The sequence below is a fragment of the Lissotriton vulgaris genome, chromosome 11, assembly GCF_964263255.1.
Source record: "Lissotriton vulgaris chromosome 11, aLisVul1.2, whole genome shotgun sequence".
Lineage (NCBI taxonomy): Eukaryota > Metazoa > Chordata > Amphibia > Caudata > Salamandridae > Lissotriton > Lissotriton vulgaris.
In genome coordinates, this window is record NC_141699.1 from 573,491,304 (window position 1) to 573,635,482 (window position 144,179).

Consider the following 144,179-nt stretch of genomic DNA (forward strand, 5'->3'; position numbering starts at 1 on the left):
TAGATTGAGTCGTCTTCTTTCAAAACTTTATGACTTCAATTTTGTCATGAGACATATCCCTGGTGGAAAGAACTTCACTGCAGATTTTTTGTCCAGGTGTCCCTCAAGTGAATTAAAGTTTTCTCCTGTTCTTGATGACAAAGAAGTAGTAGTTAATCTTTTGGATGGACTAGTCTTAGCAAAGGATGTGGTTTCTGAATCCGATTGGATTAAAGAATCTTTGCAAGATTCTTCTTTTCTTACACTTAAGAAATATATTGCTGAAGGTTGGCCTAGAGAAAATCTTATTGATAAGGATTTTTTTCCCTTTTCTAAGGTTAGAGATGAATTAAGTTTGGAGGGTGATTTCCTTTTGAGAGGTGTCTCCCTCATTCCTCCTGTTTCCATTCGAGACAAGATTATTGAGATTGCTCATAAAGGTCATGGAGGGATTACAAGTACTAAAAAAAGGTTGAGACTTCACTATTGGTGGCCAGGGATGGACATTTGTGTGGACACCTTCTTGAGTGGTTGTAATGAGTGTTCACATGCAGAGAAATCGTTGCGGACTGTTAACAAACCCTTGTGTCCTGTTGCTTTCCCTGACAGTCCATGGGAGAAATTAGGTATGGATTTCCTAGGGCCCATTGGTGGTCTAAACCAGGGTTTCAGATTTATACTCACCATTGTAGATTATCACTCCAAGTGGGTTGCCTGTGAGTTTTTAAAAGAACCTAATACTCATAATGTCATAAAATGTCTTAAGAAACTTTTCCAGTCCGAAGGTATTCCCAAGTTCTTAGTTTCGGATAATGGGGTACAATTTGTATCTTATGAAATGAATAGTTTTTTGGATAACTTTGCCATTAAACACCTTACCACCGCTTTGTACTCCCCTCAGGGCAACGGCTTAGTGGAGAGAGCGAATCGTGTCCTGAAGGACGCAGTCCAACTAGCTGTTTCTTCTAATCTTTGTGTTCAGGACATTGTTTTCGACAGAGTTTGGTCGTACAACAACACACCACACTCTACCACTGGCGTAACTCCCTTCCTCTTATTAAGAGGGAGACAATCCTTTAATGAGTTATCCCCTGGTTGGGTTGTCAGCAAAACATCTCGAGGTAAAGATGTGGTTGATCTGGATATTGTTAAAGATAAAGTTGCTTCTGCTCAGCTTAAGTCCAAAGTCAGATATGATCTGAATAAACATGTAAAAGAAATTTCTTTAAGCATTGGTGACAAGGTTAGAATCCGAAGACCTTGTAAGGCCAAAGGTTCAAAGTTTTATCCGGAGACGTTTATTGTTCAAATCAGCAAACATGCTGTTAAAGTTACTGGTGGTAAATGGTGGAGTAAAAGGGCCGTTTCAAAAGTAAAGGGGTCAGACGTTGCTTCTGTTGATGTTTCAGATTCAAACGGTATTCCCAATGTGGTTGACCCTGTCACTTCCTCTCCATGTAATCTTCCTTTATGTAGTTCCAATGTGACTGATGGGGCTCTATCACTCTTTGACAACCCTAATTTTCATGAAGAAGATTCCCTTCAATCCACTCCTTTGACCAGTTCTAATGATATTAACTCGACTTCTCTAGATATGTGTGAAGTTGCTTCAGGCCCTTCTGAGGTCCCTGCTTCCTGTTTAAAATCATCCAGAGTTAAGTTTATACCGAAATATTTGAATGATTACATTACCTAATTGATTTTCCAATTGCAAATTGTTGTTTTTTGTTTTATCTCTTTATTTTAATTTGTTTTGTTTATTGTGGGAAAGGAGGTGTGTTATATCCTATGTTTTCCTATGTTCCTTTATTGCTAATGCTTTTCCTATGTTTGGCATCCTAGCATCTGGTTGCTAGGTAATGGTGGAATGTTCTGCTCCTGTTCTTCAGTTGAAGACTGGAGCTGGCTGAATGTGCACTCTGATGGATCTAGTGCTGTACTTGATTTTCTGAATTAAACTTAATACCTAAGTTTAACCTTCTTCTCCTGTGATTCCTTGGATACAACACAACTCTTTTATCCAAATGGAATGAAATTGTCTTCTGCTTAGAAATAGCTATGGTAAATATCATTATTTAAGAAACATACCGCCTAGCAACCACCTCCTGCCACAAGAGCTGGTCCAGTGGATACATTGCAGCCATGAAACTAAAAGAATTGACATCTAATAGCATATTTACACCTTCAGTTTAATATGCTACATCTAAACATTATATTAAAAATCTGGACAGTGGCCAGAAAACCAGTGACATTTTTATCAAAGGAGCAGCCCCTTGGACTTGCCATTAAATTATTGCCAACCTAGTTTTGGTGTAGTGAACTTGTTGGAAACATGGAACCATGAGACACACCTTTAATCCTATCCACCCATTTGGCCAAATGTTGTGCTCTTTGGCAATCACTATTTGAACATATTTCTCTGCTCCCTTTGTGGGAATATTTGGATTATTAAGAATCAATGAAAAGCCGATAGTAAGCATATGGTTAAAAAAATAATCGAGTGGAGATTACATGGGTGAGGGCGAAGTGCTAAGTCACATGGTAAATTCACCAGAATGCAATATGGTGATACATGAATAGTCTTTGCAGTAAATATAATGTACTGCAATCTCAGGTCTACTACTTTATCTACTGTTTGCTCCTTAGGGGTGTAGCCTTTTACAGGCCCTGTCCTGTGCTGCAGCGCCTCCAACCTTGTATCGAGATTCAGCTCATAAAGGACTGAAAAATTAAGAATTGTTTGTCCTTTGAGAGGGTTAAAAGTGGCATGGAACCAAAATGCAGTACAATGTCTGCCAATCGCTCTGTGTGGGCTTTAGGAATATTGCCACAATGGCAGGACAAACCTGATGGAGAGTTGTCCACCCAATAAAGGGACATTTATCACTTTTTTGTCAGAGGGATCCAAGTGCTTTATTTGTGCAGGTGGTTTCAAGAGGTGGGTACTGGCTCTGACACATTTTTCAACAGACTTTGCCTCAGAGCATGAGAGAGAATTGCAGCAGAAAGTGAAAGAAGGAGGAAGAGAACAATAGGAAAGCGGTAACAAAGGCAGAAAGTAAAGATGAAAAGAACGTGGCAGAGTGCGACAAAGCAAAAGGAATGAGATGGAATCAAAGCTAGGCAGCCTTGGTATTGAACAACTGTTCATTCGGCAACAGGCTCTGCAGAAAAAGAATATCAACCCTGCACACTTATTTATTTTACAAATTGAGCACTGAGGAATTCGCGTTCTGATTTGCAAGCCCCGTCTCCTCGCTCCTCTGTCGGCAGTGAGTTTGCTGAGAGTATTCAATCCGTTTTATTGTATTAATCACTGTTTAAGCTTATTGGACGGTATGCCACTAATATGTGTACAGACTGCTCGGGGATCTTTGGAGAGGATGTTAATTCTTTATGTAAACACTGCATCAATAAAGCCAAGCTGATATGAACTGAAAAAATGACTTCATTGCTGCTGCCTGCACACTACAGAGAAATGAATCCATGAGCAGTGTGTACTGGGAAGTCAGGGTTGCCAAAGACACTTCATTTGTTCTCTCTAAAGATAACTAAGCAGCATTATTTTCTACTTGAAAGACGTGCAGTGCCACTAGAATTATGGGGCAGGGGAGGACCAACTTATGCTGCGGAGTTTTCATAATTACGTGGCAACAAAATGCAAATTATTTGTTTTAGGAACGTTTGATCTAAAGACAATTATTTTGTTGAAATCTGCAGAGTATGTATAAGATTATGAAATTTGTTGCAAATACGTGAAATTCATAATCGTCCAGAAATGCCACGGCCAAAAAATGGCATAATTCCAGAGGCCTTGGAGGAATTAACACTCCATGGTGTCACTTTTCAGAAAATGAACGTTTTGATGATCAGAGTGAATAAGGACAAATAGCTCTGGATCAAGCTATGGTTTTAGGGGTGTGATTTTAAGATGGAGAGTTTACATCTATAATGAACTTTTGTACATTTAGGGTCTCGGTTAGAGAGTGACAGAATTTGGAAACAAGCTGCAAATCATCAGATGTCCAGTTTTGTTTAGAGTTGGGGGATATGCTGAGTTTCTAATGCCAGGGCCGTAGCTTGCTCTGCTTTCCTTAGTCCCTAGTCAGTGGCCCATCATGTCCCCTTTTTAGCATCAGATCACCCTACAGAGCAGGGGCATTGAGCACTGACTTTTCCTGTACACATTCATCATGTAAGGCATGAACAGGAAAAAAGCTAAAATATTGTTGACGTGTAATTTGAAAACTCTATACCGATCAGTCTTTTTCTGGTTTTCTGTAGGAAACCCATGCGTACAGTGGTGTGGCTAGCCCTCTGGCCGCACATGGCGGTCCCAGCATTTGCTGCCCGCGGCAGCAGAATTGAAGAGCGGGGGGGCTTGTTGTAGCCGTCGCGTGGCAGCAGGTAATAGAGGGGGGAGGCCGCTGCCCCCAAAACTCATGTCACCTGGGGCCAAGCGCCCCCACACCCCATTACCTACGCCACTGCATGCGTAGGAGTTTGTTTGAGGACTGTGAGAAATACTGACAGCGACAATGCCTCCATGAGGGCAAAGGAGCTTAGCTTACTGAGCAGCATGAGAGCAACACCAGGGGCCTCATTTATGAGGCCGTGTGTCACTTTTACGCCGCCGGTGCGTCACTTTTTGTGACGCATCGGCGGCGTAATACATGCCTCCTGTTGCGCACTATTTACAAAGTGACGCATCTAAGCAGATCCGTCACTTTGTAAACCCCTGCGCTACATTATACCTGCGTCAGGTATAATGTATGCAGAGGGGGCGTTCCCTCGCAAAAAGCCTCGTAATAGTGACGCAGTGAAATCTATGAGATTTCACTGCGTCACTTTTAGGATGCTGTTGCGTCAAAATCTTGCGCCTGCCTCACAGCAGGCGTAAGACTGATGCAAGCCCTTTCACATGGGGCTTTCCCCATGTGAAAGGACGCATTGCTGGAGTTGCGTCACTTTTGTGACACACTCCAGCAATGCGTCACTTTTGTGCTTACAGATACGTCAGAAATATTGACGTATCTGTAATTCCTTGCGCAATGATGCGTCATATTGTAAATATGACGCATCATTGGGGTCGGAAGGAGGTCGCAATGAAAAGTGACGCATCGCTGTTTTCTCGCAGCGATGCGTCACTTTTCATAAATGAGGCCCCCGATTGGTAGAGGGGAGTTGGACCAGGCTATGAAAGTTTGCTGCCTGTGCTAGAGGAGCCACCAAGTGCGGAGACCGGCTAGTAAATCTTTATTTCTTTTTTTTCATTTAAATTAACACACTAACAGGCACTGTTAGAAACTGGCATGTGTTTTCAGTCTCAACTCCAGAGCTCTCAGTCATGCCCGGTTATAAACACTGTTTAAAACGGACCATGATTGAGAGATTTGGCACTGACCATAAGGGCACTGCTGTTTTTTTTATCAGTGCCTGTCAGTGGGTTAAATATTCACCTACCAGTTTTATTTGAAGCTGCCGCCACTGGAAATATATGTAATTTCCTTTTTTGTAATTGAATGAAATTTCATAAACATATCATAAAATTAAGAAAAAAAAACACAAAATGCTAATATGGCCTTTTGTGGCAAAAAATAGCAGAAAAAAACACAAGTTCTACTAACAACAGACATGCGCATTCTGTTGTGCTCTTACAATAGGATTTTTCTCCAAATGATGTTAAATTATGCTATGTGGCGTAACCCATGCAACTTTGTTTCTGAATAACAAAAATAATTCTGTCTAGTTGACAAGGCCTCCAACCTAAAAGTGATTAAGCGGTGTTAGGAGAATCAATTCAAGTGAAAAATGTCAGTCACCTCTAAGAATGGTAAGAGTTTCACCACCAGCAAGGGTCCCAACTATATCAGCCTGCCAGCGAACCTCCTGCCGTACTCTAGATATGGACTTTGGTGCCTGTGTTAAAGTTATATATAAATGGAAATACTCCAGTTTGTGGGGAATTGTAGTAAAAACCCTCATCTAAATAATTCTATGTCAGGACTCTAGGTGAGGATTGTACTGTCTTTCTTTACTCTGTTTTAAAACTGGAGCCGTACCAAAATCACATTAACATGTTAACAAGCCACCGTCCCCTGGCGCCCAACACCCATTGGAATCAAAGGGCTTCAGCCCCCCCGTCGTGTGTGGCAACCCGGGCTCAGACAGCTCCCGCGCACACACACAGCCGCATTTGAGCACTTCACAGGTCTTTAAAATACCATGTGCATGTTAAAGAAGATTTATTGATGTTTCACCCCTTCTAAGAGCCCTGCAGCTCCACTCTGCCTACTGCTTAAAGTTTCAGCCCCCCCCTCGAAATGTTTTCCTAGCCCCCCGGAATGTGGCTCTAGTTACGCCTTTGACCGTCCCCATGAACACTATGCAAAGTAGGGAAAAAGCAACAATGTCTAGCCAATGGTATTCACATATGCTGGTATACAGCCCTTTCTCCCTGTCTACTATCCCTCCTTCTTCGCTGCTCCGCAGCCCCTAGGTCAGGTACCCGGGGCTTTTTACTGGGATCCAGGCATCTTTTTGCACTTTATTTTTTTGTAAGGCTATAACTGCTTCTCACTTTAACTGTGCCTTTTCTTTCAATGTGTTGCCCTTTGGTACTTCCTGCCACTCCTCACGTGGGCCAGAGCTTATAATTCAGGTAGGTGGAGTTGTTATACGTGGTTTGGTCCTCCAATTGTCAGAGGGTACCAACAGCCGTCTCACTGAGACGCATGCCTCTTTGGCTCTGGGATCGGCACACGGTGTCAAACACTCCAAATTCGAAGAAGCGAAGGGGCAGATTGCAGGGCCCTCCCTTGCCCCGCCCAAGCCTGGAGACTGACACACCTCACCTCTGGGTCTGTTAGTTTGCAAAAAACCTCAATTAAGACTACTCTTACCTGGTGGGATACTGACCAAGGCCTAGCCCCACGATAAGGGGGTGATTTGGTGTCCCAGGGCATAAACTCTTAAAACAAAAGAAGGCCTAGGCCGACATATACCGATCCTGTAACCCCAGCGCCTACAACTCCGGCCCCCATGCAGGCCGATGATACTTTCTTCCTTGAGGAGGAGGAAATCCAGGGCCTACTCTTGATGTTGAATTCTGCAATGCCAATGACATGCCCATTTATACAGCAGTCTCATATGCCCTGGCTCCTGTAGTGTCTTGTGAGCTAACAATAATGGAACCATTTTGGCTCCTGATAAACTCCGTAGAGCTATGATGTAATGAATAGAGTATATTGCAGTGAAGGCTGCTTTAGAATGTTGAGTTTGCAGTTATCCACAGAGGAATAACAATGTGTGATACCACGCTCCATGTGCGGTGTAGTCATTTACGGGTACCCAGACTGGAAAGACGCTACAGATCCCTTGGAGAAAACCATACAACAGCTAGTACAAAGCTGTGATGGACCCCTCCAATCGACGGAAGACATTGGTGGCCTGACCATCCCACAACCATGGGAGCAGCCAGGATACCAGCCTTTTAAAGGCTAAAACCAAGCGCAAACATGAGTAGGTCAAATAGCAGGATGCCTTTGATGGAGCAAGGTTTCACACGTAAATTGACTTGCTCGTACTCAACTCTCTCGAAATAATATTAATGTACTAACTAGCATGTTTTGTCTTATTAACATTGCATTACACAACATATTAGGCATCTAGGGGAAGCTTGCCAATGTGCTTTTACTAACTATAATCCGCTCGCATTAAAATGGCTGCTGCTACTTGGGATTTTCTAATGCGCATGTGTCAGTTATGCTCTTGTGATATGCTTGGTGGGAAAACTTTTGCCTCTGCGAAATAGAACTAAGATGGCTGTTATGTGTCCTAACGTGTAAGAAGCTTGTATCGCTTCTTTGCTAAGTTGTCTATTTTTGCCTAATATCTGATGCAATAGTTAAAATAAAATAATGGGAATAGAGTAGAAAGAAATCGTATACAGTGCATTAATTTATTCTGTGTCTCTAAAACGGTTTCTTTTCTATTTTTCATGTAACGAAATAATGGCCCTATATTCTTAGCTGAACTTCATCTTTGGAGAAACTGCACCTGTGCGACAAAAGTCCTCAAGCCACTGAAGCTGTAACCTTGAACTCAAGCCAATCAGACATGGATGGCAGAGAAGCATGAACTCCTTTCCTTGCTAGAGGAAGCTGAATTGAACAATGTTGTTTATGTTTATTGTTACATTCTCACTACTGGGCGGAATAAAAGTACATGGGTTGATGAAGTAATGGGAGGGAATAATTTGAATACATGATTTTCAAGTTGCTTCAGAAGAAAATGTTGTGATGGCTACTCCTGGTTCTTTGTCCAATAAAATTGTGGGATTCACACATTTGCAACATTTGGGGGTGGTACACTGACCTGAAAATAGTATAACTAAGGTAGTCTTAGCTAGTTAGATTCTCCGACTTGTCCGACTAGCTGACCTGTCACTGACCCAATGCACTCAATAGGTGATCTGGAGCAGAGTTTGCTGGCGGAGCACTCTGTCAGAAGATTCGATAACCCAATCGGGATTCTGGGGAGGAGATTGATGACCCAATCGGGGTTCGACTGTTAGCTGCAGAGAGGAATTTACAACACTGGCGTTTGGTCCATAACCTGTCCTGATTCTGGCTTGTACCTGTTCTTTCATGCTGGCACTTGTACTTTGGGATTCTTATTCTTTGATTTATTTGATTTGGTCACACACCATTCCAGGTAACTATAATGTGTGGGTTTGTCATTGTACTGTTTTCCCTTTTCTTTACCCACCCTCTTTTTAAATGCTTAACAACATTTTCTATCCAAAATCATTTGTAATGTTTATGTTTAAATCTGTATTAGTCTAAACAGAATAAGAAGATAATTTGAGTTCATGTTTTATAACTTTTTCAAAGATTTACTTAGATAAAGAATTTAAACTTTTCCCGAGTTGTGGTTATTTATGAAATGCTAAATGTTATTATTGCTACCTATTCTCTCTTTAACTCCCTTGATCCTTAGGACTATGGGTATCAGTGACTTGGATTGGTAAGATAAATGATATAAAATCCAAATGGTAACAACCCCAATTGATTGTGTGTAGGTTTACCTGTTTAATATATACATAAATATTTGGGCCCAGGTGAGTATGTTGAGCAGGTGAGCCCACGCTCTATCACCTTCAACAGGCCGATAAGGGCCTTCCTTTTTTAAGACACCTCCTCTTCTGGTGCCTCCTCCGTCCCAACTCATTCCGGGAGGCATTACACAGGTGCCTCCTGCCTGGACTCTTTCACTTCCCCTCTCCAGGCCATGACCTTGACGACTCCCAAGGCTACTCAGATGGCAATGGGAACCATTCTCTGCCCTGGTGCCTCTCTACTGAGGGCTCAATCACCCCTGCTATGCCCAGCCCTGCTACTGAAGATTTGCCAGGGGACATCCAGCACTGGGAAGACCTGCTTCACACAGGATATTCAGAATGGCTACCACATCAAAAGTGGTTGTCTATGTGGTTGGGAGACTCTGGAAACCCCTGAACTAAGAAGTCAAGAACCACTTGAGAGAGAAATTCCCCTTGCCCTTCCTGGAGGGCAACATTGCCCTAACACAAAAACTTCAAAAGAAAATTGGCGATCTTCCTGGCCAAGTATATTCAGGACCCAAAGAAAGGAAAAAACTGCTCCTGTATTCAGGACAAGCTCCTGGATGTGGCAGGGCCCTTAACAAAAACTTGGATATGACAGAGGAGGCCAAGGAATCAGAGTCCTTTATTCCCCCAAACGTCCTTATGGGCTGGGCGCAAATGGCCATTAGCCTACTGGGTAATGCAAACCGTACTCTGTTAACAGAGTGCCGCAGATCCTTCATTATCAAGATGGATCTTGAGCCAGGTGATCTGACTACCTTGGAAGTAGGGGCAGTGGCATAAGAGGGTCTCTATGGTGATTCATTATAAAAGAAGTGGGAAGAATTTGAAGCTACATTCAATTCCCTTGACAAGACCCAAGCCTCTTCCAAAAGATCTTCATACACAAGGCGTTGGCTGGGGCCAGTGTTGGCAGGGGGTGCTGGTCTGACCACTTTGCCTCCCAGCCACCTCTCTCAAAGGCCAGGGTTCTACGATAGAACATTGGCAGGATATGACACTGTTCAGAAGTTACTTCCCCTCTATAGCCCCATCCCAGCGGATCCCCTGGCAACCACTGAGGGCAGAATGTCCAAGGAAATATTAATGGTGAGTCCTATCCCGTCTTTACACTTTAAATTTGGGGGCAGTTTTAGTACGCAACTGTTGAGTGCTCACATCCAATGCATGTGTGATTCAGACAGTTCAGGGTTTTCAGATACAGTTTATGGCTCCCATATCCAACCCAGCCACTCTCTGCCCATTGTCTTCTCACAGTATGATGCCTCTCCTAAGAATCAGGAGGTATCAGAGCTTCTGACAAAAAAGGCCATTTCTCCATCTCTACACCCATTTGGTTTTCTGAGCAACTTGTTCCTAGTGGAGAACTGAGACAGTGGTCAACTCCCCATCATCAATCTGTGGGAATTCTATGAATGGCTGGTATTTCACCACTACAAGATGCAGGGTATCCACTTGCACCAACAGGACTGGTTGGCACGACTGGAACTGAAGGATGTCTACATCTCAATTCCCATAAACGATCACTACTGCACATTCCTGCAGTTTCAATGAAGAGACCAAGTATTTAAATTCAAAACTCTCTCCTTTGGCCTGTCTTCAGCGTCTTGGTGCTTCACCAAGGTGCTCAAACCAGTGATGGAACATCTGAGTCCCTGAGACATCCACCTTAATGACTGCCTCGATGACAGATTCTTGATGGACCAATGCCTTTAAAGGCTGTAGGAACACCTACAGTCTGCAGGATCCCACCTAGCATCCCTCTGATTTGTTATCACTGCATAGAAATCCCATCCAACACGGACCCAGGGACTGACATTTCTAGGATTCTTCATAGATTCCAAGGATGCCACTCTGAGCCTTCTGTCGAGGATGCTAGCAAAAATCAGACGTACGTTGAGCAAGACACTGTTATAACAAACTACATCGCTCCGCCACATTGTGAGAGAAGTCAGATTTCTTTCATTCTCCACCCATTCCCTTGCATTATGAAGTCCTGCAACATCTGAAGGTGTTCCATCTCAGGAATGGTCTTTCTTAAGCGGAATCGGTACGCCCTTCACTGGAGGCCAAAGAGTGTTGCAATTGTGGTGAACTCATATGGAGTCCTGGAATGGAAGTGCATCTTTGGATCCTGCCCAGATCTCATCATCAGCAGGATGGGATGGGATGCCTGCTTTGGGGAGTTATCTATAGGAGGAAGTTGGTCATCTCAAAAACAGAAACTTCACATAAACTGCCTAGAGCTGCTAACGGGATCCTTCTAGGTCTACTGTTAAACCAAAGACAAGGTACAATGCTGTCTCCTCCTGAAAATGGACAAAGTATTGGCAGTATGTTATGTCAATCGTCTGGGGGAAACAAAATGGAAGGCATCATCAGATCTCACCCAAGAAGTCCAGACATCTTCAGGACACGAGCATGTGGAATCTTTACCCCAGGAAAGGTTTCCAGGTTCATATCTTGATTTGAGGTAGTCCTTGAGGACCCAATAGCAACTCCGATAGAGAGAGTAGGCATGACATTTTCAAGACCAACATGTGGCCTTTTATAGGAATACTTCCTGGCCCGGAAAGATGGTAACAGCAAGGCACCAGAGAAGGGGGTAGAATGCGAGAAGGACTCCGGGCATAGGCAAGGAGTGTCCCTGCATAGAAGACTCGAGATACAAGAGTTACCAAGGGGATGAAGGCACTAGGTCTCCCCAGATGAGGAAAGGAGCACTAAGAGGCTGAGCTATGGGCCCATGTGGAAGTCCCCTTTGAACTCCCCATAACTACAGGGAGCATGGGCAAATGAAAAGTACCTGGAGTAGCCGGGTGGTCAAGTGACATGCAGGAGACATAGAGCACTAGTAGCGGTCTGCCAAGGAGGCCTTGAAGAGCTATCTGGCATCATGTATGAGGTGGTTGGTTATCCTGTGCCTATAGCGCTGTCCCTAACTGGTAAGCAGAGAGGCAGAGTCCAGAGTGAGTGCTACGGATGGTGCATCATGGGACCCCCGTTTTCCTGACCAAGCACTCCTTTCCAGGGGCAAGGCTGGTCTTCTCCAGAGGGGCGGGGAGGCTCATTATTCTGTCTGCAGGTGGAGGTTTTGGTTCTCACAGTCCTGGCTCTGGTGGCAGCCGCACCTACTAATCTGGGTGAGGGGGATCCATCTTTAGGGAAGCGTGGCAATTCAATCTCAAAATGAGCATCTATCTCATCAATGATCTCCGTCCAGTACTCCTTCAACAAGGGGCAGTCCCAAAGTACATGTGTGAGAGTCCCCGTGTGTCCACATTCCCTCCAACACTCCCTCCTAATATTCCAATTCATTTCATGTAGCCTCTCCGGGGTATAATACCAATACGTGGACACCTTCGTGAGTGTTTCTGTGAGACATGTGTGGTATGCAGAGTGTCTCGCCCGATGTGCAACCTGATCCCATTCCTTATGACTAAGCGTCCTCCCAAGTTCCCTATTCCAGCGTTCTCTACCCGGGTTATAAAAATGAAATGGGGGGGGTTGCAGGAATTTGTAGAGGTCCGTGATCAGCTTAGCGTCAGAGGCGCGAGTTACCAACCACCGCTCGTACGGCGTTATCTGGCGATCAGCAGTGTCTCGCACTTGAGGTTGAAGCGCCCAGTGCCTGACTTGCATGTATCGTAACCTATCTGTCTCAGTCAGGTGGAACTCCTGCTTCAAATGCTGAAAGGGGACCACTCCCTCAGAGTCATACATCTGGAAGAGCGCACGGCAACCCGCTTCCCTCCAGTGTGAGAAAGCACCCGGTTCCAGTCCCGGGGAGAAATCAGGGTTCCCCACTATCGGTGTGAAAGGCGAGGGAAATTTGGTGAGTTCATGAACTTCATTAACTGCATCCCACACCCTCAAGGGGACTCGCGTGACGTAGGAAGCATATAGGTTGGGAGAGCGGTGAATCTGTCGCAAGAATGGCACCTCCTGAAGGGGACGCCCCGCCACTGCCTGGTCCTGAAAGAGCCAGTGCTTGTCAGATTCTCACTTGCTCCACTCTAACAAGTAGCGCAACTGCACCGCCTGGAAGTATTTCCGGAGGTCCGGGATGCCAAGGCCTCCCGCCTCTGGGGCCAGCGTGGAGATAACCCTCTTCATTCTCGGCTTGCGGCCCTGCCAGATGAAACGCGCAATGTCTGCTTGCGTCTGCCTAATCCATCCCGCAGGTGGCTGGAGCGGTAAAGCTCGAAAGAGATACAAAATCTGGGGCAGTACCATCATCTTGACCGCAGCAATCCTGCCGAGCCAGGACAACATTCCTTTACCCCAGCGGCCCAGCTCCTCCTTGATTTTCCTACTAAGGGAGGCATAATTGGACGTTACCATCGCTGGCAACGTCGGCAACGTCGGTGCTAGCAGAATCCCCAGGTAAGGCACCAGGGATGACGACCACTGCATGGGAAAAAGCCTTTGCAGATCACGTCTCGTATCCGCAGCCAGGGATACATCCAGGGCCGCTGACTTGCCCATATTCATCTTAAAGCCCGCTACTTTCGAAAAAGCGTCCAGTTCCTGAATGCATGCCGGGGGGGGCCCGCCTTGGATCATCCAGGGTCAAGAGGACATCGTCCGCATAGAGACTAATCGTATGGACATACCACCCCATCTTGACCCCAATCGCATCCGGGTTCTGGCGAATTCTCTGGGCAAACGGCTCCATATAGAGAGCAAAAAGGAGGGGGGAAAGCGGGCATCCCTGCCTGGTGCCCCTTTCAATCATGAAGCTGCGGGAGCTGCACCCATTAACTCTAACTGTAGCCGAAGAGGACTTGTAACAGTTAAGAACCATAGAGCAAAATTTTTCTCCAATACCCATTTTCCGGAGTACCTGCTCGAGATAGGGCCAATGAACGCGATCGAATGCTTTCTCAGCGTCTACCGCCAGCAACATCCTCTCTCCTGGGATCCGTGAGGCCTTCTCCAAGACGTGAACCACCCTCTTGGTGTTATCGACTGTTTGTCGGCCTGGGACAAATCCAGCCTGATCAGCCTCAACTAGGCCCGGCAGATGTAGAGCCAGTCTAGACGCCAGAATTCCTGTGTATAGTTTAAGGTCAACATTCAGGAGGGATATAGGCCTGTACGAACCGCAGAGGGTCCGGTCCTTCCCCGGTTTCGGGATCACTGAGACCGTTGCCCCCAACAGGTCCGGCGGTATGGCCCCCGGCGTGGAGAAGGAGTTAAATAGGCGGGTAAGAATAGGAGCCACAACCGGGCTAAAGGTTTTATAAAACAGGGACGTATAACCGTCCGGGCCCGGGGCCTTCCCATGTTTGAGCCTGGATATAGCGGATATCACCTCCTCCACATGAATACTGCGTTTCAGGTGCTCCGCCTGTGCCGGGTACAGGGCCGGAAGGGCCACTGACTCCAAATAGTCTGCAGTATCCTGCGGCAAAGGGGGCTCCCCTGTGTAAAGCTCTTCATAGAACCCACGGAATGCCTCCGCCACAGCCGCGTCGTCAGAGACTGCCACCCCATCAGAACCGAGCAGTTCCTTTACCACGTTACGCTGATGCGCTATACAAAGCCTATTCGGCAAGAGTTTGCCACACCTATCCCCTCCCGTGTAAAATGCGTGTTTCAATCGCAGCGCCGCGTATTCCGCCCTATCCATGTCTAACGCCGATAAGAGTTTCCTAGCAGCCTTCAGTTGCTTCCACACCCTAGGAGCCCCGGTACGGCGATGTACATGCTCCAGTTCTCGGACTTTGGAAGTCAGCTCCTCCCTCTTGCGTTGTCTCTTGCTATTCTCCGCCGAGGAGATGGAAATGAACTCCCCCCTCAGGACCGCCTTCAACGCCGCCCACTGCGTCGCTAGTGAGGTGTCCGAGTTGTCGTTATGTGCTTGATACTCCCGGATTGACTCCTCAATGTGTTTCACAACTGTTTTTTTGTGTAAGAGGGTGTCTCTAAGTCGCCATACACCACGAGAGGGGGGGACCGGTGGAAGCGCAAATGTGCCCACAACCGGTGCATGATCAGATAATGATAGGACCCCAATGTCCGCCGCCGTAGCGGAGGCACACATCGGTCCGCTGACCAACAAGTGGTCCAACCGCGCATATGTCCGGTGTGCATGTGAATAGTAAGAATAGTCCCTACTCATGGGGTGAAGTGTGCGCCAAAGATCGTGTAGGTCCATATCAGCGAGTCGAGCCTTTCCTGCCTGCGAGAGTTCTCCAGTTTGCGGGTGTCGCTGCACGGACCTATCAAGTGTGGAGTCAAAAACTATATTCAAATCACCCCCCAGAATGACATGTCTGTCCGGGGAGGCAGTCACGTCCACCAGCGCTGAGTCAAAAAAGCTTTCCTGGTGGTCGTTCGGGCTATACAAAGAGCCGATAGTGAACGTCGTGTCTCCCAGCTTGAGGCGATACGCCAACAGCCTCCCCTTTTGTTCTGCGAATTTGTACAGCACCTCCCCCCTGAAGGAACTTGCTATTAAAATGGCCACCCCCACTTTCTTAGATGCAGTAGAGGAGAAAAACTGTGTGGGAAACTTGCTAGAGCGCATCCTGTGACAATCCTGTGTTAGTTCTAGAAGGGTTGTTCCTTCAATGGTCATAGATATTACTTAACAATATACATCGAATTATTTAAACAAGGTGACAGAATTATGTGACAGTGTTTACTTTATCATAGTTTTTATTTTCATTTAATGCAGTTTTTCATTTCTCTTTTTTATATAAGAAAGGCATAATTCATCATAAATACATTTTTCAAGTGAGTATTTTTTGCTTTTTAAGAACAAACACAATTATTAACACACCAATGATTGAAAATATATACAAAGTTATAGTACACAATTGATTTTTAAGAAAACCACCTCATATTAAACACTCAACTCAATTCACTGACATACACACATACATACCACAATCAACCCACACTACCAAAAAGGAAAAAGGGGGGAAACTGAGTATTAATTGACAGGATCACAAATTGTCAATACTAGGGTCTCAGAAGGAATTCGAGACCCCTGCATATGGTCGGTCGACGCGCGTTTCGGTGGATAAACCACCTTCCTCAGGACCTTTTTTCTTTTTTGAATCAAGGATATCAGGGGACCTAAAAAGATTTTTTACAGAAAAAAGAAAAATATATCTGTCACCAACACTTCTCATAGTAATTTGAAAACAAAAACACCAACACAACGAAAGAACATTGTTTAGATTTTGCATGGCCGCTCCTCACATGACCAATAATTGCAAGAGAGACATATGCACAAAAACATTTACTCTGATATTGTTGGCTCATGCCACGCATGTGACTCAGCAATTACATCTGAGACCATCAAATATAATGACAGAGAGATTAAACTGCGACATCTGACCAACTGTCGCAGTAGCAACATTGTCTACATTCTCTTCTGCAGTTGTGGCTTGGCCTATGTGGGAGAAACGGGTCGCGAATTTCGCGTCCGTTACAGTGAACACAAGTCTGCCGTCAAGACAAAAAAATTGTTGGCACCCTTAGTCCAACATTGTTTGGATAATAACCATTCTGAGCAGGATATCAAATGGTCGATATTAGAAAAAGTAATATCTAAAATAGGCCAGCCCAATGAAGTTACCCGCAAGAAACGAGAAACTTTTTGGATATACCATCTTGATAGTGTTAAACATGGACTGAATGAGGAAATTTCCTGGTATGTCACAAAATAAACATATGTGGATCTTATCTCTATCCAGAATCTATATCCTAGTGTTTAGTTCTGAGTAACCATCTTTTGATCATACATTGCAACTCTGGTCTTTCCTCTTATCTCTCTGTACTTTGTTAAATTGTATCCATAACTATCTTGCTGAGTTATGTCAATATGAATACACATTTAGTCTTCCTTTAACGACACTTAATTATGGTTACCCGCTCCACTGATTTGGCTGGATTCACCTATGTAATCTTTTGACCCTTGTTATTGACTATTAAGTGATCTTGTCGACTTTGCACACTGTTGGCTCACTTTGCGCGATCTATTTCCCTTTTACTCTATAGTTTCTCTTCCCAACCGCAACTGGCGTCATGTATATGCCCTTAGTTACCGACTAGCGCACCTCTGGCGTTTAGTTAGAGCCAAGGCTACGGTGATACGTCGGGAAATTGGCTAATAAATCAGAGTCCACCTTTTGTGTTTACTCTACTTCGACGCGAGTAGACGCCAGTAAATGAGAGTCCATCCTCTATGTCAACTGTGATCTGACACCCGTATTCTCGTGATAACATAACGCGTTACTTCACATTCGAAGGGAGGGATTATAAACCGGACACAAAACGCAGTATGCCGCTTATCGCCGATTGCCAAGGAAGATGAAAGCAGACTCCGCGATTTTATACGTTCGGGTACGTAACCATCTGGGACGCTGTTTGAACTATACTCTTTTAGAGATAAAATCTATGTCCATTGCACCGGCTTAATTTCTTGCCGTGACCATCCCGCCATAATCTCGTGAGACTAGAGTCTTTATTTTACTTTGCATTTACCGTTTTGTCTCCGTCTTTATATACATCTTAAATCTTGCCGTGAGCATCCCGCCATAAATTCGTGAGACTAGAGTCTTTATAGAACTCTGCATTTACCGATTTGTCTCCGTCCGTGTAAACATCTTAAACTTTCTTATACTTTAGATGTATGCAGTATGAAGAACGGCGTTATAAATTCAACTAAAGAAAGGAATACTCTCCATTACCGTCCCAGGAATAAGAGATGTAAGATCATCTTTCTTGTATTAATTTAAACAACTCGATGCGCCATAGCAAAAACATCTGACGATATGGTATTTGCCTTCCTCTCTTACTCTCTTAGACTGCAGTTGTTGAGACCTCCTTTAATCTACCTGTGTCGCACCGCTGAGGGCATCATCAACCATTAAAAGGTATATCCTTGAGCATTATGCCCCTTAGGAAGTTTTGCTCCCATTTCAATACTTTGTTTGCAAAACAAAGGAAGAAATGGGATATTATATATGGGTACGTTTATTTTGTAGCCAATTCGACTTCCTGGAGAATAGACAACTACCTCTGAACAGATTGGAGTAATTGCACCCTGTCTTGTACCGCAAACTGGTAAGATTAACCACCAATAGAGAAATGGATGTTGTGCCCATTCAGTTGTGGAATATAGAGTAAGGGTCGTTGTATCTTTCATGCAGGGGCCCCTTAACATGTATCCTGTCCTAAAATCTCTCAACTGGTAGGAAAAGAGTATCAAAGAAATATAAACCTGCTTGTTTTTTACCGTAAGTAGAACTATGTCCTGGTTAAAATGACAGTGCCTCTTATGTCTCAATTTAACATAAAAGGAATTTAGTTAAATAACACGAGTCTATTTCATCTCTCGCTTTTATGCAACTTTAGTCTCAAATTTATATTATGACCCAACAATATCAGAGTAAATGTTTTTGTGCATATGTCTCTCTTGCAATTATTGGTCATGTGAGGAGCGGCCATGCAAAATCTAAACAATGTTATTTCGTTGTGTTGGTGTTTTTGTTTTCAAATTACTATGAGAAGTGTTGGTGACAGATATATTTTTCTTTTTTCTGTAAAAAATCTTTTTAGGTCCCCTGATATCCTTGATTCAAAAAAGAAAAAGGTCCTGAGGAAGGTGGTTTATCCACCGAAACGCGCGTCGACCGACCATATGCAGGGGTCTCGAATTCCTTCTGAGACCCTAGTATTGACAATTTGTGATCCTGTCAATTAATACTCAGTTTCCCCCCTGTCAGTGAATTGAGTTGAGTGTTTAATATCAGGTGGTTTTCTTAAAAATCAATTGTGTACTATAACTTTGTATATATTTTCAATCATTGGTGTGTTAATAATTGTGTTTGTTCTTAAAAAGCAAAAAATACTCACTTGAAAAATGTATTTATGATGAATTATGCCTTTCTTATATAAAAAAGAGAAATGAAAAACTGCATTAAATGAAAATAAAAACTATGATAAAGTAAACACTGTCACATAATTCTGTCACCTTGTTTAAATAATTCGATGTATATTGTTAAGTGATATCTATTACCATTGAAGGAACAACCCTTCTAGAACGAATTTTTTCTTTCCCCTCTGTTCCTTGGTCACAATTTATTTTTCGAGGGGGTCCCATCTTTCATGCTGTAACAATCCTGTGTTAGTAAATGGGTCTCCTGCAGGAGACATATATCTGCCTGTGTCCCTTCCAACAAAGATAAGATTGCTCTCCGTTTAACCGGATTGTTCAGACCCTTAACATTAAGGGTGACTACTTTCAGTGTCGCCATATCCCTGAAGGACTGTGTGCACTAGGCCGCGGGTGCCCAATCGGCGGGGGAGGGGCACGGGACAGCAGCGCAGGAGAAGCAAAATAAGACAATGCAATAACATGTAAGACACTGGACGATGTCCCCTCCACCCCCCAACAATCCCCAACTTCCCTCGAATCAAACCCATGGCAACTGGCCAACTCCCCACCCAAACCCAAACAACCCATTGTCCCAGTCATGTCCCAAAACGGACAAGTCCGCGGAAAGTACAAAAAGTGGACGTCCGGCCACTCGTTCTTCCAGCCTCTCCCCCGACCCCCTCTCCAACCCCCAAAACTGTCGTTGCAGAAGCTATGTCCATCTCCCCCCGCAGCGATTCTACTCCGTCATGGCCACACCGTTCGTGGCAGCAGAGTCCCTGGCTGCTTCTCTCCATTTCTGCCCTGATGGTGGGTGAGTCCGGCCTCCCAGCACTAGCCGTCGACCTCCGCCTCGCCGATCGCCGTCGTCCTCCTCGATCAGGGCGCCTCCGGCCTGGTGTCACTTCACCCTCCTCCATAGCCGTGAGACCCAGGACTCCACAGACATCCTGCAAGGAGGGCAGTTGGTGCAGTACACCATTCCAGCGGAAGATAAGGCAGAAGGGATGTCCCCAAGAGTACGGTGTTTCATTCTCCCTTAGGAAGTCCGTCGCGATTTTGAAGGCCCTGCGCTTCTGCAGCGTGATGGCAGACAGGTCCTGAAACAGCGCTACGGGCCGTTCATGGAAGGTCAGCGGCTGTTTCTTGCGGGCCTCTGCCATTATGCGTTCCTTCACTGGGAAATCCGGGAGGTAGGCCAGAATGTCCGGAGGAGGCGCCGTCGATTGTCGCTGCCGGCCGACCCTATGGGCCCTATCGATCCGGATCGGGAAGTCCGCAGGCTCACCCAGGATCTCCCTGAACATGTCCCTCAGGTAGCCAGCCAGATCAGTTCCCTCTTCTGCGGACGGAACTCCCCGGACCCGAATGTTATTTCGTCTCGACCTGTTCTCCAGGTCTTCATTGTGTGCTTGGAGGTCGACATGCTGCTCCCTGAGGCGGAGTACATCTTGCTGTAGATGGACAATCTCCTCGTCCCTCCGCTGAGCCGCTGCCTCCACCGTTTCCACCCATTCACCAAGGCCCTCCACTTCTCTGCGGACCTCACGCACCTCGCTGGCCACTTCTTGCTTCAGCGTCTGAAAGTCAGCCTTGAGTGAGCTGAACAGGTCCTCCATGAAGGATCTTGTGACTGGGGGCTCACCCCCAGCCGGTTCTCCTGTGTTTCTGGAAGAGCTCGGGGATGGTTGCGCCCTTTCGCGTTGCTGCTGGGCCCTGCTGAGCATGTCTGGGAGGGTGCGATCACCTCTCTTCGCGCCGCGGTTCCCCGACATTTGTACACTATGGACCGCAGCACGCCACTCAGCCAAAGAGGCGATACCGGGCTACTGGCAGCAGGTCTCGGTGTCGTTGAGGCCCCACTCACGGGCAAGGCACCACCGAGGGTGGGGTCCGATGCAGCAGGGCCGCTGCGCGTTCCGTGCTTTCGAGAACAAAATGGCGGCCAGGTCCTGCCGAGGAGGCCGTCCCACACCTCCAGCTGATATCAAACCACTACAAGGACCTCCCGGTCCGTGGTATCACCTATGACGGGAGTTCTGCTCAGGGCCGGGGGCGCAGGAAGTGTTCCAGGACGGCACCGTAGGGGATCTTCGTCACCGCCGCTGTGGGGATAAGATGGCGGCTGGGCATAGCCGAGCAGGCCCTCCGAGTCCGATGGTCACTGCCCGAACCATGCAGAGAGTCAGGGCCGCAGCAATGAGTCCCCTCCGGGCCCTTCGAGCCGTAGGAGGGCCGAGTGTCCTGGCTCTCTATTTGAACTCTTTCCCAAACTGGCTACGGGGCCGAGGCACACGCAGTGTATCAGGCTACCGCCATAGACTCGAGCGTCTCCATGCTCCGGCAACAGCCGTCTCTCCTCGCAGCATCTCTCGTTAGCTAGTCATCCGGCGCACCAGCTTCCAAGGCACAAGCCGATGCGAGCAGGCAAGCAAACGCCACTCCAAGTAGCCAGTCTCTGGGGCCGGGGCCCACCCAGGCCTTCCGTCCGGCGATCCGCTCCGCCTCGATTCAATGGTGCTCCGCAGCCAGATCGTCGAAGCCCGAGTTTGCTCCTGCAAAAGAGCTCGGGCCAAAGTTTAACACCAGTGTATGCACCAAGGTCTCCGCCACCTGTTCCACGGCCGCTGAACTCCAGCGGGGAGAGAGAAGCTGTCGAAAAAGGGCTCGGGCCTAGTCGGACCGAGGAGCTGCGGGAAGAAGCGTCCGCTCACCCCGCCATCTTGGCCACACCCCTAAAGGGATTTTATATTGGATTACTAATCAGCCCAGTATATAACAAAGCCAAAAATAAGTTCAAGTGATATAATATTATATCAGTTAATCTTACAGATCTCACTAGGTTGAGCCATAATAAAATGAGATACAGATTAGTGCTTGCCACAACAATAAAGAAACAAATTAAAACAAACAGCAGTTCCATAAAGAAACTTCCTTTCTGTCTTCTAAACATAGATCTAACATATCACCTACCAATGGTCTCTCTTTAGGGAGCAGAGAAGGTGTCAGCATAACATAAGGCTTCTGTAAAAGTCTTGGAAAAGGTAAATGAGCATTTAGCATAAAGTCTCAAATTTCCAAGAAAAAAGTAAGCATAGAGGTCTGGACCTCTCCAAGTCTAAAGGGAATCTGCCTTCTCTTACTGTGAGAGCACCAATTAAAGGAACAAGACATTCAGAAACGTCCTTATCTCCTTTCACACCAACAGAAACCGGCTAAATCGCTACAGGAGAAGGCATCTGCAACATACCTCCAGTTTCCATTTGCATCTAAACTTGAACTGTAATTCTCAACCTTGACTATCTTTCTGACCTGGGACATGATGAACAGAGGATCTCATTTGACCCTTAATTTTCCACTATCACTGCCAAGTTCTTCCCTTCAGGTGTCACTATAAACAGTCTAGTGCAAGCAATACGCCTTTCTCTAACTAATGAAAATCATGATAAAGCACATGTGAAAAGAAGGAAAGAATGCTGCCAAGACTAATTGCATTTCAATTGAGGCCTGTAGACAGGCTAAGTTGGCTTCAGCAGTTAATATGAACTTGAATACACGATTATACATCCACACTTATAGCTCTAAGAATAGTTGTAAAATGTCAATAAAAAGATACTTGATTGCATGTTTCAACTGAAAATTAGTGTTTACGTATATAAATCTCCCATTGCTAAAATGATTACATCTCATTAATACATTTAAATGTTTCACACATGATAAAGAAGTTAAGGCTCACAGTGAATATAATGTCAAATACAATAAATAATTGTAAATTGTTATGTATAATGGTGGAGCCTTAATTACACTGCTTCAAGTGAGACACATGGGGAAATGTTATGGAAAGTGTTCAGGGGCAAAAGGTATGTGCACATGCTTTTTTGCCACTTGTGCACCTTAGGTTTACAGAAGGCACTCATGCTTGTGAGTCCCCTACCCTAATATAGATCATGCTGCTGTACATGTAGTGCTGATGCGATTTCAAGGGGGTATTTCCTTATTTGAATGAGGGTGTGGTCCAATGCAAATGAACCCTTTTCCTCTGTGCCCTTGGGATGTTATAGATGTGAACACAAAGGCAAAGATGCAGTCAGGCGGCACACTGATTGAGTGCCACATAGAGGTGGTGGACAGTCAGTGCTTCCCCTGCATATATCATTTGGAAGAGGGGGAGGAGTGTGCTATGGACTTCCATATACCCCTCTGCAGGCAGGTGCAGTCACTCACTGCACCTGTTTGCAAGGCAATCTCTTTCACCCATTTAAAGGCAGGCCATGTTACTGCCTAGGAAGTGAAAGGCAGGCCAGCTGCTTCATATAGCTAGAGAAATATTATCATAAGTACCCCAGAGTGCAAAAGCCATGTACCCCTGCTTCTTGTGCCCTTGGGCCATTTTGGTATTGCTGAAAGGACTGCAAACTATTATGCAGCCACTTCTGCAATACAGATAGCAGCAGCTTACATGTAGCACCAGGGCCAACTCAAGGGGGCACTACCTTATTTGCCTCTTCAGGTGGCACCCATGCAGTCAGTTACTGCATTTGCCTGCTGGGGGAACCCCCTTTCAAATGGAGACCATTTGCCAATTCAGACATCCTGTGCGCCTTTCACTAATGTGCTGCCCCCAGGGGACTAATGAGTTTGCAGCAGTGTTGGGAAAAGCTCATAAATAGTGATAGGGATCACTGTCATGAATGTCAATTCACCAAAAGCCCAGTGGTAGAAGAAGTGATATCACAGGCCATTTGACCTTTACATTCACTCACACATGCATGCTCACACATACACACACAATCCCACATACGCGCCCCTCTCTCACATAAACCCATTCTCACCTGAATGCATGCACACAACATACATTCAGAAACATTTTTACTTACCTCGGCTGCCATAGAGGAGATTTGAGCCCACTGCTGATGTCCATAAGGATGAGCTGCCCTTGTGTTCCTAGCATTTATTTTTGCTATCTCTGTTGCTAGGGGTCACAAATGCAGTTCTAGGTATGGCAAGGGGCAATCCAGGGGTCCCGCTGGTGACCCTTAAATGAAGCCCATGATCAGTGTCCCTGTCTACGTTGTCCATGTCTATCGGCGCACCCAACTAAAGGTGCCTCACAGGATAGACCAGAGCAGTGTAAATATACAATACAGCACCTTGTGGAAAAAAGAGAAGCAAAAAAAAGATGAAGTTATTAGTCTTCTGATAGGAATGTGTGGGCAAGCGCGATGTGCGTTTACGTTCATGCATCTGGAGCAAGAATTGAAGAGAGAACATGTAAAGCTATGGAAAGGATTCATTTTCCACCAGTGAGATAAATTGGCACTTGTATTTTTAAATATAGTTCATCAGATTAGCACTAACTATAGGGCTTTATCAGAATACTTTGTCACAGGTGCAACAGTATTATTTGAACAATAAAAAGTGGACCGGCACAAAAGCAAGGATAAATAGTAGCAACGAAATCTCTGCAAAAGCACAAGATACAGCAGGGGTGGCTAGAAGCAATTTTACCATCTTCTTTGTAGGATCAGAGAGAGGGGTAGTGAGCACAGACTGATGGAGGCACCAGGAGAAGAGCAACACATAATTTAGTATAGTATGGAGGGCAATAGGAATAAGGAAGAGGAAGTTATTTGATGGAAGGTTTGCCTGGTGAAGATTTCTGGCACTGTCTGGAAACTGTAGGGATTAAACTCCTATGGACAGAACACTGCTGGGGATTAATGATACCCATTCTGATGGGGCACTGATTGAAGTTAACTCCTGCTCAAACAGGACATAGCTGGGGAAATCATCTCACTGGCCGGCCACCTTGAGTAATACGTCTAATTTTGAGTTATGTAATTTAATTTCAAATATAGTAAAAATTGCACATAGCTATATTTAGGAAGTATTTATAAGCTTGTTTGTGTCGCTCTTGCACCATACCAGTTTTGCAAGAGTGACACAAACCATAATTCAGATTTATGAAGCCATGCAAGGCCACTTTGAGTGACCCTGAGTGGCTTCATAAATTTGGAGTAAGGCAACACAGTGCAAATTGCTTTGTTGCCTTACTCTGCCCTGGTAATGTGTTCCATGGGCATTGCGTGGGTGTTACTACGCAACTCCTATGGTTTTTGATATATTCATAGATTAACCAGAAGTGGTAAACCTGGGAATGTTCCAAAAAGATTCTACTTTCCAGGAGAGGTGTAAGAGGGAGAAATAACTTTATTTCTTCTTGTTGCTTCCTCTTTCTATGTGTGCTGCATTCCTCAACACACATAGAAAGAGGAAAATGTCTCTGAAGATTGTTTTTGTGCAGGAAAGTGTCCCTTCCTGCACAAAAACAATCCTACATGCAATGCAGATACTCTTGCACCATGGTGCAAGGGTGCCTGCATTGGTGCTAGGCTTCCAAAGGGGCGCCAACACAGGGGAAAATGCAGGTGTGCCATATTGCCTTGAATACAGCACATTCCTGCCATTTTCCTGTCAAGGTAACTTACTGAGCTGCATGACTCTTTCATAAATAGGACCCCCAAGTGAGGCAGTGGTGCAATTTCTATTTGGAACACCTACGGGCGACCAGACTTTTGTGGCGTTTATGGACTTAACTTCAGCATTTGACTGCGTGAGCCATCCCAAACTCTGCAACATAATGGAGAAGATGAGGATTGCAGCAGCAATAATTAATTGTATCCCTCAGGATAGACAGTGTGTTAGTAATTGTCCTGAGGCGGAAGCCGGGATTCGTGTGCTCGTTCTGTATTGTATGCTTGGGTATTTTAAAATTGCACTCTTTATTTCGTTTTGCACATAACCTCGTTTTTTAACTTGTGGCATTGGATAAATCGTCAGCTACTCCTGCGCTGCATTGACCTGCCTTCAGCCGACCACTTACCCTGTCTCTGTTCCCTCAGCCCCACTGCAGCCGATTAGGCGCTGCCTGGGGTTCGATCTTTTAGCGCCCGCCATCTTGGATGTGGAGCAGGCGAGCGGTCTAGTGCTCGCCCCTCCCGCCCCAACAACTACAAAAGAACCTGCACCACGCTAGGTCCGATTGACAGTGTGCTAGTAATTGTCCTGAGGCGGAAGCCGGGACTCGTGTGCTCATTCTGTATTGTATGCTTGGGTATTTTAAAATTGCACTCTTTATTTTGTTTTGCACATAACCTCGTTTTTTAACTTGTGGTATTCTATAAATCATCAGCTACTCCTGCGCTGCATTGACCTGACTTCAGCCGACCACTTACCCGGTCTCTGTTCCCTCAGCCCCACTGCAGCCGATTAGGCGCTGCCTGGGGTTCGATCTTTCAGCGCCCGCCATTTTGGATGTGGAGCAGGCGAGCGGTCTAGTGCCTGGCCCCTCCCACCCCAACAACTACAAAAGAACCTGCACCACGCTAGCTCTGATTGACAGTGTGTTAGTAATTGTCCTGAGGCGGAAGCCGGGACTCATGTGCTCGTTCTGTATTGTATGCTTGGGTATTTTAAAATTGCACTCTTTATTTCGTTTTGCACATAACCTCGTTTTTTAACTTGTGGCATTGGATAAATCGTCAGGTACTCCTGCGCTGCATTGACCTGCCTTCAGCCGACCACTTACCCGGTCTCTGTTCCCTCAGCCCCACTGCAGCCAATTAGGCGCTGCCTGGGGTTCGATCTTTCAGCACCCGCCATCTTGGATGTAGAGTAGGCGAGCGGTCTAGTGCTCGGCCCCTCCAGCCCCAACAACTATAAAATGGTCCCCCTCTATAGGGAGGTCAGCGGACGGGAGCAGCGGGAGCGCCAACGGCGCGCCAAAGGAAAGCCCGTCTGCGCCCGTCCGCGCCAGACCAGGCCCAGGGGCCAGGGACGCTTGTCAACTTCTCTCATACTCAGTAGACTCCCTCAGACAATTGCTAACTTTGCATTTGCCGCTCTCCCCTGGTGTAGTGTAGTGAATTAATACCGCTGGTATCGCTCGGATGGCCTCCAGCACTCCTGAGAGCCGTAAGTACAATGTGAAGCCTGCTAGGAATGAGACACCTGTTCGTGTAATGTATTTGAACACACTTTCTTTGGTAAAACACCATTTAGACATCTTCATCCTCCTCACTCTGAAAAACCTGATATATTATTAATCACAGAGACATGGCTTACCACTGATTCTCTTCCAGACATCTTGGCGGCCCTTCCCTCTGAATATTACATCTTTCTTGCTGACCGCCCCTCAGGTCGCACTGGGGCGGGGTGGCAGCCATCATACTAAAACAATTCAAATTCATTTCCTCTGCTTCTCTTGCCATTTCTGAGGTGGACAATCTGGTCATCAGTCTGGAAACAGAGGCGGGTGCCCTTACAATTGTACTTCTATATCGACCTCCTCATCCCATGCCTCTGTTCCCTATTTCCCTGAGTGAACAGTTGGCAAACTTAATGACAGATCATGCCAGAATCACCCTCTTTGGTGATTTCAACTATTGGTTCAATGATGAGAAAGCTGGCCCTCACTCCACGGAACTGTTTGAAGCTCTAACCAGCCTCAATCTCGTTCAACAAATTTCCGTGCCTACTCATATTAAGGGTCAAATTCTCGACCATATCTGGACCCATGAGTTAGCTTCATCCTGTCCAGCCATCTCTCCTTGCATCTGGTCAGATCACCATCTAATCGACACTACCATTACTGTCAGAGGTAGGGTCAAGGCCCCTATCTTGGCAGGCGTGTCATCACGTAAATGGAGTTCCTATGACTCCCAAGGCTTCCTTGCTGCTCTGGCCAAGACTCGACCTACCACTGACATTGATGCCAGTGTCGAGGCAATGGAAGGTGACATCTGCACCTGGCTTAAAACAGCCAGTGACCAGTTCGCTCCTCTCATCAAATTTCCACGCACTAGACACAGTAACTCACACAGATGGTTCTCTAGTGTCCTTAAAGAACAGAAATTGAAGGTGCGTCAGCTAGAGCGGATCTGGAGACGCAACTATTCCAACTCCGACGGACTGCTTTTTGTGGCGGCCCGCAAAGACTACAACGGCACAATTTCCCTGGCCAAATCCACACACATTTCTGACAGAATTCTTTCTGCTCATAATAAATCCAAAGACATTTTTAAAGTCATGAATGAGCTCACCACGGATGATAGAACCCTTCCCATCCAGGTTCCAACTCAAGAGACCTGTGATGCTCTGAATTCCTTTTTCATTGAAAAAATAGCCAAGATTAAGAAGTCCATTTCTCCCTTTACCCCCTCGGGTTTGCCGGACACTTCTCCCACTAATCACTTGCTTTTTTTCTCAGTTCCCTACTCTTAACCCCAACTCCCTGGCCGAGCTTGTGACCCGTGTTAAATCAGGGTCCCCTAATGATTGCTGCCCCCTTCTGTCCTTCGGGACATCTGTCTCACCCTACCGGATTGCATACTGCCCCTGTTGAATGCCTCCCTCAACACCGGCACAGTCCCCAGTTGCTTTAAGGAGGCCATCCTGGTGCCCTTGTTGAAGAAACCAGATGCGGACCCTGAAGATCCCTTCAATTATCGTCCCATCTCCCTCTTGCCCTATCTATCCAAACTCCTTGAGGCTCATGTTACCCGATGCCTCTCCAATTTCATCGAGAATTCCAGCTATCTTGAACCTAATCAAGCCGGCTTTAGGCCGGCTCACTCCACCAAGGCCGTCATCTTGGCAGTTTTGGATGCCTTGGGGGGAAATGCTGATAAAGGGTTACCTCAGGCCCTGGTGTTATTAGATCTGTCGGCCGCCTTCGACACGGTGGACCATAACATTCTTCTCCACCTTGTGGGACAGGCTGGCATTCAGGGCCCTGCCCTTAACTTGATTAAGTCCTTTCTTGCGGGCAGAGCTCAAGCTGTTCGCCTGGGCCCCTTTACGGCAGCCAGGGTACCCACAACCTGCGGAGTCCCTCAGGGCTCCTCTCTTTCTCCCCTTTTGTTTAACTTATACCTCCGGCCACTGATCCATTCGCTCTAAAGGTGGGACATCACAGTGTTCAACTACGCTGATGATTTGCAGGTCATCTTTCCTCTTGATTCCCCCGCTGCCACTAAAAGTTTTCAAGCAGTGATGACCCATATACAGGTATGGATGAACCATAATCAATTAAAATTAAATCCAGGAAAAAACGGAGCTTATCCTCCCTGGTAAGAGTCCAGCCTACTGGGGTCCCCAGTTCTGGCCCAAGGAACTGCCCCCCCCCCCCGCCCCAGCAAGCTCAGTGAAGAACCTGGGGGTGGTTATCAATTGCAAGCTCTCTCTCAAGGCTCAAGTAGGTGCTGTGATTTCTTCCAGAATGTTTCAACTACGTAAAATCCGCAAAATAGCCCACCTACTACCGCATGTGGCATTGGTCCAGGTTGTGGTCTCTCTGGTATTATTCTGCCTTGACTTTTCGAACGCTCTATATCATGGATGCCCACAATCATTGCTCTGCTGGCTCCAAATTGTACAAAACCAGGCAGCCAGAATATTCCATAGAACTCCAAAGTGGCAATCAGCGAAGCCACTACTGCGCAAACTTCACTGGTTGCCAGTTGAGCAAAGGGCGGCATTCAAGATCGGCTGCCTTACTTTCAAGGCTCTCCATTGCATTTGCCTTGAGTTTCTTAAAACTCTGATCACGCGGCACCGTCCGGCGCGCAACCTTCGCTCGGCTCATCTCCATTTGTTGGTCACCCCTATAGTTAAACTTAAAAAATTTGGTGGCCGTAGGTTCGCCCATCTGGCCCCTAATTTCTGGAATTCTCTTCCCTTGTTAGTCAAGTCAAGCTGCTCCCTACTGAATTTCAGGAAATCTTTGAAGACCCGGCTTTTCACTCTAACTGATTAGTCCGCCTTAGCAATTCCTGCACTCTTTCTTTCAGCGCCAGGAAACTTATGGTGTCAGTGCGCTCTGCAAATTTCACTTAAGATAAGATAAGATAAGCTATACTCCCATTCTACCGCACACATTTGGGGAATACACCCGTTTACTGAAGATCACTAGGGGAGTTAGACAAGGGTGTGTCCTTGCCCCATTTTTATTTGGCAAGAACATTTCACGTAAAACCAGGTCAGCAATTTCAGTGCATCTAGCTTTGCATGAAAATCTAAAAGAGTTTGTACTATTTTCGCAAAGTTAGACACTCCCATACTCTGTTACGCAAAGGTGTTTTACTCTGTGCTTGTATCAACTTTGAGCAAAAAGTAGATGCTGCAGCATCTGAGCCTGAGTGTATTAAGCGAGGGAAATATTTGTTGTAATTTCACCCACCATAGAGCAAGGCATTGTTGGAGGTGACTGATTTTCTCTAATGCACATGCCCCTCTTTGAGTTATCTGTTTATGTACCCCCATTGCATTTCATATATTTTATATATGCATATATTTTGAGTGCAAATTGCTCACTTATAAACATGTGTTACATTTACTATTATTTATACATGTGTAACATGCCATTTTTAATTTATGATAGTTTGATATTTCATCAAATATTCATATATATGTATTGGTGTATTTTGGAATTCCTGATTGAATTGGGCAACAGTACAAAAAGAAAATATATGTTAATTCTTACTTTTGAAATCATTCATTGCTAGGCCTGTCCTTTTAAAAATAAGCAGAAAAGTAACTATCAGTAAAATTTGCACTGGATTTGGACACTGATTTAAAGAAAGACTTTAAATACAATGTGGATTCTCGATTGCCTATTCATGATGATTGGAGTGTTATAACTCACAAACAACACAACTTCCGGTAGTCTCACACGGGTGATTGTGGCACAGAATGCACAATCCTCAGGTATTGCACAGGAGGTTCATGGGTTACATTTCATCGGGTTCCCTGACTCATCTTGGTAAGCTTGGTAAGCATAAAGCTTGAGCTTTTGCCAGAGGATTAGGCAATCTAATAGCTGGCCATATTGTGTATGGAATTACAAAAACCATTTCAGTGGCGTCCAGACACAGGGCCGACTTTGAGTACTCCTGAGTTACACACACAAGACTTTACCAGTGATTACTAATAGCACAGATGTCCATTGTAATACTGGGGTCCTTCATCAGTTCAAACAGGAGCTCCCTCTCTGCTGTGGGTTTGTCAGGTGCTTGACTTGTAAAACATATTCCCCATTTTGTTTTCACTTTAGAATAATATTCTGTTTGAATCAGATTTACAATGAAAGCACAAATTGTAAAAAGGGTAAACCTCTGGACATCATAAATGTAGGAACCTTTGGGAGCAGGCTTCCCTGATGCAATGAGTTGAGTAACTTTTGCTTTAAATGCACCGCTTTGTTCCCCATAAGTTGGCAGGGTATGCTCAGACGTGAGTCCCTTGCTCACTTTGCCAGTGGATTCAAGCAAGCCGGGCTGAAGGCGGCTGAAATGCCAGATACCGGTCCTCGGAAGCTTGTTTTCGGTCCAGGGAAGGCATGGCTTGGCAGTTCGGGATGGACTGTTCCCATGAGGCACAGGGTCAGACTGATTTGCATATGGCCATGCCTGAACTGGGATGGCAGAGTGGGCTAAAGAACGGTTATGGTTTAAACCCAGATCTGTTCACTGGGTGTGAGTGTTTGATTGGTTCAGATGCTCCGTCCATCACCACCCTCTTTTGTACTGCTTTGTTCACCATAAGTTGGCAGGGTATGCTCAGACGTGAGTCCCTTGCTCACTTTGCCACTTGATTCAAGCAAGCCGGGCTGAAGACGGCTGAAATGCCAGAAACCGGTCCTCGGAAGTTTGTTTCCGGTCCAGATATGGCATGGCTTGGCAGTTCGGGCTGGACTGTTCCCTTGAGGCACAGGATCAGACTGATTTGCATATGGCCATGTCTGAACTGGGGTGGCAAAGTGGGCTAAAGAACGGTGATGGTTTAAACCCTGATCTGTTGACTGGGTGTGAGTGCTTGATTTGTTCAGATGCTCCGTCCATCACCACCCCCTTTTGTACCACTTTGTATCGTAAGCAGGTGACATATATTTCTTCTTGCCTAGAGATCTCTACATATGGTCTGTTTTTCCCGACGCCACCTGTCTGTATCCATTTCAGGATCCCTCTTATTTAGTTTGTAGTGTTCCCTCTGACCATATTGGTCCCCCACTGATATTCTGTCAATATCCGTAAATATTGGTTGTGTTCTATTTTTGCTCCAGAGTCCTTTGGGTGTGGCCACAAAAAACTGCTGCTGCTCAATGTCACAAAAGGTTTGTAGTGTCTTGCAAGGTGCAGAGACAGAATATCGAGCACAAAATATAAAGTTGCACAAATATCGAGTCATTATTATCATGGGTCAGGAATATCGACAGCAAGATTATCGTGGTCAAGAATATCGACTTAAGGTAAGAAATATAATGTTAAAAAATATAGAAGTGTTTAATATAGTTTGCAAAAACATAGTTGTTAAAAATATTGGTTTTTATTATTGTTATGTATTTTAGTATATATATTATATGTATGTTTTTTTGTAAAAGATTTGTTTGTATTTTTAAATTAATATTATTATTATTATTAGTGACATTTATAGAGCGTGCAGCTACCTCCAACGGAGGTGTCCCGGCGCTAACAGCAGGAGAAACAGTATACCCCGGAGACTGGGAGTGCTTAATTCAGGTTAAACAACGATGGTTTCAGTGCTTGTCTGAATATGCGTTCCGATTTGGCCTTTCGTAGATGTTCCGGCATAGAGTTCCATAGCAAGATGGTTCTTACCGAGGAGGCCCGGCCCCCAATCCTGGCCTTCCTGAAGTACAGCGTCACCAATAACTCCTGATGGTTGAACTGCAGAGCCCTAGTTTGATGCTATTCCTGGAGTCTTTGCTGGATGTGTTGTGAACCAGAGCCCCTAGTTGCTCTGTAAGCCAAGGTCAAACCCCTGAGCTCTATATGTCTTTTAACCAGCAACCAGTGTAGGCTTCGGAGATGGGGGGGAGATATGGTGGCGGTATGGTACATTCCTAATAAGCCTTGCTGCCGCGTTTTATATAGTCTGCAGTTTCCTGATTAGGTAGTCTGGCATACCCTCATATAGGCTGTTTGCATAGTCCAGCTGTAAAATAACTAATGCGTGGACTACTGACTTTCTGCAGTCCATCAGCAGTAAATGCAGAAATCTTCTCAAGGCTTTTTACTTCCAAAAACATGCGGAAGAGACCTGGCCAATCTGAGATTTGCCTGATAGATTGGAATCAAACTTAAATCTCAGGTTCCTGGCCAACGTTGTAGGAAGGGGTGGGGGATTCAGCTCTGAGGGCCACCAGAGTTTTGGCCTGGGGGGAGAAGATTGATTAAAAAATAAAACGTCTGTTTTTTCAGCGTTTAACTTCTTGCAACTGTCAGTCATCCAAGTTGCCACTTTCAACAGACAGTGCTTGAAATTAGTAAATGCCGTCTCTGAGTGGTCCCTAAAAGAGAACACAAGCTGAGTGTCATCTGCGTACGAGATGACTTTCACCCCCAGTTGTTCAATTATTGGAGATAGGAGGGCAAGGTAAACATTGAAAAGAGTAGGGCTCAACGATGAGCCATGTGGAACTCCGCATACTAGGGGGCTGGAAGAGGACACGTGCGGGCGGAGGAATATATGTGTTACATTTTTAGCAGTTATTCATTTTTTTTATTTGATTATGCACTTTTAGTACCGTAGTGGGTTGGGGGTTTATAGGGGAATAAGGTGGGAAGTAATTTAATTATATAAAATGGATTATTTTTTTTCATTTAAATTTTGTGTTTTTAGTTCTGTTGCGGGCTGTGGGTTTATAGGGGAATAGGGTGGGAAGTAATTTTATTATATTAAATGTAATATTTATTTTTTTATTTAAATTTTGCATTGTTCAGTTCCGTAGCGGGTTGTGGGTTTATAGGGGAATAGGGTGGGAAGTAACTTGATTATATTTAATTTATTGATACATTTTTATTTATTAATATTTGTTTCATTGAGATGTTATAGTAGTAAATATGCATATTACTTTATTATTAGTTACTTAATAATTTGTTGATAATTCATTTCAATTAATTAATTGGTAATAAACCATGGCAATTGTGTAATTAGTTCTAGATGTGTTTTGTGGTGTTTATAGGTGTAAATGGTGTGAATATATTTATTTTCAATTTATGACATAATAATTTATTGTTAACTAATTTAATTCATAATTAATTTAATTAATTAATTTGTAATTAATGTTGGTAGTTGTGTGATTCATTATCTTTGTGTGTGGTAGTTTTGATAGGTGTAAAGGGTGGGAAGTAAATTGTTTTTAATTGATTAATTAATAATAAGCTGTTAATTAATGCTAATTAATTAATTGGTAACTAATTATTGTAATTGTGTAATTAATTATATGTGTATTTTGTGGTATTTATAGGAGTAAAGGGTGAGAAGTAATTTGTGTTTAATTAATTAAAATATAGTTGTTAATTAATGTTAATTATTTGATATTTATTTTGGGTAAATGTTTATGTTTTCCTGTTATGTTATTACTTTTAAAGGGGTAAAGGTTGAGTATTGAATAATAATAAATATTTAGTTATTAGTTGTTAATAGTAATAGTCTTTTTGTAATAGTATTGTGTTAAGGCTTGTGTAATCAATGTTTGTTTTTATTTTTTATTATTACAAGGCTTTTTAATTGATTATTAATTATGATATTTAAGGAAATAAATGTAATTAAAATGTTGACGTGTTTTGTGATTGGTGTGGCGTTATAGGGTATGATATAAAATAATACATTCATGTTTTAAATAATTTTTGTTGTCTCTTAATATTTGCTCCTTTTAAATAATTATTGTTTATAAATATATTCATTAATTTATTTTATATATTATTTATAGATGTTTGTTCTATGTAATTAATATTATATTATGTGTTCTTTTTATATGTTTGATGTATTTAAATTTACGTTTCTAAATTATTATTTTTTTTAATGTAAATGTTGGAATATTTTTTGATTTTTTAACTGTTGAAGTATTATTTTTAATTTTTACCCCTTCGCTATCCAACACTTTCCCTACTGTTGCACTCACTGGAGTGGGAATAATGAATGTTACCCCTCCACTATCCAACACTTATTGTACTGTTGCATTTAATGGAGTGGGAATAGTAATTTTTACCACTCCGCTATCCAACATTTTCTCTACTGTTGCACTCTTTGGAGTGGGAATAGTAATTCTTACCCCTCCGCTATCCAATACTTTCCATACTGTTGCACTCTTTGGAGTGAGAATAGTAATGTTTATCCCTTCACTATCCAACATTTTCCCTACTTTTGCACTCACTGGAGTTGGAATAGTAAATGTAATCCCTATACTATCCAACACTTACCCTACTTTTGCACTCACTTGAGTGGGAATAGTAATTTTTACCCCTCCGCTATCCAACACTTTGTCTAAAATTGCACTCTTTAGATTGGGAATAGTAATTTTTATCCCTTCGCTATCTAACATTTTCCCTACTGTTGCACTCACTGGAGTTGGAATAGTAAATTTAATTTTTTCGCTATCCAACACTTTCCCTACTGTTGCACTTATTGTATTGGGAAATGTTTGCTTATTTTTTTTAATTAAGTTTCTTTGTTATATTAAGTTAAAATGTATATTAAATGTAATTTATTTTGTTAAAAATAATATTAGTATTTCATATATTTAATATATATTATTTTATTGTATATATATTTTTTACGTCTATATTTTTTACCTCGAAATTTTGGAGTTCATATTTTTGTACTTACCTGTTTTTATCAATATTTGGAACATCGATGTTTGTGACATCGATATTCTGTCAGCAATTCATCCCTTATATTCAGAAAATTGTCCAGCATTCACCGTTAATGCATATTTGGATGCCATGTCCACTCTGGGAGTACAACTGCTATACTCCAGAATCAAACTGCATGCTTAAGAGTGCCAACTTTACGCTTAAGCAATACTTGACGGATAGGGTATTGGATGTTGGACTGATGTGGTTTCACAACCTCTATTGGTCTCAGAGAGCACTTACCCACTTACTGATAGGAATACTATGTGGCTGAACTCTGTATTAAATGCTCTCTGCAGTTCCAATGTTTGTACCTGATCTTTATCTCTGTGGAAGGGTGGCAAAGTCAAAAACTGATTCATTCGACCATGCTTTATGATTGGAGTTGTTACCAAATGTATTGTGACTATCTCCAGGACTCCACCACTACAGAAGATAATGCTAATGACGAGTGGCTCACCAAAGTTAGAGAACTAGTCCAAGAATGGATGCTTGGCAAGCAAGTCTTCAGATCATCTTATAGCACACCTGTTCCAGTTCTTGGAGTAGAAGGAACACTAAGGGGTTGATTCCGATTCGGGAAAAAAAACGTCCGTACAATTTGTTTTCCGGAGCCCTCTCTGTACGAATCCTACCTGTCCGTCCGAGTCGCGAAGTACGATCCGTATTCCGTGAATCCGTCCAAATCGACGCGATCCGTACGTATTGCAAGGCTGAAACCGTGAACCGCACGACTCGTACACATACCATACGACTCGTACACATGCCGTACGACCCGACGAGTACGATCCGGACTGGGGTATGAGGATGCGATTCGTACGGTCCACGTCAGGTAAGGGCGAGTCGTACGGAAAAGCACACAAACACATACACACCGTACCGTACGGTCCGTACACCCCATGATCGCAGGGGTACGCACCATACCCCTGCGATCATGGGGTGTACGAGCCGTACCCCCATTGTACGATCTGTGTACGAGCCGTACCCCCATTGTACGATCGGTGTACGAGCCGTACCCCCATTGTACGATCGGTGTACGAGCCGTACCCCCATCGTACATGGGGTACGGCTCGTACTCCGATCGTACAATCGGGGTATGGCTCGTACACCAATCGTACAATGGGGTATGGCTCGTACACCCCATGATCGCAGGGGTATGGTGCGTACCCCTGATATCATGGGGGATACGCACCGTACCCGGGGGGGGGCCTTCCGTACCTGTTTCGGCGCGAGCTCTGCTTTTACGGCTGTTTTCAGCTCCCGTAAAAAAAGGGTCGAACGGTGCGTACCCGACACGTATCGTACTTGCTGGGTCGTAAAAACCAGCCGCGAACCGTACAGATGTCACGTACAGCGGGTTCCGAGGGAGAGTCGTACGGAGATTAGAGTTGTGCGGTGTCTTGTATGACTCGTACGGAGTACGGCTCCTGGTACGAATCGTACTTCAGCGTACGTATGGGGGACGTTGCAGGGTACGATTCGTACAGTAAAAAACCTCCAAACGGCTATTCGGAGTGTTTTTTCCCGAATCGGAATCGACCCCCGAGTGTACTCCTGCCACCACTTGCTGGGGAAAAGAACATTAACATTAAGAATCATTATGTGGCTGATTCTAATCAGCTGACCCCTGGCAATGCCATAATACCTCCAGATTATTCCAGTACAACCATGTCAAAATCATTGGCCCTATTTCTGAGACTGATAAGACTGCTTGGTCATCAGCTTTACATCCACCATTAAGAATAGATCTGGCCATGATTCAAGCGTCATCTTCAACAAATGGACCTGCTGTAACACATGCAACTGCAATTACAGTTTTAAGGGCATCAACTCCAAGAGAATCAATCTCAACTGAAATGACACTGATGCAAGAGATTCCAATGTGTAAAAACGAGCCCAATCAAGATTCTGACACTTGAGAAGCTTTCCTTTTATATCCTATGAAACACAAGCAATAACCACCTCTCTTCTAAGCTGATGCTACAAGTGGCTCCTAGTCTGTTGCTGGTTTCACAGCAGATACTTTAATCTACCATTGGCCTGCATTTGGATCTCATTAGCAGTGACATCCCTTCATTTGTGGATCATGCTGCTATTTATAATTATGTTGCTAGTGAATTGACATCATTTTCCCTGAACTTTTAACACTTCTCCTGTGGTTCAGGTTTGCAACCACATTCTTCTTCTCACAAAGCTAAAAGGGACTATTGTGCTGTAACAATCACAGCATACACTTTACTTGATGGTGTCAAATGGGAAAATGTTCTTATCATTCATGACATTGTCACTTCATGTCTTTTTTCAAGTACTTGGAACACAAACGCTTATACACAACCGATGACTGATTTTAGTTTGAAAGCTTCTTTGGACAATAAAGTTCCACATCTTGATGCAGAGAATCATAAGCAGCTGTTCTGCTTCCTCAATATGGGCATCACTACATTAGTTGATCCAGCTACCTGTGGGAAGTACACAAGTATACAGAGTGGAACTTCTCCCATTAACAGTTCTAAAAGCATTTGAAAAACGGTTTTCTTATTTTAAGAGAGATGGCAGATCTAACCAATCTGCATTTTATTATAATCAAAGCTTGAAAAGCTCAAAAAGATTTTGATTACTGGTCATAGAGTCAACTATTCAACAAAATTTAGTGGTTCCTATTTAGAACAAGGTTAAACATATTCGAAGGAAAACATTAATGAGAAACCTGCATTAACCCTGGGCGTAGTGTGCGGAGTGGGGCTACGTGGAGCTACGCGAAGTGGGCACAAAACTACGCCCACCCGCGCACTCCGTGTAGCCCCACTACGCGCCGCCCGACTCCCTCCCGCCCTCCCTAAATACTGCAATAAATGGCTAGAAAGCTTTTAAAAACACTTACCTTGTCCGCCACGTCCCCGGGGCTCCCTCTCGCCGTCCCTGGATTCGCGCTGCCATTTCGAATACTAATGCGCATGCGCGGGCGCCCGCGCATGCGCATTAGTATTCGAAATGGCGGCGCGAATCCAGGGACAGCGAGAGGGAGCCCCGGGGACGCGGCGGACAAGGTAAGTGTTTTTAAAAGCTTTCTAGCCTTTATTGAAGTATTTAGGGAGGGCGGGAGGGAGGCGGGTGGCGGCGGGCTACGCACCGTCTGCGGAGCGTGCGTAGTGCCGCCTGGCTACGCCCGCTACGCAAAATGCGTAGGAGACGGCACTACGCACACTCCGTGCATGGAGCGTAGCTGGCCGCCCACCCCTAACCTGCATAAGCTTTGCTTCACTTAAAGTTTTAAGAACACACTCATTTGCAAAGATTAATTTGACATACTTTACAGGTTGGAAATGAGAAGACAATCTTACTGATAATGATTTGAATAACTGACCTGAGGGTCTACTGTCGCTGCTGATGAACAGTGTGGACTTACAACATGATGCATCAGAATAACTTCCTAGATGGCTCAGAAGCCCCAACACCCAGAAGAAGACAACCATTGACCCCCAGCTAGCCTAGGCACACTTCTGGCATGACCCTGAAGTTGAGGGTAGATCCACATCCCTGCTCAAAGAGCTAGGGGACTTTGCTATGGACCAAAAGGAACATGAGCGACTATCACACGCCAAGCAGCACTTCATACTGACATGAAACATTCTGTCATCTCTGAAAGATGAGAGCTTGTATGTTACAATAGAACTGCCTTTGTCGACACAGCATGTGGGACACCTGGACACTTAGCAAGATCGGAGACTGAATCGACATACAGCTCCCCCGCAACAGGCCAATGATTTCATAAACATAATGGAGAATTTCACCTGAGCTGAAACTTGTATGATACTCTTGAGTAGATGTCCAGCATAGGCAAGTGGAAGGCTATAGCCATAGTGGGATGTTGCTATCAAAGTTTGTGGATAGCCACCACTGATCACCATTCTAGGTTGGTGCAGGCTGTGATGCATTGGTTAATGACCAGAGTGAGTATAAGAAAGTTGTAGCTGAGTCATATTACTCTGCGTTGTATTACATATTGTCATGTTACTAAAGGCATCCTCTTTTTACCTGAAAAGTACTGGGCTATATAGCATCTTATTGTGTCTGTTGGCTTATTGTTGAGTTCTGAGTTCCAGTACCTCCAGTACCTCTCTTAATAACCTTTGACTGTTTGACCTACAGCCTTGAGAATCAAGTTCAGAAAAGATGTATCTAGCTGAGTTTGTACATTCATAATTGGACACATTCCAGGATGCCAGTGCCAAATGTGTTCAACCACCTTGGCTTGGGCCCAGTATGGTCTGCCCTGGGGCCCCACGAATGGATCTGACAATGATGTACAAATCAATGCACTTTAGTGGGCCTATTGGCTATGTGCTTAAATGACATATCAAGTGTCTTTTCTAAAAGAACATTCAACTATCTACCAATATAGTAAGTGGAGTGGGAAAACCCAGGAGATTGTTTGATATCTTGTCAAAAATAGTTGTTTTATCGACCATTGAAAAACTCTATTGCAAATACCAAGTTCAGCCTCACACATTTCTCTATTACTTATCCACCACTATCATCTATTTTATGGGCTAAAACTAACCCTGGGCGAAGCACTACGCTACGCTCATGTAGTTTGCGAAGTTTGCGCAACTTCGCAATACGCGAGCTGCACGTAGCACAGTACGAACACACGTAGTGCAGCGTAGCGTAGTGCAGCAGTAATTTTTTGCTTGTTCACGGTCCTCAAAGTCATTTTTGCGACCGCGAGCAAGCAAAATTACATCCCGGCGAGATTCTCAACGCGGGGAGGTCAGGTTTCTCATTGCGAGTGGTTGCAAATGCACGCGAGTACTCGCGATGAGAAACTACCAGTTTGCGTTGAGAAAGCTGCCGCTCGAGTAAAAATCTACTCGAGCAGCAGAAAACTACAGCTCGCACTGTGCAAGATGCCGTTTTCAATGATTGCACAGTGCCGTATGCTTGTCCGCACTGTGCAACCATTGAAAATGCATCTTGCACAGTGCGAACATGTTACTACGCAGCTCGCGTAGTGCTACGTGAAGTTTGCGTAGTGCAAAGTGCACTTCGTGTAGCTTCGCATAGCGCTACTTTGCGAACTACGCCCACCCTCTTAGCTAAAACTTCAATACTGGACCCAGGTCTTAGTTTAATTGCAACCCCTTTCACAACACAGGACTGTATGATAGCAATAATATTCTGAAATCTGGCATACTTTCGAAAGGTGCCATTCTCATTTCTAACTAAATGAGTTTCCTGTTAAATAATAATCCAACAGCTGCTTTTCAGCAATAATTCTAATATCCTGGCCCTTTTAGTTCTCCCTCTTCGATCGTTCTTACACAATATTCCTAAATCACTACAAACCGTGCTGTTAAATTTGAGACTAGGTCAAGCCCACCCATGAACAGAAGGAGGTAAGGCCCACTAATTTGTCCAACAGATTTTGAAATAGAGGAATTAATATACGATGTACGTCATATTTCTTGTCTTTTCTTAATGCTATCTATATTATCCACCCCCAGCTGTGACCCTCGACCAGCCATGAGGAAATCTAACTTTTAATTTTGACACCACTCTGCAAATTTGAGCTTGCTTACCCCTCAGATTAATTTAAAAAAACTTCAAGAATGAATTTCCTGACTTACCATTTTTTTCATCTTTCTGATAAATCCATCAACTTCTGCATTTCGGAAATTATGCGAAATTATTATTCTGCATGACTTTAGTTATTCCAGGGAATTTCAGCTGTGATGTTGCACCTGATCCTTTCTTCCACTCTTTACCCAACTCCCAGAGGCTGTCATCTTTTGCTCTACATGCATTTCAACATATTGTAACTTAGAGGCCATGGACATGTTGGGGCATGTTTGCAAAAACTTAATGTTGCAACCAATGACAGACACGTCTGGAATCCTTACATATCTGTTGGCGCTAAAGTCACATATTGCTGCAGGTGTGGCGCAAGCTTGATGCAACTCCAACAATGCATGGGGACATGAGGCAGACGTAAGGTTTTGATGCATTGACGTCCTAGAATTGTCACAGTGAAATCTGATAGATTTCACTACACCCTCCTACAAGGCTTTGTTGGGTAGGAATGCCCACCCTCCATAATACATACCTAACGAATGTATAATGTGGCACAGGGCTTCACAAGGTCACGCATATGACTAGATGTGTCACTTTGTAAATATGGTGCAAAATTCACACTGCAAGTACATCAAGAAAATAACCCACCAGCGGCGTTAAACTGTTGGAAGGGGCTCATGAATAATCCTCCTGTATTTTGCCCTACGTAGACGCTCAATGGCTGCCATGCGCCAATGCAGGCACTTTTGCGCCATGGTGAAAGGGTGACTGTGTTGCGGAGTTGATTGATGTTGTGCAGGAAGGGACACCTACATGCACATGACCTATCAATCCAAGGTATTGCCTCTTTCTTTGTGTGCTTCACAATGCTGCACACATAGAAAAAGTGAAAAAAGAGGATAAATGAAAACATTTATCCTTGTAGCCCCTCCCGAACGCCAGCCTTGGGGGTGGTGTTAGATTCTTTCACATTCCGAAGCTGTACGGTTTGTTGTAAACCTGGAAATGCTTCAGATTCCATTGGTTTAGTGTGGGAACGCCCACAGCAACACCCATTGTATGCTCCTTTCACACTGTTCAATGCCTGAAAGGGGCAAAAATTCACAAGTCCTTGAAAAGCCACGCAAATTGGCTTTGTGTGGCCTTGTAAACATGCTGTAGCACATTGAGCCACTGGAATGTCAAACAAATGACATCACACGGTTGCAAGACTGCCTTCAGGGCCTCATAAATGAGGCGCTTGGATAATAGAAGAACTCCCACAATTCATCCTTGACAAGGTCAACAACGCCATAGACCTCCTGCCATTGCAACTCGGAGCACCAAGGAGACCACAACTGAAGTGTATTTCTTACCTGAACAACTTCTCGGTTCCCTTTGGGTGATGACTTGACCTGATCCTCTCTAAGTGCTGACCTCTGTACACTGGAACTTTAGCAACAGGAAGCTGGAGACTAGGGACCGCTGAAAGCCTGAGACTCCCAAGAGCTGTCTGTAGCCATGGGAGAAAGAGAGATGCACAACCAATCAACATTAAATTGGGTTATCTGCCATCTGAGAAGCACATCCTGGGGCTGCACGGACTCTGCACCGGATGACCACGTAGCTGACTGTGATTTTATCTGTGCGGCCCTCAAAGTAGTATAGAGGCTAATTTGGTGTCCAGGGTGTCCACTATCACCTGCCCTGGCAGTCAGCAATCCCCAGCAGCTCGGTTCCCTAACACGGAGGAGCGACCAAATGTCAATGCCTAACCTGTGTGCAAGTGGGCCATCATTGCGCCCAATGCCCTGGTACTATCTAGGACATGCTGTGCAGTGCAGTGTGGTCAACAGGCCCCTCTACTTCAGTTAGGTGTATGCTAGCCAGGAATCTTCGTTCGGGCGACACCGAGGGAAATAAATCAATCATATAGGGACTTATATAGTGTGGCTACACACCCGTGAGGGTATCAAGGGGCTGGGGAAGGGGTGTTCCTGGTCAGGCTGGGTGGGGGGTCATTCGAATAGCCAGGTCTTGAGGTTCTTCCTGAATTGGGTCAGCGACGCGGATTACCTGAAGTGTAAGGGCACGATGTTCTTGGCAGAGAGATAGGAGAATGACCTTCCTCCTGCTCTGGTCTTGTGGATCCTGTGGATGGATGCGAGGGTGAGTTGGGAGGGTTGGAGTTGTCTGGCAGGTACTTTGAATGTGCGGTGATTTTTAGGTATGCTGGTCCTTTGTTGTATAGAGCTTTGTAGGCATGAGTGAGGAGTTTGAAAGTGACTCTCTTGTTGACTGGTAGCCAGTGGAGTTATCCGAGATGCTGTGTGATGTGGCTGCAGCAGGGGATATCAAGGACCAGTTTGCCTGTGGCGTTTTGGACGTTCAGTTGTTCCTTGAGCTGTTTCCGGATGATGCCGGCATTGAGTGCATTGCCGTAGTCAAGTCTGCTAGTGAGTGGGTGGCCATCTTTCTGGATACTGTTGAGATCCATCTGAATTGAAAAGCAGGCGGAGCGTGTGGAAGCAAGCTGAGGAATCTGCGTTGATGTGGCAGTTCATAATGAGTGATGAGTACATTTTGATGCTGAGGTTGCATGCATGGTCTGGCGTGGTCAGAGTGGCTGCCCCCAGGAGTTGTCCTAGGCTGAAGGGGGGGGGGGTCCCAGGATGAGTAATCGGTCTTGTCCAAGTTGAGATTGTGACAGCTGTCTTTCATCCAGGTAGCAATTGCCTTCATTCTACTGTGGAATTTGGTTCTGATGGTTGAGGGTTCATTGTTGAGGGAGAGGATCAGCTGGGTATTGTTGGCGTAGGAAGCAATGTTGAGTCTGTGGCTCCTGAGATGGTTGCAAGGGTGGCCATGTAGATGTTGAAGAGGGTGGGGCTCAGGGAGGACCTCTGTGGCTTCTGAGAGGAACAACCGTAGTCTGACTCGCTCTGCCAAGCCGGTGAGGAAGGAGTGGATCCAGTCCAAAGTCTTGTCACAGATGCTGGTGTCGTGGAGTCTTGTGATTTGGGTGCGTTGGGAGGTGGTGTTGAAGGGGGCCAAGAGGTGTAATAGAATGAGGGCTGTGGTATCACCTCAGTCGAGGAGGGAGCCAATGTTGTCTGTGGTGGCGAGGAGTACAGTCTCTGTGCCGCAGTTGCTTTGGGGTCGAGGGTGTGTCCGGCTATGTGGTTCGGTGCGGTGAGTAGCTACTTGAGTCCGATGTTGGCAAGGTTCTCCAGGAGGGAGGTGATGTTCTGGTCACTGGAGTTGTTCAGGTGGAAGTTAAGGTCTCCGAGTAGGATGTGGTCAGTGGATAAGAGAGCCTGGGGTGCGAAGAGGTCTACAATGGCATCAGTGAATGGGGGGATTAGGGGTCGGGGGCAAGTAGATGAGAGTGCCACAGAGTGTGGGGTTGGGGTTGGCCCGAATCTGGGAATAGAGGTGTTCTATGGTCACCCAGGGGGTCATTAGAGTGTGTAGTCAGTCGGAGGGTGCTTTTGTAGACAATGGCAATGCCTCCTCCTGGGAGGTTGGGGTGGTCCTTGTGGGTGATTTTGTAGCCGTCGGAGATGGTGATGGCGATGTCCGGTCCGGAGCAGAGATTGGTCCAAGTTTGTGAATAAGGTGATGTCTGGAGAGGTGGTGATGACGAGGTCCTAGATTTCTGTGGCGTGTTTGTGGAGGGACCGCACATTGAGGAGGATGCAGTTGAGCCAGTCAGGTGCACTGTTGGTCAGCTGGACGGTGTGTGGTGCAGGTGTGTTAATGTGGCAGAAGGTGCGTGTGCAGTTTTGGCAGGCAAAGGGTGCAAATGTATTCTTCGGTGATGCTAGATGGCAGGCGGTGTGGCGTCCAGGTTTCAGGGTGAGTAGGGTGATGGTGTTGTAGAGGTGGAGTGTTCAAAAGGCAGGGTCATTGGTGCTGGGCATGGTCCAGGCAAGAGGAACACAGATAGATTGCCTTTGGTACACCTTTGGTGGCATGCCAGCTGTGCATGGCCGCACAGAGGCCACTATTAAGTAGTGCTTTGGGGACCTGGACAGCTGGGAGGAGGGAAATATGGGAAAGGACCCTGGAGGGGGTGGACCGTGGGGATCACAGCGGCAACAAGGGGCAGGACAGGGAAAAAGGAACTGAAAAATGCACAGAAGAAACAAAGCCAAAAAACAAAGAACAAAGGCAAAGGTAGAAAAGCAATGGAGGAGAGAAGAAAGAGGGACAGAAACAGAAGAAAAGAAGGACGGGAGGGCAGTGACGCTCTATCTCTGGGCCAACAAGGATGAGTCACAGACAGGAGCCTGCAGGTGGAGGAGGGCCTCAAACTAATGACCTCTGTGTCAGAGGAACCAGCAGCAGCAGAAGGGGAGCAGTAGCAGCTACAAGACAGCGCAGCACTGTGGAAGGAGAATTTCCACCAAGGGATAGTTCCCCCTACACCTAAAAGCAAACTGACAGGGGACGAGGAAAGGCAGCACCACCCAGTTGCCTCTTCTGACCTAACAGTGGCAACCAGATTCCGTGTTCCCCAGCGAGTGACGCAGATCAAGCTGCATACCCGAGGGCTTGGGCCTGAGCCGATCCCTGTGCCCCTGCACCCACTGCCACCAATGCCTGATATAAGCAACTTGAGCCAGTTAGTGGAGTCCCCCACCAGTTTTGTACAGTATCCTCAGCAATGCGGGTCCTCAGCAGCACATGAATTGCTCAGGGCACCAGTTTTGTACAGTATCCTCAGCAATGCGGGTCCTCAGCAGCACATGAATTGCTCAGGGCACAGTGTGCACCAGCCACAGGAGCTAGGCCTGGGCCCGACATGACCCTCAGGCCCCCTCCACTTCCCGTCCAACCTTCTCCTCACCTAGACAATGACACAGGGGCTCAATCCACCGAGCTCTCTCTGAATCTGTAACTCAGCCAACAGGAGCCACAGCCAGGTGGGATTTCACAAGCCTGGGTATAGTAGTCGCTGCCAAATCTGCTGGGGAACCTCAAGATGCAGGTGAGGCAACAGGACCTGCCTTAGGCATGAAGTTGCAGTGCTCCCACCACACAAGTTCAGGGCTGCTCAGGGGCCTCACCCTCCAAAGCATCCGGGCAGCACCACATCCTCCGGCAAGTGATGCAGAGAAGCATGGCCCACCATTGGCAGTCTTCTCCATGCACCCCGATGTAGTGATGGTGCATGTTGTGCAATGCAGACCTCACTATATCGGTGTGCAGGAGCACCTCTACCGATCACAGCTCCAAGGAGTGCCATGTTGTCTTCTCACACAGGTCAGCAACGTGTCTCCATGCGACCTACAGGATTTCGCCTCTAGGTAAGGGCGATCATTGTCTACTGCCATGGCCCACAAGTTTGGGCCCATCGTGGCCCGCCTCCAACGTCAGGCCGCAGCAACTCCACAGCACCGCTGCCTCCCACTCCGGGTCTCAGGCGCAGACCCAGCTAGGCCTCCGTGTCCCGGAAACTCTCTGCGCTTCCAGGCATTGGCTGCCATGTTGTCGCAAGGATGGCTCTGTGAAAAGTGCAACATCACTGGTTTTCCCCAACGATGCACCTCTTTTCATGAATGAGCCCCTGATTCTGCATTAACTCTTCCACTGGGACTCTGGCACGCCATCCTGGCTATTGCGGGGGGGCGTTGGTGGGGTTGTTGACCTGTGCTGGACTTGGCCCTGGCTGATCCACTCAGCATTCCATTGTTTTTATTTTCTCCTTTTTAATTAGGTGTATATTTATAGGCTATTTTTACCTCTAGAATTGTGACGTTGGGCTGACTAACATGAGTTTTTTTTTTCCTGTAATTAGCCTTTCGTCACTTTTCTCTAGCTAACATCAATTTTTTTATCACCTTGATACTAGTGTTAGTGGCAGTTTTCACTGTGGCTAGCTGATACTATTGCCTTGTAGCAAAGTATTGTAAATACGACGGTAACAGGGTGATAGTTTTCAGCGATATGCCGCATTAAAAAAATTGCACTAACTACTGATAAAACTCGTTAGCAGCACTTCAAACTTTGTATGTGTATTTAAAAGCAATATTTGGTATAGCTCCTGTCTTTAGCATTACACCGCTGACACAGCTGAAAGGTCTCTAGACTGCTATCTCCTCTGTCATATACAAGCAGCTGCCCAGCAAACAAGCAAGTATCTTTTCCTTTTGAGATCATGCTGACCTGGAAAAGATGGGGCAACAATAAAGGTCTTTGACCCTCTACCCACACATATACAGTGGGGGCCTAAACATATTATAGGAATATGCGGAGCTGCCAACCAGCTCACTAGCCGACCACCGTGTTCCTCCCTTGCAGATTTCTAATTGTGGCCTTTTCATTTAATTCTAAGAAACACAAGCACTTCTAGTGAATTAACTATTGTCTAATCAAACTGGGTACTGTAGATAAGTACGTGCCCACACATTTACCACGTCGTTAACCCTTATGTTGGAGAGGGAATACGAAGACTATAAAAGTAGGATCGAGGGAATATGTTTAAGGAAATGGGTGGTCAGCAAGCTCTGACATTTTAAATATAGACAAGTCAAAGGGGAGCTTTTTACTTTGAAGAACTGGGCAGATAGAACACATATTTTTATCAGTACAGACCAAAACTTTGATTCCATTATAAAAGCATCAGAGAGGGAGGATGTGCTCCTCACATTGACCCAGGGAGTCTGCTTATCACCCTGCCAAACAAATGTCATCTTCTCCCACAACCAAATATTCCTTACACTGCCTACTCATCCAAGGGTCATCATACTGTCCACTAGATTTAGCTTCTTCCACCACAGAGTAAAATAAATCAGCTTCTCACAGTACCCATCTGTACCTGTTCCCTATTCTATCTATGCCAACTCTTTACACTACCCACCAGTGCAAGATTCTCCAATATTTACTTGATGCAGCTGCTCTCATTGAAAACCATTGCCAACTCCTAACACCGCCCTGCAGGTCACACCTTCACACTGCCCTCTAGCGCCATATCATAACAATGGCTTCTAGTATATTCTCCTTCCACTGACATCAGTGATTATATCTCTCAGTGTCAATCATTGCCAACTCTTGGCACTTCCGCACCCATTCACTTAGAGTTCAGGAGACGGCAGATTTCATGGCAGAAATACTACTCCTGCTATTAGGATTAGGAACCCCTCCCCCCTTGTGCAGTGCATCCGCTGGTGGGCATGGCATTCGAGGGTCTAGCTAATTTGTGCTGGACTTCACAACGCCGTATTAGCTGACTTTTGTCCTGTTAGGGTCTGGCATAGGAACCATAGAGATCCTGGTTCAGGAAATGCAGAAATGTCCACGATAAGAAGGGAGAAATCTTCTAACTTGTCAGAGAGATTATACTTTTTTTTATTTTTTGAAGATGAGGATCTGTATCCTGGATAAAAAGGGCAAGCAGGTCCGCCAATCTGCAGTAGAGGTGGGAAGCTCCATGACCTGACCTGGAAAGAAACCTGAAATACTGCAGGTTGGTCACAGCTGGGCCTGGTAGACAAGACCTCTAATGCCACAACTATGTGGCGACGAGCCCACCGAGCACTAAATGAGTTGCTAAGTTTAGGGAAAAAACTGTCTTAACTCTACTTAGCTATTTTTACTATTTCTATTTTGTGAAAAAAACTCTTTTAAGCAAGTACACGCTACCGGTTTGACAGCGTGTGCATACCTTGTTTTGGGCTAATTGATTCAGCTGTTTTTTTTTTACTGGTCGCAAAATCTATTCACAATTACTGAGGAAATCAATGGTAATTAGCATAGAAAATGTCAGGCAGCCCAATCAGATTTTGGCACAGTTACAGGCAACACAAAAAGGAATGTGTAATAGAACCATTGCTCATTACTTTCTTGCTAAAGGGGAGGAATGGTGATAAAACGATGTAAATGATGATAATAATGAGGATGCTACAATTGCCACTGCTAACAGTAATAATAATAACAATAATAATTATGATGATGATAATGATAATAATAATAATAATTAACAATAGGAAGAAGAACAACAATTTTGACAATCATGATAACATTAATGATACTGACAGTAACAACAGTAGGAAAATAACTATAGTGCTAATGATAGCAATAACAAAAAAACTCACTTTTTATTAATGTTGTTATTCTTTATGTAATTTATGCATGTGACAAGTTTTTTGATACATTTCAATACATACATAGGCCTCTTTTTATCAAAATATTAAGGGGTAAATAACAGTATTTTGAATCAAATAGGCAACACAGATTTCACATGGGGTCTAATTTAACCCTTAGTATGAACATCTCCTGCAGACACAGCTGCACCTGGTGCACCAAATTTAAAGTTTCCCGCCAGGTCTACAAGTTTTCTTCTCCAAAGTAGCTCCCATGTTTGTGTCTGGATCCGTTTCTGCCCAAAAACACATTGCAAGGAGAACATTTCGGAAATGTTTTTTCCAAAATCAGAGTGCAGATATAGATGTATGCACCGAAGAGGCGTTTGGAAAATCTGGCAATTTTGGGAACATTCCCCATTACCAACCACCTTTGGATGAGACCCTTAATGATTAATGTCAAGAGCCTGCATTCTGATGCATGAACACCCTTGTTTCCAAAAGTCAATTTTACCTGCATTACTCAGTACGTCACATATTTTCCTACGCATGAATATTTAATTTTAAATATATATACTTACTGTAATTAAATGCATCATGTGTTTTTAATAATTAGAATCTGATGCAAGTGTTCCTTTGAAAAACGAAAAAAAAAAGTAAACAAGGACTGCAAGCAAAAGGGGCTGGGCAGCCTATGTGCGCACTTAATGGTCTGATTTCACATTACAAATCTCTCTTTTCTGATGCCCTTACAAGTATTGCTAAGTAGGCCTAAAGTACTCTTCATAGCTATAGGTACTAAGCTTCTTTTAGACTCGACTTGACACATTATAGTCTTCATCATTCTATGTTTCAAAGGCCTTTAGTTATCTCATGAAAAATTGGAATTCTTTCTATATGTTCCTGCCCTATCAAATTGCATTGCTTTCTTTCCCCGCATTGTCTTCTACTCGTATATTCTCAATAATGAGTACAATCACCATTTCACCCACAACCTTGGGTAATTAACTTGATTTTGAAGATTACTTTGAATATCACTGTTTAAGTTTTGGGAGAGTTTTCCTCTGTTGCTCTTTTTTCAGTGTCTAAAAACAATCCCTGCTCTGACAGTTATTTACTTCCAGAAATAACCAGAATCACGCTTGTTTACTTTCTTTATTTTCTTGTTATTGAAAGAGATTTAGGCCCAGATTTACTAAACTTCGATGTAACACAATGCATCATGGGAAGTTGCTGCACTAGTCAAAGGGAGAGAGCAGAAATGTGCCATATCTACTCAAACATAGCACAGTTCTGCTCTCTCATAACACTTGTGCTCTTCTTACTGCCTAGCGCCAACACAGGCACCCTTGCCCCACAGGTGTTGTGGTCAGCATAGTTATTGGGCATCAAGGGATACATTCTTACTCAAAAATATATTCTTAGAGGCTTATTGCTATTTGTATGTGTGCTTCAGCATTCTGAACAGATGCAAAGAGGAAGTAACGTGGCAAAATATATATGTTTTTTTTGACACCAAACTTGTGTACGCACACCATTTTCGCCCAAACCCATGTCTACTGACAATTGTAACTAATGCTGTGCGTCAAAATACATGGGTGGATGCATGTGAACGCCCAGGCTACAAGCATATATTTGACTCCCTGATGAAAGGTAATGGAAGGCAGTGCTGTGTGCTGCTTTGCATTACTTTGTACAAATAGAAAAATAAATACCAGCATTTCTAAAGAGCACAGCTACCTGCGGAGAGGTATCCAGTCGCTGGGGGCCCTAGGGAAGATTAAGCGAGCTATTGCCCAGAGTCACATGGTGCTGGGCAAACCTGCCACCGGTGCTGTGGATCGAACCGTGAACCCCGCGATCTGTGCTATTTCGATGCAACGTTATTTGAATCTGTTTTTTCTTAATGTATATCTCTGTATCCAAGAATACTATACTATAATTGTTTAATTATAAGCATTATCACAAGAAATTATGAATACATGTAAAAAACTACATCTCCCAGTATGCAATGGGGTGCTTGAAACACCAAACAGGAAGTGAAGTAACAACTGTTTGAATATATGTATGAGGTGGTGACAAGCGGTCAGTTGATCATGAACAAGGTATCTGTATAAACCGAAACGCATTGATCTCGCCTATAGACATGCAAAATGAGGATGTAAGAAAATAAAAACAAAAAGTGCAAAAGACTACGGGAGTGCGACCCATTTGTTCCTCTGTCTAGAGGGATTGTGCTGGAATACTAAGCAGCGTGGTTCTGCTGCAGGGTATCGCACCGGGATTGAACGCTGCGGTATCGGCGAAAAGGAACCGTTTGTGGAGCATATATATATAGATACTCAAGGTACATATATGTGGAGTTAGAAATAGAAAATCTTTATTTACTTACGTTTCGATATTTTGACCTTCGATATTGTTTCGACAATATTTGGTGCCATAGAGATTCCTTATTTGATATAGTTCAGGAGCACACCCTCAAACAACTACATGAAAACTGCTGATCAGGGAGGGTTTGCCCAGTTTTTTTTGCCTTTCAAAACTGATTTATTATTTCTCTTCACAGAATTCATGGAGTTGAGCTGGGGATAAATGTGTTCCTATATCAAATCACAGGATCACTTCAGTTTGATTGAGACCCATGGTTTGGCTAATAGATACATAAAATTCAGGTCTAGCTAGAAGTCATACTAATGCCCTACTCTCGCGCCACATATATACAATCTCTGGTATTCATTTTCTCCATCCTGAGATTGCAAATTTTATAATAGCTCCACAATAGTTGCCCTTAATTGTTCTTAACTTTGGTTTATTTGTTTGGTAAATAGATTGCTAACTCACTTTTCGTGTTTTATTTAAATGTTTGTAATGAAGAAGATCCCAGGAGCCAATTCTCAAACTACTTTCAGTCCTTCACACATTTATATGCGTCGGCCAGCTTTCTAGACATTTCTGATAATGTAGGTGAATTCCCAAAAGTTGTAAATATACTCCCGTTCTAGGACTACAGCTATGTGTGTAGATTTACTACCTTTTTGGGCAGAGGGGCATTAGGTATTTGCTGTTTGTCACCCTTTGCATAAAAATTCAGGGGCTTATTTACAAGTCCCTTGCACCGCCAGTGCATCATCTTTTGGGACGCACTGGCAGCGCATTTTGCTGTCCAATATTTGCAAGGACAGGAAAAACCATGATGTGTGGCTTTTCCAGTCCTTGTAAATATGGTCTATTTACACGCAACAGTTTGAGTGAAAAGGATGTTCCATGGGGGTTGCTGTGAGTGTTCCCACTTAACACCCATGGAACTTGACACATTTTCATATTTAGGAGATATCGTAAACCTGGAAATGCATCTGAATGCCACGCCTCCCCAGGGGAGGCATTGGGAGGCGCAACGAGGAGTAATGTATTCATTTCTCCTCTTTTGTTCTTCTTTCTGGGAATGTAGCACATCTAAAATGAGGAAATCACTTCTAGTGATTGTTTATGTACAGGAAGGTGTACCTTCCTGCACATAAACAATCATGCAAAAATGACATTTTGCAAGTTCTATGTGTGCTAATGCAGAACACATAGAAGTTGAAAAAAGCCATTTCTGTTTGTTTATGTGCAGGAAGGAACACCTTCCTGCACATAAACAATCATTCTCGTGACGCAGGATTCCTTACACCATGGTGCAAGGGTGCCTGCGTCAGTGCATGTCAGAAAATTGTGCACCACCGCAGGGGACTACAAAGGGATCTGTCATATCCTTGTAGATATGACACATCCCTGTGCTTTGAAAGTGCAACAGCGTGGCGCAGCAAAAGGGCATGCGGTGCAGCGCTGCAACATTTTCTTATAACTGAGGTCCTCAGTTTGAATAACCTATTGTAGGTTAAAACATCAACTAGATCATACATCTAGCATGTTTTGGTCACATATGTTAGCAATTTAGGGGCCTCATTAGGATGGCGGGCGGACTTTGCCCGCCCGCCATCCCATCGGAAAGAGGGACCGCCCGCCTTAAGGGCGGGGGTCCCGATGTTAGCATTAGGATACGCCCGCCACAGTGGTGGGCGCATCACTCATTTTTAACATTGTGGCGGACGGTGCTCTCTGCACCTCCTGCCACAATGTTAAAAATCCATGCATGCTTTTGCATACACGAAGCGGCAGGCACCACGCTTTACCTGCTGCTTCGTGTATGCAAATGCTGGGGGGCACCACAGGTACCCCCGTGTGCACCTCCCACCCCTCCTTCACTCTTGGGGCCCACAGGGGGCCCCCAGAGTGAAAACCACATGCCTGATGCCGCCACGGAAAGGCATCATATTGGGCCCATCATAATATAACTGGCGGTGTCTGATAGACACCGCCACCATATTATTCCTTTTCCGCCCCGGCCCGAAGGCGACCGGGGCGGAAAAGCGGCGGACGGTCTTTCCGTCCGCTGAGGTCCCCCCGCCATACTAATATGGCGGGGGGAAACAAGTGTGGATGTCGGGTGTATTGCCCCTGCCAGGCTGGCGGTGGCTACCACCAGCCTGGCGGGGGCAATCCGCCCGACATCGTAATGGGCCCCTTAGTGTGGAGAGATAATGTAATGCTTACTGTTTAGTCTCATTAGCGTTTCAATCGGATGGCAAGCTTGATTTGTAGCTACCACAGATGACACTACTCGATGCACAGTCACATTATAAGTGGTTACATTTTTTTGCCTTTAAAGTTTTTGTTTAGGTTAAATAGACTACATCTCTAACTGTTTTTCGTCTGTTATTTTCTTCTATGGGGAGCAATCTGTGTGTTTGATTAAAAACCATAATATGACACACAGCCACCACAGTGCTGGGTTCTCTGACCCAAAGAATAATGCCAGGGCCTGTCTAATTTAAAGGAATTGTCATGTGCGGTGGGACATTTATAGCTTCTCCACACATGAAGGTGACCTGTGAGTGCATATCACGTCTATACAGCTGCTTCTGGACAGTTTAGTGTCAATACTAGCATACCACTCTTAGTGTAAGTGTTCTTGAAAAATAAAACAAGGGCTAAATCTATGGGTTACCATAATTAGGCTGGCACCCAAGCGTGCTGCCCAATAGATGTCTTATTAAGTATACAAGATGAAACCTTAAGAAGAAGCAGCTGCCAAGTGTATTCTTCTTAAGCACAATATTGAACTGATCTACACTTCAATGGCAAATATTTCACAAATATAAAGATCCCATCACGAAACACACAAAGAGTACACCATACACACCTCTTTTAATTCTTAGCAACACACACACAGATGCATGCAAGCCCACACACATACACACACACACACGCCCCCCCCCCACACACACACAATTTATCTTACTACGTATTGTGGAACTTGAATAGTAAGGATGCCACTTCTACCTTCAAAAATGACATGAAAGATATTTGAGAAAAAATGGTACTGTAGAATGCTTTCGTTCCACTAAATGCTTCAGGTACTAACAATGCTTGATTTGCAAAAGAATAACTGCAGAGGCCAACCTTTTGTTCAGAATCCCATGGTCTGTGATATGGAAGGTTGGGCTGCCAAGTACCAAGGAGGCATAAGCTTCTTTAGTCTACGACAAGACACTCCCTGCCTCTTTATCACACTTTTGCGGGTTCTTTTTCATCCCTGCTTTTTCCATTTGTCAAAGATAATCTGCCTTTCTCTTTCTCGTTCTTTGCCATTTTGTTTTCTTTCTTTTTTTACTCTGAATCAAAATTTGTTGAGGAGAAATAAATGCTGCTACCCAGAAATAAGTGCCGGTGGGCTCCACTGACTCAAATTAAGCACTGCTTACTAACAGCACAGAAGTAAGTGTGACGTCAACTACATTCTCCTGTATCGGATCACTGGCAAACATTGTCCCATCCCAGCACAGCCCCTTACAGCATTGCAAGAAAGATGCAGTTGTCCTTCAATTTCTGCATATTGCCTTTAACAGAAGCAAAATGCTGGGTCCCTGCACATCGAAACGTTAAAGGGTGGCACTTGCCCTTCCAACAGTCCTGCCACCTTTCCTTTTATTTCCTCTTTCTTCCGATCTCTAGTTCACTCTTGGCCTAAGCACTTTCACTGGTTCTATTTGTTCTATGCCTCTTTGGGACTTTTTATTGTCTCAAACAGCCTTCAACCTATGCTGGATATCTTTGGCCACTGATGTCTCCTCCTTCAAGTCCATCTCTCTTTTCTACCACAACTGTGCTTAGTTGTAAACGTCATCAATCACTAGGCCTTATTGTCACTCTAATTTGCTTGTCTATCTTTGTGAAAGTTAAAGAAATTGATGTACATAGACAGCATTCATTCCCCTTCTTCTCCCACTCCTCTCCCTGTGGGCACCATGGATACTGTAAATTATTGACCGTATCACCCTGCCAGTAAGAGCCCGTACCCCTATGCATATGTACAGCCATTCTAGGCACCATGGCCTTTTTACCCATTGGAATTCCCAGATTCTCTCCTGTGCATATCCTAAACCCCCTCTCTTATGCGTAGGCCATGAAACCCTCTCCCCCTGTGCGACCCTGCTGCAAAAGACGATTCTCCTGCTTGACCCGCACAAAGCCCCCCCCCCATTTCCCTCTCGAAGAAGCATCCTTCGCCTCAGCTGACATAGCCCCCCAGCTGTATCTGACTGCCCCTGTTCTCCCATGTACAGGTCATAGGATCTCTCTCTCTCTCTCTGTGCGACTCTGACCCTGCGCGCACCCTGACCCCCTCCCTCTCCTCACATGGGCAAGTCATAAACCTTCTTCTTCTGCAAGACCCTGTCCTTGAGAGTCACGGCCGCGCCTGACCAACACCTCCTTCCCTTCCATGAATGCCCCTCTGTTGACAAGCCTTCCCTCCGCGCTCGATTGTCCACGCAGGCATGAATACCACTCCTTTGATGACCCCTTCCCCCGAGTCCGGCTGACCACACATGTCCGAGGCCATCGCCTAAGCCAGGAGATACCATTTACTGCCCTTATTGTATGCCTAGCCACCCCACCCCCTGGGCCATGATCAGGCGTACACATCCTACGAAACACTCAGCTGCGTGATTGCCCTCCCCTCTTATCAGCAGGTCAAGGGTCCCCATTGTGAACGTATGTGGAGTAGGATCACCACGAGGATTATAGGGATGTCTTTCTTTTGCGTCATACTGTCCTGATTGTTTTATCAAGTGTTTTGTAAGATATAAAAGCAAGAGTCTCAGCTCACTTGTTAGAGCACCTCCCGATGACACCTTGCTTCGTGTCTGAAATGACTGGCTCTCCTCATGAGAATTAAACTCTGTTCTTGATTCCTGCATCCAGCGCCCGTCTCTTTATTTGATAACTATTCAGAATGGGAACTAAGAGGCGTCTTGCGCCAGCAGCCTGGGCATCGATAGGATTATGGGCTCATTTTCTACAATTGGCGTCCCAACGCGGGGTCCATCAGTGACATAGGGTTCGGTAAGAAAGATCCAGACGAAGAAGTGAACGTCTAAAATGATCGGAGTATACCTGCCTTGAGAGGGCCCTAGCCCGGCTGCCGATCAAAAGAACTTCACCAATTCTGAAAGGACCTCTCTTGAGTGACCTATTGTCCTGACTGGAATCCCACAGGAATGCTACATGGAGTAAGAGAACGATCGGGCGCTGGAGGGAGGAAGGCGAAGAACTGCCCACACGGTCCGGTCCGGGTAAGGTCGCGTAAATGCGACAAATTGTGAAATGATTGTTTTGGATAATACTAGTATTACGCTTTGTTGAAACCCTCTGGAGATTCACTGTCTGCAAACGGAGAAAACAACAGGCTCTCTCTCTGCAAGCAGTGAAGGATAGGTAACGCAGACTTTTGTCCCCATTGTAATCCGTCGTGCTTATCTTCCTCCCCCACTGTTTCCCGAACTGTCGTTCGTGGATTATTGTCTGGAGATTCTTTGTCTGCCAACAGGGAAGAACAAGGTCTCGCTTTGCAGGTAGAGAAAGAGTGGGCAACGATAACTTTTCGTGCCCACTTATTCTCCCCACTGAATTGTTTGATTGGCCGATTATTCGGTATTGGTTCGTTTGAGGTATTCACCGCCGCCAAACAATGGAGAATAGAAATATTCTGCCTAGTCTATGCCCGCCGTGATAAGATAGGTAATGCAGACTTTTGTCCCCGTTGTAATCCGTCATGCCTATCTTCTCCCCATTGGTTGGTAGCCTGTTTAGCCCGGACCGCTTATTGGAGTCGAACCATCCAGCTCCACTGGAGGGCACATCTAATAAGGACCTGTTCATTAAAGTGTGGACTAGTCGCTATAGCTTATAATAGGTTATGGCATAAAAATAAAAAGAAAAGGAGTTGAGCGAAATCAGTAGGCCACTGAGGAGTTATCAACTTCGCTAAAAATAAAATAAGAAACGTTAGAAATAACCCGTAATAAGAAACATATAAATGGCGAGGGAAGACAAGCTTGACACCAAGGCAAGCCACGAGGTAGCTAGGTTCCGTTGCCTATTCCAGCCCTAAAACATGTCTGCCTCATTGCCCACCACACCCAAATAACGGTCACACGAAATAGAAACAATTCAATAGGTACCTACCCCCATTCCGGAAGCTCCCGAAGTGCAATAGGTCCGCGGTTACGCCCATCCGGAAGGCGAGGCCTCGAGGCACGAGGGACTCGCCTGGCCACGGTCAGGAGGAGATGATGTTGGGCAGGCGGTCCAAAGAATGGCAGAGACCTCTCCTTCTCTCCTCTTCTGCTGCCCTGCAGGCCACGGGGGGGGGGGCTGTCTTGCCTCAGCCACCGACTACCCCCCCCCTTCCGTCTCTCGCCTGGTCCGACTCACGAAGAAGGCCGAAGCCGGGGGCGAGAACGGCGGCAAGTCAAGTAGTCCCGCCACATGTCAAATTCCTGGATAGTTACAGGTAGTGCCGCCACATGCCATCGCCTGCATAGTGACAAGTAGTCCCGCCACATGCCGACGCCTGGATAGTTACAGGTAGTCCCGCCACATTTCAAATTCCTGGAGAGTTGGAGGTAGTCCCGCCACATGTCAAAAAGGGAGGGGGGCTGTCTTGCCTCAGCCACCGACCACCCCCCCCCCATCTTCAATGGCTGGCACGGCCAATATCGAAGCGACGGAGCCGAGGAACGGCGCGGGGTCGCTGGAAGGGGGAGGCGGCGCGAACGAGCCTCCCCCACCTCCCTCCAGGTGGAGGCTTCCAGCGACACCCCAATGCTCTTACTTAAAGAGGGTCAACATCAAAAAGCGGTCTTCTGCCCAGGACGGGCACACGCTCCATATCGTCTCTCCTCGACCTTGAAGATTCTATAAGAGCCGGGGGGCCCCCGACCCCCCTGCATGGGTGCCCCCGCCCCCTTCACTGGGAACCACGACATCGGTGCAACTCCTGCCGGCGCCAGCCTCGGATTGGAAATGGTTAAAATGCAGCCACGGCACAGACTTGTTCAGTTCCGGAGGAACACCAGAATGACCCGATTCACGATCACCGAAGGAGATGGGTCAGATGTGACGTACAGCCTGACTGCAGATCTTGGGACACGTATGACATCGACCAGAGGTGGAGCTGCAGAGCAACAAGACACGGGACGAGACCGCAATTTCAACGTGGAAAATGAAAAATGACGGGCCGCCTTGAAGCCCTCCGACTGCTAACCCACGTGTGCCTGGAGTCTCCGTCCGCCTTCTTTGGGCCCGATTGATGGGCCTGCCTGCTTGTTATCCTTTGCTCCCTTGGTCCCTTTTGTGTGTCCCAGGAACTCTGACCCAACTCCGCTCTCTCACTCTCTCCTATCGACTATTTGAACCACATTCACCCTCTTTCCCACGTGACTTTTTTGCCAAAGGAAAGAACTGCATTCATATGGGAATAGGGTGTTGCCACAGAACTATAGGTGCCGAGCATAAGGCGCCGCCAAACGGATTGTTTAGGGAACAGGACTGTGGTCTAACAGCAGAGGACTGACCGCACCCTGCAACGCGTAAGGATAGAACCGAGCTGGACCCATAGCTCCACCGCCGGTGCTCAACAGCGCCAGCGAAAGTACCCGGATTAGAGCCTACCAGTGATGGCTCGCTGATAAAAAGACACTGTGACGAAGAAATATTGTGTATTGAACTGAATTCCGCTCTCAACTACCTGGTCAAAACTGTTCATTGGTCACATTATTAAGTTAGAAAGATTTATGCTATGTAGTGAGTTTAATTGTCAGGAACACAACGAAAATGTAATTCCCTATGTACTGCATTCTGCCCATCACCTTAACTGTCTATGATTGTACGCCACATGTTAGTATCAACAAAATGCTAATTCATCAACGATGCCTGTCTACCTGTAAACCCGTCAGTTGCAAAAATGACTGCTGTTATGTAAAAAGGGGCGACTGTGAAAGTTAAAGAAATTGATGTACATAGACAGCATTCATTCCCCTTCTTCTCCCACTCCTCTCCCTGTGGGCACCATGGATACTGTAAATTATTGACCGTATCACCCTGCCAGTAAGAGCCCGTACCCCTATGCATATGTACAGCCATTCTAGGCACCATGGCCTTTTTACCCATTGGAATTCCCAGATTCTCTCCTGTGCATATCCTAAACCCCCTCTCTTATGCGTAGGCCATGAAACCCTCTCCCCCTGTGCGACCCTGCTGCAAAAGACGATTCTCCTGCTTGACCCGCACAAAGCCCCCCCCCCATTTCCCTCTCGAAGAAGCATCCTTCGCCTCAGCTGACATAGCCCCCCAGCTGTATCTGACTGCCCCTGTTCTCCCATGTACAGGTCATAGGATCTCTCTCTCTCTCTCTGTGCGACTCTGACCCTGCGCGCACCCTGACCCCCTCCCTCTCCTCACATGGGCAAGTCATAAACCTTCTTCTTCTGCAAGACCCTGTCCTTGAGAGTCACGGCCGCGCCTGACCAACACCTCCTTCCCTTCCATGAATGCCCCTCTGTTGACAAGCCTTCCCTCCGCGCTCGATTGTCCACGCAGGCATGAATACCACTCCTTTGATGACCCCTTCCCCCGAGTCCGGCTGACCACACATGTCCGAGGCCATCGCCTAAGCCAGGAGATACCATTTACTGCCCTTATTGTATGCCTAGCCACCCCACCCCCTGGGCCATGATCAGGCGTACACATCCTACGAAACACTCAGCTGCGTGATTGCCCTCCCCTCTTATCAGCAGGTCAAGGGTCCCCATTGTGAACGTATGTGGAGTAGGATCACCACGAGGATTATAGGGATGTCTTTCTTTTGCGTCATACTGTCCTGATTGTTTTATCAAGTGTTTTGTAAGATATAAAAGCAAGAGTCTCAGCTCACTTGTTAGAGCACCTCCCGATGACACCTTGCTTCGTGTCTGAAATGACTGGCTCTCCTCATGAGAATTAAACTCTGTTCTTGATTCCTGCATCCAGCGCCCGTCTCTTTATTTGATAACTATTCAGAATGGGAACTAAGAGGCGTCTTGCGCCAGCAGCCTGGGCATCGATAGGATTATGGGCTCTGTTGGACTTGGCCCGCAGGGCAGGTTCACCCCCAGACTTTTTGCCTTATTTGTGACCCTGTGTCAGTGATTTTTGGGTCTCTGCGCACTTTCCCCTGAGTCCCAGAGTGAAAGTGCGTGCGTGAAGTATGGCTGGCCTGCCCTCCCATAGGAATGCATGGGGAATGTGTGTGTCCCTAGTAGTTCCTGATGCGTGGGGAGTGCAGGCTCGAGTTTGGTATGCCTGAACTCGTGAGAGTGAATGCTGCAAGATGGTGTCTGCGGCATGTGTGTGTCTAGTTGGGAAGTGCTACTTCTGGACATTGAGATATGTGTGCAGTGAGGGTGCTGGAGCGTGATTGGCTGGAGCTGGCTGGCATGCCAGGCTCTAGGAAGTCTGGATGGGTCTGCCCGGTGGTGAGTGGGAGATTAGCATGAGTGATGTGTGGGAGGAGTGTACCTGTGTCCTGGATGGGCTGGGTTTTCCCCACACAATGCTGGCTCCGCCCCCCTGTGGTGTGTCTAACGACCCTAGCCTCCCCAGTGAATGAAATGGGTGGTTGGGCCATCAAGAGTGCTCCAGAACCAGCTGCGACTGGTTTTCCCTTCACCCTGCACATTGTAACAAAGGATTTGTCAGTATAAGAAGGGGCTGTGTCCCCACTGAAAATGTTCTTCTTTTGGAATCCTGCCAGAGGGGGCTTTGGCCGCTGCTGGGGCCAGAAGGACCGCCACTTGGGGAGTCTCCCTGCCTGGAGACCCAGTGTGCTGGCTCTGGCCCAGCCTGCCCCCCCCTGCCTGCCTCCAGCCCTGCTGGAGCTCTGCCCTGTCCTCCAGTGCTGGGGAGCACTGAGGACTTCTTGCCTAGCGCCTGGAAACGCTGGATTTTACCCCCAGCGCCTGGGACCGCTTTGTATTGCCCTTTTTGGCGCTTGAGAGCGCTCTGTGGTGACCCAGCGCTTAGTAGCGCTTTATTTGCCACCTTAGCGCTGGGAGCGCCTTACTGGCCTTTATAGCGCTTGGGAGCGCTTTGTTCGTGAAGGCCGGTGCCCACCCGGCATTGCCCAGGTCCGTGATTTATTGGATGCACGAGGGAGCCCACTCCTCGGATCCTGGGAAGCCGCCTGCCTGCCTAGGAAGCGAGCCGCCGCGCTGCCCGCGGCGACCCGGAAGCACTGGGCCGGCTGACCAATTGCAGCGCGGCCCGAGACAGGCAACCCGGAAGTCCCGCCCCTCGCAGCCGAGAAGCTGCCGGCCGGGTCCCCGAGGCTCCCCGAGTGGAGAGGGGAGCCCCGGGACGAGAGAGAAGGAGCAGAGCCTGCCACGTCTGGTTGGGGCCCCAGGACAAGAGGAGAGGAGCCCCGCCCGCGGCCCAGCGGCAGCGCCAGACAGCCGGTGAGTGTGGAAGCAGCCGGCAGTGGTTCCCGCCCCCCGCAGCACCAGTGAAGTCCCGGTGAGTGCGGGGGCGGATTCTCTTTGTTTCCTCGAGCGGCCCCGTTGGTAGAGGGCCGCTCCGACGTGCACCCCAAGCCCCCCCCAGGGTTGGGGAGCCCCGAGGCCCCAGGAGCTATTTGTTTACCGAGCCCAGAGAGGCTCTGAGGGGCATTTCGTCCAGGAGCCTGCGAGGCTCTTAAGGGGCATTTATTTGTGAGTTGGGTCCCCAGAGCGAGGGACCCCCCAGCCCAGCGAGGCTGCACCTGCCCAGTTGCTGGAGCCCTGAGAGGCTCAGCAGCACCCTTTCTTGTTTAAGAGCCTGAGAGAGGCTCACCAGTGCCACAGTGGTGGTTCCTTGAGCCCAGAGAGGCTCCAACTTTGTGTTAACTTTACCTGCTCCAGTTGTCCAGCACTTAGTGGACAACTGCCACGTTTAGGCCCTGACATTGGGACACCGGGACAGTCACAGGTGGTGACTTGTGAGTATGGGGTAATGGTTATTGATTCTGCACCGCTGAATGTATTGCTTATGCGTCATGTGCCTTTACACCTCTGAATGTTGATACATCATGTGTTTTATCCTTGCACCCCTATAGGTATTGTGACATATAGGTGGCTGTTTTCTCCCTAGTACAGGTGGTGCTAGAGAGGTCCTGTTACCAGTGATTACTGGTTGTATGCTCTACTGTTATATTTTTGTGCTACAGTAATTATTTCTAAAAGTGCTGATACCCTTGACAGTGGTCCAAGTGGCCCTGTCCTGTACAAATATCCCTTGTAAATTCCGCCTGTGCCTGTTGGCACCGTGTAATAAGATGTGTGTTTTATCTGATGTATATTTTTATAATACAAAGGCTATTTTTACATAACCTTGTGTGGAGTGTTTCTTTGTGGTGGGCCTTGGGTGTTGTTGCTGGGGTGCGTGCGCAAATACTTAACTTACATCGCCTCCAAGTTTAGCCTTGACTGCTCGCGCCACGTTACCTAGAGGGCGAGTGGGGGTTGCCTTGGTGTGTGACTCCCTTGCCCTGACCTTGGGAATGGTGGTCTCTGACTGACTTTGGCGAGAGCCCTGGCCAGCCAGGGATCCCATTTCCAACATTGGCGGCAAGCGGTGAGGATAAGGATTTGTGTTTGCGTTGTACCACAGTGGCAACTGGCCACTACAAAGCTCTGCATTTTAGATGACCACATTTTTGGGATTATTGTGTTTTGGTGAAGTTCCATTATTGCTTCTCCTGAAGAGTGTAATTTGATAATTGTGTTCAGTACATTTGTCCCCCGCCCTGCTTCCAGAGTTTGGTACCTGTGTCACATGTGGTCAGGTTGAGAAGTCAGGGGTGGTAGAAACTGCCTTACCGATCCGAGGGGAGGGTGTGCGTGGATGAATGGTGTGTTTTCCTGGACGCATGAGTGAGTTCTTTTTTAAGGAGAGTGGAAGTTTTGGAATTGTGTACTTTACTTCAGATTGCTAGTTCCCTTGTGTTGCACGTGTCTGTGAGCATCCTGTCAAGATGGAATCTCCTTTTAACCTTTGTAGCCTGTTTAAGTACAGTGTGCATGAGTTGGTACGGTTATGTAAGGAGAGAGACATCCCAGTGAGTGAGTCAGACACCCAGTCCAAGCTTAGGGATAACATGATCCTGTGGCAGAAGAGTGACTGGGAGCGTGAGCACAGTGAGAGGGAGAGGGCCCGGACACCCAACCCCATGAGGGTGGTGGGTCTGAGGAGAGCCCTGAAGAGTCTGATGTGGAGAGTGAGGTTGACAGTGGATGGGCGCCAGCAGAGAGCGAGTACCCCCTAGATAGGGAGTCCCTTGCTGGGTCCAGTGTCAGATGTAGCACCCCATCCCTTTCCCTGTCCCCAGAGGAGTGGATGGATAGGAGAGAAGAGAGGGAGCACCAGTTGGCCATGGAGAAGCTCAGGTTAGAGTATGCCTGGAAGATGGCGCAGCTGGGTGTGAATGAGCGGATTGCAGAGGCTGAGAGAGCCTGGGCCAGGGAGAAGATAGCCCTAGAGTGTAGGTTATCCCCTGACCGCAGTCCTAATTTTCTGGATCCCCCAGGGAGGGTGGAGTCCAGTGGTGGCAGCTTTTTGAGTGTTGATGTTGACAGTCCCACTCCCAGTTCCCAGAGTATGGTTCCTGGTTCTCCAGAGGAGGAGAAAAGGTTGAAATTCAGGGGCAGTAGGAAGCTGCCTCACCAGTCGTGGGAGGAATTTGAGGAGGACTGTTGTGAAGCCCTGTGCGATTGGGTACAGGAGCCCACGAAATGTGATTGGGACATATTGTTCGATGTGTTTCTCAGAGAGCAGATGCTCAGTTGTTGTCCCCCAGGGTTGCGACAACACCTGATGGGGTGTGGATTGTCTGAACCATGGGAGCTTGCACTGGAAGCAGACCGCTGGGAGAGGGCCAGAGGTGCTGTACAGTCATTAGAGAGTGAGTCCAACAGCAGTGGTACAGGGAGCTTCCAGCCCAGCGTGGTGGAAGAGGCTCAGTGTAGCCCAGCTAGGTCCCAGTATAGTGAGAAGGGTGAAGGGGCTGACTGCCTGGCTCAGTGGAGCAGGAGTCAGGGGGTGGCTGAGAGCACCCCGAGGCCCGAAGCCCTGTCTCAGAACTTGGGTGGTTTCTTGAGGGAACACCAGGTTGGGAACCTAGGCTGTCCTGTGAGTACACTTGAGGAAGATCTCCTAGTGTCTAGGGAACCTGGAGTGTCTGTAACCAGAACTCCAGGGGTTCCAGTGTCCGGCAGTGTCGCTCCAGTTGGGAGGGCACAGAAGTCCGAAGCGAGGAGTGATTGGGGGACGAGTTTCCCAGTGGATGCACCAGTGGACCAGAGACTAGCCAGTGGGGCTAGGTCTTGGGTGGACCCGGGGGGCGCCACTTCTGGTCTGGGGGATCTTTGCGCCCTGTCAGGTGGACAGGAGGCGGGAGATCTGCGCCAGACAGACCGTCACACGACACATGGGTCATGTGTCAGCCTCAGGGGGATTGCGTGTGAGTCCCCAGAAGTCCTGGAGTGCCAGGCAATTATTCCACCAAAGGTTTTAGACCGGAGGTTGGGAGGCCAGGTGCAGGTTCGGCCTGACCTGAAGGGTAGGACGACTGTAAGCAGTGTCCTGACCGGTTCTTCCAGGGGAACTTCTCCAGTTGGGAGAGGGCAGACCTCTGGAAGGGGGTGCAAAGGATGGGAAAGCCCACCTCTGACCCCGGTGCAACCTGAGGGGTTAAACCCTGGGTTGGAATGGCGTTCGGGGTGTCCCCCTCGCAGGAGGAGGAGGAGGAACCCTGGAAGAAGAGGTAAGGGGAGGAAAGCCTTCTCTGAGACTCCTGGTCCGCCTGAGGTTGTAGGCCAAAGGTTGGTGAACCAGTGGCAGTCTAGTCCTGTCTTGCAGACAGGGAGAGTGGAGAATGGACACTATGTGCCAGGGGTTACTACCCCCCGCTCTGCGAATTGGCAAGGACCGGTGGCACCTGGGTGGCTCAGGGCCGGGTCCTGGCCGCGGACAGCTGAGGAGTACCAGTGGGGTAGCCCAGTTGGTCCTTACAGGAGTTTTAGAAGGAACCCTAGGGGTTCACCATGGCATAGAACAGGAGAGTGTCCCGGCAGTGGCGGGCCTGCGTCCGTGTTCTATCGCCCCAAGCAGGGAAGTCCATCACGGTGGTGATTGTTCTCCCCTGCGTTTTGGCTGGAAGGGGGTTGTGTTGGACTTGGCCCGCAGGGCAGGTTCACCCCCAGACTTTTTGCCTTATTTGTGACCCTGTGTCAGTGATTTTTGGGTCTCTGCGCACTTTCCCCTGAGTCCCAGAGTGAAAGTGCGTGCGTGAAGTATGGCTGGCCTGCCCTCCCATAGGAATGCATGGGGAATGTGTGTGTCCCTAGTAGTTCCTGATGCGTGGGGAGTGCAGGCTCGAGTTTGGTATGCCTGAACTCGTGAGAGTGAATGCTGCAAGATGGTGTCTGCGGCATGTGTGTGTCTAGTTGGGAAGTGCTACTTCTGGACATTGAGATATGTGTGCAGTGAGGGTGCTGGAGCGTGATTGGCTGGAGCTGGCTGGCATGCCAGGCTCCAGGAAGTCTGGATGGGTCTGCCCGGTGGTGAGTGGGAGATTAGCATGAGTGATGTGTGGGAGGAGTGTACCTGTGTCCTGGATGGGCTGGGTTTTCCCCACACAATGCTGGCTCCGCCCCCCTGTGGTGTGTCTAACGACCCTAGCCTCCCCAGTGAATGAAATGGGTGGTTGGGCCATCAAGAGTGCTCCAGAACCAGCTGCGACTGGTTTTCCCTTCACCCTGCACATTGTAACAAAGGATTTGTCAGTATAAGAAGGGGCTGTGTCCCCACTGAAAATGTTCTTCTTTTGGAATCCTGCCAGAGGGGGCTTTGGCCGCTGCTGGGGCCAGAAGGACCGCCACTTGGGGAGTCTCCCTGCCTGGAGACCCAGTGTGCTGGCTCTGGCCCAGCCTGGCCCCCCCTGCCTGCCTCCAGCCCTGCTGGAGCTCTGCCCTGTCCTCCAGTGCTGGGGAGCACTGAGGACTTCTTGCCTAGCGCCTGGAAACGCTGGATTTTACCCCCAGCGCCTGGGACCGCTTTGTATTGCCCTTTTTGGCGCTTGAGAGCGCTCTGTGGTGACCCAGCGCTTAGTAGCGCTTTATTTGCCACCTTAGCGCTGGGAGCGCCTTACTGGCCTTTATAGCGCTTGGGAGCGCTTTGTTCGTGAAGGCCGGTGCCCACCCGGCATTGCCCAGGTCCGTGATTTATTGGATGCACGAGGGAGCCCACTCCTCGGATCCTGGGAAGCCGCCTGCCTGCCTAGGAAGCGAGCCGCCGCGCTGCCCGCGGCGACCCGGAAGCACTGGGCCGGCTGACCAATTGCAGCGCGGCCCGAGACAGGCAACCCGGAAGTCCCGCCCCTCGCAGCCGAGAAGCTGCCGGCCGGGTCCCCGAGGCTCCCCGAGTGGAGAGGGGAGCCCCGGGACGAGAGAGAAGGAGCAGAGCCTGCCACGTCTGGTTGGGGCCCCAGGACAAGAGGAGAGGAGCCCCGCCCGCGGCCCAGCGGCAGCGCCAGACAGCCGGTGAGTGTGGAAGCAGCCGGCAGTGGTTCCCGCCCCCCGCAGCACCAGTGAAGTCCCGGTGAGTGCGGGGGCGGATTCTCTTTGTTTCCTCGAGCGGCCCCGTTGGTAGAGGGCCGCTCCGACGTGCACCCCAAGCCCCCCCCAGGGTTGGGGAGCCCCGAGGCCCCAGGAGCTATTTGTTTACCGAGCCCAGAGAGGCTCTGAGGGGCATTTCGTCCAGGAGCCTGCGAGGCTCTTAAGGGGCATTTATTTGTGAGTTGGGTCCCCAGAGCGAGGGACCCCCCAGCCCAGCGAGGCTGCACCTGCCCAGTTGCTGGAGCCCTGAGAGGCTCAGCAGCACCCTTTCTTGTTTAAGAGCCTGAGAGAGGCTCACCAGTGCCACAGTGGTGGTTCCTTGAGCCCAGAGAGGCTCCAACTTTGTGTTAACTTTACCTGCTCCAGTTGTCCAGCACTTAGTGGACAACTGCCACGTTTAGGCCCTGACATTGGGACACCGGGACAGTCACAGGTGGTGACTTGTGAGTATGGGGTAATGGTTATTGATTCTGCACCGCTGAATGTATTGCTTATGCGTCATGTGCCTTTACACCTCTGAATGTTGATACATCATGTGTTTTATCCTTGCACCCCTATAGGTATTGTGACATATAGGTGGCTGTTTTCTCCCTAGTACAGGTGGTGCTAGAGAGGTCCTGTTACCAGTGATTACTGGTTGTATGCTCTACTGTTATATTTTTGTGCTACAGTAATTATTTCTAAAAGTGCTGATACCCTTGACAGTGGTCCAAGTGGCCCTGTCCTGTACAAATATCCCTTGTAAATTCCGCCTGTGCCTGTTGGCACCGTGTAATAAGATGTGTGTTTTATCTGATGTATATTTTTATAATACAAAGGCTATTTTTACATAACCTTGTGTGGAGTGTTTCTTTGTGGTGGGCCTTGGGTGTTGTTGCTGGGGTGCGTGCGCAAATACTTAACTTACATCGCCTCCAAGTTTAGCCTTGACTGCTCGCGCCACGTTACCTAGAGGGCGAGTGGGGGTTGCCTTGGTGTGTGACTCCCTTGCCCTGACCTTGGGAATGGTGGTCTCTGACTGACTTTGGCGAGAGCCCTGGCCAGCCAGGGATCCCATTTCCAACAGGCTCATTTTCTACATCTTGTGTCCATCCCTCCACAGGAACACAGTCTCTTTACTGATACCCTTCTAGTACTCACTTTTAGGGAACTTTTTTTTCGTTTTGCTTAAGTCTCCAAAAGAGTTTAGGTGTTTTCAAACTGTTTCCCTCATATGCGTTTCTCTGCCCTTTCCGATCTACGTTGCTCTCTTGTCCATCTGGTTTTCTCTCCCCACACTGCTCTCGCTCGTTTCTTTTTTGTCCATGCACTTCACAACTGCATGTGTTTTCCAACTGTCTCATCTATGTGCTCTGTCCCTATCCCACTCCGTGTTGCTTTCTGTCATCCATGTATTTCTCCCCAATAATCCTATAGGTCTCAAAGACGAGGTCGAGTGGCTTTGCTAATGCTTACTCCTTTTCTTAACTAAATATGGTCCCCACAGTACAGCAGAATTTAGCATGAAACACGTCTTCCAGTCATTCCACTTTCCACTGTGCTCTCTCAGAAAATACTTTGCCCCTGGAATCGTCAGCGTAGTTCTAGTGACAGTAGCCTCTCGCGAAACCAAAAGATGTCCTATATACACTACTTGGATTTATGACGGTACAACACGTGCTTTTACAACGCATACCGTTACGATGCAAGTATTACAACGCAAGTAGTTACAACGACTTGCGTTTGGGGGCGCTGTATAGTGAATAGTTTAATTTACTATTCCAACTCTAGTCCCCGTGGATAGTAGGGAAGGTGTTGGATAGTAAATTAAACTATTACCGATCCTAAAGCGCCCTCCAGCGTAATGACTTTCGTTGTTTAACCTGCGTCGTAACGGTACTTCGGTTTAGAAGTTCCGTTGTACAGGACATTCCCCACACTACTTCTAACCAAAATATCAATTTGTACTATAACACTTTTTTTTTTACTATGAAACTTTTATGATAATTTTGATCGAAATAAAGCCTTTTTGACTTTGACTTTGACTATAACACTATTGCCTGACCCAGTGATGAAATTGCTGTGAAGTCACACCTTTCCTGACTCTGTACTCAACCCAGGGCTGTCTTTAGGGTGGTGGAAACAGTGCAGCTGCACTGGGTGCTGACCTGGGAAGGGGGGGCTGTGTTTAGCAATAAATTACAATTTAAAAAAACACCTTCTGCAGAGTTCGTGCTAGAGAGAGAGATCAAAGTTTTGTTTAGTGGCATAAAGTAGAGCAGAGGGTTAATTTGTTTGTTGCAAAGAGCACATACTGTGCAGATCACAGATCTGTATTGTGTGTGGATAGATGAGTGGATTACTGCTTTTGTCACAGAGATCCTTTTGTTACTGCCATTCATACGATACAACCCTAATGTAGAACGGTGACTGTTACAAACTGTCATCAAAGAGTGACATTCAATCTGCATAAAATAGTTAGAACGTTATGTTTTACCCCCAGTCTTTCATTATCTATTCCTAATGTTGCTAAAAAGGGCTTGCTTGGGTAGCTATATATTCTTATTAGTAGAGCCAGCCTTTACCAGTGCTTTAAAACAAATTAAATGTTTATGGGAGAGAGGCTATGGAGAGATGAGGGGCACATTTGCCTGATGGCAGTGAGGGAATCCGAGGAGGAGGTCATGGGGCGGAGTGCCAAAAATGATTGTCGCACCAGGTACCACCAGCTAAAGCTGACCACACTCAACCCTCTCACACACACAGGTGCTTGACTCAACATCTGCGATTCCCTTACAGTATCATCAATACCTTATATAACCCCCAAAATACATTTTTATTTAGCTCTTTGCATTTGACAGTCTGAAGCCGATACCACAACACCACTATAAAATCCTAGGGCGATCAATACTGTAATCAATAACAGACACCTCCTCCTTTCAGGTGCAGCTTAAGTCACAGCCCCAAAACTTGAAGAATTTTCTTCTATGTGATGCGCGTGTCTCTTTGTGACACACCCAACTGCGCGTACCAGGCTTAGGGGTGCCCATTAAAACTCTGTATATATTATGACTGTTCCTACACCTATACACCATGGTTAAAGAAGTTTAAGAAGCCTGACGAGTTTTGGGTCACCACACTGCAGACGGTAGACCCAACCACCACCACTTCAATCTCCAGTCCAGTAGTCAATACTCCATGCTGACCGAACCTGTGAAGAGTGAACATGCTTATCTTCATGTCAGCAGGAAGAGGTGGCACATACTCCAGAGGGGAGCCAGACATTGAGAAAGATGCTGGTGCACAAATACCAGCTGCGTGAGCAGAAGCCAGACACACACAGAAATGTCAGCACAATCAACCACTTTTCGTTAGGGTGCATTGAGGAAGAACAATGAGTCCCACAGCTGTAGCAATGGTTGTGTTCTATGTGTCTGCAGTTTCACACTGGTGCTTTAAATGGCATTTTGGGGTCCAAAGAGTCAGGCATGGGCATTGTGTAAGGGTCACTGTAGGAAGTGGGGCGAGGATGCACCCCACACCAGACGCAGAGCTTTAAGTGCAACATACTGATGCCAAAAGTAGTTCAAGTTCATCAATTTTTTTTTCTCGTTAAAGTTGTGTAAGGGTACCAGGAACATGTTGTGACTGTAATAGAATACTCCAGTATAGTGACTAAAACATGTCTTATTCAATATATAGAAATGCACAGCAATTATGAAAACAGCCCCCTAGCCCCCACCCCACCTCCAACTGAGCCTCACTTTTACCTCAAACTTCCCAGTATTCCAAAATAAAAGTAACCTGTTCTTCCTCAAACATACTGCAAGCATATCACATACTGGTGGGCCCGGCAAATTTTGTCCAAAATAGAGTAGACAGTAAGTAGATTTATAAATGTCTTCCTCTGTCTGCTGCTCTTTCTCCATATCCTTTGCCTTACTTTTTCTTTCTGTTTATTCTAAATCCACTTAATTCTGCACCTCCCTTCTGTGGCCTTCTTCCCTCTGTCGTCCTATTGCACACCATCTGGCTGCGTGTCCTTTATTTTCCTCTTTTCTTACTATTTAATCTCTTTATCTATGCACACTTTCTCCGATTTCGTCTGCACTGCCTTCCTTGTGTAAAAGTTTAACTCCTATTTGTCGCCCGCTCCTTATGTGCTATGCATGTGTGCCATGGGTATTCCTCCACTATATCACATATGTTATATAGCATGACAATATTACTGCATTCGTTACATCGACCTAACCACTGCTCCATCAGGCAGCTATAGGTGCAGGTATCAATAATAATTATCTACTTACCTCCTAAGGTACGTATAGGTGGAGTTAAGAATAGCAATGATATACTAACCATATCATGTAATGGATGCAACATTTTTGTAGGTCAACATTGACATGCCACACTGCCTTGTCTTCTTCTCTAACACCGTATCACACATTAACTAAGCCCTTTCTTTCTATATTCCTGTAATTTAGCTTGTTTGCATGTGTACTCCTTTCCACCTGGTGCCACCCACTCTTTTCTTTCTTAGATTCTCCTCCTTAGCCAGTCTCCCATTTTCTTTGTCTGCCCGGTTGTCCTCTCTCTAAATTCCACTGTTAAAATATCACGGCTTCTTTGCTGTGTTCTTGCTGTTCCCTCTCTGCGGTCTCTTTATCCATGCTGATCAGGCTCCTTCTTTCCATCCCTCCTCCCCCCACCCACCCCTGGCTTTCTCCCTCCGTTAGTCATTTATCAAAGTCTGCTAAGGTCACATGAACTCAATATTGCTTGATATTGACTTTTACTGCGCTTTAATCCTATCATTCCTTCCCCTTTCATTTTTTTTTGCCTTTAGCTATTAAGGCTGTTGAAGTTAATGCTGTAATCAAGTACCGACTTGACTGCAGGAAGTCCCTTTTACTCCTGGGTCTGCTACAACATCAGTAAAAAAAAATGCAATGGTCACAATCCCTTTTGGCAGTGGTCACGTTGGTGGCGGCATGCCCGGCTCCAATCAGTGGCATAGCACGGGCTCAGTAGCCTCTCTGTGCCAGCTGGGAAATTCAGCCTGCATCACCTAGGTTTGCAACGGAAAACAGCAACTAATTGGAGTGAAGTGGGCACCTTATGTGCCTCGGTGTCACTGCACCTGCTGCACGAGTGATGGCTATTCTCCTGGCTCCCGTTCGAGACTCTGTATGTGGTCAAAGGCAAAGTGGTCTGTGGTAAAATGGAACATTCCACACAGAGTTGTGTCCCTCAAAGGCTGGCCACTCTAGAGCACACTTAGGCAAGTCAGGAATGTGAACTGGAATAAAAGAAATTGTCCAAATGTCCATATAGTCCGGCCTCCTGAAGCGATAAGTAAGGTCGCAAGCTTTGAATTCCCAAACTAGGGGGTGGCGAAAATCTCATATCTTTCATGCAGGTATATAGACTCCATATTTTCAAATTTTTTATTTCTGGTATTTAGAGACAGAAATCAATAAATGTTGGTTTCGGCTTACACCTTCTAGGGAAATCGATTTCAAGCTGTTAGCACGGTGGTGGCTAAGCTTCGTATTTTACTGCGGCTGTCTGTGTTCCGTTGAGAGAGCTAAAATGCTCCCCCTCCCACCCGCCGTCGTTTTGTCTTCCCTGGTTGTTCAGTTCTTACTTGGCGATTCTGATCCATCTGAGGGTTATTTGCTCAAGTTTCGGATGTTCAGCCTAAGGTCTTTTGTCTGATCTACCTTCTCTCTAGGAATGTTTTGGGCATGATTCCTAGAATTGCCAGTCAATATCCATCCTTCTGGGCTAGACCTAATGGACCTAGGTCTCCAGGTCACAGGTCGGTCTAATTTCTCCTGGGAGCATATATGTGTTATGGTTTTTTGGGGATCACGTCATAGACTCATTCTTCCCAGTGAGGGTCCCAATTATTGTTATCGTACATCACAGGAGAAAATCACAACTTCCATGGACGTACCAGTTTTTAGAACTCTTAAAGTTATTGTACAGTCACCCTTCCTTCTTTCAGAAAGACACCAATCTATGCCGCAGTTTTTAGGGGACATTCCAAGGAGATACTTTCTCTGGAGTGTCTGTAGTTTTTTTTAGATATCTCAGCAAGGTCATCTGGCATTTTCAAAATAGATGCCTCCTCCCTATTTTTATAACAAGCTACTGACTGTGTCAGTTGATGGTCTCTGTTCCCATTTTCTGCAACTATATTGGTCTACAAGTCAGAGACCATTTAGTAATCATTGCGCCCTTCCTTTCCTGGCTGCTCTTTAATAATATATCGAAAAGGGGGGAATTTTCAGAAACCTGTGTTACAATTGAATAGTTCAGAGTCTTTCATCACTTTCAATGGTGACATCATAGATTCCTGATTGGCCCTTTTCTGTTTCTATGCTATTTCAGTGCAAGTAAACAACCTTTCGGTTTTCTGGACAATTTCTTACCCTTCATTTACCTGTCTTCTGCATTTTTCTTTTTTCTTGTGCTCTCTGACCCAAGTCCATTAGTGTTATCTATATCTCTTTCATGTATTAGCCTCACCCAATCCCTTATCGGTCACTATAGGCTTCCTGTTACTTAGACAGTCAGGTTACTAGTGCAAGCAGGCTCTCTGAAAACACTGTGTTTTAACAAATAGGATGACCCCTGTAACTTCTCGAAATCTATTTGCTGCCAGTACAGGGATCACTGACAGAATATAGAATACAAGAATATCGATTTACCAGAATATCGAAGTAAAAATATAGAATGACAGAATATCGACTCCCTATCTAAAACAGGTAAGTGCAAAAATATAGAATAAAAAATATCGATGTTAAAAATATAGAATGCTAAATTATCGAATGTTTTAAATGTGTTAAAAATAATATAACATTAATTAAAGAATAAATATAATTAAGTAAAACATACTCAAAATTAAATAAAAAAGGTCAAAATTAATAAATAAATAATGATATAAAAAACATACATTTTAATTTTATATATATATTAATTTAATATTACTAAAAAGTAATTATTATTTCTAATTTTAAAATGTTAAAACATATTTTAAAATATAATTACATATATATATATAGCAAATTATAATTTTTTAACAAAAAATGTTTTCTTGTATAAAATATTGTGTTACAATGTATGTAGTATTTATAATTTAATTTATGTATTGCGCAATTTGCACAGTTTTGCTCTGGTCGTTGTTAATATTGTCATATTGTTACTGAATTATGATACTATGTCAATAATTGTGTGAAGGACAATAGATTAATTAGCCACCACAGGTCACATGTAAACAAAGGGTTAAAGGGGTAGGCTGTACACATCGGAAGCGCCACCCTCTGTTTTCAGCTCTATAAGTACCCTTTTCACTTGCAGCAGCATATCATGTGATAAGCCTCTGGCTAGAGGCGAAACTCGTCATGCGGACTTGCTGGGTGTTCTTTTCCATGGAATAAAGCACTGATTTTTTGCACTAATACCTGGGTTTGGCTTGTTCGTCCTTGTAAAAGTCCAGAGATTGGGGCTGAGACGTGTTGGCATCAGACAAAGTCAGTTGGATTTTGATACACCGTGACTGGCTTCTACAGTGGAAGCTAAACCCCTCCCCTGCGGCTTGGCGGAAGGAAGCAGCCGGTTCCTCTAACCCGGAACTACACTACACGGCTTCGGCGAGAAGCGCACCATGAAGGGCCCATTGGAAACCGCAAGAAATGTCGACCTTGTAGCGGGAGTCGAGACCGTCAGGTGAAGCAAAATCTGACGGCAGGAAGACAGCCTGACAAAGGTAGGACCTGTTCGGAGGTTCCAGTGGGGAGTTGTGAAGCTACTTTGAGCGCGAGCTACCTTGGGGCTCCAAGAAGAAGGACGCTCTTGTAAATACAGTGCTATAATTCAAGTTAATTCGCCGGGGATACATTTTACAGCAAATTATGTCCGCGGAGGTGTTGCACAGTAGGGAGGAGGTAGCTGACACGATGTTTGATGCATCCCCGGCTGGGGAACCGAACGCGCAGAGACATTTAACCTCCACCACAACCGCTAACCCCACACTGACGGACATGTTTAGAAAAATTGAAAAACTAATGAAAAAGAAGCATCCAAATGGTGGGAGAATAAATCCCTGTCCCGTTATTTGCATGATGGTAGAGTACCAAGGGGTCTGTGAATTACACTTGCCCCAAGTTATGAAACGCCGGATCCTGCAATGCTCACTGAATGGGCTGAAACAAACTTGGAGTTCTCGAGCCGATTGATGGCAATCCTGGTTCGATATGCGGAAAGTGACCGCTTAAAGTTACAGGCTGAAATAGAGCTGCTGGAGACCGAGATTAGTGGAATGGGGGCGAGTGAACAGGTGGACAAACTAAGGAATGAAATGATGATAAAAGTGAAAAAGGATGAGGAAATAATAATAAAACGGAAGGATTTTAAGTTTGAACGCGACAGCATTGATTATCTAAATGGCCAGATATTCACGTTTGCTAAGAGGTATGACAACGTGAAAGCGCATGCCAGGAAAACGCGACAAGGCAATGAAGGCAATACCACTTCTGTCTCCTCTACGGATGCAAGCTCAGCAGCAGAGAGTGAACCGGAAAGCGAGGCAGCAGGACCCTCCATGGTAGGGGTTTGCGAAGCTCTCATTGGCACAGGAGGAGAGTTGCCTGTGTCAAGACCGGCGCGACACTTTAAGACCAAGAGTCCTAAGTGCTACACAAGTAGGCAACACAGGTCCAACCAAAAGCGATACACAAGGTGGAAATGCCGCAAATACAACGCAAACCAACGAAAAGAAAACAACAAAGGGGCGGTGGAACAAAACAAAGCGCAAGGTGGCCTCAGTCCAAAAGTCAAATCAGTAATCAACCTGACGAATATCACATTATCAGCTAAAGATGAAATGATCCTAGGCCTAGGATTGTCATATTGTCCGACCTCAGACTTTAACTACGCAGACACAAGAATGGACTCTTATCGATTTGTCAGGAAGTTAAAATTGAACACGTTTTTTCTCCTCCATCCAAAAAGAAAAAAACAGGTAGAGGCACCGGATAGTCCCTCTTTGTTGGCGGCTGGGGATCGGAGTATGTTTGATGAGATTTGGGGGTTACAGAATGAGGGTGAAACATCCACAGACTTACCTTTAATCACCTCTAGAGAGGACCAGGTAATCAGTAATACCCCATTCAAACCGAAATCAACATTTCAACCAATTTTAACCCACGACAATCTTGATGTGTATCAGGAATTAGTCACGAAGGATCTTAAACAACTTTACATAACCACGAACAGAAAGTACAATGCCATTAATAGAAAGAATCAATGTTACCAAAATCTAATTAAAAAATTAGAAACTAACAAAAATGTTATCGTCAGGCAGGCCGATAAAGGCGGCAACATTATACTATGGCCACGTGATATGTATGTTGCTGAAGCCGAAAGTCAGTTGTTGGACCCAGTATGTTATAGAAAGAGTAACCTAACAGCCATCAAGGCAGCATGGCAAGAACAACATTTAAGGCTAATGGCATGGAGGAGTGCAAAACTGATATCCAATGAAGAATATGGCTTCTTGAAAAATGATCATCCTGTCATACCGACTTTTTATCTGATACCAAAAATTCATAAGGATGCACACATCCTACCTGGAAGCCCGATCATATCGGCTATTAACAGCTCCACTGAGAACATTTCAAGATACATAGACTTCTTTCTCCAGGAATGGGTAAAGCGCTTATGGTCTTATGTACAGGACACTTCGGACTTTATCAGGAAACTGAGTAATGTTACCTGGAGCACAGATTGACTACTTATGACACTAGATGTAGCTTTATTATATACATCAATCAAACACTCAGATGGAACTAAGGCAGTAGAATACTATCTCAATAAAAGGGCGATGAATTTTTAGGCACACAATAAGATGTTATTGTCAATACTCCAGATCTGCTTGGATCAGAATTTTTTCTGTTCAATAATCAGATATATCAGCAGGTCAGGGGGGTCGCTATGGGGGCCTGCTTTTCTCCGAGTCTGGCATGTTTGCACATGGGAATCTGGGAGGAGCAGGTCCTCGGCGGGCCTTTGCGTGCAATTATGCAGGAACATGTACTCATCTATTTAAGATATATAGATGACTTATTTATGGTGTGGCGAGGTTCTTTAACAGAGGCACAGGAATTTGTGGAAGACCTGAACAGAAACAGTCTCAACCTTAAATTCACGTCCAATATAGATGCAAGAGCTGTGGTATTTCTAGATACTGAGGTTTATGTAACGGACCTAGGTCTGGCAACTAGGATGCCTAGAAAACCTACGGCTGGAAATACAGTATTACATGCGTCCAGCCAGCACCCCCGTCACCTGATAAGTAGCATACCTTTCTGGGAGATGCTACGGATCAGGCGAATAAGTATCACAGACCTAGAGTGTCAGAAGGCCCACGAGGAGAGTAAGGAGCGATTTTTGTCCCGAGGCTACTCAGCCAAAGTCATTCAAAGGGTAATGAATTGCTCAATGTCTATAACTAGAGAAGAGGCCCTAACCGTTAAGGAAAAAACCAGCAGTCTGCCGGTTGACAGCCTGAAAATTGTCTCTAGAGTGATTACCACTTATAGTAGGCAAAACAAGAAAATAAGGCGGGTTTTTTATAAGAATTGGAACTTGGTAACAGGGGACCCTGGTATCGGTAATTACATCACCAAAAAACCAGAGATCACGTTCCGAAAATCCACCTCTATGGCAGACAGGTTAGTGAGCAACTTACTTGAGAAACCAATGTCAGATACCTGGATGGCCCTAAGTGGTGGGCTTAAAAAGTGCACGGTCTGCAAAGCTTGCAGACACGGATGCAATAAAACCCAATATATGGTACCATTCAAAGAAAAGCCTGTACAGATCAAAAAGCGCTTGACCTGCAAAACTGAATTTGCGGTCTATGTATAGCAATGCCCTTGTGAACTTAGGTATTTGGGCAGCACTCGCCTACCGGTACACAAGCGGGTATTTCAACACCTAAGGGCCATTACAGGTAAGGACCAAACCTACCCGGTGGCCCGACATTTTGAGAAAGTTCATGGAAGTGACCCATCACATTTACAGTATTATGCCATTGATTGCATTATGCCACTAAAGAGAGGGGGCAATAGAGATGCATTGCTTTGTTTACTGGAAACCAGATATATAATAGAACTAGATAGTAAGACCCCAGGTGGTCTTAATGCGAGTGAGGACCTTCACACTTGTCTGTAGTTCTTTATATGAGACAGATAAATCTTTTGTCTGAGTTTTCCATTGCGTTACCCTCTTAGACATCAATACATTGAGATTTTGGTCACTTAAACATTGATCCAGCAGTGAGGCTTTTAGCGGATTAGAACAACGGTGGTGTGAGAAGCTACAGAAATAATACCAACCTCCTCCCGTATTGCCCAAGATTTTAGAAGATTTACTTTATGATTTAGTAACATAAAATTTACACTAATTGAGCACTTTATGGTAGGGGTTAGAATTGGGTACTTTTTCAATATTAGAGCTTATGCTATACAGATCAAAAGATGTGAGTCTTATACCCTTTTCATGTGATCTGTGTTTTAACTGTGCTGTATGGATTAAGGATTTTGTTATTTGATTGAAGATTTAAATTAACTTTATTAGACACTGTGTCTTTTATTGTAAATAATTATTTTTTTAACTGTACTACATGGATGAAGGGAATTTTTACCTAAAAATAATGAGGTTTTAAATGAACTTTATTTATATTGCATAGTTTGCACAAACATTTGCTGCTAGGCCTTGTAGCCAATTGGAGGTTTTTTACCAATTAAGACACTGTGTCATTCATTGTAAATAATAATTGTTTAACAAAAAATGTCCTCTTGTATAAAATATTGTGTTACAATGTATGTAGTATGTATAATTGAATTTATGTATTGCGCAATTTGCACAGTTTTGCTCTGGTGGTTGTTAATATTGTCATATTGTTACTGAAATATGACACTATGTCAATAATTGTGTGACAGACAATACATTAATTAGCCACCACAGGTCACTTGTAAACAAAGGGTTAAAGGGGTAGGCTGTACACATCGGAAGTGCCACCCTCTGTTTTTAGCTCTATAAGTACCCTCTTCACTTGCAGCAGCATATCATGTGATCAAGCCTCTGGCTAGAGGCGAAACGCGTCATGCGGTCTTGCTGGGGGTTATTCTTTTCCATGGAATAAAACACTGATTTTTTGCACTAATACCTGGGTTTGGCTTGTTCGTCCTTGTAAAAGTCCGGAGATAGGGGCTGAGACGTGTTGGCGCCGGACGAAGTGAGTAGGATATATATATATATATATATATATATATATATATATATATATATATATATATATATATCTCCATTCCTGACTGGAGTCCGCCCTGCAGGACCGGAGGCCCCGGTAAAATGGAGAAGTGTGCTTGAAATATTAACTGAGGGGGCATGGACCGCTCGCCACTGTCTGCCAGCGAAATGGACTAACCGCAGCTACTCTGAATCATTGGCGAGAAAGGGAGATGAGAGAAACTACCCTTCTCTCGGGTAACAACGCAGAGGTCAGCGCGAATGATAAGACCGTGGAGCAACTTGCATGCACTATGCAATATGGACTCAGCACCAACAAGTAATAGAGTGCAGAATGAAGTAAATTAACGCTATTAAGCACAGATGGAAGTTTCAATGCACATGGAGAGTAATGAATGGTGCATTATGGAACCTGAAGTAGCATCCCTGCTTCAGGCACGTGACCACTGGGATCTTTAAAAACAGCTCACCTGTGATCAAGGCGTCATGGAACGCCGAAACGCGTAAGGACATTGAGCTTTGTTGCACCCGGTTTAGACGAATAAAGTCTGCTGCCTCCCAAGACGCTGTTGGACTCCTTTTGTTTGTGTGGCAGAACCGCTTCCCTTCAGGATCTCCATTCCTGACTGGAGTCCGCCCTGCAGGACCGGAGGCCCCCGGTAAAATGGAGAAGTGTGCTTGAAATATTAACTGAGGGGGCATGGACCGCTCGCCACTGTCTGCCAGCGAAATGGACTAACCGCAGCTACTCGGCAGCATTGGCGAGAAAGGGAGATGAGAGAAACTACCCTTCTCTCGGGTAACAACGCAGAGGTCAGCGCGAATGATAAGACCGTGGAGCAACTTGCATGCACTATGCAATATGGACTCAGCACCAACAAGTAATAGAGTTCAGAATGAAGTAAATTAACGCTATTGAGCACAGATGGAAGTTTCAATGCACATGGAGAGTAATGAATGGTGCATTATGGAACCTGAAGTAGCATCCCTGCTTCAGGCACGTGACCACTGGGATCTTTAAAAACAGCTCACCTGTGATCAAGGCGTCATGGAACGCCGAAACGCGTAAGGACATTGAGCTTTGTTGCACCCGGTTTAGACGAATAAAGTCTGCTGCCTCCCAAGACGCTGTTGGACTCCTTTTGTTTGTGTGGCAGAACCGCTTCCCTTCAGGATCTCCATTCCTGACTGGAGTCCGCCCTGCAGGACCGGAGGCCCCCGGTAAAATGGAGAAGTGTGCTTGAAATATTAACTGAGGGGGCATGGACCGCTCGCCACTGTCTGCCAGCGAAATGGACTAACCGCAGCTACTCGGCAGCATTGGCGAGAAAGGGAGATGAGAGAAACTACCCTTCTCTCGGGTAACAACGCAGAGGTCAGCGCGAATGATAAGACCGTGGAGCAACTTGCATGCACTATGCAATATGGACTCAGCACCAACAAGTAATAGAGTGCAGAATGAAGTAAATTAACGCTATTAAGCACAGATGGAAGTTTCAATGCACATGGAGAGTAATGAATGGTGCATTATGGAACCTGAAGTAGCATCCCTGCTTCAGGCACGTGACCACTGGGATCTTTAAAAACAGCTCACCTGTGATCAAGGCGTCATGGAACGCCGAAACGCGTAAGGACATTGAGCTTTGTTGCACCCGGTTTAGACGAATAAAGTCTGCTGCCTCCCAAGACGCTGTTGGACTCCTTTTGTTTGTGTGGCAGAACCGCTTCCCTTCAGGATCTCCATTCCTGACTGGAGTCCGCCCTGCAGGACCGGAGGCCCCCGGTAAAATGGAGAAGTGTGCTTGAAATATTAACTGAGGGGGCATGGACCGCTCGCCACTGTCTGCCAGCGAAATGGACTAACCGCAGCTACTCGGCAGCATTGGCGAGAAAGGGAGATGAGAGAAACTACCCTTCTCTCGGGTAACAACGCAGAGGTCAGCGCGAATGATAAGACCGTGGAGCAACTTGCATGCACTATGCAATATGGACTCAGCACCAACAAGTAATAGAGTGCAGAATGAAGTAAATTAACGCTATTAAGCACAGATGGAAGTTTCAATGCACATGGAGAGTAATGAATGGTGCATTATGGAACCTGAAGTAGCATCCCTGCTTCAGGCACGTGACCACTGGGATCTTTAAAAACAGCTCACCTGTGATCAAGGCGTCATGGAACGCCGAAACGCGTAAGGACATTGAGCTTTGTTGCACCCGGTTTAGACGAATAAAGTCTGCTGCCTCCCAAGACGCTGTTGGACTCCTTTTGTTTGTGTGGCAGAACCGCTTCCCTTCAGGATCTCCATTCCTGACTGGAGTCCGCCCTGCAGGACCGGAGGCCCCCGGTAAAATGGAGAAGTGTGCTTGAAATATTAACTGAGGGGGCATGGACCGCTCGCCACTGTCTGCCAGCGAAATGGACTAACCGCAGCTACTCGGCAGCATTGGCGAGAAAGGGAGATGAGAGAAACTACCCTTCTCTCGGGTAACAACGCAGAGGTCAGCGCGAATGATAAGACCGTGGAGCAACTTGCATGCACTATGCAATATGGACTCAGCACCAACAAGTAATAGAGTGCAGAATGAAGTAAATTAACGCTATTAAGCACAGATGGAAGTTTCAATGCACATGGAGAGTAATGAATGGTGCATTATGGAACCTGAAGTAGCATCCCTGCTTCAGGCACGTGACCACTGGGATCTTTAAAAACAGCTCACCTGTGATCAAGGCGTCATGGAACGCCGAAACGCGTAAGGACATTGAGCTTTGTTGCACCCGGTTTAGACGAATAAAGTCTGCTGCCTCCCAAGACGCTGTTGGACTCCTTTTGTTTGTGTGGCAGAACCGCTTCCCTTCAGGATCTCCATTCCTGACTGGAGTCCGCCCTGCAGGACCGGAGGCCCCCGGTAAAATGGAGAAGTGTGCTTGAAATATTAACTGAGGGGGCATGGACCGCTCGCCACTGTCTGCCAGCGAAATGGACTAACCGCAGCTACTCGGCAGCATTGGCGAGAAAGGGAGATGAGAGAAACTACCCTTCTCTCGGGTAACAACGCAGAGGTCAGCGCGAATGATAAGACCGTGGAGCAACTTGCATGCACTATGCAATATGGACTCAGCACCAACAAGTAATAGAGTGCAGAATGAAGTAAATTAACGCTATTAAGCACAGATGGAAGTTTCAATGCACATGGAGAGTAATGAATGGTGCATTATGGAACCTGAAGTAGCATCCCTGCTTCAGGCACGTGACCACTGGGATCTTTAAAAACAGCTCACCTGTGATCAAGGCGTCATGGAACGCCGAAACGCGTAAGGACATTGAGCTTTGTTGCACCCGGTTTAGACGAATAAAGTCTGCTGCCTCCCAAGACGCTGTTGGACTCCTTTTGTTTGTGTGGCAGAACCGCTTCCCTTCAGGATCTCCATTCCTGACTGGAGTCCGCCCTGCAGGACCGGAGGCCCCCTTTAAAATGGAGAAGTGTGCTTGAAATATTAACTGAGGGGGCATGGACCGCTCGCCACTGTCTGCCAGCGAAATGGACTAACCGCAGCTACTCGGCAGCATTGGCGAGAAAGGGAGATGAGAGAAACTACCCTTCTCTCGGGTAACGACGCAGAGGTCAGCGCGAATGATAAGACCGTGGAGCAACTTGCATGCACTATGCAATATGGACTCAGCACCAACAAGTAATAGAGTGCAGAATGAAGTAAATTAACGCTATTAAGCACAGATGGAAGTTTCAATGCACATGGAGAGTAATGAATGGTGCATTATGGAACCTGAAGTAGCATCCCTGCTTCAGGCACGTGACCACTGGGATCTTTAAAAACAGCTCACCTGTGATCAAGGCGTCATGGAACGCCGAAACGCGTAAGGACATTGAGCTTTGTTGCACCCGGTTTAGACGAATAAAGTCTGCTGCCTCCCAAGACGCTGTTGGACTCCTTTTGTTTGTGTGGCAGAACCGCTTCCCTTCAGGATCTCCATTCCTGACTGGAGTCCGCCCTGCAGGACCGGAGGCCCCCAGTAAAATGGAGAAGTGTGCTTGAAATATTAACTGAGGGGGCATGGACCGCTCGCCACTGTCTGCCAGCGAAATGGACTAACCGCAGCTACTCGGCAGCATTGGCGAGAAAGGGAGATGAGAGAAACTACCCTTCTCTCGGGTAACAACGCAGAGGTCAGCGCGAATGATAAGACCGTGGAGCAACTTGCATGCACTATGCAATATGGACTCAGCACCAACAAGTAATAGAGTGCAGAATGAAGTAAATTAACGCTATTAAGCACAGATGGAAGTTTCAATGCACATGGAGAGTAATGAATGGTGCATTATGGAACCTGAAGTAGCATCCCTGCTTCAGGCACGTGACCACTGGGATCTTTAAAAACAGCTCACCTGTGATCAAGGCGTCATGGAACGCCGAAACGCGTAAGGACCTTGAGCTTTGTTGCACCCGGTTTAGACGAATAAAGTCTGCTGCCTCCCAAGACGCTGTTGGACTCCTTTTGTTTGTGTGGCAGAACCGCTTCCCTTCAGGATCTCCATTCCTGACTGGAGTCCGCCCTGCAGGACCGGAGGCCCCCGGTAAAATGGAGAAGTGTGCTTGAAATATTAACTGAGGGGGCATGGACCGCTCGCCACTGTCTGCCAGCGAAATGGACTAACCGCAGCTACTCGGCAGCATTGGCGAGAAAGGGAGATGAGAGAAACTACCCTTCTCTCGGGTAACAACGCAGAGGTCAGCGCGAATGATAAGACCGTGGAGCAACTTGCATGCACTATGCAATATGGACTCAGCACCAACAAGTAATAGAGTGCAGAATGAAGTAAATTAACGCTATTAAGCACAGATGGAAGTTTCAATGCACATGGAGAGTAATGAATGGTGCATTATGGAACCTGAAGTAGCATCCCTGCTTCAGGCACGTGACCACTGGGATCTTTAAAAACAGCTCACCTGTGATCAAGGCGTCATGGAACGCCGAAACGCGTAAGGACCTTGAGCTTTGTTGCACCCGGTTTAGACGAATAAAGTCTGCTGCCTCCCAAGACGCTGTTGGACTCCTTTTGTTTGTGTGGCAGAACCGCTTCCCTTCAGGATCTCCATTCCTGACTGGAGTCCGCCCTGCAGGACCGGAGGCCCCCGGTAAAATGGAGAAGTGTGCTTGAAATATTAACTGAGGGGGCATGGACCGCTCGCCACTGTCTGCCAGCGAAATGGACTAACCGCAGCTACTCGGCAGCATTGGCGAGAAAGGGAGATGAAAGAAACTACCCTTCTCTCGGGTAACAACGCAGAGGTCAGCGCGAATGATAAGACCGTGGAGCAACTTGCATGCACTATGCAATATGGACTCAGCACCAACAAGTAATAGAGTGCAGAATGAAGTAAATTAACGCTATTAAGCACAGATGGAAGTTTCAATGCACATGGAGAGTAATGAATGGTGCATTATGGAACCTGAAGTAGCATCCCTGCTTCAGGCACGTGACCACTGGGATCTTTAAAAACAGCTCACCTGTGATCAAGGCGTCATGGAACGCCGAAACGCGTAAGGACATTGAGCTTTGTTGCACCCGGTTTAGACGAATAAAGTCTGCTGCCTCCCAAGACGCTGTTGGACTCCTTTTGTTTGTGTGGCAGAACCGCTTCCCTTCAGGATCTCCATTCCTGACTGGAGTCCGCCCTGCAGGACCGGAGGCCCCCGGTAAAATGGAGAAGTGTGCTTGAAATATTAACTGAGGGGGCATGGACCGCTCGCCACTGTCTGCCAGCGAAATGGACTAACCGCAGCTACTCGGCAGCATTGGCGAGAAAGGGAGATGAGAGAAACTACCCTTCTCTCGGGTAACAACGCAGAGGTCAGCGCGAATGATAAGACCGTGGAGCAACTTGCATGCACTATGCAATATGGACTCAGCACCAACAAGTAATAGAGTGCAGAATGAAGTAAATTAACGCTATTAAGCACAGATGGAAGTTTCAATGCACATGGAGAGTAATGAATGGTGCATTATGGAACCTGAAGTAGCATCCCTGCTTCAGGCACGTGACCACTGGGATCTTTAAAAACAGCTCACCTGTGATCAAGGCGTCATGGAACGCCGAAACGCGTAAGGACATTGAGCTTTGTTGCACCCGGTTTAGACGAATAAAGTCTGCTGCCTCCCAAGACGCTGTTGGACTCCTTTTGTTTGTGTGGCAGAACCGCTTCCCTTCAGGATCTCCATTCCTGACTGGAGTCCGCCCTGCAGGACCGGAGGCCCCCGGTAAAATGGAGAAGTGTGCTTGAAATATTAACTGAGGGGGCATGGACCGCTCGCCACTGTCTGCCAGCGAAATGGACTAACCGCAGCTACTCGGCAGCATTGGCGAGAAAGGGAGATGAGAGAAACTACCCTTCTCTCGGGTAACAACGCAGAGGTCAGCGCGAATGATAAGACCGTGGAGCAACTTGCATGCACTATGCAATATGGACTCAGCACCAACAAGTAATAGAGTGCAGAATGAAGTAAATTAACGCTATTAAGCACAGATGGAAGTTTCAATGCACATGGAGAGTAATGAATGGTGCATTATGGAACCTGAAGTAGCATCCCTGCTTCAGGCACGTGACCACTGGGATCTTTAAAAACAGCTCACCTGTGATCAAGGCGTCATGGAACGCCGAAACGCGTAAGGACATTGAGCTTTGTTGCACCCGGTTTAGACGAATAAAGTCTGCTGCCTCCCAAGACGCTGTTGGACTCCTTTTGTTTGTGTGGCAGAACCGCTTCCCTTCAGGATCTCCATTCCTGACTGGAGTCCGCCCTGCAGGACCGGAGGCCCCCGGTAAAATGGAGAAGTGTGCTTGAAATATTAACTGAGGGGGCATGGACCGCTCGCCACTGTCTGCCAGCGAAATGGACTAACCGCAGCTACTCGGCAGCATTGGCGAGAAAGGGAGATGAGAGAAACTACCCTTCTCTCGGGTAACAACGCAGAGGTCAGCGCGAATGATAAGACCGTGGAGCAACTTGCATGCACTATGCAATATGGACTCAGCACCAACAAGTAATAGAGTGCAGAATGAAGTAAATTAAGGCTATTAAGCACAGATGGAAGTTTCAATGCACATGGAGAGTAATGAATGGTGCATTATGGAACCTGAAGTAGCATCCCTGCTTCAGGCACGTGACCACTGGGATCTTTAAAAACAGCTCACCTGTGATCAAGGCGTCATGGAACGCCGAAACGCGTAAGGACATTGAGCTTTGTTGCACCCGGTTTAGACGAATAAAGTCTGCTGCCTCCCAAGACGCTGTTGGACTCCTTTTGTTTGTGTGGCAGAACCGCTTCCCTTCAGGATCTCCATTCCTGACTGGAGTCTGCCCTGCAGGACCGGAGGCCCCCGGTAAAATGGAGAAGTGTGCTTGAAATATTAACTGAGGGGGCATGGACCGCTCGCCACTGTCTGCCAGCGAAATGGACTAACCGCAGCTACTCGGCAGCATTGGCGAGAAAGGGAGATGAGAGAAACTACCCTTCTCTCGGGTAACAACGCAGAGGTCAGCGCGAATGATAAGACCGTGGAGCAACTTGCATGCACTATGCAATATGGACTCAGCACCAACAAGTAATAGAGTGCAGAATGAAGTAAATTAACGCTATTAAGCACAGATGGAAGTTTCAATGCACATGGAGAGTAATGAATGGTGCATTATGGAACCTGAAGTAGCATCCCTGCTTCAGGCACGTGACCACTGGGATCTTTAAAAACAGCTCACCTGTGATCAAGGCGTCATGGAACGCCGAAACGCGCAAGGACATTGAGCTTTGTTGCACCCGGTTTAGACGAATAAAGTCTGCTGCCTCCCAAGACGCTGTTGGACTCCTTTTGTTTGTGTGGCAGAACCGCTTCCCTTCAGGATCTCCATTCCTGACTGGAGTCCGCCCTGCAGGACCGGAGGCCCCCGGTAAAATGGAGAAGTGTGCTTGAAATATATATATATATATATATATATATATATATACCTATAATATAAATATAAAAATAAATTATAAACAATAAGTGAAAATATTAAAACTATATTTTTTTAAATTAATATTTTACAGTACATTAAATATATCAATAGTGAAAACGTTGTATAACGTAGGGGATAAAATTACTATTCCTGCTCCAGCGAGTGGTACAGTAGGGAAAGTAATGGATAGCGGGAAAGTAAAAATTACTATTCATACTCCACCAAGTGCAACAGTAAGGAAAGTGTTGGATAGCGTGGGTAAAAATTACTATTCCCACTCCAGTGAGTGCAACAGCAGGGCAAGTGTTGGATAGCGGGTGGGTAAAAATTACTATTTCCATTCCAGTGAGTGCAACAGTAGGGAAAGTGTTGAATAGCGGGTGGGTAAAAATTACTATTCCCACTCCAGTGACTGCAACAGTAGGGAAAGTGTTGGATTGCGGGTGGGTAAAAAATACTATTCAAACTCCAGAACAGTGCAACAGTAGGGAAAGTGTTGGATAGCGTAGTGGTTACAAATAACATACTTATAAATGAAAACATTTTTGTAACTAAATAATGAATGATCATAAATTAATAATACATTAAAAAATACCAATAAATACAAACTAAGAATAACTTTAATACCATTAAATTACCTCCCACCCTATTCCCCAATAAACACACAACACACTCCACATAAAATTTCATTTCACATAATTATTATAATTATCAATTAATCAATTAATATAAATTAATTACCAATTATTAATTAATTAACAATACATTAATTATCAATACCAATAAATAATAAATATTAAAAAGTATTACAAATTAACACAGTTAATACAATTATCCATTAATTAATTACTAAAAGGTAATTACCAATTAATAATGAACAAAAAATTAATTATCAATACCAATAAATACAATTTAATAATTACTTAATTATAATTATATTACTTCCCACTCTATTCTCCTATAAACCCACAACCCTCTCCTAAAAAGAGTACACTTTTAACATATTAACAAATTAATGATTAATATTTAATTTCAAAATAATATCTTTAACATTTCTTTTAACACAATGGTGGATTTGCTGGGCGAGTATTCAGCACAATAAAGCACTTGAAATTTGTCACCAGTAAGCTGGGTCTGCTCATCGTCATTTTACCTGTGAGTGGTGGTTTGATGTGGCGAGAACTCTGTTATTTCTTTTACACAATAAACATAATTGCCAATACATTATTTTTTATTCATAATCAAATTATACTTATTTGTTTATTAATAATTTAACACAATTAACAATATAAATAATTAAATACAAATTATGAATTAAGTAAATTATGAATTAATTACTTTAAATTAAATTACTTCCCACCCTATTCTCCTATAAACCTACAACCCGCTACATAATAATATTACACAATTAATTCACATATTATTAACTAATTCAAATAAAATCTTAATTAATATATTATAATTAAATTACTTCCCACCCTATTCCCCTATAAACCCACAACCCGCTACGGAACTAAAATACGCAAAAATAATGTAACATAAAATTCATTACTTTAAAAAAATTCCAACATTCATTACAAACATAATATATACTTTTAACACATATACTAACACTTAAAACACTAAAAAAAAAATCTCTTTTTTTAACAACTATATTATGACTTTTGATAATACTAACTTCAATATTATTAAAAACGATAGTTCTTACCTCCATTTCAATATTCTGCACCACTATGCTTTTGTAAGTCGACATTTTGGCAATTCTATATTTAAAATTCGATATTTTGCCAACTCAATATTTAAAATTTGATATTTAGACTGTTCACCGTCAATATGGCTGCCATTTTTTAAACGAAAAACAATACAAGTTCCCTTTTCATCCAGTCAGAAAGGAGAGACTTGCGTCTCTGAAAATTTACAGAAGGCGCTTTAGGGTGAGCCAATCACGTATCACAAAGTTGTATTGGGATCACTGAATTTACACTCTGTTTCATACCCCTTAGTGGACATCATTCTAACAGACTTAACATTATAAAGATATAAACACTTCAGCTGTGACTTGTATAAAAATATTTATTTGTAAATTGTTCTCTGTTCAGACTGGTTTACAAAACATACATTTATTCATAAAATTTTTTATTTAAGAACACATGATCTGGCGATAATCAAACAATAATTAAAAACAAGGTGCACTTGGCTGCACAACAAATTTATCACACAAACAGAAATTGTCGACGCGGCGTTTCGGTGATATTATGTCGTCACCTTCTTCAGGACAGTATGTTATTTAAAATCACTAGAAATTTAAAAAGAATAAAAATACTATATTAGCATTTGATGTATTATCTTTTGCGGCTGAACAGTATTCATAATTTTCTGACTAAACATTACATCCTAATGTCACAGCTAATCTATTACTTGAATAAAGACACTGCATTTACTAGACATTCATGGCATAGTTTAACCAAGACTGGCTCTGGGACGTTACATTCTTCAAATAACAGTTCCCTCCTATATTCGTGAATCCCACAACTTCTGTTTGGTCTCACCCTTTTATTTGCGTCCTTGGGTGCCAGAGTAATTTTAAGGCAATTGTATCGGTTGGCCCACTGGCTTAGAGGCCCCCCTATTATCTTTTCCTTAGTTAAGGTGTTTTAGCTTCTTGGCTCAGGTATATTACAATTCTACATACCTTAGATGTTGGTAGGTTAATCGCTTTTTTTAAAATTGGCGATATTTAACCATATCTGGGATTTTTTCAATTTCTGTAAAATTCATGAGAAAATAAGCTGAGTCATTATTTTGCCCCTTAATAGAACTTTTGTGGGCGACAGCGAAGGCTCGTGGAGGGAGTTACGGTGGGGCAGGAGGGCGGGGAGGGGGAGGGGCAGGGCGGAGGTTGCTAAAAACCGGCATATGGATAATTGCAGGTAAGTAAACAATTTAATTAATAAAACGAATTTCGTAGTGCGCCTTGCATTGCAAAATGCAATGCAGTGCGAGCTACGAAATTCATTTTATTAATTAAATTGTTTACTTACCTGCAATTATCCATATGCCGGTTTTTAGCAACCTCCGCCCTGCCCCTCCCCCTCCCCGCCCTCCTGCCCCACCGTAACTCCCTCCACGAGCCGTCGCTGGTGGGCGATCTCATCAATAATATATTAGATTTGTTTTTTACCTTTCTTTAGTAAATCTTTTCCTTGGTAGGAGTGGGTCAGTGATGATCCGCCGCTCCGTAAGGATAGGTAAACAGTCTGCCTAATGAACAAATCCTTGTTTTAGTTGGTGATCACTCCTTTTCTAACATGTCACAATTCTATTACTCTTTTATTTTAAAGGTAGGAATAGTGGTATCTGAGGTCTCTGGCAGTTCGATCTTATGCAGAGGACGGTATAACTTTCCACAATCCCGGTATTTCATTCACATTTCCTACTGACCTAAAGCTGGATGACAGAACCCGGAGGATGGAGGGTATCTTTAAAATTTTGCATCAGCATAGGACTTTCTGTCTTTAAACGACCTGTAGTTTAGTTTGTTGTTCTTACCTCCCAATCTGTCTTTATGGTGCCTGCTCTCGCTTTCTAGAAAGATTTTCTGGCGCATTCAGGATGGGAATGTCTTTTTACTATAGAATGCGCCAGAAAATCTTTGCTCCTAGAAAACGAGAGCAGGCACCATAAAGACAGATTGGGAGGTAAGACCAACAAACAAAAACACAGGGCGTTTAAAGAGAGACAGAAACTAAACCTCTTAATAAGGATTTATGCCCTAACGGAACGTACTCAAATTAGTTACTCTCCGTTTTCCTTCCATTTTAATCTATAGTAAAAAGACATTCCCATCCTGAATGCGCCAGAAAATCTTTCTAGAAAGCGAGAGCAGGCACCATAAAGACAGATTGGGAGGTAAGAACAACAAACTAAACTACAGGTCGTTTAAAGACAGAAAGTCCTATGCTGATGCAAAATTTTAAAGATACCCTCCATCCTCCGGGTTTTGTCATCCAGCTTTAGGTCAGTAGGAAATGTGAATGAAATACCGGGATTGTGGAAAGTTATACCGTCCTCTGCATAAGATCGAACTGCCAGAGACCTCAGATACCACTATTCCTACCTTTAAAATAAAAGAGTAATAGAATTGTGACATGTTAGAAAAGGAGTGATCACCAACTAAAACAAGGATTTGTTCATTAGGCAGACTGTTTACCTATCCTTACGGAGCGGCGGATCATCACTGACCCACTCCTACCAAGGAAAAGATTTACTAAAGAAAGGTAAAAAACAAATCTAATATATTATTGATGAGATCGCCCACAAAAGTTCTATTAAGGGGCAAAATAATGACTCAGCTTATTTTCTCATGAATTTTACAGAAATTGAAAAAATCCCAGATATGGTTAAATATCGCCAATTTTAAAAAAAGCGATTAACCTACCAACATCTAAGGTATGTAGAATTGTAATATACCTGAGCCAAGAAGCTAAAACACCTTAACTAAGGAAAAGATAATAGGGGGGCCTCTAAGCCAGTGGGCCAACCGATACAATTGCCTTAAAATTACTCTGGCACCCAAGGACGCAAATAAAAGGGTGAGACCAAACAGAAGTTGTGGGATTCACGAATATAGGAGGGAACTGTTATTTGAAGAATGTAACGTCCCAGAGCCAGTCTTGGTTAAACTATGCCATGAATGTCTAGTAAATGCAGTGTCTTTATTCAAGTAATAGATTAGCTGTGACATTAGGATGTAATGTTTAGTCAGAAAATTATGAATACTGTTCAGCCGCAAAAGATAATACATCAAATGCTAATATAGTATTTTTATTCTTTTTAAATTTCTAGTGATTTTAAATAACATACTGTCCTGAAGAAGGTGACGACATAATATCAACGAAACGCTGCGTCGACAATTTCTGTTTGTGTGATAAATTTGTTGTGCAGCCAAGTGCACCTTGTTTTTAATTATTGTTTGATTATCGCCAGATCATGTGTTCTTAAATAAAAAAATGTATGAATAAATGTATGTTTTGTAAACCAGTCTGAACAGAGAACAATTTACAAATAAATATTTTTATACAAGTCACAGCTGAAGTGTTTATATCTTTATAATGTTAAGTCTGTTAGAATGATGTCCACTAAGGGGTATGAAACAGAGTGTAAATTCAGTGATCCCAATACAACTTTGTGATACGTGATTGGCTCACCCTAAAGCGCCTTCTGTAAATTTTCAGAGACGCAAGTCTCTCCTTTCTGACTGGATGAAAAGGGAACTTGTATTGTTTTTCGATTTCTAACCCTCTCCCTTTTCACTAAGGGTTTCTCCTTCCAAGTTTGAAGGTGCCATTTTTAAAAAGCATTCAACTTGCTTGATGGAAAAAAGGGGAGGAGTCCCATTCTTCTTTGGATGTACCTCACAGGCGTCAGAAGCTGCTGGCTGTGGGTGTATGTGTATCTGGAATAAATCCTTCAAGCTTCATCACTGCTTCGGTGAACTCCTCCTACATCTTGGTGATGAGCGTTACAAACCTGCCCCCTACGCCATACACCGAGGATGGTGCCAGGATCTGAGAACCCCACAATTTTGGGTGACATTCCAGCAGGTTACCCAGATGAGGGCATTTCTAAGTGGTGTGTGTTGATGGTGGTTCATGTGCCATAGATGTCGAGAATGTTTTAAAACAATTCCTGAGTGTATTCTCTGACAAGCTTGGAGCCATCAAAGTCTTCAAAAACTAAAGTAATCTCATATCAGACGCACAGCCAAATTGCTCATAAAGTACATCTTCTTCCACTGAGTGCAAGAAATGAGTTTAAATCCATACTTAAAAAATTGTCTGCTGGGTGGGTCATAGCGCCCTGTGACTCCTTAGAATGGGCTATTTTCCACTGGTAGCACCTGTTCACAATGCTTTCAGCAAGTGCTCTCTAAATCATAGACAAAGCCAGCTACCAGCTCGAGGGTGATGGCAAGCAAAGTTAGAATATTGGAGGTTGAGAAACATCCGAAATACTTCTCCTTCCATCCTGAGCCAGTATCACCATCACCGACTATGGGATACTTTCATGATTGCTGGCATTGTTAGCTGGATTAAAGTCACTCCAGTACCCATATTGGTGTCGTTTGATAAACCCGTTCCCATCGAGAATACAAACTCTTGGAGCTATCTTTAGGGCAAATATTTAACCCTTAATTCTGCTTGTGCAAAATGTCTGTGTGTTTATGTGAGTGTGTGTGTGAGTGTGCCTGTCTGTTCAGATTTTCCTTTTGGATTGCAACAGGTGCATGAACCCTCCTTCATGTCCCTCTGGCAAGCCACCTGGCTTAAGTTCCCATCTAGTTTCAACGAATTGCTACACAATTCTTAATTTCAGATTCGTTTCAAATGTATTGTGAGATGGAATAAACATTAATGTTCATTCCAAGCCACTTTACTGTGTCCACATCAGAAGAAACCATTTGAGTGGTCCATGGTCCTAGGAGTCTGGTCTTAAAGACATCTAACAAAGCTTTAAACCTGATTTTCTGTTGACCCTTGTGCATCCCCCATAAATATTGGCCATTTGAGCATTATACTTTAAAGGGAAACACTGATATTCGATCTGCAATAAATTGTGCTGCTGCTTTCAGGATATTATTGAGGCTGCAAGCTATCAACCGACCTATGCTAATACCAAGCTGATATCGTAATGCCTGGAGGGACTGACAGGCTGATCTGTGTCCTTTAAACTTGCCTGAAGCAGCCCAAGAAGGAAGAGCCAGTGGCCAGTCTAGAACGTGCTGAGGTAGTGAAGGACCAGTGGAGGAGAGGATGCAGCACACCAGGAGAATGGTGACAGTGAAAACATTGTGCAAGTGTACAGCCCTAGAGAAGTTACTATGCCTGGAGAGAGTATATGCCCCTTCATCTATAGTACGTTGTTACTTCCAACCACATCACCACCTATAGACACCAAATGAGGGTCAATCTTGGGAAACAACCTTTGCAACGCAGTCATTACATCGCACTACATTTACAACACAGTTATTACATTGCAACATCCTTTACAACGCATGTCACTACAATGCATCCATTACATTGCATGTCATTACAACGCATGACACTACAACGCATGTCACTACAACACATCCATTACATTGCATGTCATTACAACGCACACCATTACAATGCATAGTACCCCTACACTATCCAACACTTACCCTACTGTTTCACCCCCTGGAGTTAGAATAGACATTTTTACCCCTACACTATCCAACACTTACCCTACTTTTGCACCCCCTGGAGTTAGAATAGTAATTTTTACCTCTACACTATCCAACACCTACCTTAAATGCAATGTAATGGTATGTGTTGTAATGGTATGCGTTATAAAGGTATAATGTGATGTAATGGAATGCGTTGTAAATGTAGTTTTAAAACATTTGTTATAGTGGTATGTAAAGTAATTGTATGCGTTGTAAAGGATGTTGCGATGTAATAACTGCGTTGTAAAGGCATGTGTTGTAAATGTACGCGTTGTAACGTCATATATTTGTCAATCTCGCCATTAGTAGACTTGAAGCCTCTTGAGCTACATAGATCTTTCTAAAGAAGAACTCTTAAGTGTAGGCATCAAACGTCAAAACCTGGAGGTGCACCAGACCAAGAGTGATAGCCCTGATGTGTCCTTCTGTGATATTGTCAACTTCCTATATATATCAAGATAGCACTCATCGTTGCTACATATGCTATGGCATTATGGCATCATAGGAACACCGGGGCATGAAAAAATTAAGATTGTTGTTTGGCAAATCCCAGATACAGACCCACGATGGAGGCTTGCAATGTCAAAACCGTGACCACAAGGGACTGTCATTTGAGGCCTCCCAAAACTGACGGCCAAAATCGGCCAGTCTAGGCAAACTGGCATCTGTTGTTTACAGGTATGCCAGACTGACCACCTATAAGGCAAGGAAGGCACCGCCGCATCAAAGGTGTTCAAAACTCTAATATAGAGCCACACCTGATGATCTAGCGTGAACCATTAAACGCTGTCATGGTTTGCTAAGAAGTAAAACCAGAGTAATCTCCAAATACTCTCTGAAGAGCTCACAAAGTTTACCCTAAGAATAAAATCACTCAATGTGAAAAATAAGCGGAAGCTACAATATACTATACTGTCAACTACTAGTCAACAATTCTGGGTTTCACTTCTTTCAATACAACTGCTTTAGTGACCTTCTAATAAATTAAATACATACAAATAACAAACAATGTCTCTGGAGCTACATTATTCTTAACTAACTGTGCTAGATTGTTGCTATTGTATCTGAAAACAGCCTCTCTAGCTGGTCCGAATAACCTTGGACAATATAGCCACAACTACTATTCTAAAGACCATTAGTGGAGAACTGGCTAATCTTTGCATGCAAGAGGATTTCGTTTGTGATGGCTTTTTCTCCTTTTCTTCCTCCTTCTTTCGCGTTTCTGTGTTTTCCTTCTCTCGCTCGCTGTATAATCTGATAAGGAAACATAAGTGCTGATCCCCAAAAATGAGGTCCACTGAGCCCCACCAGGAACCTCTGGCTCAAATAAAGCACTGAATATATTTGTAATTATACATTATCAGTCGGCCAGAATGTAATAATGTAGTAAATGTGGAACACCAAATCGCACATGACAGTTGAAAAATATGACTCCTTAGGAAGCCATTGATGACATAAAGTAAAGGTGATACCAGCCATATTTGATTTTACATTTTATTTGACAACAATCTTCATAGATCCTTGATTGGGTAGGTCTTGCAGCCCAATCACAGATGCTTCTGAGTAGTCACTAAATTAAAGAGGTCGTGGCTATCTTTCACAAGCACAGCAAAGAAACAATAGTTCTAAATGCTTAAATTATTCTCAACCACGGTCATGTACTGTAGTTGCACTACTTACCATCATGTTGTAGCTAGTTGGTGCCTTTGCAGAGGGGGACGAATCAAATGCAAAGAAGCTTTGGTTATGCACCTATAATAACAGTCCAACCGGAACTTCCATGCTTCAACCCCACGTCAAAGCCAGGCTCTGCCCTATTGGTCTCATAAATGAGGTGTAGCTTGAGTCTCAATAGAACACTAAGCAAGGAACCATGTGTGTGAATAACAACACGACTGAGGGAAACTCACTTCACAAAAAGGTGATGGATGTCAATGTTTACCATATACCAGAACCAATGAAAATTAAAGCACAGGAAATCCGTAACATACTTTTCCTGAGTGTATGTGCCATTACTAAAGAGGATAACCCTTATGCAAATCAGCCTGGGTCTTACCCCAATAGCAACTGTCCAGTATTAATTTCTGGGCTATATTGCCTCTAAAGTGGGAACACAAGGTTTCAAGGTGTAATTCACTGATGAGGCCCATCAAGACCAAACCATGTCCGTGGTTGCCTGTGGCATGGAATTTGCTGAGTTTTCCGCACTTCGCAGAGCACGCAGAGTTCCGAAAAACTCCGCTCTGCGGAGTGGAGTTATTTTCCTCGCTTTCGCTCTTCAGTGTCAAGTTGATGTGCACAAGCGAGGAAAATCCTCTTCCCGGCAAGATTTTTTCTTGCTTGCATTCAAGGTCTAGTTGGCGAGCGCGAGCGAGAAAAATCAACCTCCTGGCTTAGTTGCCTGTGTTCCAGCTCATAGGGGGTATGACCTGCAGTTTAGACTCTATTGTCCCTATTGGGTCCTACCATGAGTGATTTACGTAAGTCTGCTCTAGGGGTACCGTGAGCAAAGAAAAGATTAGACTAGAAAGCAACCTTAATAATTCAAGTAGTCCATTCTTCACTATCTTGCTTTTCTCTCTTTCACAACAGGGCCCTGGGAGAGAGGAGAGAGGAAAGTACTCTCAAGTTACTGAATAATGATATGCAGCTGACGAACAAGACTGGCTTTTCCAGCACCCTTGCAATTACAGGCTAATTATGGAACCCCAAATGTATTGTTTATGATGATAAAAGCCTTCCACATGGCCTTCATTAAAAAGACTGGGTCGCTTGAACAAAAAGAAACTCGTTCAAGTCCAAATATTGTACGATATTCTTAAAACCAATGGCCTCTACTTTCCCAGTGAAGAAACGATCTAAATCTCTCGAAGTCTGCAAATGAAATGGCATGGCCATGGTCAGATCTCAGAGAAAATCCTAAAGCTGACGAAATCCTCGGCTTGGCATTTGTTTTTTTCTCCCTTCCTTCTTTCACTCCTCCCTTTTATTTTGTTTTTAAATTCTTTTATTCTCCTTTTCGTGCCCACATGTCTCTCCCTTCCCGCACTTCCTTGTTTCCTTTCGTACAACCAGTCCTACCTTCACACTTCCTATCCATTCTTTTACTTCCCTTTACACTTCTTCCTTCACGTGCTTCCTTTCTCCCTTTCGTTCTCCAGTTCTTTCCTGTCTCTAATGTCCACATTTTGTCTCCATCACTTCTACTCTCGCCTTCCCCTTAACTGTATCTGCTTGGCCTTCCTCGACTTTCTCCTTTTCACTTGGATCAATTTTTGCCTCCCTCTCTTTCTCCTTCTATATCATCACAAGGGAAAATGTGACTCCCGAGGTGCTGATCAGATCAAAATTCATAAAATTATCAAGAGCTAAGCATAGAAGTCCCTTTGCGATTCAATCTACCTCCTGTGATTATCTCTGCCCGTTAAATGCACCTTCATGAGAATAACTACGCATTGAGTCATAATAAACAACCTCAAATGATGTCAAACCAATTACAGGCATTTATTATGAACACTGACTAAATGAAATAATCGGTGCATTAGAAGGTCTATTCGAGTGAGTCAGACGGCCTCCATACAGTACACATAGTGGTCTGTTTACACCTTTAATTTCCATTACTGTGAAAGAATATTTATCACTGATGATGTGTAGGCTATTCATAGCAAAAGGAACTCAGGGGCATATTATCAAGGGATTTATCTCAGCTTTTTGGCTTTAAAAGCCAAGAAAGCGGAGATAAAATTATCTCCCTATCAGCAACAGGGTGCTAACACGCAAATTCGCATGTTAGCACCCTTTTTTCTATACTCTTCCCCTTGCATCTCTAATGAGATGCAAAGGGAGCGTTCCAGAGAAAAATAATAGGAGAAATGTTGTTAAGCGACATTTCTCTTATTATCAAGGATTTCGCTTACCCTGTTAGTGATAAAAAAAAGCAGCGCTAACCGCGGTTAGCACTGCTTTTTTAACACCTGGAATTTTCCTGACTTAGCCATGATATCCTATGGAAGGTAGATATCATGGCTAAGTTTGTGAGCCCCTATCATCAAGCTAACGCCAAACTTCGAGAGATTATTGTTGGTTTTCCAGCGATAAACTCTCAATTGGCAGTTAGCGTGAGGATTTTTATCACTTCTGAGATAAACCTTGCTAATAGCAAGTTATCTCTGCGATAATTTCCAGCGATGCTTAGCGTTAAAAAATTCGTTGCTAAGCATCGTTAGCGATAAATATCGCTAAACGTTGGTAATATGCCCCTGAAGTCCTTATTTGATGGGCAGCTGAAGTGCAGTTGGCAGAGTAGGCAAACCTTCATGTGTGTGAACGAGGGGTGCTAGATTTTGGCAGTGTTATCACGGGGCCGCCATATTTGTTTGGTTGACCACTTCTTAGCATGCATAGATAATCAAATCATCCCAAAGTCATAGTAGAAGTTTGTGAACCTTCAAACACTTTTTTACAAGAAAGTCACTCAGTTTAAGTGGCGATAGGATACCTGTAAACAGGCACCTATTGGAGACTCTAGTCCAGTGGGAGCATTTTATGTGGGATTGCTGAAACCAAAAACCACACATGCATTAAATTATATGTTCAGAGGTTCTGCAACTGGGCTCTCGAACTCTATACCTCTCATCCTAAAAACTCAGCCCGCGCATCACTCTCATCCTAAAAACTCAGCCCGCGCATCACTCCTTCAGGAAAACCACTAATTGACCATCGTTTTTGCCTCAATGTTGATTTCTGAGGTTCCTCACCATACTTTTAAGCCTGTGTGTTTCCACTTGTGTTCCTTATTGGTCATTTACTGTAATATTCTTCAGTGTTTTATGTAAAGCGCATTAATATCATTCCAGTGCAGTTGAGCTATAAATCAATGTTAAGTAGCATAAAATAAATAACTTTCAACGCATTTGGTCGCCGTTTAAAGCGTAAAATGCCATCGAAAACACTCCATCACTTTCAACTGAGCTTAAGGAAGAGAATACAAGTCTTCACAAACTACATTTAGGAAGAGTTCAATGTTTGTATTAAATATGGCTTTCTGTATTTGCTAATTAGGGACGTGGAAAAAAGTGAAACTCAACTTTACCAATTTAATTGAATGTCCGAAAAAACATATGCAAATTTCATGAAATTTAGTAGCATTAATAAAACCTTGAAAGAAAATAGCTGAGAGACGATTTGACAGGAACAATAAAAACAACGTCAATTTATGGGGGAATTTTCCAATACAAATGAGAAAAGTTCCCGCAATGAGCAATTGACCAAAATATTATAGGTCACATAAAGCACCAGATTGTGCTAAGACATAGTTTCTGCCACAGTTTTAGGTTGACTGTTGACTTAAGTACAAGTGTGCGAAATTCACATAATTTGTTTTCGAGTACAAGCAACAGCATCTTCATTTGGGTGGAGGAGCGTCGCCTCCCCCTGCCAGCCACGACCGGCAGTGGGAGTACCTGCAGGACGGTGACGTAGGGTGGGGAGTAAGAATGTATGGATTAAGGAGTTTTACAGGTAAGTATTTAAATAAATAAAACGAATTTCGTTGCGTGCACTGCATCGCATTTGGGTATGCAGTGCACACAACGAAATTCGTTTTATTTATTTAAATGTTTACTTACCTGGGAAGCTCCGTAATCCATACATTACTATACCAAACCCTGCCTCTCTCCATCCCCACGTCACCGCCCTGCAGGTACTCCCACTGCCGGCCGTGGCTGCCCCCCGCCCACTGCGAGCCCTGCATAGCAAATGGGAAAAATAAAATGCAATGAAATTATATCATTGCCATTTTATTTTTTACTGATGCGTAGCCAAGTGAAATGCAGGGTGTGTCTTCTGTTGCTGATTGGCAGCATGGAGGACTGGTATAGTGGCCAAACACTCTAAAGTGCCAATGTCAGTTTGGCCAGCTGTCTTGCAACAGCCCTCCTGACATGCGCACTTTGAAGCGCTCCAACCTGAGGTGCATTAGACAACTGGGTAGAGAGCAAGTACAGGCATCCAGGGCAAGAATAAACATACAGCCAGCCATATCCATCCAATCATGGTGCTTCTCTCATACTGGTTAATAGCATAAGAGCAGCATTTGGATTGGTTAGGGGAGTTAGCTTTTTGACTCGTGCTCGGAGCCACAGACTGCAGAAGAACACCAAGGAGGACGTGTAGCCTGAAGGTAAGTAACATTTTATTGTACTTATTTATTTCAAATGTTAATGTAATGCACATCAGTGTAGTGCTTTAGTTTGTTGTTATGTTGCATGATGTTTGTTGTTCTATTTTTGGCTTTTAGAGGGGTTGTTTTAATTTCAGATTTTGCAGGTCTTGTTTTATTTTTGGCTTTTGGGAAGCAGTGGGGAACTTGGCCCATCCCACCACTTTCCCATTACCAGTTGCCCCTGGTAATTACACAACATATACCCAAATTCTGCGCTAATATGTATGATTATGCAAAAGGCCACTGTTCGAAAGTGGGTGATTGGTAGGGGCCAATGTAGGTCTGCCACTGGCAATAAGGCCACTAACACATGGTAGGACTCAGCATAGGTCTTAGAAAATTATTCCTATGCTCATCCCTTGGTAGCTTGGGTGCGAGCAGTTAGGCTTAACTTCTTAGACAGGTATGTAAAGCATTTAAAAACACAATTTCAGTAAATAATGAAGACACAACACATAATAAAATCCAATACCAATTTATCAAAATAGGAAATATTTTTATCTTTTAAATGAAACCAAAATGACAAAAATCTAATGTAGGGAACCGGAGATACGAATTTTCAAAGATTTAGCAAAATATAGCACTTAGAAACTTATAGCACCATATTGTGATACCTGCTTGTGATAGACCGGGCCAAAGTCAAAGTTTCAGGCCAGGCGCGATGGAACCCTGAGCAGCTACAGATTGCGGCAGGTCCCGGTCTCAGTTTCTACCTTCACATTTAGAAACTTTTCTGGAGCTTTTCTTCCCAAGGTCCCTCGACGCTCCAGGCCAGTCAGGATTGGGTGAGGGTTCGCCGGCTTGCCTTTCAATGAGCTCCCGGTCAACTTCTCTAGAGTGGACTTAGACATTTTTTCTCTAGCGTTTCAGCTCAGCAATCCAGGAATCCAGGCCGACAGGCGATGGAAGGCAGGCGGCTTGGCGTTCGCGGTTGCTGCCGGTCACCTTTTCTACGAGCAGGCGTAGAAACTTTTCTGGAGGTTTTTCTCGCGGGGTCTCTCGATGCTCTTCATGTAGCCGGATCCGGTGAGGGTTCGCCGGCTTCAGATTCCCGGTTAATCTCTGGAAGTTGGAGTGATGGAGTTTTTAGCGGGACAAACCTGGTTGGCTTGGCCGGCTCGCGGGTGAATCGGTCCCTCGATGGAGCTTTTTTTCAAAGTTGCTTTAAAGTTCTCCAAACTTCTTGAACTTCATCCTGCTGCTCCTCAAGAGGTCCCAACGTGTCTCAAACTCACTCCAAGGGTCTAGAAGCTTCAAGATATCCTTGAAAGTTGAGGACTGCAGTTCCCACAATCCACTGGTACAAAACCCTTACAAATCCACTAGTGGTTCACCGAGGTGCAGATTTAGTTGGTGATGTTCCAGAGGAGCTCTTTTAACCTGTAGCTTTCTGGGAGTACACTCTTTAGTTCTTTTTTTCAGCAAAATAATCCACAGGGCTGTAGTTGGAGATGGTGCAGTTTTCAGAGGTCAGGCCATAGAAATATTTGCACAGCAATCTTCTCAGCTTGGCAATGTCTTGCTTCAGTAAGTTTCAAGCAGCAGAGCTGGATGGCCCTGCCCCTCTCAGATACTTATTCCAAGTTCTCTGGGTCAAGCAGGAGGTCACTTCTGACCAATGGGAGCAGGGTAACTCCTCCAATATATGACAACATCCTGTAGAGTGTGGCATTGATTTGTCCCATAGTGCATCAAATCTTCCAAATCCATAATGGCTGATTTTCCAGCTATTATTATCTTAGACATTTTATTGATATTATCGCCTTTTGTTTCATTCATGTCCTGCCTCATAATACTGTGAAAAAGATGATAACAATGCAGGACTATAACTACCTCATGGAATGTGAAGCGCTCTGATATCCAAGGGTCTTGTTCGCGCTATACAAAACTCTTAATAAATAACTAAATAAATAAATAAATAAATAAGGAGGTTAGAGCTGGCTAAACACGGCCCTTAGGATGGCTAATTTACTTATACTCTCCCCCCTGCATCTACTCATACCTTCCTTAATCCTACCAACTTCCTAAGGTGGGAAGTTCAGAGTTGTAAATTACACTGTTCTCTGCTCTCCTCTTTGAAGAACATAGTTTACGATCCTCCCCCTGGCCTGGCATTCCTATGGAAGAGCACACTGCCGAGCCAGCAGAGCTGGTTAACCCCAGGGGCTCTTTATCACCTCTTCAAGGCAGCCTGGCTAATCCACTTAACAATGACCAATCAGGGCAGACCACTAAAAGGCAGAATTTGGACTTAAAACAAGAAAGTCTTATAACTTCTTGCATGTACACCGTAGGATAAAATTAACAATATGATATTATTGGATTTATTAATACCATTCTGGGAAGTCTTTGAATGGTATTTCTAGCCCACTCCTATCAAGAGTTATTAACCATGTTAACCTAAGTAACAGGGGATTTGCATTGGGAAAAATGACTTGGGCCATTTTTCCAGCACCAGGACTTACAAAGACATATTTTATAAGTACTTGTCTTATATCTACAGGAACCCCGCCCCATGTGGAACTAGAGGATAATTTAGGGGATCTGCATCTGGAGAAATATTGCAGATTCTCCCTCCATATTGCTCCTAGCATCAACGTCGGATTTAAGCAGCACTTTACCACAATGTGGGGAGTGAGATGTGAAATTTCACTTATTCCAGGGCATATAAAACTCATTTTATAAGGGTGTACCTTATCATATCTGACCCCTACCCCTGGGACACCTAGGGGAGACCCTGGGGGTTCCTAATATGCCAAAACTTGTAGGTTATCCATTTTAAGGACCCCAAGATCCAGTTTGGGCACAATTTACTTTTCAAAAGCAGTCCTGGCACCCAGGGCCACTTTTAAACTGACCACATGCTTCAGCAGTGCACACATGCAAGTGCAGAAAGAGCTGCTAGCCTCTAAACTGCCATGTCCTAGGGTAATAGGGAATTCTAGGCAGTTTCAATCCCCCTGCCCTATTATATACTAGGGACTTATAGGGTAGGCCATGCCAATCACAGGGGTACCCAACCATACCATTGTGTACCCTAGTGTATGTAGATGTTTTAAAAGTATTCGAATGTGTCTCTTTCATCATAGCACTGGCCATGGCCCTGATCAGGCAGAGCCCGGGGTCAGTCAGAGTCAGTTACCACCAGTATCAGTCAGCAAAAAGTTGGAGGGTGCCCAGGGCACATGGTGACTTTGCAACAGCCACATTTTGCCATTTGCGCGATTTCAGGTTTAAAAGTTTACCTTGAATGATGCATAAATGCACAATGCGGCATAATCACATAATTTGGTGAATTTCTTGTAATCTGTGTTTTGCAAAATCCCCAAAACTTTGTGAATTACTCTAGTGTAATTTTAATTTCACCCAGTCCTAATGTTAAGCAGTTGTAGAGCAGAAGTAATGCTTTTTTACCACCTCCGACAGTGGTAAATGGTTGCTTGCCATGGATACTTTAAAGTAATGCGCTGCTTTTGTCTGGAAACATAAAATAAACAATACAAAATAACACAATAACATAACCAAAGCAACATTATAACATGTGTAAATGTTAATAGGTCATACCAGAACTAAAAAATCAAAACAGAAGGCAACAACCACTGCAGCAACATACAGGAAATCCCAAGCACAGCAGCATAAAAAACGGAACACACCACCATAACAAAATACCAAATAATAAAAATTCACAAACGTTCTTGTGACACATTACAACATGGATGTCATTTAGGGGTTGTCAGAGGTTGTTTTCTGTAATCTATTTTAAATTACATTACTTCTGAATTGAATTTTATTATTCACTTTTAGTGTTGTTAATAAAACTGGAGGAAAATTAGCTGGAATATGACCCTGGCAACTGAGGTAAGCAAAAATTGCTTGTAGGTAAATGGTGTGTGGTTGCTTACGTTGACAGTGTGTTTTTTTGTGAGTGACAGTGTGTGTATGTGTGTTTATGTGTAAGCATGTGTGTATGAGTGTAAGTCGAGGTACAACGGTGTGTGAGTTCACTTTCGCTACTCCTAGCATTCTGGTGAATTGACATCCATGCATTACCATCTTCAGAATCCTATTTTCACACTATGATGGTAAAAGGTTTCTGGAGCAAGCACTGCATTAACATTTGCACAAAGAGCATGAAATAGCATCAGTCAGAAAGTCTTTGGGATCCGCCCTATGATTTTAGCAAATTAAAAAAGTTCACACTAAGGGCCACATGTATCAAAAATCCATTTTGCTTTCCCTAAATAGCAAATGTTAGGAAATCGCTATTTAAGGAATGCAAAATGGTATGTAAGAAAATAGTAATGACCTAATGGTGATTCCTACAGTGTCGCAATCGCAATTAGGGAATTCTACTCCATTCTGCCCATAGGTACAAATGATTTTGCATTACCTAATCTGTGATTACCTAATTGGTAATCGCAAACTAGATAATGCAAAAGCAAGCGTGCATGGGGGCCTAAAGTACCCCTGAAGCACACCAAAAAACACAATGTGCACAAGTAAAGCACACACATGCCCTTGGGGCATTTGTGCGCTGCGTGGCTCTTTGAAAAATGATTTTTCTGTGCATTTTCAGAAATTGCACATGGTTACCGTAAACAGAGGATTCCATCACCGAATGGAGCATGGAAGGAGGACTGTCAAGAATAAAATAACTCATTGTGTTCTTGTTACTGTGTTACACATTAAAATAAAATTGATTTAGCAATGGTATGGTGCGTTCCCTCTAGAACATAGTTTGATTAGATTTATGCTGAATAGTGGCAGAGAAAACTTGCTGCAGGGTGGTCGATGAACTTGGGATTTGAGTAAAAAAGTACATTTTTGAGAAGCTGTATTATTTGTAATATTTATAGTGTATCTGTCAAAGCTGTTGCTCATATAGCAACAATAATGTACAATATCTAACGACTGAGCAAAGCAGGGTATGACATTATTGTGTCTTCTCTGGGAACTTCTTGATGTATCACATGAACTGCATAATATGTGTGGAAAATTATGCTTTTAGAAGAAAGACATGTATAATACACAATTATTTAAATGAGATGACAGCAGTGACATGACTGTAAGTCCTGTCAAGAACATCGAACAATTATTGTATATTAGGAACATTAGCTCTGACTACAAAGATAAGAATTGAGTGGGTTCAGCTATGTGGGAAAAACATATTCTGAAGCAATGAACTGAATAATTTGATATGACTAAAAATCTAACTTTGAAGAATTTTCACATCGCAGTTGCATCAGGAACATGACTACTGCAGGAGTGTTGTCAGAACCTTGTTAACAAAGCAGGACCCCAACCATGGAGGTGGAGGCTTTCTACTCCTGATGTCCTACAGGCCGACAACTATGGGCTCCAAGCAACTGAGTCAAGTTCCCCTTCACCGCTTGACTCTTTGTGGCAGCACATGTTGAATGGTGTAAGTTTTCTGGAGGAGGAGATAGGTGTACGGTGATCTCAAACTCACAACTCAAAACAATCCAGCAACCCCAAGAAATGATTGTCCAGCCAAATACTTTCTTTATCTATAAAGAAGTATGTATCTACTAACAAAAAGAACTATACAACATACTGCAAACAATGTGCAGAGTCTTTTGGGGCCAAGCCCACTAGCGTTTCCCAGGAAATTCTTCTGGGACCACTTTCCCATTTGGGGATGATGGTTATTCGCCATTCATGTGTAGCAACATCCAAGCTAGGTCCCGCTAATGCGTTCAAGCCCCAGAAGTTCAATGGGGGCTCCTTTGAATGATCCCCAAGTCCTCATACTCAAGCCTCGCCTATCAGCACATTTGTCATTCTTACCCGCTCTCACAGATTGGTGGTTCAGAGACTGTGGGCACCCCTCAGCCAGCTGCTGGTGTTTTAGATGGTGGGAAGCTGCAGTTATGACGATTGCAATCCTTAGCACTCGTCCAATTTGGTACATCTCTCCTGGGGTCCGGGGGGCAAGTCTCGGAGGCTCTCGGACAGGAGAGTTGAAGTTGTTGATCTCACTCTTAAGGGGCCACGGCCCTTGGTATCTTCTCTGCTGTGCTTGGGGACAGGGTGATGTCCCTCTTCCTCCTTCATGGCCCCATCCTCCTTACATGCAGACAGGGTCGCTGTGACACATGCAACTTTACCTCAGCTGCCACTTGTCATACTGGGTCATTGGCAGCACGAATAAGGTGATGACACCCTGCGGGTCACTCACAAAGCTATATCGGGAAATGGGCCTCTGTCTCTCACAGAGCAACATCATGAGTGGTAACCTAATTTTTCACCCTGCCCCTACTTGCCAAGGAGGTTGTATATGAGCTAGCAGCCCAACCGTGCAGCAGTCCCGATAGAACTGAATCTCACACTCGGCTCCCGGGATCCACGCAACAGGATCCCCATAGAACCTTGCTCCACTGAGTGATCTCCTACACCTCACAGGGCCCACTGGTCTTGGGTCAGGCTGACATTGAAAATACATGCTCCAAGTAAGTGTTCTCGATCCTCCTTCGTGATGTCTCCTCACCCAGCATGAGAGTCTGGCAGGCTTATAGTCCCCAGTCCTGGTCTCAATAGGCATAACTCCTGCTGAGCCTCCCTACACTAACTACACAACAATGTGTGGACCACCAGAGGTGATGTGCATTTGAAGAAAGATTCCCTCTTGTCATTGCATGGCAAGGGGCATGTGTTGCTAAATGGAGTGGAAGCTGGTCTGAGATTGAGCAATGGTTTGCTGGCATATTGGGCATATGAGCAGTAACATTGTGAAAGAGGGGTGTGTGCATTTGTACGTGATTTGTCTGGAACCCACAGCCGTGCTTCGATTGCAACACAGCAAACACCACCTCAGAGAAGGGAAATTCTATTCAGATATATAATGATTGGTTAGCAATCCACCAACAATAGGTACAAAGCTACTATGCTTGCAAAGGGTAGCTTCTCACACGGCTTGTCAGAGTGGGTTTCTCTGTGGAGTGTGAACAGCCATATCTTCACAAATGTCCAGATGGTGTTGAATGTTGTCGATGTCCACACAGAAATGTTCAGTATTATTTTTATTATCTGTATGGAGAATGTTGCTACTCCAAGTTATGGTCTACTCTTTTGGGCCTTCAATTTGAAGATGGATCTTTGAGCTGGGACAATGTGAGAGCCACTCGGTGCCTACCTCCATCTTGAGGAAGAGCATTTGAGTTCCACACGAGGCATGATGGGTGAAACAGATCATCTTGATGAAGATGCCACCCTTGATAAAGGAAGTCAATGCAGCTCTCAGGCATCGGGCTGATGCGGTTCTCTAACTGATTTTGTGTTGATGTACATGCTTATATTAAAACTAACAAAATGTGACTATGAAAAAGTTTGAGTAAAATGTTCAGGCACATCTACAAAGGGGGGATTTAGGTGATTTGTCTTGCCTTTTGATTTCCCAGTGTGTAAGCCCCATTTTATTCACAGACCACAATCCAATTATAATATTTGTCTATTACTTGGCGATGGAGGTTGGAAAATACAAAAAGAGTAGGCCAAATAAATCAGTCTGCAAAAAAAGTACCTTACCCGACCATCAACCTTGGCACCTCACCTTCATGATTATCAGAACGTTGTGGACTGAAATGGGGCTATCAATACAGTGAATTAAGCACCAAGGTAAATGATGAATGAAATTGTATATTTTAAATCTATTACTCTAAGGGCTTTAAGCAGTAGAGGTGTGCTTTACCAAAAATAATCATCTTAACACGTAACCATTTGCAAAGGCAAGAGCGGGTGTCAAATCTAAACCATATCTAAATATCTAAATTTTAAATAAGTGAGAAAAACTACTTCACTGCAATGTGAGCAATTAATAATATATTATGGACAACATAGGGATCGTCATCTACGCAATTTAAATTTTTTTTAAGGTAATCTTGGAACTCTGAAATTCTACAGAACAATGGACCTGATTACGATGGTGGTAGAACCGCCGCCGTCCGGTCATCGATGGTGGGTCCTGCAGGACCGCCCGCCGCATTAGGATGGTGGGCAGATGGTGGGCTGGTGGAGAGACTATCCGCCTCTCATCCGACAGGCTCAAGGAGCCCGTCAGGCTGTTGGAGGGACAGCAATCCCTGCAATAGTGGTGGCACCTACTCGGGCACCGTCATAGGGATTTTAATGTCCCTTCCGCCTGCCTTTTCATGGTGGTCCGCCTACCATTAAAAGGAATATTGAGGACAATAAGGGGACTCAATTAAGTCAAAAGGGACCTTGGGGATAATGCTATTCAAACAACAGTGGTTCCTTTAGGAAAACATATATACAGTGAATAAATATAGACTCAGTCGTAGCTATATTGATTAGGACTTGTCCAGCCAGACAGAGGTCTAGTATTTACTTATAGTTGAGTATAAGAAATGTTACACAACAATTCACAAAGTGGGGCACAAGCCTTCACCCTACTAAACACATGTGCAACAGACATTCAATGACAAAACTGGAACAAAAGGGCTCGTAGGCAAAAAGCATGACGTTTGAAGTACCAGTAAATGCACAATGCCATGGTACAACAGAGCATAATCAACACCTTTACATTAGTAATACATATAAGGTTTTGAACTTTGTATAAGGTGTTATGAGAAGTCAACGGCATTTCGATCCGTTATCTGTTGCACATGTGTTAAGTAGTGTGCAGGCTTGTGCCCCACTTTATGAATTGTTGTGTAACATTTCTTATACTCAAATATAAGTAAATACTAGACCTCTGTCTGGCTGGACAAGTCCTAATCAATATAGCTACGACTGAGTCTATATTTATTCACTGTATATATTTTTTCCTAAAGGAACCACTGTTGTTTGAATATGCCATGAAAAGGCAGGCATAAAGGTGCTTTGGAGACCCCTAGCAGGCTCCGCTTCCCCCCAGGACCCCAGCTATGGGTTCTGGGGAGCACCTATGGTGCCCCCTAAACATCCCTGCACCATGTTGTAACCACCGCATGGTGCCTGTCGCTTGGTGCAGGGGTCATTGCAAACATGCCTCTTAGCAGTGAGGCTTGTGTTGCATCTCATTTTTGGGCAAAGCGCAAGCCTCAATGCTAAGAGGCATGCTTCTGAACTCCTCAACTGTGGGTAGATCGTAATCTGTGTGGCGGCACCGCCTACTCCCTGTCGGCTGGTTCTGTTCCCGACAGGACGGCGGTCAGATGCTCATCTGACCACCATCATAATCAGGCCCTAAGTACATCACAGACTTACATCATATATATACATTGGCATGCTAGCTGAAAAAAGTATTTATGGGGTTTAACCCAAAACTAGCAAGTGGGCATACCCATTAAGTGTGGAACTAGGATAGAGCAAAACTCTTAGGATCATCAGAACATTTCTACCAATCAAAACTTCTAATTGAAAATTGGATTTTTGATATAACCTAAATTGACACACCCAATTAATTCTTAGTTCGAAATTTAGATTGTTCTTTAATATCTTTATTTTGATTTTCCTACAAACTTCTAGCAGAGTCCTCTGACCCACAATATGCCATCACCTACTCAGATAGTGCAACCTAGAGCGACTACTACCTTTCTGGTCTTTTTTACATATGTATTACATTTAAATTGCCGTCAAGGGATTACCAACATTTTTTAATCATAACTGCAGTTCATGCCCTTTGTAATAAGGCTTTTGTCTATTTTGGCAAAAACCGGGGCACATTGAAGGCCTCCGCAATTCATGCAGTGTAAGGGTGGCCACACTCAATATGTCAAGGAGAGCCCCACAGCTCCAGCTGACCAGCTGCTAAAACTTTAAATATTATAAATGAAACCTAAAAGATGTATGGTGACAGAGATCAGTGTAGACCTATCTGACGTGGCAGTGCCAGGGGTGTTAAAAAAAATACCATCTGTGAGCGAAGGTGTTGGTGTGACCGGCCAAACTCCGAAAATGGGACGCAGTACCAGTGACCAGTCCACAGCTCTCTTTGCAGGGCAGTCTCGAGGCCCCAGGCTGACCTCTTTACCAAGCTCACAGTGAATTCTCCAACTCTTTTTTTATACTTCATTTAAATCATCTGAATGGGTGAAACACAATATATAGACTTCAATAAAATGTTATGCATAGGGAACCAAGGCACACTCTGTAAAGTGAATTGCACCCATCAGTAAAATAAAATAAAAATAAATGATATTTGAAAAGCTTATTTGATCCTGCAGCTATCTCAGAAACTTCTATACTATAACTCTCAGACTGTGGTTACCAGATTAAAAACATTCATCTTAAAGTACATAAGCCAGTGCTTCTGATGCCACTCTGAGATATTCTATTTAATCACTTTTTTCACATTTTAGGATTAGTTCCTAGCACATTTGACAGAGTTGTATGTACACAGAAACCCCATCACCCCTCTCTCATATAGAAACTGCCAATTCGTCCTAGATTTCCAGCACTGTGTCATGGTGCACTCTGGTACTCATAGTTTTGAGATTAACTTTTCAAACATGGAAGTATTAACCCCTCTCTGTCGAGTGCTTTTGGATAAAACACACAGGAGTGGCTGCAGGTCAAATGCAGTTTGTTGCCACCTGGCATCTGTGCACACCTATTCCTAAACAGGCGCCCCCTGCGCCTAGGCAAGGAGCGCCCTTAGTAGCACCATGGGACTGAGCCTCCTCCGGGGCCGAGAAGGGGGCTGGATGAAAGAAGAGGTCAGATGACGTCATCGCGGGCGCAGGAAAACCTGGTAGGATATTTAAGGCTTCGCCCCGGGGTTTTAAGCCTCTTTGTCCCCTTGGACCTCAGGCAAACTGCAGTGGTGAGTCGTTGACGAGGAGCAAGGTTTCTGGTTGGCGGCTGGTGGAGTGTGGCACGGTAGGTTGAAGGGGCCTTGGAGTAGTGTGATGTCCACATAATGGGGCGTTTAGTAATATACATAATACGTTTTCCTACATCTGCATAGCGCCGAGAATCACATTAAAAAAATGTTGCAGGGGGCAGCAGTAAATTGGATAGATATTGAGGTGAATACATTTACCTTACCTGAATAACGAGGCCAATCACTCAGGGGGAAGCCCTGTAATGGCGGCCCGGGTCATCAATATAAAATCCGTGGTGTGGGGGCGGCGGTAATGGCGGCTTGCTGCTGTTTGGTAAAAGTGTTATGGTTGTAATGGAACTGTAAGGGATTAGGAGGCAGCACTGGAATGATTCCACGCCCGTAAGCGGCTCATTGGGTGAGTCTGGTGGAAAACTTTATTGATCTGGATAATGAGCCACTCCCGTAAACTTTACTTTATTGGTTATGGACAACTGGGAATATTTACTATACCCTTAACTGAATAAGGGAGGTTTGGGGGACAGCCGAGCCGTGAGGTCTGCCCCCCAGGCAGATTTGGGAGAGGGAAGGGGGCGAGCAAGAGAGCGGCCACTTCGCTGCTTTGGGATGCCTGGTAGTAGCCCAAAGAAAGTCCAACTTCAGAATTCCAAGACCAAGTGGTTTATAGGGGGTGCCCGCGTTTTCACAGCCACCATTTTAGGTACTGGTGACCTGGTGGCTGGGAGCGTGGTAGTGAAGTGTTTTTTGGTCAGTTGGGTGCTTTTGTGAGGGTAGGTGTAGTTTAGCGTAGTTGTTGGAGTGTTTTGCAGCGTGAGCTTACCTGGACACTAATGATGGCGTCCATCGACGATATTCGAGTTTGGAAGGCCATCCGCCTGCTGAGTTAGGGGCAGATGGACCTCATGAAGGGCCCACAGGGATCGACGCACCCGGGCGGCACGCGTCTGCGGGGACGTGGCGGCGGCGGTGCTTACCTGCTCGCTGCCGCGGAAGACAGCCCAGCTGCAGGTGGGTCCACTGGGCCGCGCAGATGCCAGGGGCGTGGCCCTGGTAGGGGCGGAGGCATTGTGGGAATGTGGGGACGGGGACGCGGGCGAGGAGCGCTGCCATCGGCTACTCACCGCAGCCCAAGTGTTGAATGGAGGGTGGGCCGGGGGCGGGCCGGGGGCGGGGTAGCAGGCGGGAGGAGGCAGCGGGTGGGGAGCGCGCCCGGAGGGGAGGTGCGGCTGCTACGAGGAGAATGCGAGAGAGGCCGGGGCGGTCAATGAGGCCACGAGGCGGAGCAGGGCCTCGGGGAAGGGCGCCAAGCGGGCAGGGAAGGAGGTGGGACTGAGAGCCAAGGAGGAGGCGGGTGGGAGGAGGCACCGCAGCGAGGCACGAGAGGCAGATAGCTGCCCAGGCCAGATGGGAGATACATTTCAGGAGCAAGGAGCACAAGGGGGAGGGGGAGTAAGAGAGCTGGTATGAAGGGTGGCAGGCAGGGCTCTGAGCAGGGAAGGAGATGGGAGAGCCCATCGCCCATCAGGCAGGGGTGTACTCGGGATAGGGTGAGGGGCCGGCAAGGGGGCAGGGGGGGGAACCTAGGGGGGCCCCCAGAGTGGGGCGGGGTACGGGGGTGGAGGGGAGGTGGGGTTGGGCACAGGTAGGTGACAGGAGGCAGAAGAGGGGTTGGGGGCCTGGGGGGCGTCCAGAGACAGGAGGGGAGAGCAAGATCAGGCAGGGAGGTGCCTCCCTTTGTTGTTGGAGTCAGGGGAGAGTGTGAGGGAGTAGGAGGGTCTGGACGTGTTCGAATCTCAGGGGAGGGGGTGCGGGAGGCTCGGAGTTTGTCCAGGGGGGGTGGGGCATGATGGGAAGGTGGCGGGTCTGTCGTGGAGGTGGGTGAGGCTGGGCAGGACGATGATGGGGGGATTCGTGGGATCACAGGGGCAGGGGTCGGGGGTTACTTTGGAGCGAGGATGAGGAGGGCACAGAGACCTGGGGATGGGCAGGGCCGGGGGAGGGGGAGTCACTGGGGGCGCTCAGTTGGAGGGACTCGGCACACTAGACCTACCTTTTCTTTGGCAGGGAGACAGCCGGTGAGGGGCTGCCGACTTGGCAGGGTTAGGAACGGTCCGCGATGCCAAGGAGAAGGGAGGGCTGAGCCTCCTGCGGCATGCCCAGAGTCAGCAAGGGATCACGGTGCGGCGGGCACACGAAGGCCTGCAGCGGGCTCACCGACCACTCCACCCACAGGGCCGCAGCGGGTTGGGGAGCACCGATGGTCGTGGAGCAACGGCACAGATGATTTTTGTGTGTTAATCAGGGTGCAGGAAGGGCGTTGGCCTCGGGCAGGCCGGAGTTATGTGTCTATGTTCAAAAGAAGGGTGGTGTGGGGCCTGAGGGGCCGGGGCCGCAGGGCGCTAGCGGTGCGGGTTCGGTGCGGGTGCGGGTGGGACGCTGCGGGGCCTCAGGACGGGGCGGGTGGCGCGGCGAAACCAGAGAGCAAGGAATTACAGATTGAGCGGCTCCCGTATATGGGAGTGACAAAGCCGCTGGGGGCGCATTTGATGCTGTCCACTAAGAAAAGATATGGAAGGGGGAGTATGTGGAGTTGTTGAAGCTGCTGCATCGGGAGGTTCGGGCGAAGGAGGGTTCGAAGGAAGAAGAGTATGGGCTGCAGAAGGTGCCAAAAGTTCCTCTGACGATAGAAAACTGGACTGCGTCATTTTAATTTTTGCAAGCGTTTACTGCGAGAAATTTCTGGAGGGATAGGCATGGGCGCAGTACGATGAGGGGTAGAACAGGTGGTCCAGTGGTAACTAACTGGGGCTATCAGTGCTTTTAATGAATTTCGAGCACGGATGGCATGGGACCCCGAGGCAAAATGGAGCGAGTTGGATTGCGATCTCCGGGGGCATCCGAAGGGGCTGGCAGGGTCTGGCAAGACCATTTTTACGGCCAGGGAATTACCTATTATATACCAGCCCTTTCAGGGGTGCCCCACCCGAGGAGGGGGCAGAACAGATGGTACAGTGGTAGTTCATAGGGGCTATGAGTGCTTTTTGACAAGGGTTCGAACCCCAGCTGGGGAAAATCGATTTTTTAAGGGGCCGGGTTCAAAAAACCAGTCCGGAGCATTGGGGGCCTGTTGGGACTTCAATAAAGGGGCGGTCGCCAGGGAACATTGCCGCTTTAAGCATGAGGGTTCCGGTTGCAGTGAATAAAACCCCACCCTGGGTTCGATGTTGGGGGCCCCCAGGGCAGCGACACAGGGGTCAATAGGGCCCGGCCGGGAGGCTGGGCATGGTGGCGTGCACCTGCAATCCCAGATCTTTGGGAGGCTGAGGCTGAGGCTGGTGGATCACTGGTGTTCTGCATTACTGTGCGCTGAATCGATCGGGGGCTTACAAGAATCAATATTTATCAATCCTGAGGTCGTACACTGAGCAATGCAAAGAGGTCAGTGAGGGCCGCATGGCGGGCCGTTTGAGGACTGGCCGTTGCAGGAATTGGTTGTGTCCCCCATCGGGGTGGTGCCCAAAAAGGGGTCAGGGCAGTTTCGCCTTATCCAACATTTGTCATGGCCGGAGGGTGGTTCGGTTAACGACTACATTGATGAGCAGGAGACCACGGTGTCTTACTCTTCGGTTTCTTCGGCCATGACCTTGGTGGTGGCGGCAGGCGCAGAGGCGAAAATGGCTAAGTGCAACATCAAGTCAGCTTTCCGGCTGCTTCCGGTTCACCCAAACGACTGGTGCCTACTGGGGATCCAGTTTAACAGCCGCTGGTATGTGTACAAGGCACTGCCGATGGGCTGCTCGATGTTGTGCGTGATTTTTGAATGTTTTAGTACGTTCCTGCAATGGGTTTTTACGCACTACTTGGATGACTTTTTCTTGGTCGGGCCCCAGTTTACACGGACTGCCAGGTTGCGCTGGACAGGTCTTAGGAGATCATGGAGGACCTTGGGGTGCCATTGACACCGGAGAAGACAGTAGGGCCAGGCACGGCGCTATCATTTTTGGGTATTGAGCTGGACTCTGTGTTGATGGAGGCCCGTTTACCAGTGGAAGAGGAGCTGCAGATGTTGGGGCTGCTGGAGATGATGGAAAAGACAGTGGGGCCAGGTACGGCGCCGTCAATTTTGGGTATTGAGCTGGACTCGGTGTCGATGGAGGCCCGTTTACCAGTGGAAAAGAAGCAGCAGATGTTGGGGCTGCTGGAGGTGATGGTGGCAAAGCGCAAACTGACGGTGTTGGAGATTCAGGTGCTGTTGGGGCACCTTACTTTTGCGTGCAGAGTGGTGCGGGTCGGGGGGACTTTCTGTAGGAGGTTGGGCAGGGCCTTGGCTGGACAGAGGCCCCTGCATTCACCACATGGGTTTGTCGGTGGGCGTTCGTGAGGATTTGCGGATGTGGCAATTATTTTCTGCACCACTTTAACGGGGTCCCCATGCAGAGAGCAGAGGACGTGGTGTGGGGATGTTCAGATTTTTCTGACTCTGCAGGCAGTGACAGTTTCAGACTCTACTGGCGCGGGAAGTGGTGCGCAGAGCAGTGGCCCCCAGAGTGGGCGGGAGGTGGGAGGACCATAGCATTCCTGGTGCTCTTCCCTTTGGTGGTGGCAGTCTCACTGTGGGGAAAGGGGTTGGCCCACAGGAGGGTAACTTTCAATGCGGATAACATGGCAGTGGTCCAAGTGGTGAATCGCCAGTCCATCAGGGATGAGCGAGTGTTGAAGCTGCTGCAAGGGTTGAGGTTTGGGCTGCCTGTGCCACGATATTGCTTTTTGCGCTGTGCATGTTCCCAGGATTCACAATGACTTTGCGGATGCTTTGTCTCGTTCGCAGTAGGGGAGATTCCGTGGGTTAGCCAAGGACGCGGATCGGGACCCGACGCCAAGGCCGCCGCAGATGTGGTACGTGGGCAACACAGGGTTGCAGATGGTTCTAGGATCATTGGCAGGGTCAACGAAGAGTTTTGCCTTTAGTTTGTAGGGATGGAACGGAAACTTGCCTGTTCGTTACCTTGATGGCGTGGATATTTGCAGGGGCTTTTCGGGTTTCGGAGCTGCTGGGTTCAAGAGCCGGTCATGGGCTGCGGTGGTCGGAGGGGCAGTTGCGGCAGGAGGAGGTGCGTTTTTGGTTGCTTAAGTCTAAGACGGACCAGCGGAGCGTTGGCATGGGGTGGTGTGGCGGAAGGCGGCGGAAGGGGCCGTGTGCCCGGTGCGATGGGGATGGAGATGGCAGGGGGGTGAGATGGCAGAGAAACTGGTGTTTTAACATGCAGATGGGAAGGGGGCGACAGGTTCACAGCTGTTAGCCTTGTTGCGGTAGGCTTTGGCCATGTTGGGGGTTGATGGGAGACATTATGGCACACACTCTTTTCGTATTGGGGCAGCGTCGGAGGCGCACAGGCGGGGATGTGGACAAGGGGACATCATGCGGCTGGGAAGGTGGTCATCCATTTGTTATCAGCGATATGTGCACAGCGCAGAGACTCTTTGAACGTGCGGTGTGTTTTGTGACCTATGTACTTAATCTTGTTTCTCGTTTCAGGTTCTGTGGCTGGTCCCCTTGTCTGGGACATGTTGATATGGATTGTGGGCCACTCCTTTGTGAAGAGGGCCAAGCTGCAAGCGCATGATAGCTATTTCTGCGAAAATCTGGGGTTTAATCCAGATTTGGTTCAGGTTGTTTGGTTAGGGCAAGGTGGCATGCGCTGGAAGGAGCTGATGAGTACTTTGAATGGTCTGGTGACAAGGGAGCGGTGTTCGGACGTGTTAGTTCTCCACTTGGGGGAGAACGATATGATGCAAGAAACAGGTTTGGTTTTGATGCGAGCCATGAAAAGGGATTTGGCAGAGCTGCGGAGGACATGGTCAAGGTGTACTGTGGTTTGGACCGAGCTGGTCCCGCGGAGAGTTTGGGGAGGTGTGGTGAAGCCGCAGGCGGTGGACAAGGCGCGACGTAGGATTAATGTGGAGATGGTGCGTTTCTGTCGGCATTTGGGTTTCTCTCGTAATTGGCATTGGGATATCAAGTACGACACACCGGAGTTGTTTTTGAAGTTGGCCAAGTTTGGCTGGAGTTTGGTAGGTTATCGTTAAGTTTGGGGAGTTGGGGAACGGGAGCGGGGAAAGGTTAAGCAGTTTGGAAGTTACATTACAGGGTAGTTAGTTACAGTTGCAAGAAGGCAAATAGGGCTGTAGGTCTTGGGAGGCTTGGAGTTATAATGTATGTGATAACATTTTGTATTATGTAATGTATTTGAAGTTATATATTGTATCTTGAAGGGTGGGGGATTTTTATCATGTGGGGATCGTAGGGGTGGGGGGAGGAAAGGCAAAGGGGGTCAGGTACTTCGATGTTTAGAGAGGTTTTAGCTTTGTAAGGCAGATAGCCAGTTTAATAAAGTGTGATGTGCGCCTTTTTCAATAAAGCAGCCTTTTACACACACAAATGGTGGTCGGTGTGCTTATCCCCCCCTTCCTCCCTTCCTCCCTCCCAATGAGGCTGCTCCCGCAGACGGCGGTAGTTGGATGCAATGAGGCTCCTGCAAAATGCGAAGGCCAAGACCGTGTGCGGGGTCAGCAGTATTCGTGCCTTACTCCTGTTTTTAAAAAATATTGCAGACTAGCGAGTTACAATGAGGCCGCTCCCGCATGCAGGGGAGGGGTAAGGGCGGATCGCGGCGCGAGTATGGTTTCAGTATTTTTTGGTTTCAGGTATTAATACCATAACAGGATAACAAGGCTGCTTCCGTAGGCGGGGCATAGGAAATGGCGACCCGGATCATATATAAAAAATATGTGGTGGGCGTAGCGCCAACTTTGAGGGATAATGAGGCCACTTCAATATGCGGGCCTATTGCGGGGATGGCAGCAATGTTGGCTCGCTGCTGTTTTAAAAGTTGAAAGTTTTTGATGGGCTACTTTAATGGTTTATGAGGCTGCGCTAGAATGAGGTTGCTTCCGTATGTGGGGGAGAATTCAATTATGACCTTAACTGGATAATGATCCCACTCCTGTAGGCGGGGGCTGCAGTAATGGGGCCCGGATCTCAGTCGGATTAAATGTTGGTCCACAGCAGATCGCAGAGGTTGCGCGTATTGGGGAAGGGGAGCACGGTGATAATTACAGCCCAGGCTCTCTGTGTCCCAGGTTCCATCATACCGGAGTCTCACAAGCCTGAAGTTTCATTTGTTTGAAGATATTACAGAAATATGAGCTCAGTAGATGGAGGGGCGCAGTGGAGGGGACGACTATTTGCGTTGTAACAGATGTAGTGCTTATGATAAAGAAGGAATAGCGTTGTTGTCCACGGTAAAACAGTTATTGTTTGATTTTCTCTTTGTTTTCATGTGGTCCTCGCTGAGATTGCGGCAACATTATCCTGAGAAGTCGACCGCGTTTCCGGAGGGAGGTTGGCTAGCTGGCAGCAGGAAGCATGGTGACGTCTACGAAGACCAACCATCAAGAGCAGCAGACCTGGTGTAAAGCTGCTGGGTCACCTCTGGTATCAGATGGTATCACGCCAGCAGGTGCTCAGTGTGGTACATGCTGACTTTCGATCTGTTCAGCTTGCAGTTACAAATTCAAGTCAAGCTACTGGTAATTGCAACTTAATAGTACACACACATGTCCTATACCAACCATTATCCTACAGAGTATCTGTATTTTAACATTATGGTCGCAGGTTCAATGAGTAGAGGCAACAGCGGTTCCTTTTCTTGGTCGTGAGGGAAGCAGGCTGACAAAGTCCTTCCCCAATTTTGAACTGTATTGGGACGTTATCACTAACCCAAGGGACAGGAGGTTGCTCTTCCAGATCAGAGCAGGTCCTATCCCATTGAGATCTCTGACTGGCAGGTGGGGCGGCCTATCAACTAAAACTTGTCCATCTTGTGGAGTGCATAATGAAACTACTGGTCATTTTTTATTTGTATGTAAATCATACGTGGAACCCAGACGTATTTGGCTAACTCCCATGTGCAAAAATCTAGGAACGACAAGTAGTGCAGTAGCTTTAAGAATTATTCGCACTAATTCGTCATTGCCTATATTAATAGCTACTGCTAAATACCTGGGGTGGTCATGGTCCATTAGACAAAAACTTATAAGCAGACTATTGTAAATAACGTGCTATAAAAACATCTGCATTTTTAGTTTTCTATATTTTTACATTTTTAAACCTATGATTCAACCGATGTATTTTTAAAAGTTTATAGTTCTATTTTTAAGGAGCACAAATCAAGTTTTTTTAATGGATTTCTATGTATGAAAATGCTTTTATGTGTTTTATCACGAATAAAGCAAGACTTGACTTGACTTGACTTGACTTGACAAATGAAGTACGTCTGGTAGAGTCCATATCCCCCCTTGATTGCGGACACTGCCTCAATGCACTATGCAACAGCCCGATGAACCCGGCTAAGAGACCTGAGAGGCTTATGTGTTCAAGATGAAGGGCGGAGATGGTTTACGAGGTTTGCAAAATGATTTAAAGGGTACTACAGATCCCACCCCGGGCATGTGGAGGCCCCTTGCAAATCCGAGCCTGTGTCTCTTGGGGCGAGGTTATGAAACTGCCGACCTTCGATCGGAGAGAGCATGTCGAGCTGGACGCCGACTTACCAGCCGGTGATTCGAGAATAGATAGGTCATTGGGTAATATAAGGCGCTTATTTTAAAAAGTGCCCCATTATCTTCACTTATATGTTTAACACGGTCATTATGGCCAGGCAGTACGGTGATGTGATCTGTGTGATTAGCACAGTTTCTGGGTGTGTAGCGGCTAAAGCAAAGTCAAGATGCTAGTAATTGATAACGGTGTTGCATTATTGCATGTTACACTTTATACTTACAATGCCGGCATGATCTAAAGATAGCAGAGCAATCACCCAACTCTGCCAAATATTATAGTGCTTCGGGGGTGTGCCGTAGTTTTAACCTGGGTGGTACACTGTTTGAGGGGAGAGCCGTTCAAAGATGTAATATCATGAGAGGCAATCTTGCTATGGACCCTGGACTTTCAAGGCTCTTGTCTTTGAAAAAAAAATTCTCCTTTTAAAATTAGATATCCCATTAGGGAGAGGATGTGGCATAGTAGCCTGAGCTGCTGACTTTATTGCCAGTGGGAATCATGTTTGAGTATCGGCATCAACAGCTGCTTTGACTATTCAACGCCTTGAGACCCTCATGGGGGAATTGCAGCGATATGCAAACCCTGGGTTTAATGTATTGTGATGGTATTCACGTCAGTATTTTAATTGTGTATGCCAAAGTGAGATGACTCACATGCGGGCCCTGGTTCACACAAAGGAGATGCAGGGCGGTCGCCCAGGATACTGGATGGCAGCCTCGAGCTTCCCGTCTAGGTTCACTTAGCCTTTTCATCTTTCCAGCGTGAATAAACTCCTGCCAAATTAGTTGAGTAATAACTACAGTACTTGCAGGTGTGCTTAGAACACTGATGACTAGTGTAAAGCACGGTTACAAAGAAGGCATTGCTATTAATATGCAACTGCAGCTTGAATGAAATTGTAACAACTGTTACATTGCATTGTTAAAGGTCGAGGGAAGGGGTAGACAGAAGTTCTATAGAAATGAATAAAATAGGGGTACGCTTCTTTCTTGTAGCAGTAGTACTGCCTGGTAGAGCAAACTCTAAACTGGATGTGTTCAAAACTCCCGACCCAATGAAAATAATGGTGTTCTCTTTGGAATAATTTAAAAAAGCAGCACAATCTTATTTGTGAGACATGCTTCAGTTGAATGGTAATTTGAATCCGTGTGCACCCCGCCATCTCTGTAGATTGACTGGTTGGTTAATGAGCTCGCAGTCTGGCATTTTCTACCTCTGGTTCTGTGTATTAAAGAGCTGTGATTGCGAGGTCGGGTTAGCGCTCTGTGCAGTGGCAACAGATGTTCAACAACCCAAATGATTCTGTTGCAATCCTTGCGACTCTGATGAGGTGTTTTATTGAATCTTAACATTGCCTCTCTATTTTCTTACTCTTTGTGGTCTGGCGATTTGTCCATGGACTTATGCAATAGCGCTTTGGAAACTTCCTCCAATAAAATGATCACAATTGAGTACTGGCCATCAGAAAGCCACACCCACTGCTGCTCTTTTTTTTTTGTTTGTTTTTTTGGTTTTTTTTAAACTTTTTTTGTTGTTGTTTTTTTTTATCCTCATCTGCCCGACACACGTCCCTTAGATGCAGAGAAAACCACCCATCCAGCTCACTGCCATTGGGAGCAATGCCCTGGAAATTGAGCCGCTACACAGCTAGGCAGAGATTTTTATGGGTTGGTTAAACGTCCATACATCTTGTGACGATGTCTCAAGGCAGCTTCGTGCCAGTAAAGTCAGTACATAAATGTCGAAATCTGGGCAGACCACAATACTGAACTATTGAGTAGGTGGGCTTAATCATCGGATATTTTGGGGGGAAAAAAAAAACCCCAAAAGAACTTCACTTCCACTCTGTCAAAAGATTCCAAAATGTGAGGAACTGGACTCTACATGATCTTTTCAAGTCTACCTTTGAGGTTTCATATAATGAGGTTAGCCATGCTGAGTGAGTGGGAGGGGTGGTATCCACCCAATGCATGCATATCTGCCGTCTTGCCAACAGGATGGCATAAAACAAAAATGACCGTGCTGCCCCAGTGATGTTCTGGTCAAAACCAAGAATGACAAATGGTAAGGATAAGGAAATGTTGGTTTTAATAATTGAATCCAAAGTTAATTTGATCTCCATCCAATAGGTAGCTATATGGGGGCAGTCCTAGAACATGTGTATGTCAGAAGCTGCTAGCAGTTGGCATTTATTGCAGCATTTCCCCTCTTGATATTTGGATAGACGTAAAGGGGTGAGATATGCCCGGTGTAAAGTAAACAGGTGGTTTCGTCTAAGCCAAGCGGGTTTTACCAATTTATACAGAAGGGTAAAGGATTCTATCCAACTGTCCTCGTCCAATGCCGCAATTTCTCTGCCCCATAGCTCCATTGGGAGATGGAAGTCCCCATCTATCTCTTCCAGTATGGACCAATACCAAAGAGCCACCTCCTTACCTCCTATCTGTTTTTCGACTAGCTGTTGTTCTAAAGGGCTAATTTTCCCGGTATTAGGGTCTTTCCTGATTAATTCTCTGGCCCAGCTGCTAATTTGTGTGTATTTAAATCTTGACAGTGTCGGCCCTACTTTCTCCCTAAGAACTTCCCACTGTATCAAGATGCTTCCACATAGCAGTTCACCCCATCTAGAAAGCCCAGCTGTAATTAGGGGGGTTGCCAGAGAATCCTGTAGGCACAATGGAAGCCCGGGGGAGTCACAAATTTGAGCATAATTAGAATAGTACGCCAACCCCACTCTGTGTCTAATTTGTACCCATGACTTCAGTTGTGTTAGTAGGGTCTTCAGCCTCACTTTCTTGAAAAACTTTCGATCTCCAAACTTAAATAAAAACCCATCTAATGGGAGGTTTGCCCCTACCAGCATAGCTTTAAATAGCTTCCCGTTTGAAGTAAGATCTGGTGACTTCAAAAGCATTCTTGAATAGGAGAACTGAAACGCCCAGGAATAGTACTGCAAATCTGGGAGGGCCAATCCCCCTTTTTCCCTCCTCCTCCTCAGTTTTTTCTAAGCCAACCTCGTGGCTTTGTAGCCCCAGATGAAAGAATGTATTTCTTGTTGGCACTTAAGAAGTTGCTTGGAGTCAAATGCAATGGGAATTGTGTTGAAAATAAAAGTCAGTTTCGGAAGGATAGACATCTTTACTATGTTAACCTTCCCAAAAATTGAAAGTCTAAGACCTACCCAGGATCTCAAAAGGGCCCTACACTCTTTGGCGACCAGGTCTAGGTTAGCTTTAGCTAAGGCTTCAATGTCTTGTGTTATTTTAACTCTGAGGTAGCGTATTGAGCGAGTTGAGGGCGTCACTCCAACACCCGGATTGGCAATATTCCATGTCATTATCTCAGTCTTATCGGCATTGATGTCATAGCCTGATATACTTCCGAATTCCTTCGCTTTTTCTACCACTATAGGAAAAGCATTTGCTGGATCACTGGTATAGATTACAATGTCATCGGCGTATAGCCCTACTTTCCTTTCCCAACCATCAAATTTAAATGAAGAAATTCTTGAATCGTCCCTAAAAGATTGTGCAAGTGGCTCAATGTATATGTTAAAAAGTAAAGGGGACAGGGGACATCCCTGTCTTGTCCCCCTAGTGATCCAAAAGGGCTGGGTACATACGCCATTACCATAATCCTTGCACTAGGATTTGCATATAAGAGACCAATTGATCTCCGAAAATTTGGACCAAATGCGAATTTCTTCATGGTTTCAGCTAAGTATGCCCAATTTACTCGGTCGAACGCTTTGGTAGCGTCGAGGGTCCATAATGGCCAAAGGAAGGGAGAACGTAGAAGCTATATCCACTGCCCCAATTAAGTCGTAGGTAAGGACTGCTGCTCTTGCAAGGTTTGCGCTGGGCCCTACTGGCTTCATTTGTGTTGCAGGAGGACAAACCCCTTTCTCTAAGGGGTCGTGGGATAGGTAGCCTATGACTAGATCTTCTCTCCAGGGTGTACCGACGAATCCCTGTGCAGTACAACACCCCGGAGAGGTAGTAAGGATGCTGCAATCTATAGCTATACATTGTGTTATTCTGCTTTGTTTGAGTGCATTATCACCCAGGAAGGTGTCCTGGCGTTGCTCCAAGGAGCTTGCCTTCTTATGAAAATCTATCTATAATAAGAATCTGCTCAGACACACATGCAGGGCCGGCGCTAGGCATGGGCAGCGTGGGCGGCTGCACAGGGCCTCGCATTCAGCCCACCAGCATGGGGCCACGCACCAGTGATGTGTCCTGTTGTTTCCCAGGCGATCTATTACAAAGAAAGGTGTCGCCTGCAATTAAGGTCCATTGGAGGGGGCCCCCTCCCTGGGCCTCTCATGGATGGTGTCCGGAGGCATAGGGGAGGGAGACGGAGACGCTCCCTCAATTGCAAGGAGACCACTCACAGACACTGTTGGGGGCCCATTGTCCAGCATTTTGGCGCCCCCACAGTTTTAACTTTTAGACCACAATCAATTCTCACACCTATCGGACTGAAGGTGTGAGAAATGCTTGTGGAGTAAAAGTTAAAACTGTGGGGGCACCAAAATGCTGGACAATGGCCCCCCCACAGTGTCTGTGAATGGTCTCCTTGCAGGGGGCCACTTATCTAAATTAGAGGGGGCCTCGCAGGTTCCCTTTTAGCCCAGGGCCTCGCAGATCCTAGAACCGGCCCTGCACACATGACTTACCAAATTGTCATAACACACACTCTGATGCAATTAAGAGCATAGCTCCCTTTTTTACCCGTGTTCTTTAGATAAGCACATGTGAGTTTGTTTTCCAGAATTAACATAACAACCCCAGCTGTTGCAAGAAGTTGGTTTCCCTACACCGGGAGCACTTCTTCTGTTGCCGAATCCTCGTGAGCGGCCACGAGCTGATCCCTGTAATTAAGGAAATGCATTTTATAAGCTCATACCAATAAAGTGTAGAGATTTATTTGTGACATAATCCACAGGCGATGTGGGAAATTGCTAAGAAATCAATCAACATTAAGGTAGCTTGACTTAATTGCCAAATATAAATATGCAGAGTTTCTCTTTTCCTTTTAAGTGTCAGCAGTCTTTAGTGAGGACTGGTGGTGTACAACACAATTAACATGGAGTGGGCCTTGGGTACTCCGCCGGCTCGTGAGGATAGCTTTTTGTTTCATCTCACTTCGTTATTCCTTACTCAATTGTTTCTCTGCATCTCTTGTGTTTGTCCCATCCCTAGAGTATGTTAATTTTACATTGTTTTCATGCAAGGCGAATTGAGATCTTTCATTAATGATGTGATGCTTGATACATACAGATCAGTTTACCCAGGGTGGGGACACCATGAAGGAGGACCTACAGTAATGTCTAAAATCCCTTGGATTGGCTCTTTTGATCTTTTATGGGTGCCAGTCACCCCCAAGAAAGGAAAGAGCATCGATATTTAGGGTCAGGGTCCCACTTTTGTGGCATCAGAGCCCGGAAGAGGGGGAGACGCTGTCTTCTGATGGTTCCCTTTCAGAGCTGGAAGCCAACCCAAGCAGTAAATGGAGATGTTTAGGGGTGACTCGGCCTACCAAGATTACGGTGGGTCAGTCGACAGGGCACCCCAGTTGATGTATGCAGCTCAGTACATGCATGTTGGTGTGGAATTCCTTTAATCGCAGAGCGGAGCAGCAATTCCTCTGGTTCAGTGTGAAGGAAGCACAGGGGGCTGCTGGGTTTGCACACCATTGGATTGGGTTGGGGGTTCTAAGATTGCAGGATCTGTTTGGTAGGCTTACACAAGCAATAGAATCAAAAGCAGTTCCATGTGCAGTCATTTTAGTCATTCACCCTGGAGGGAATGATATGATGCCGCTAGGCAGGCGAGAGGTGAGGGAGGCCTTATTCGCAGCCATTTCTAGGATTATACAATACTTACAGACAACATCAATATTGTGGTCGGAAGTAATACCGTGGGTGGTATGGGCTGGGAGGGCTCCGGTTAAGAAAATGAACAAATCTGTAAAGAAACTGACCCATTCGATCAGAGGAATCTTAGCAGGTTCAACGATGGGCAACATTCGGCACTGTTAGAAATGAGGGTCTCTAGTTGGCAATGCTATACACCTTTATCCAAATAGGGACCCATGCTTCTAGTCAGGGAAAGGGGAATAAACTCCCGAATAACCCCTTATCTCAGAGGCAGTGTATAAAGCATTTGTGAACACATACAGTAATACAGTGAAAACACTACAAATGGACAGCACACCAGTTTAGAAAAATAAGTAATCTTTACTGGACTTAACACAAGACTAAACGACAAAAATCCACAATACTGTAATCAAAATATGACTTTAAAATGATGGAAATAGCTTAGTTCAATGTAGATGGTAAAAGCGACACTTTACTCTCAAAGTACCTTGGATGCATCCTGTAAAACAAACAAAAGGGTTGCAGGGAAGGTGATGCGTTGGTTCCTTACTTCGGGGGAGGTGATGCGTCGGTTCCTTACTGCAGCGCAGGGCAGGTGATGCGTCGGTTCCTTACCGGAGAGGAGGTGATGTGTCGGTTTATTACTGTGATCTGGTGCGATGCGACAAGATGCACCTCGATGCGATGTGACGATCCGGTGCAATGCGATACATGCACGCCCAACGGCCATACGGTGACATTGATGATTTTGGAGCTGCGACAGGCCCTGCAACACATTTCTCCGGTGATGTGACAGCGACCTCTGCGGCAGCTGCATGCTTTTTCGGTGATGCGACACGCTTCGGCGGCAATATGACGGCGAACAGCTGTGGCGGCGTCACGCTTCTTCAGCGATGGGACGGCAACTGCTGCGGCGGCGACACGCTTCTCCTTATAGCGTCACGCTTCTAGCTCCCAGAGACAAACAGGCTCTAGAGGTCCTAATTAGCTGCAGACACCTCTCTGTAGGTTAGAATTCTCAGCAAGGAAATTCAGGGGGAGCTGGTGGTGAAGTCTTTGCGTCCCTGAGACTTCAGATAGGAGGCAAGCTCAGTTCAAGCCCTTAGAGATCTTCCACAAGATGACAAAGCAAACAACAAAGTACTTTTCTCCTTTCCTTGGCAACAAGTAACCACTGCAGGCCAACCCCAGACAGCAAACAGCACAGGGGCAGTAATCCTCCTTCAGCTTCCTCTGTTTCATCTCCTTGACAGAGGTTCCTCTTGATATCCCAGAAGTGATCTAAAGTTCTAGGGTCTGGGTCCCCCTTTTTATACATAAAAATCCTTTGTCTCTGAAGGCAGGGAGTGTCTGTAGCTAGTCCAAACCAGTTCTGGGTGTATTCTGCCAGTGCACAACTTCTTTCTTTGTCAGTGTGGGCCAGGGTCACCAGACATACCACAGGAGGTGGAGCTAGCATTGTGGAAGGCAGGCACAGCCCTATTCAGACCCAGTTGCTACTCCTCCCACCACTTCAAATGCAGATAGGTCTATCCAGCCTAGTGCTGACTCACCCAGGCTCCTGGAGCCACCGAGCCTCTGTCACTCACAAACCAGACATGGATTACACAAATGTAGCAGAGGCATGCTGGATGGTTAGGCAAGAAAATACCTACTTTCTAAAATTGGTATTTTCAAACATAGAATGTAAAAATCACCCTCACTAAAAGATGTATTTTAACATTCTAAGTTCAGGCATACTAAACTCGAAGTTCTACCTAGTTCCCTGAGTCAGTTAGGATGTTATAATCAAACTGCCCATTCTGGCCTATGGGAACAGGTAGCCTTGCAAAAGTGGAAAACGAAATTGGCTGTAATTCACTATAAGGACATGCCACACACATCAGGGAATGTCCTACCTTTTACATACAAGGCACCCTGGCCTTGGGCCTACCTTAGGGGTGACTAATATGTAGAAAAGGGAAGGTTTAGGGACTGGCAAGTGGGTGCACTTGCCAAGTCGAGATGGCAGTGCCAGACTGCACACAGGCTCTGCAATGGCAGGTCTGAGCCACACTTCAGAAGCTGCTTCTGTGGGTGGCACAATCAGTCCTGCAAGCCCACCAGCCGCATTTGATTTACAGGCCCTGGGCACAAATGGTGCAGTGTACTAGGGTCTGACAAGTAAATCAAATAACCAATCATAGAATCACTAATCTATTACATCAATTTACAATCGAGAGCATATGCACTATAGCACTGATCAGCAATAGTAAAGTGCCCAGAGTCATAAACCCACCAACAACAAGTCAGAAAAAATACAAGAGGAAAGCAAAAAGGCTCAGGGATGACCATGCAAAAAGAACCAAGTCCAACAGTCAAAACTTGCTCCAGATAGTGAAAAGGGAGCTGTTCCATCAGGATGGAGTGCATCTGTTGGTGAAAGGGCAGGAGCTCTTTATCCAGACTATACTAGGGGCTATTGTGGAGCACAGTCAGTGCCAGGGGGAGGGGGCCGAGTGCACCAGGGAGTTTCTCACCCTGTGGTGAGCACTGACAGTTAACAACAAAGGGAGATGCACAACAATGGGAGTTCAGCGACTGATGGACCCCAGGAGTGGGTAGGATTGACACGTGCAGAGGGTAGGCGGGGAGAAGGGACTGACCTGCTGGTGGTCCTGGACTCTACTGCCCTAACCCACAATATCTGGACTGAGTAGAACCTTGGGGAGGCTGCCTGTGTTCAGGTACCCCAGTGGGCTGGTGCGCTATGTGGTGCCCTGGATTTCAAGTAGTGCAACTGTTTGCTGTAGCGTGTTGGGGCCTGCTGGCACAATGTACGCAGCAGAGTGGCTGCTTGGTGGGCCGAGACGGCCACGTTCAAGTTCAAGTGTACGGCCAAGTTCAAGTGTAATGTTGTGCCTAATTTCCTTACTGCCTTTGACATGTTGATGCCGCTAAAGTGTGATACTGTGAATAATTTTTATATTAATATCAATATTTCTTTATTTTGGATAATAACCATAAAAGAACAGACACAGGTATACACAAAACAGGTTAAAACAGTTAAAAAGTTAAAAGGGATAAAACAGTTCATTTGAAATTTTATTTTGGATTAAAAATAAGGGGAAAGTAATCACATTTCCAGTCCTTGACTTTGTGCTTTGAGAAAATTCATCCTTGCCCACCACATGGAATTTAAAAAGTGTGAGACTGCATAGACAATATGGGGATCAGTGTTGTATTTTAGGAGTCTAAATGCTTCCATTCAATGAGTTGTGCCTAGATTTTAACATACCTGTACCAGCCATCTGTGTCTTATTGAATGGTATCCGTGGCAAAAAATAGAAAACATGGAGTGCAGTCTATTCGCACATATTATAAGCTAGTCACCCCACTGGATTGCCACTAGACCATTTGCGGGTGAATGCAAACAAGAGGAGACACCATGCCAAAATTGCTCATAGAGTTTCCTGCCTAATACCGGACAAATTTAGTCAAGGCATGGCTCCAACTTGTTTGTGTCCTTTACGTCCAAAAAATATGGCGTGAGAGAGCCATGGGCAGATTCTGCACAACTTTTTATGATTTTTCTGCCCCAGTAACTAGAAGTTAAATATTTGCATGAGGTTCTCAGACATGCTGTGTCAGGATTGTCTCATAGATCTTTTCGTCCTACTGCACAGAGGCCTTCCCTAATAATTTTATTATATACAAGTAGGATACTGTTACTCTCGTATTAGTTTGTGTTGAATTACCTGGTTTGATGTGAATAAAAGGGCTACGATTTGGACAACATACTCTGATTCTGAGAGTTCTTGGACACAGCGGGGGGGAAAGGTGACGAAAATTGGGGAGGTGTGAATGTCACGTTGTGCACGCACTATTCACAATACTCATACATCACTTATTTTATGAGATAGGCTTTCTCTGCTGCTGTTGTATTCTGGTAAAACGTGCTTGCTGAGCTGCTGGACCTACTGTTCTTGAGAAGGTGGCTCACATTGCTGCTTGCTTCCTATGGTAGGTTGTACATAACAGGCACTCATAGCTAAATTATGTGTGACTCTACCAAGCAGCCTGAACCACGAATGCATCTTAACCATGCATCCCTTTTCCATGCATGCCTTTATTACACAGTTTCGTTGTAAAGGAATGAATGGTAAGGTGTAATGCCAGGATAAGGTCTTCACTACTCCGAACCCCACCCTACACCCTAAAACCCGAACCCCCTACCTCACCCCCTGGCCTGCAGCCTAAAACCTGCCCTGCCCTTTAAATGACCCCTTTCCTTTCCCCTGCCCTGAAGCCTAAAACCATGCCCCTTACCATATGCTAGCCCGACCCGTACTCTCGCGCTGTCACTAAAAGTACCTCAAAGCCTTCCACTGCCCTGAGGACTAAAACCATGCCCCTAATTAAAAAACTACCCCGACCCACCTGCCCTGAGCCCAAAAACCGCCCCCACTCCTTAAACCCCCCCCCCCCCCCCCCCCCAAACCCACCCCTAAAAACTACACCATCAAACCTGGCCCCAGCCTTACTGACCTGTCTGGAGCTTCCTATTCTGCCGCTTCCCTGCGAATATATGATTATACAACGCTTACCTGTACCACGCATGGCTTTACCACGCAAATTTTACTTCGCATGTGTCTTTACCACGCAGCAATTGATAACGCATGATTCTACTCCGCAAATTTTACGTTAACTAACCTCTTACGTCCCTTCTAAATGTACATGATGATACTGATAGGCTACAAAAACATTTTCAAAACTGCTGAACAAAGTAAAATATTGTTGTTTATATCAAACCAATACTACATATTACCTTACATTTTAAATTTGTTTTAATTTACAATGCGCTTAATTTATTTTTTAAATTTTAACTTTTGATGCTTATCTCACCTCTCCACGCCTTTCACCAGCAGCCCTTCACGGAAACGTGCGTCAAAAGTAACACCTCTTTAAAAATAGTGATAGGACTTCTATAATGCCGTACACGCCACGTCGCTGGGTCGGCTCTTTCCTTGATCGCCAGAGACACTTATTATCGTTTATTTTCGAAGTTTTCTTCGTTTTTTTAACATTCCGATTGTTCATTTTGGGAGGGAGAACCCCCCAAGCCTCCTTTTTTTATTTTTCCTTTTTCTAAATGATGAACATGCAGGACGAAGGAAGACTGGAAGGATTGATCGTTGCGTGGTAAAGACGGTCCTGGAATGCACCCGCGTTGAAAAGACGTTTGCGTGGTAAGTTACCCATAGTAAACGTAACGCGTGGTAATGACTTCGTAGTAAATGATGTTTCCCCTTCCCTGCCCATCCTGAACACGAGGGCGATGTCTGCCTTAACCACGCGCATGCGCGGTTCAGGCAGATGCATTGTTCAGGCGAGCATGGTTGTTCTTGCCGTGTTTCATCACACGTGGCTCTGCCCGCATTCCTCTTGCCGTTCCGCCCTATGGGGTAACGCTCTAGTGAGGGATGTGCTCAGTACTCGTGTTTCCTTTGCAATACCTGTTTGTATGAGCGAGACTTCTACAGCTGATGTTCTTAGCTTTCTTGATTAGTGGGAGGGAAGCTTACGCAGCTACTGCCCGCGCTGGACTTGTGGTAGAAACGATGCACTGCTGCTCACTGTAATTCAATGGTTGTTTAAGAGGGGTTTATAAAGCTGCTGTTTATTCTGCACCTTTTCTTCTTGAGGAAAGCTTGCAGTACTGTTGCATGTGATGTGCGAGTCCTGTGTGTGAAGAAAGCTTGCAAAGCAGATTCTGTTTTGCATCAGCATCAGGGAGGGTACAGTGAAGCTCTGTGTGATATTTCACTACGGTGTGAAAAAAACCTTGCACCAGTGCCTCCGGTGCCGTACCTGTGTGAGGTGTTTTTTTTTACTCCTTCCTTTATTGTACCTGTTGGTGGGGGAAAGAGAGAAAATGAGAGAGAGAAAGAGAAACAGAGAGAGAGAGAAAAGTGTCCTTATGTGTAAGAATGATTGTGTTGCATGAGTGTTCGTTTGCGTGCATGTGTGTGTCTGCGTGTCTGTTGCTGTGTTTGTGTGCGTCCGTGCGTGTGAGTGTGTGTAGGTTGAACTGGTCCTGTCTTTGAGAGAAAATATTTGAGCAGATTATAAAAAAAAATCAGTGCAGAGACAGACCTGACAGAACTGAGGTAGAAGAGCTAAAGGGGAGTTGTGACTCTGTACATTAACAGAAAAAGCCAAAATAAACAATAGTGAAAAGGAGGAAAAGTGTAGTAAAGGAACACCAAACGAGAAGGAACAATGGAGAGGAGGTAGGTAATAGGAGAGAATATGAAAGGGCGGTTAAATGGTGAGATCGGGAGGATAGAAATGCAATGGAACCATCTAACGGAAAAAATAATAAGCATGGAATCAAGAATGAGGAAGAAAGAAGGTGACAGAATGAAAACTAGACATGAAATGCAAAATGGAGAAGAAACAGCAAGAAAAAAATGAAAGGGACATGAAAATACCCAAACGGAAACAACTGGCAGTAAAAGAACAAAAGAGAAGATAAAAGTAAGTGAGGGGCAGAATAGGTAGAGAAAGTAAGATTAAAGGCTGAATAATTAAAACAAGAACATGGGCAGGATCCCATCAGTGACAGACATCTGAGAAAGTGTCGGAGGCAAGCAGAATGCTCAGACAGGATTGACATTGATATAACAAGATGAGTGAAGTGTTGGAATGGGAAAGAGAGATGACAGAAGTGTGAAATATGCAGACAAATGGGAGAGGACTGGGGGGAAGAAGAAGGACGTTGTAGGAGCTGAAAGAACAAATAGGGTTTGAGAAAATGAAAAGGAAAGAAGAAGTTGGAAGATGCTTGGGAGGTAATAAGGGGAAAAGAAGTACAGGACGGCGTTTGTTTGGAGGAAGGAAGGAGTTTGAAAATGAGTCTTAGGGGGGAAGGTGGAGATAGTTGCAAAAGTTGGGATGAAGAAGAGAGAAGATTATGGAGGCAGAAATGGTGGTGAAAGTGGTAGTGAGTGATGGTAATGAGAGACGTAATACTGTTAGTAAGAGCTGAACTGAGGAAAGCAGAATTATTTCGTGGTTAAAGACAGTACTGACTGTGAAAGTTAGGGTCGATGCTACAGAAATTAGTGAACCTGAGGTGCGCCGGTTGAAGTGAAGTGGGAGGACAGAGGGGAATATGATGAGAACGAGTAAAAGTTCCACCTTTCTGCTATTGAAAATTCAATTTGCAATGCACCAATTAATCTTGTTATTGGTGGTTTATGCCTCGCATTTCTTAATCGCATCGGCCCGAGTCTACTTGTCATTTCTTGTTCTCATTCTTCCATCACCATTTCTGCTTCTGACATATCTCGCAATCTATCATTCTTACAGTATAAGGTCGTTTTTTGTGTGCTAAACACTAGTTTTGCTTGATTCCGTGTGGAATACCAGGCGAAAATGGTAACCTGGCAGTATCACGCTGCTTTGCTGAGGTGGTACCTGGAGGAAATTGCGATTGCAAAAACCCATGACGAATTACACTTTGGGAAAATTGGGGGGCAGATTTATGAAGGGCTTGCGCCACGTTTACGCCGCTGTTGCGTGACGCAACGGCACGGAAACGTGGCGCATCCCTGCGCCCTATTTACAACGTGACGCATCTAGGAGATGCGTCACGTTGTACAGCACTGCGCCATGAGGAGGCGTTCCTGCGCAGGGGGGCGTTCCTGCACAGGAACGCCTCCTGAAAGTGGCTGAGTGAAATCTATGAGATTTCACTCAGTCACTTTCAAGGCAATGCTGCGTCAAAACCCTGCGCCTGCTTGAAGCAGGCGTAAGGCTTGAGGCAGCATTGAAAGAATAGGCCCCCCCCAGAGCATTGCTGGAGCTGCGTCACGCTTGCGACGCAACTCCAGCACTGCGCCACATTTCCGGCACAGATGCGTCATGCATCTGTGCCGTTTTTGCCCCATGGTGCGCCGCATCATAAATGCGGCGCACCATGGGTGGCGTAGCTGTGGCGCACTGTGGCGCATGTTAACTGGCGCATCCCTCGGGATGCGCCAGTTAACATAAATCTGCCCCTGGGATTTTACACATCTTGGGCATTTATATGTTTGATTTATGTTGCCCACCCAGCTCGTTTCATCATTTACATAGCCCACTTGAAAAGGGGAGGTGTCCTGGCACTTTAAATAGAAGGCTTTGCTGCTTTTTGACCCATTTTTCTCCTTTATAGGCTTTCTCAGGATGAAAGGCTGACTCGGTTCTCCAGCTATTGGAATCTGTTGTATAAGTTATACATTAGACAAAGAACACAATGTATTTTCTATATTTACAAAGCACATCAATCATCGCATATTAGCTTGTATTTGGCTCTCTTACATGCTGGAGTCCAATGTAATGAATTTAAGGAAGCAGAAGCTGAACTTCTGCACGTACTGTTACTACTAAACAGGCTTTAAGTGGGATAAAAAACCTGGGGGGTCTCTCAAAGGGACGTGGCCAATTTAATTACGGGCATGACTTAAAACACGTAAGCTGAAAATCTGTGCTTATCTTAGTGTGCTGCCGACTGGTATTTTGCCCCATTGCATCCAGACATATACTGCAATAAGTGACACTACACCCACAACAAGCCAATACTATTGGCTTTGTCAATGCTTGTTAGTTTCATACGATAAATAAGCCACAATTTTGGCTTCATTACATAGCATATTGAAAATGCTTCCATTCTGAAATGGTGAGGGTGTGAAAGAACTATGGGACAGATTTACATTGCCTAACGCATCTCTGCAAATCGGCAGAGATGCGCCAGAAAAGATACGGCACGCAAGTTTATCCTTGCGCCACCCATGATGCGCCGCATTTACAATGCGGCGCACCATGGCGAGGAATAAACAGATGCATGTTGCATCTAGGGCATGAAGTTGGCGCAGTGCTGAAGTTGTGTTGCGTGCGGCATGCAACTCCAGCACTATTCCAACTTGCCCTATCTCTACCTTGGTGCGTCAAGATGGGTTTTGACGCATCAGCTTCGGGAAAGTGACTCATTGAAATCTTGTAGATTTCACTGAGTCACTTTTCAGGGGCGTTCCTGCGACGGAACACCCCCCCTGCGTGGAAATGCCCACATGAAACCTGACGCAGACCTTACACCGTGACGCATCTCCATAGATGCGTCACGATGTGAGTATGTCGCAACGTGGCACAGGGTTTACGCCGCCGCTGCGTCACAGAAGTGACACAACGGCTGCGCAAAAGTGCCGCAAGTCCGACATAAATCTGCCCCTATGAGTCTGTTTAAGGTTCCATCTAATGCAGTTAACAGTGGTACTGCTGCTGAGTTAAGATGTTTTTTTTTCCTCCTGAGGTGAGGGCAAAAAAATCAAGAGCCCGAGAGAGACCCGTTTCGGTATCTGCTTTTTTGAACTGCCCGTGCTGAGCACCAGCGGCGTAATGCAGGCCCCCGCAGCCTCTGCGCTGCAGCCCCTCACTCAGCAAGCCTAGTGAGCACCTGCATGACCAGCCCACTTAAAGTCCTGCAAAGAACTCTAGCAGCTGCATTTTTAATGGATTGAAGGCCATTAAATGGGAAGTCGACCATTCCCAGGTACAGAGCATTCCTTTAATCCAGCCTACTTATAATTAATGCTTGGGAGACTGACCTCTGCCCTTCTACCGGAATCCTGTGAGAAAGCTTACACAGCATGCAAAAAAGACCAAAGCATTTACCAAAAAGAGTTTTTACCTGGTCTTGCATGGAAAGAGAATCATCAATTAGGAATCTGAGATTCTTAAGGTTTCGGAGCAGAACCTAAGAGGGATGGCCACCAACAGTCAGTCCAGACTCGGCCAGCCCCTCCAAAGAGTAGGATCTCTGGCTTCTCATCATTAACTTTCAAACAATGAGACCTCATTCACATGGCTACTTCAGAGAGACATCCTATAAGATTATCTTCTGTCTCCCTGTGTTTCTCATCAGTAGAGATGATACGCTGGGTATCTTCAGTATAATAGAGGATCTCAAAGCCCCAAGCCTTGACTATACCCACCAAGGATGTGACATATATGTTGAACAAGGTAGGGCTAAGTGCAGAACACTGTGGAACCCCACAGTCAGACAGTTGGGGGTTGGACTTAAAAGAGCCCGTAGTACTGATTGTGATCTGTTGCTCAGGAAGGAACCAAACCACTGCAGAGCTTTCAAATATAGGCCAATTTTAGGCAGCTTCTGCCTTAATAAGCAAAGAGAGACAGTGTCAAAGACTGCCAACAAATCCAACAGGAAAAGAGCTGCAGCCTTACCTTGGTCAACCCCTGATCTAATACTATCCAATACTGCAAGCAAGCTAGGTCTGTGTTGTTCCTGGCTCTAAAGCCTGTTTGAGTGGAGTCCTTCAGCTCTTTGCTTTCTAGAATATTTGAAAAATGGGCATTAACCAGCATTACTAGCACTTTAGAAAGTGAGATTGGTCGATAGTTGAACTAAATGGAAGCACGGTTCCCTCCTTTCTTTGCCCAAGGCAAGATCAGGGCGTGCTTCCACACAGAAGGTTATTCAGCACTCTTCAAGGACGGACTCACACTCTGTAAAGTATGGACATAAAATGGAGGCCAAATGAGAAAAAATGAAACTAGGGCACTGATCCAGAGGTGAACCGGATTTGACTTTTGACATAGCCTTCTCCACCATCTCTGGTGTCATGCTCGAGAATCTGATCAGATGGGCACAGGTGCCCCCGGGTAAAGGCTGAGATTCCTAGAATAGTTCTCCTCTATGGGGAGTTGATCCTCAAAAGTCGAATAAATCTTCTCAATGTTTTCATTGTAGTCAGCTCTTCACAACGCTTTCTTTTACACAAGCGTAATCTGGCATTATTATTAATTATTGAATTCTCCTGTTTTTGTGAATTTTTTAATTTTCACACACCTTGTACTTTATTTTCGCTCCCAAAAGAGGGTGGAACAGGTTATATCTAGCAGGAACTTTTGAATATTGATCTCTGGTACAATTGCATGCGTTGTGCTAGCAACCTGTGACTGCAGCAATTAAATGCAAAAAGGAAATATTCTTGCATGATTTACATAAGAGTGTAATTTACATACAATTTTCATGAATCTCACCATCAAGCATACATTTCTTTAAACTTGTCACTTAATAAAACATTGGGTGCCTGATTATGAGTTGCTCAGTTAATTCTGACCCGTGTGTACAGCCCTGTTCCTGCATGGGTTGGAATTATGAGTTTGAAGGTATTTAATGCATCCGATAATTAGCGTCCGATAATTATACGGATGTGTTAAAGAACTCAACCTTCATTAAATTTTGGCAGGTCAAACCTACCGAATTTTATTGAGGGAAAAGTATATGGTGTTTACCAGATTATGCAGATTTTGGTGAGGTAAATCCAAAATCTGCATATTTTTCCCCAATAAGACGTAGTATTTATTGTTTATCGCCCCCCTGACAAATAACTTACCCCTGGTATCTTTATTTATCATGTGCGATAATGATCACATAAATTCGTAATCAGGCCCTCTGCATATTACACATGGAACTCATTCTTTCCTCCTAATTCTAGATTAGTTGACTACCCTAAAACATTGAAGCCAATTTTACACCATACAATGAATGTTTAGTTCGCAAGTCAACCTTGATGGATTGCCGCTGCCCGCGTCCCACGCAGGGGGACATCAGCAGGGCAGCCCCCTTAGTGGCACTAGTCGTAGCCCACCCCTTCTTCAAGGTTTGGAGGGAAGGCTCAGGAGGGTGACAATTACAGACATGCCTAAGAGTAAGTTTGGGTTTGTAGTGACGGGATCCCAAGGGAGGCTGACTGGTTGGCCTACACAGGCAGGTGAATTGCGCAGGGGCTTAGTTAGCCTGCTGCCAGGCAGGGCCTTGCCCAACCAAGGCGAGTACAGTAAGGGCTGGCACGCACCCAGTGATGGATGTCAAGTCCATTTATGACAGACAATCACACCTGCGCAGGAGCCAGGGATCTAGGCAGTGGTGGTAGCTGCCAGTTAAATTGTGGGTTGCGGTGCAATAACCTGAGGAGAACGTGGGGGCAGCATAATTTGGGTACAATGATGGACATTAATTAATTGATCAAAATTAATGTATGCAGTGTTTTCAAACAAATATGCAGGTGTGATGAGGGCGCCCCCCCCTTTTACCCATCAGGTTATCAGCAGCCCAAGAAGCAGTCTAGAACAAAGCTTCTCATTAAGGGGGCCCCGCCGATTGTCTTGATTATCTATTGGGTGGCACTGACTTGGAACCATGGGGACGAGGGCACTTATACAGGCCATGCAAACTGACCCTGTCGCAATCAGTAATTGATTGGGGCTGTGCGAGTTAGGCTGTCAGTCATTGTCCAAGCAGGGAGTGGCGGGGGGCCAGGTCCATAGCTGCAGTAGAACATTCACGCGAGAGGATCAACAGGGCCATGCAGAAAGGCATGGAACAGGAGAGGCTTGGGGTGCATCAGGCATGCACTGATACAGGCAAGAGTGGAAGGTTATTATGGAAAAGACGGAGTGCACTGGTCCTTGCCGGGTTGAATATGTTTCTCCTTGATATGCAGGAGGCACTCGAAGCGGTGGGATGCAAATTGGGAACTCTGAGGTGGGGGCTCTGTCATTGATGGTAGCCTCCTCCAGAGCTGTGGCGGAGTTACAGGGCGATCTGGAGGCAGACGGGTACAGTAAGGGTACCTCTGCGGCAGACTGGTACAGTAAGGGTAACTCTGCCTGGCACAGTAAGGGTGCCTGAGCCAAAGACCTGGAGCCGCAGGGAGGTTCCGGGAAAACCGCAACGCTGCACTGTTAGTCCTTCGGGCGGTTGGGGGGCCTGACCAACCGGGGGTGTGCCAGACCACGCTCCACCCTGAAAGGGGCGGTAGTATAAGACATGATCACGTGATCAAGAAGGGGATCTGCAAAGGTGCTGCACTGTCTGGGAGTCGACCCACCGTGCCGGCTGGCTCATAAGGCGGGCGGGGCAGCCTGCCCTGGATCGCCCATAAGATAACCCACTAAAACGTCATACTTTTGTTGTATGAAAATAAACCTGCAGCAGTTCTTTACCCATAAACAATGTGTCCTGTGTAATCATTATATGTACAAAATGTGTAATATGTCTGGTGGGAGTGGATGACGGTGTGGGCACTATGCCACTGCCCGCGTCCCATGCAGGGGGACATCAGAAGGGCAGCCCCCTTAGTGGCCACTAGTCGTAGCCCCCCTTCTTCAAGGTTAGGAGGGGAAGCTCTCGGCGCATCACCAGCCCTTCCCCCGGGGGACACCAAGGATGCACTTCCAGGGGAGGGCGCTCTCGTGGTGGTGGGTGGGCCGGGTACTTATGCCCCTGCCGCCTCCAGATCGGCCCTTTTTTCAGAAATTTTGCCCCATGGAGGACAGTTGCCCGCCTGCCGTGCTGCACCCACTCTATCCTCGTTCCCAGCCGATGGGCAGGTGGCGCACATATGGAATGTTTTAATGTTTTCTCTTGTGTTGCAGGCGGAGTTACAGGGCGATCTGGAGGCACACGGGTACAGTAAGGGTACCTCTGCGGCAGACTGGTACAGTAAGGGTACCTCTGCCTGGCACAGTAAGGGTGCCTGAGCCAAAGACCTGGAGCCGCAGGGAGGTTCCGGGAAAACCACAACGGCGCCCCATTAGTCCTTCAGGCGGTTGGGGGGCCTGATCAACCGGGGGTGTGCCAGACCATGCTCCGCTCTGAAAGGGGCGGGTGTATAAGACATGATCACGTGATCCGGAAGGGGATCTGCAAAGGTGCTGCACTGTCCGGGCGTCGACCCACCGTGCCGGCTGGCTCATAAGGCGGGCAGGGCAGCGAGGGGCTGCCTGCCCTGGATCGCCCGTAAGATAACCCACTAAAACGTCATACTTTTGTTGTATGATAATAAACCTGCAGCAGTTCTTTACCCATAAACAATGTGTCCTATGTAATCATTACATGGACAAAATGTGTAATATGTCTGGTGGGAGAGGATGACGGTGTGGGCACTATGGCTATTGTAACATTGGCCGCAAGGGGAACAGTACGCCTAGAGATGGTATGGTTGTAGTTTTGAAGCGGCTAGAGGAACAGGATGCTTGTAACTGGACCTGCCTGGTCCTTCGCGAATGCTGAGGCCAATGCTGAGTCCTTCTCATTGCTCCCTCCTGTCATGGTCGCCTCACAGTCAGTATCAATTGAAGCTGTCTGCCCTGGTCTTTTCCCACGTGCTCTCCAGTTGCCATTACTGATTGATTGAACAGCGCTGACAGAGTAGCGGATCTAGTAGATGAAACTGTAACAGATGCAGCGTTCTGATGGGGATGAATACATCTTCTTTAACTGCAGCTCATTGAGACTTCAGTGCCTAAGCACAGATGATTGCAGATATTGTTTGTCCTTCTTGTAGGCAGCAGACTTGATGGCAGCAGTCAACTCAAACAAGGCAGACACTGATCTCCAGCGTGCAGATAAGAGTGAGCCATGGTGGTACTAAAGCCTTGTCGCTCATCTTCCATTCTTTTGTGTAACAGCAACACATACAACACTGACACATAAAAGACACAAGTGTCAGATCCACTGAGATGCTATGCTTCCTTTGACATCTCTGACTCATGAATAATGAAACAGTAAGTGTTTAGAGTGAAGAGCTCCTATCAAGGACTCTGATGCATATCGAAAACGCAGGGTAGAGTGCATAGGAGCATTTCATCTGTTGAGGGCTTACTCCATATAGGGAAATATATTGGAAAGTGAGCACAGAGAGGCTGTGCTACTGTAGAGAGCCTTGATACATATAAAATAATGCACAGGGAAAGGTTCTCAATCAGTCACTTCCACCATTGAGGGCTCTTATACTGCAATGTGCACAAGAAATTGCTCATATCGAAGCTTATCTAGCTTTGACAATCTCATGAATAAGACGGAAATCACCTGTGGATGCTAACAGCAAGGCTGTAAATAAGGGTTCTGCCCCCAAAAGGGGGTAAGATTTGAAAACTGATGACTCTTTTAAGCCTACTGTTAATCTTAATTTTTATGTTTATTTGACATATTCATTGAGTTGGATTACAATGAAAGATCTTGGCTTATGCAAGGCAAATCGGTGGGTGGGACCATAGTTCAGACAAGTCACATAATTCAACTTTCATTAGAGGTTGCATAGTTACATAGGTAAGGAGACACAGATAAATGTTTGTGTTGCCATGACTGAGCGTCTTTGCATAGAGAAAGGCTTTTATTCAGGGATTTATTCTCCCATGTATTACTATAGTTGATAGACATATTCTATACGAGAAAATGTCCACATTGACCGTTTTTTGCAACAATTCTGCATTTGATTTTCAACAGGGGAATCAAATCTAATTGTGTGCCAGATTGACACTGTAGCGTTTGAACAACTATATCCAAGCCGTAGGTGAATTACTGACACGATATTGACAACAATAATAGTGCATAACAAGAATATCATGGCAAAAATACAATTTACAAGAATATCATCCTCCAATACTTATGATGGTAAGTACAAAAATATCAGAAAAAACTATCATTGAAACTAATACCATCCAAAAAGATACAACATATTGATGTTCTAATATCAATATAGCTGTAAGTAGCAAATGTTTAATATTTTATTGTATAAAGTTAATATAGTGTAAGTTAAATATATTCTACTAATATTAATTATATATGAGTATATAATTATATAAACTCATAAACACATATAGGGCCACATGTATCATTATTTCAAGTAGCGATTATCTTATTGTGATTTTCTCCGAATTACAATTAGGTAATCGCTATTCCTAATGTTTGAAACTCTTGTGAGTTTCATTAGCGATTCCTAATGGGTCGCAAATAGACCTACTGCATGCATATTAATGAGGTAAGTGGCTATTTGCGACCCATTAGGAATCTACGCAATCACAGGAATGGTGGCCTGCTGAGGTCAGCAGACAACCATGTCTGTGATTGCTTTTAAATAAAGCTGTCCTTTTTTAAAATGCATCCTGTTTTTCTTACATAAAAACGGGATGCATTTAAAAATAATGCCACTGCCTGCTCTTAAAAAATATTTGATTTCCATTATCAAAGAGGAAGGGGGCCTTCTGGGAACTCCTTCCAATTTTGGAATCAGTTACCACCTCCTTCAAGGAGTCTGTAAAATATTCATACACTATTCATACACCCCATTCAGATTCAGTATTTGGAAGGGATGCCCTAAACACGCCCCCTTCCAAATACCGAATCGCAAACACAAATTGTGATTCAGTAACATGTTAAAAATAATGCCACTGCCTGCTATTAAAAAGTATTTGTTTTCCATTATCAAAGAGGAAGGGGCCATCTGGGAACTCCTTCCAATTTTGGAATCAGTTACCACCTCCTTTTAAGAGTCTGTAAAATATTCATACACTATTCATACACCCCATTCAGATTCAGTATTGGAAGGGATGCCCTAAACACGCCCCCTTCCAAATGCCGAATCGCTAACACAAATTGTGATTCAGTAACATGTTAAAAAATTACAATTTGTGTTTCATGCATGTGTAAAAGCATTTTTGTGGTCGAAAAACGGACCGCTCAGCCGTTTCCGACCGCAAAAATGCTGAATACATGTGGCCCGTAGAAACATATATGTGTCTCATTGTTTTTATAAATGATACATCTAGTGTAAAACCATTAATAACATTATGTATTGTACATTATATATTTAAAAAAAATATTTAAAATGTATTACTATGAAAATTAAACATATATATATCGTACAGTTGTTAATTACAGTTTGACCGAAGTTTCCACAGGAAAATTGTTTTTATTTTGCCAATAACTTTAGCGACATTTAACAAATCTTCACAGAATTCTCAAAAAACATCCCCTTTTTGGTTAAGATGCTGTGTTGAACGTTTCAGGTTGATGAGTCAAGCTTGGGCAGAGAAAATAGGGGGGTCCGAAAATGCATTTTCTCCATGTTATGTCTATGGAATTTTAATTTTCTGAACGCAATTACAGCCCGAACCGCTGAACAAAATTACACCAAATTTGGCGGAAAGCTAGATGGTGGTCCAGAAAGTGTGCTTTTTGTGATGTGGTGTAAATCCGTTCAGAAAGTTTCAGAGATATTTAAGTTAAAATAATATAGATATCAGGGAGCTCAAAATACTACTGAAATATGATTGCCCGCCAACACTTTAACCAGGAAGTGTAGCAGCCTTCTTGGAACTTGTCTTGAAGCTGAGTCTCTCCCAAAACATTTTTAAAAAAGGAAAAGGGGGCTGGGTAGGCATACCCTGACCTCCTAGGCCTCTTGGAAGAGTCCCACAGGTACCCCACTCAAAAAAGCATTCTTTTAAAAAAGAATTCAGAATCATCCGCAGATCCCGGTGAACACCTAAATAAAAACAAGCACTGACTCCTGTGATTCATTTCTAATTGGCCCCCGGGTGGTCCAGGTTCTGGGGCCACAGGCTCCCCTGCTGGGGCTTATCAGTGCCCCAGAGACCACCCCCTTCCTGGGGCTTATTGCACTATGAACGGTGGGCCCCCTGCATCCCCCCAGGACCCGGGGTCTTCCACCACCCCATGGCCACGTGCCTACTATATATAGGGTGGCCACTTGGACCCCCTGTGCCCCGGCAACCACCACCTCCCCAGTGCTCATGACATGACACAATGAGG